The sequence below is a fragment of the Perissodus microlepis genome, chromosome 19 (genome assembly GCF_051167445.1).
Source record: "Perissodus microlepis isolate ML-2025 ecotype Zambia chromosome 19, ASM5116744v1, whole genome shotgun sequence".
Taxonomy (NCBI): domain Eukaryota; kingdom Metazoa; phylum Chordata; class Actinopteri; order Cichliformes; family Cichlidae; genus Perissodus; species Perissodus microlepis.
This window is the reverse complement of record NC_140479.1, coordinates 9,777,387-9,899,282: the sequence shown is the minus strand read 5'-3', so window position 1 is coordinate 9,899,282 and position 121,896 is coordinate 9,777,387. Positions and strand designations below refer to the sequence as shown.

General features: G+C 43.3%; 5 protein-coding genes across 7 annotated transcripts in view; 1 reads left to right on the top strand and 4 right to left on the bottom strand.

The window, feature by feature from the left end:
* The first annotated feature begins 3,561 nt into the window (after positions 1–3,561).
* runx3 (RUNX family transcription factor 3) lies at positions 3,562–54,817 on the top strand. The gene is made up of 8 exons (XM_084914130.1): positions 3,562–3,783; positions 4,150–4,262; positions 25,791–26,032; positions 26,732–26,888; positions 28,272–28,376; positions 40,580–40,726; positions 46,925–46,999; positions 51,727–54,817. Exons 2-8 carry the CDS (start codon positions 4,205–4,207, stop codon positions 52,206–52,208), a joined length of 1,266 nt encoding a protein of 421 aa, XP_084770256.1. The 5' UTR covers positions 3,562–3,783; positions 4,150–4,204; the 3' UTR covers positions 52,209–54,817.
* A 20,911-nt stretch (positions 54,818–75,728) lies between these two features.
* Positions 75,729–94,378, bottom strand: clic4 (CLIC family member 4). Its single transcript, XM_084914776.1, has 6 exons — positions 94,034–94,378; positions 82,696–82,805; positions 79,514–79,639; positions 79,080–79,186; positions 78,126–78,307; positions 75,729–77,486 (listed from the first exon to the last, which is right to left on the bottom strand). Exons 1-6 carry the CDS (start codon positions 94,100–94,102, stop codon positions 77,322–77,324), a joined length of 759 nt encoding a protein of 252 aa, XP_084770902.1. The 5' UTR covers positions 94,103–94,378; the 3' UTR covers positions 75,729–77,321.
* Positions 94,379–97,358: 2,980 nt separating this feature from the next.
* Positions 97,359–109,244, bottom strand: srrm1 (serine/arginine repetitive matrix 1). 2 transcript variants are annotated; one of them, XM_084914888.1, is made up of 17 exons: positions 109,117–109,244; positions 108,124–108,213; positions 106,249–106,371; positions 103,941–104,111; positions 103,496–103,590; positions 103,151–103,399; positions 102,876–103,058; positions 102,661–102,780; positions 102,350–102,558; positions 102,073–102,153; positions 101,470–101,556; positions 101,121–101,256; positions 100,319–100,408; positions 99,640–100,119; positions 99,355–99,535; positions 98,260–98,436; positions 97,359–98,171 (listed from the first exon to the last, which is right to left on the bottom strand). In XM_084914888.1, the coding sequence occupies exons 1-17, from the start codon at positions 109,135–109,137 to the stop codon at positions 98,061–98,063; spliced, it is 2,604 nt and encodes an 867-aa protein (XP_084771014.1). In that variant the 5' UTR covers positions 109,138–109,244; the 3' UTR covers positions 97,359–98,060. The 2 variants fall into 2 exon arrangements, with proteins under 2 accessions (XP_084771014.1, XP_084771015.1); XM_084914889.1 differs by lacking the exons at positions 106,249–106,371; positions 108,124–108,213; positions 109,117–109,244 and adding an exon at positions 105,881–106,199.
* Positions 109,245–110,598: 1,354 nt separating this feature from the next.
* On the bottom strand, positions 110,599–114,018 carry tdh2 (L-threonine dehydrogenase 2). The gene is made up of 8 exons (XM_084915002.1): positions 113,441–114,018; positions 112,818–112,860; positions 112,663–112,733; positions 112,426–112,575; positions 112,161–112,333; positions 111,992–112,082; positions 111,640–111,909; positions 110,599–111,553 (listed from the first exon to the last, which is right to left on the bottom strand). Exons 1-8 carry the CDS (start codon positions 113,628–113,630, stop codon positions 111,408–111,410), a joined length of 1,134 nt encoding a protein of 377 aa, XP_084771128.1. The 5' UTR covers positions 113,631–114,018; the 3' UTR covers positions 110,599–111,407.
* A 421-nt stretch (positions 114,019–114,439) lies between these two features.
* LOC146365489 (myotubularin-related protein 9) overlaps positions 114,440–121,896 on the bottom strand; it is a 7,587-nt gene continuing 130 nt past the window's right edge. Inside the window, exons 1-11 of one of the 2 annotated variants that reach the window (XM_084915698.1) lie at positions 121,517–121,896; positions 121,160–121,216; positions 120,661–120,769; positions 120,396–120,521; positions 118,576–118,749; positions 117,815–118,032; positions 117,579–117,740; positions 116,531–116,676; positions 116,056–116,272; positions 115,819–115,970; positions 114,440–115,672 (exon numbers count right to left, since the gene is read on the bottom strand). The exon at positions 121,517–121,896 is cut by the window's right edge and continues 130 nt beyond it. In XM_084915698.1, the coding sequence (XP_084771824.1) occupies positions 115,572–115,672; positions 115,819–115,970; positions 116,056–116,272; positions 116,531–116,676; positions 117,579–117,740; positions 117,815–118,032; positions 118,576–118,749; positions 120,396–120,521; positions 120,661–120,769; positions 121,160–121,216; positions 121,517–121,701 (1,647 nt within the window). In that variant the 5' untranslated portion in view covers positions 121,702–121,896 and the 3' untranslated portion in view covers positions 114,440–115,571. The remainder of the gene's footprint in view (positions 115,673–115,818; positions 115,971–116,055; positions 116,273–116,530; positions 116,677–117,578; positions 117,741–117,814; positions 118,033–118,575; positions 118,750–120,395; positions 120,522–120,660; positions 120,770–121,159; positions 121,217–121,516) is intronic. The other variant, XM_084915697.1, reaches the window with a different exon arrangement.

The window sequence follows — 121,896 nt, the reverse complement described above, 5'->3', positions numbered from 1 at the left end:
AAATAAGCCCCTTTGCAGCTGGACGCACGACCGCACTGAGTCCTTTTTGCTTGCGAGCCACACCCGAGAGGCGTAGGACCACTGACAGTGATTAAACCACCACAGTTTTCTCAGCAAAACAGGAGTTATATTAAGCTTAAATACAGGGGCTTGATAAACAAGGCCTGGGCAGGGGAAAAAAAGAATTGAGAGGAAGACGGCCACAATGATCTTGAGACTATTTTCCCCTCACGGTCATGGGCAGTGCAAAGCCATGAGATACATTTCAAAACATGAAGCAGATGTTTACCTAGACAAAGAAGAAAAAACACACAGTAGACTGAGGCCTCGACTCCGGCGCTTTCTTCAAATGTCAAGTTTGGACAGCAGGAGCTAGTTCCCATTCTTGAACAATGCTGTGGGATGGCTCTTTACATATATATGTGTGTGTGTGTGTGTGTTTTTGTTTTTTTAGCTTTTCCTTTATTTCTCAGTAAAAATCCAGATGCAGTGTCTTTGTTTCCACAAGCGGACAAAAACAAGGAAATTGACAATAATCTAAAACAGTCTGCCTTTTTGGAAACAAATAGCAGAAAAATATATTTCTCACTTTAATGAAATCTGAAGAAGAAAACATGACTTATTACCAGCAGCATGTCTCGCTTGCACAAATACAGCCACATAAAATGATTATAAACCGAAACAACCACGAGGCTCTGTACTGTGAAACCAGTATGCTGTACTCCAGCAAACACGGACGAGACCAAAGCAGAAGGCGGGAGACCCCCGGCTCCAAACCAACCAAACCGAACCCCCGCCTGTGACCCCAAAGAAGGTAAAAATTCTAACTGACACTCATCAAAAGTTATTCTTCTTTTTAAAGAAACAAAACAACATTTAAGATTAGGGTTTGGAGATGGGTTGGGGTCCAACTTCCTTGGGCTGAAGCTCAAGACTCAAAAGTATAGTACAGCATAAAGGTCTGGAAACCCCGTCTGTGGACTTGCGGGTTTTACCCTCGGGGCCTGTGTGACAACACTACCTCTTGTTCAGCAGGGAGACATAGAGCTGTAATCTGTCCCTGGGCTGGCAGGCCAGGGCCGAGGCCATGTCGGGAGGCAGGAGAGGTGTTAGAAGAGGAAGCTCCGCTGTGTGTGAGGTTAAGTCAGAGGCCTATAGTGGCCGCATGGACGGACTGATAAAAGCCCTGGGGCCACGGCTGTGGCCTCAGCGTTCGGCCACACTCGCTGACACGCCGTGTCATTTAGCCCGCGCTGCCGCCTAACTCAACGGCAACTGCTCATTTACAGGGCAGTGCGGCCTACCAGGAAGAGCGGCAAGCTCTCCCTCTCTCTCTCACACACACACACACACACACACACACACACGCACGTTCAGAACATGGTACTGTATATACACATACAAACACATGCTGTGGTCCATGCAGCAGGTTTGTCCAGCAATTAGCAGATGTGGGCTGACATCCATACACAACGAGGTGTGAAGCAGAAACAGAACAGAAACATGCGCACACACACGCACACGCGCGCAAACACACACAGGTTTCCAGGGAAAGCGAGTGGGTCACATGAGTGACCAGACGGTGGTTTGGGTCTGTTGTCCCATGGCCAGACATGGTCAGTGTGTCACTGGGAGACAGGAGAAAGGAGAGAGGAAGTGAGCATCCCAGAGGTCTGCAAATGCCAGTTATTTGCACACACATGCAGATGCTGTACTGCAAGATCGCAGCCTAACAGTATGGCTGCACACAGTAACCCTGCTAACGAGAGCCACCACGGGTAAAAAAAAACAAACTCACTTCACATGGAAATATTCAAAATAGTTTGAGTATTTCCAATACGCACATTAAGAGCTATCTGTCTAAGTAAGCACGATTTGCATAGTTTCCCCAGGAGATGTAAACAGTGAATAACGTCAGGTGCAAAGTTCATTCTGAAACTTTCATTTTAGAGCACGGTTTCTTTTTTTTGGTACAGTCTAAGGTGTAAAAAGAAAAAAGACATAGAAAATATTTGATCTTTCCTTCATAAATAATAAAACACTGTCAACAACAAAACAGAAAGTTTGAGGCTATAGACCAAATAAAAGAACGTTTGGTGTATTACAGTCGAGGTGATGCACAGCCAAGTGCATGTGAACAAAGTCATTTTGAGAACACAGCTTAGATATGGAGATATGCACATGCATCTTCAATAGAAATGAAGTGACAGATAACACCATGAGAATTTACTCAGTGCTGATTCTGTCTCATTAATTATGCTCTAATTTGCATCAATATCACCTGATGGTTTTTTCTGATATCTGATATCTATATCCACCGGTCTGAAACAAAATATACCGTAGAAACAAAATCTCTGTTAACTATCTTTTTGCCTGTCGTGCCGCGCCTTAATTTCTCTCGCAGTCTGAAACTACATGAACCATTTCCTGTTTTGCTCATAACTACAGATGAAACTTCCAAATAAATAGTTCAAAATCTCCAAAAATAACACAATATGTGATATGCTATCACATATTGGGCTCACGCTGTTCGGGTAGTACAAGCAGCCACATCAGTGAACACTTTTCCGTTCTTAAATTCAACCCAGAAAATGAAAAAGTGTGAAAACCACAATCAGGTTAAATCGCTTTGCACTTTCACAGGGGAAAGAGACTTCAGTTGCCCGCAAATACTAAAGTTTTATAAAAATATCTTTGGTATTGCATAAGGAAGTTCAGGTTAGAAAAAAAATGGGACGCATATAATTAATATTTAAAGATTTTGTGACGTGGACACAAAGTTTTATTTTTGCATTATGCAGGTTCAGCTGTGTGAGAATTAAATGTACATGAATATAAAAGAGGGCAAAATAAAGAGAGAAAAAAAGGGAACCTCAAAGGCTGATTGCAGAGGAGAGAACCCGGGCAGAGTCGAGCCGTTCGGCTTCTGATGAGACTAAGATTATGATACTATCAAGTGGTAAGTGAGGGTGGAGGTTTTGCAGGCCCAAAACCACCGGTTCTTACAAACACAGATGTGCCGTGAGTCAGACAAACATAAAACTAGCACAGGACACACATACACAGTATACACAGCATGCTCAGTGTTGTTCGGCAGTTAGAGACAACACTTTCCTGTCTCCTCAAGCCACAGCTATCTCTCATTTTCTATTTCTCCTCATCTGATTCAGTCCTGTCTTTTTCTCTCTCCTGTGTTTGTCTTGGGCTTAATACATCTGAATGTCTCTCCAGCTCCTCTGCAGTGGTTTTTAGTGCTCTTTCTGCAAACCTCAGTGAGCCACAGCGGCGCAGGCCGCTGCCTGGTTTGAACTCAAAAGAAAATAGAATATTTCCAAAACTTGGACGACCAATGAAAAGTGAGAATGAAAACGGCGAGTCAGAGAAGAACAACCATGGAAAGTACAACCCGAAAAAGAGAAACCAGAGAAAAGGCAAAGACGATAGGAGAAGACGGGAGGGAGGGTGGGAGGGAAAGGCCCGGTGACCTCACGTGACATGTGACGTGGGCTCCACCACTCACGGAGGGGAGTGTGTGTCTGTGTGGAGGATGGCGAGGAGGATGCAGATAGACTGTGGCTTTTAGCCTTTTACTAGCACTGACGCTCCAGTCAGGCCGCCACCATCGTGGAAGAGAAAGAGACAGACCACGCTAACAAGCTAGCTGGCTAACCTCAGACCTTCAGGCCGCTGACAGACCACCACAAAAGCGGCCCCCCGCCCCTGTCAGCCTGCTTACGCCACCCGGGCACCGTTAGGTGGGGCCCCCTCTTATCTCCAGCCCTGGTGAGTCCACCTCCGCACCTGGAGACCCAAATGTTGATGCCTGCCTTTGTTTAAACTGTTTTTCTCTCAACCACATTTGCTGTTTCTTCTGTTTCTTCTTTCTTTCTGCCTCTGACCCTCTTCTCTTCACTTCTCTCTCTCTCAAATGTCTTGTGGTGCTGCTGCTAACACATGCTGCTGCTCTCTCTGCAAGCTTGTGGCTTGGGATTCCTGTGGTAGTCACAAACCCTAGATTCTTGGTTGCAAAGAGTCTCGGAGCTCCAGGAGTTTTGTCCTCTTGTGCTCTCCTTCCTCCCCTCACTTCTTTTTATGCTACACTTTTATTTTTGTGTTTCAATCCTCCTGTTTCTTGCCCCCCTCTCTCAGAAGTCTGTGGAGATTGACTTGAGCGAGGGCTCCACACCATTCTGGCTTCTCTGTCATGGCATCCAACAGCATCTTTGACTCCTTCTCCAACTACAGCAGCAGTCTACTAAGAGGTAAGTGCTGATCCTGCCCTCTCCACTCTGCTCTGCTCACCCTCTGACCATTGTTTTCAACGTGCAGTGCTGTCAGTTTGACAAAAAAAGCACTGACAGTACCACAGTGAAATGTGAGAGTTGCTTCTTGTAGCGTTTGAATGCATTTATCTGTCTGTCACGTGTGCTGTGAAATAGGTTCATAAAGGAGGGTGTGATTTGCACAGTAGCTCTCATCTGATGTGTCCCATAAAGGCCTCTCAGCTCCTGTGTTTTCTGTAGGCTTGATGGAGTAGCGCCATAATGGGATTCTCACCACAGACATTCATTATCAAGTGAAACTCGGCGCTCTCTCAGTGAGAATACGAGCTCAGAGGCTTCATGTGACTGGGCCCCTTACTGGAACACGGCAATACAATAAAAGAAAAAAGAAAAAACATATTAGGCTCTCTCTGCTTTACTTCCAGGAGGTACTTTTGGTCTGTGCGGTGAGGTGAGTGCACTATGCTCGGCGACGAGCCTCAGTGAAGAAGCCATTTGTTGCCATGGCAATTCCAATCAGGCGGCTTTTTATTTGCAGTTAAGCTCTCAAGATGGAGAGCGAGAGCGCAACGTTTACCTGATTTCAGTCCTCGTCCTGTTTATTCCCGTAAGTCGTGAAAAACACTGAGACGAAGCAGCGTTGACACTCGAGTTGTTAATCCGGCGGTGGCCGAGTTTTTCTTACTGTTCCTCAAACAACCACCGAGACAGCCGCTGAAAGGCAATAGGGAAAAAAAGGAGATACCCCCGCCCCCCCAATTAAGGCCTTGTTGCCGTGTTAATTAGAGACAGCCACAGGAGAAGCACTACCAGTTGGTAATTGTTTGCAGAGTATATCTTAAAATCTGCAGAGCCTCACACACTCTGTACATCTGTGCCTCACATGAGAGCAATCTTCTGATATCCTCAGTGGAACCGCAGTGACAGGAGATGATGTTCTAGTGTTCTCACAGCTTCTACACACACTCAGGCATTTATAGTTTCCTCATGACAAGCTCAGGCCCCCCTTTTCTTCTCTATAACCGCTGGATCTGCATCCCTTTATCTCCTCACCGTTTTACAGATCAGTGTGTCACCAACTTCAGGGTTCACGCCTGCTGTCTTTTAACCTCTAACGTAATGCGCATTCGGGGGACCTGATTTTCTTTTTGTCTTTGAACCCTAGCAGAGCACTGAGGTGGCAGAAGGAGACAGTAGTTAGGAAGGGTGGGGAAAAGAAGAGACGAGCATTTAAAATGGTGATCAACCATTGGAAATCATTAGTGAACATGCAATATCCTTTTACAATTCGCTCTGTCAGGAGACTGAAACCGAACTGCACGAGAACAAAGGCCAAGACTCATTAAATCCCCCAGTTCAATCTGAAAGCATTTCCAACCAGGACTACCTCATGTAAGCAAAATACCCCAGCGGTTAGTTTAACAACTTGCATTACACAGGCAAAGCAATTTGGCCAATGCTCTCTTTTTTAGACTCAAATCAAACTGAAATTAAGAGGAACGGTTACAGAAAATCAAGAAGACTGTTAAATGTCTGGCTTCCTGAGCTCTGACTTTAATGCAGTGTGACGTGAAGCTTATGGAAATACTGCATTCATCTCCTCAGATGTCAGGAAATACTACCGTAAGCAGCATCTTATTCATTTAGAAAAACACAGTCATCCAAGATCATTCTGATCTTTAACATGTCTTGTTGTTTCAAATCATGTTACATTTTCATTGGAGCTAAAAAGAAACAAAGACAAGAAAAAAAAACGGTAACAAAAATATCAGCACCATACACAGAAGGTTTCGGTCTATAAGTGTTATTTCGGTAACTTTAGATATTTCAACCGATCTCACAGAGCAGACAGACGACACATGTGATGTGCAACATCAGATGCACTTCGCGTGAGAAGCGAGAGGATGCCTCACCTCAGAAACCTCAGTCCTCCGCTAAAGTTCATGGAGACACAAACACACACTGAGACACACATGAGCGTACAACACACGCGCAAAGGGAACAGACACCGTTGCTCTTGTCAACTTTAACTTTGTATAGATCACAAGAAAAAGCTAATAGTCTGATAGCACGTTGTGAAAGAAACAGGCAGCAATGGGGAGAGCTTTGCGACATGGTAATCTGATGCAGACTCGCAGAGCTGCTGCAGTTTGCTGATAATAACCACAATGAGGCTACACCTGCTAACCCTTACACATCAGCACCACTATTTAATCAGAAAGCAGCATTTCTGAGACCTTTTGAAAAAACAAAAAAAACAATAAACTTGGTAGCTCCTAAAAAAAAGCACTGGACTTTCCCCCCGTGAAGCAGAGTTGTATAAACTTTACTGACTTTTCCGATTCTTAGTGCTGGCAGCGTTTGCATCAGGTGGGGTACCTGCCTTACAGCAGCTGTGTGCTGGGTCATTTCCTTGGCTCAGTAGCTGTCACCACATTTCCCTCCACTTGGAAGGGCCGCTGTGTTCCCTGCAGGCTGTTTTACATTCAAGAGTCCCATTTGATTTTTTTTAACACTCTTGGGAGCCAGCTCCCTTTGTGGCGGAGAAAAAGGCCTCAGTTTATTAGGGTGGGAATGGTTTTATATGTTTGGCTTATTGAGCTGCATGAATTGAAGTGAAGGCTCGTATGTGAGAATGAGTTGTATTTTGGAGGCTTCTGGGAGGTGGTCTTGTTTGCTCTACAAGTGTCAGAAAGGGGAAAAAGGCAGTATGAGAAAAATACCCTTTATATGCATCAAAATGAATCATTCACAGAGGATAAAACTTACGATGAATTTCTGCCTCAGAACCACTGACAAATAAAAAGGCCTTCTACAGTAGCTCAAAAAAATGGCTATAAATTTAACTGAACACATGGCCGGCCTCTGCTGAATTTATTAATAACAAGTCACATGGTGAATGTTTTTTTCTCCTCTCTTAAATTAACATGCCTGATTGGAGCCCGTTCAAAATCCTGCCGAGTGCGAGGCCCCCGAGTGACGCCAAAACAAAAAGACTGGCTGAGCCGGCTGAAATCTGTAACAAGATATTGAGAGTTTCAATATTTTAAAGTGAAAGCAAATAATAGAAAACGCATGACAGCCACAGAGCGGCGAAATCCTGTCTCCAATTTAGCCCAGTGTAATATCTATTTATAAAACTCTGAAGGCATATTGGATAGAAGCAGCGCTCTGGACTTGATTAGGGCTGTAAATGTTTTTGGAGGTACTTATTTACTTTTTGGTCCGTCTCGCTGCTTTCACCGGCTGTCAACACAACGTTATGGGGCACACTTTTGGTGGGAGGGGGTAGGGAGCGGGAGGGTTGCCAGTAAGATGGCTTCCAGGTAGAGCACGCAGAGGGGCGTGCTGATTATGTGGTCGACTAATCCTAAACGTGCCTCCGCCCTTGCAGACTTTTGGCTGAAAACAGCGGCTCTGCACTGGTCAAGGTTAAAGCTGTGTTAAGTGTAGTAGTAAATACAATTTTCTGGTGGTTAGCAAGCGACCACAGGGGCCAAATTCTTTGCAGCCAATCTGATAATATGGATTTTTGTTTTTAAAGGTTTTTCTGACTTTAAAAAAATAAAAAAGCGCTCTGAAAGGTTGAGCAACTTCTTTCAATAAACACTCCCGGCATGTTTCTGTGAATCTTCTGGAAAGTAAACTGGAGGTGTGCTGGCTGCGAACCGGCATCCTGCAAAGGGTGCAAACGATCCGAGGCTGCTGCGCGACTCAGCTCCTCGCACGTTAAACTCTGATCTGACCATGCATTGCTGCTGTGAAAGCAATAAACTTCCTGCGGGTGTGTTACCGAGAGAAATCTGACGTTTGAAGCAAGAGAACTGAAAATGCACTATAGTCTTACATAAGAACTACAGAGCGTTTTAAAAAAATGACTGAAAAATTTCCTGATATGATGCAAGCGATGTCGGAGGAATTTATGATGTCTAGACCAACTTCTTCGGGAACAAACTATATGTCTGGGGGAAAATATGCAGACTTTGAAAACGCTCGTGTAATTGGATAATGAGGTGGAAATGATCACAATATAAAACTCTCGAGCTTTATTTCTAAAAAGTAATGCCCATACCGGATGAGTCTCTTCAACTTTGGTGAGTCATCTCTTTACGGTTAATTTGCTTCGCTTACGAGCTGATGATATTTCATACGTTAAAATGATTAAATCCAAACTGTTATTAGACTCTTCATGATCTCATTCATCCTGCACAGCGGACAGCTAAATTAAGGAAAAGCTCCTCTTGCAATTTGGGTATTTAATTTTGTTTTAAACCTACGCCCTAAACCACAGGCCGGCCTCACAGCTTATTACATGGTAAGGCTGGGATTGCAGAAAAAACAGGAGTATTATTGTTAGCTAATTTATGTATTATTAACCTAAATTTATGCAGCAATTATGCCGGTGCATGGAATTTGCTTGCAATTTTCGGCAAAACTGGAAATAAGATAAACAATTCTTAGTAAAACCTGAAATAAGCATTTGTTTCATCACAGGCTTAGTTTGCTTTCAGTGACTTTGGCTACAATTAGAGAGCCGTGTCCTGCGCTTGACTCAGATGAAGAGGACTTGTTGTTCGGACCCCTCCCTTTGTCGTTAGGCTGATGTTGTCGACAGCATCTCTTCTGCTGCAGTAAAAGAGGTGAAGCAAAAACTGCCTGTGACTAAGCACAACGCAGATTCCTGCGCACTTTTGTTTTTGACATTACAGTCGCATTCTAACCCACAAATTACTTTAATGGGCAGGCATGGGTCTGCGCCGCGGCACATAAACTGACTCAAACTTATGGAGATCCCACATGTTCAGAAACATATCAGCAGGCAGAAACTTCTAATTTTTTTTAAATGAAATAGCGAGCAAAGAAAGAGTACTTTATCATGTGTGAAAGGTTAGCAAAGATCTAAGGCTCAGAGCAACTCATTCTGTCACCATCAAAAGGATTAAAGGCAGTGTTTTTCACAGACAAAAATCCTTCCTCCACACTGAATCTTCACTTCATTATGACCAACTTTAATCATGCTCAAAACATCCTTATAGCCTATCCTCCTTCCCATAAGCAATAAAGAAAACACTTAATTACGGTGGAGGAAAAATGCAGATAATGATAGGATGTGAGCGGCTGCAGGCAATGAAATGTTTTCTGATTCTCTATTTTCCTCCATTTTCCCAGAATTTTTTTTCTTGACTTGTTTACATACAGCTAATTGTCATTGCTGCAATAAAACATGTTTTTTGGGTTGCTTCTTCCCTCCCCTCAAACATAACTTTAACCACAGGGAATTGATTTTTGTGGAAAGAGCATTTCAAAAATGGGATTTTAGTTTTCTCTCAGGCTCATCGGGGGGAAACAGATGAGTAACGATGCTGCAGTAACGCGCCAACTAAATGTGCTTTTTGTCTTTAGCACTGAAGAGGGTGGGGGTGGGCAAATTGGGAAAAAAACCCAAAACAAAGACGTATTACTATGACCAACATATTATTGAGGAATTAGTCAGACATCGTGGGAAAAACGTACTGTCTGAGATGTAATGACTGATATCACTCTCACATAGTATTGATACTGCCAGTTAGCTTAGCTTAGCTTAGCTTAGCAAGTGTGGCAAACCTGCGTCTGGCTTTAACAGTTTTATTTCACAGCTACAAAAGCTAAAGAATAATAATGACAGTTGGCATCATGTGTCTGACGGCTCTGTGGTCAGATTCTGTGTCTTTTGAAGCGCTCAGCGACGAGGAAGTCGCAGCGTCTGGATAAGAAACAGTCTGACACTTGCCCCCCCCTTGTAAAAGCCAAAATTAGTTTTACGCTTTGTTTCTCAATTAAGTTTTTTCTTCCAGTATATTTCCCAAAGTGTCTGACTACTCGTTTAAAAAAAGATGTTTCCTTAAATTAATTTAAAATTACTATCTACTTCCTCCACAAATGCTGCCTGTATATTATTCCCGTATTTGTCTACATTGTGAAACTTCATGCAGAATTAAGATAACGATCTCCTGTCCCTGTGCTGCAGCAGGTTTTTGCCCTAAAGTAAACTCAGGGAGCCTGTACTTTCTCTGCAGCTGCTCACTTCTGTATTATTTCAGTAGGAAACACCATGCCAGGGATTCCCCCTCAGCTGTGCAGCAGAAGTGGCCCCTCCATTTCTTCTCCTTAGTCTGTCTGCACTGAGGTCACTCTGTCTGCTGCAAATACCGTTCTCACGATCGCAGCCGTCACGAGCGTAAACGTACAGACCGGCGGCGATGTGTATAGGCTGCGTGCACGCACATATCCAAGTCCACTGCCAGACTCCTCCCCGTGCTGACTCAGAGAGGACCGTGCATGTCAACATGATGACTGTGACGTTTTCCCGCTGTAAATGCTGTCTGACCTCACCATAATAGCTGGTCAGGACTAACATATGGTCTCCTGATGCCTTAGTCCAGCAGAATTACCCACATGGTGACTAAACACACACAGGACTTAACAGGAAAATATCAGCAACCGCCTTCATGATTTTATAAGGTGTTGCAAGCTTAAAAAAATATTTAACCGACTACTGTGTACTGTGGTTACTACTGTAATGTCGGGACTGAGATGGTGGTAACCAAATAAGCATTTCCTGTGAGACTGTAAAACTTTGAAAATCTTGTGACTTGGAAAGAGACTCAATTTATTTTATCCTGTTAGATATGAAGTGTTGTAGAAGTGGTCCCCAACATCTTTCACCTGGAGTTGGGCTGCCCCTAAAGCTCAGTAAGAAGGAGTCAAGAAACCTTTTCAAGAAATGTTAAACTCCATCTTCATCACGATGTGTGCTTTCAGTTATCAAAATGTCTCATTCTACTGGTGGTGGTCAGAGAGCCCAGTGGCGCCAGTGTCCGGCAGCCTCGCCTCTGTCAGTGCGCCCCAGGGTGGCTGTGGCTACAATGTAGCTTGCCATCACCAGTGTGTGAATGTGTGTGTGAATGGGTGGATGACTGGATGTGTAAAGCGCTTTGGGGTCCTTAGGGACTAGTAAAACGCTATACAAATACAGGCCATTTACCATTTACATCTATCCATCCATGAGCTGAAGACTATTTCGGCTGAATTCGGGTAAGAGGCAGTGAAATTGAGACAACGCCTAAACCACTGTCTCAGGTATCAACAGGAGCTGGTTTACTTACTTTTAGTTGCTACTCTTTATGTTTAGTCATCAATTTCAGATTCTTATCAATTATTTTAGGCAACATTTCAAGATAGTTTCTTCTGTCTAGCCCTTTCAACTACGAATCCATACCGATAGCTAAGAATTTTCCAAATTGTTATTTAGAATTTTAGCTAGCTCTTTCAACATGGTTAGCCTCTAATTAGCCACAACGTTAGGTAACAGATCTTATGTATGTGTACTTGTAGTAAGCGATTTCAAGGGTTTTTTTTAGCCCTTTTTGACTATTTGTTATATATTTAGCATCTTTATTTTGGTCATCTGTTCATTTGTTAACTTTTTTTTAAAATAGCTAATCTAGCTTCTTGCTACAGGGTTATCTAGCTGATTGGTTAAGGCTACGATAGATGAAGTTCTCAGCTAAATGGAGGCATTCGTCTTTCCACTTTTATAGTAAGACAGCCGAATCTGTTAACACTGCCAACCTGGCAGAAAGACGTGTGTGTGTGTGTGTGTGTGTGTGTGTGTGTGTGTGTGTGTGTGTGTGTGTGTGTGTGTGTGTGTGTGTGTGTCAGACGAGCCTGATGGACGTGAACACAGCTTTCCCCCTTTAATCAGCGTGATGACCTAAGAGGCAGACAGCAAGCCAGTCTTTCAGTCAGTATAAAGTTTGATTAACCTAATCACCAGGCAGCCAGACTCGAGGCTACTGATTGGGTTTACAAACGCTCCTTGTCATCGTTGTGTCATTAGCTCGTCGTTAGCTGTGGCCGCCTTGACGTGGAGCAGCGACATGCCGGGCGTAAACACAGCAATCAGGGGATTAGAGTGCAGTTACAGCAAAGCCTCGATGGACGCCTCAGGCTCTGAGTCAAAGAAGGGAAAGTCCTGCCTTACTATGCAAGCTCCACGTGGCCGGGGTGCTAACTGTACTCGGGCAATGCCACTGCTGATTAGTGATGGAGATGATGAGAGGAAACATTCAGTCACTTCAGACCCGCGGATGGTTTCCTGGACTACAATTATACCTAGTACTTGACTGGCGTAATGACTTGAATGGAGGGACTCTAGTGAAAATAAGTTTTTGCCTTCAATTGGGTTTACTTAATCTAAAACTGGGAATCGACCCAAAAAAGAGACACAGACACATGGCTACATGCAAGACTGAGTGACATTTGGATATAATTCACTTTCTTTTGGATTACTTTGAAATCAATTGCAGTGATTGACAATAATCATTTACTGTGCAAAAGATTAAATTTATGAGGCATGACAGTATTATGCATCTAAGTGCTTTCCAAAACTGTTTGGCTTGCAGGCTGAGGGCCACCACACCCTTGTTTCCTTACGATGAAAAGCCCAGAGGGCCAGTCGAGTACTTTCCAAGAGTTGTCTCACGTCTGCAGAGGAAAGTGGCATGGACACTTGTCAGGAAACCAGCGCCGAGTTCCTGTTCAAATCTGGTCGAATTCTGCAGTGAGTCAGATGGTGCTTGGGAGGCTGACCCTCTGAAGAGGGAAATAAATGCAAATTCAATATTTGGGGGCTCTTTGAAGTCTCTCTGCACTTGAATGAGTGTGACAGAACCTGGAATGACCCTCGAGAGAGAGTCCCTTGAGCGACGAGAGGAGCTGGAAGAGACGAACGCTGATGACAACAGCTTAAAAGTCAAAAACATGAACATTGTCTGGATTTGTGTGTCCCTGTAAAGCGACTTTGAATGTGTGCACATGCACAGCGAGCAGTGATGACTAAGGCTTTTGATTTTAAATGCACAACACCGCTAATAACAAAACATTCGTGCGTTTTGCCTGTCAGCATTCGTGCCGTTCGTGTCACACGTTACATACCTTGCCGTGCTCCTTCACAGTTTAAAGTAACAGAAACCTCGTCTCAAAAAGTAAAACATGTGGCTTTTGTTGCAGAGAGGAATGAACAACAGCATTCCATGTGCAACCACATCAAAGGTTTCCCTCGCCATGGGGCTAAACGAGGGCAGACTGTCTTGCTCGCCCCTCCTGTCACGACTGCCACTAATTAACCAGATATTAAAAGTGACACTTGCTCTTCATCAGCTATACTTCTCTTTAGCTTTTAAACATGTAGCGTTTCTCTTTGAGAGCCATCGAGTGGGGACCGCCACACAACACGCACAAAGAGGCATTGTCTGCTGGTGAAAATGTGGTTTACAGCCTCTGCTATAATGGCTTGGTGGTTGCTGGAAGCCATGTGCACTTCCTAATATTCGGCTCACATGCGATTTCATTTTGAGAAAAAGCTGAGCTTTTGGGCTTTGCTTTTGTGCGAGCGGGACGCCTCACAACTTATTTTCTGAGCTGACGGGCTCCTTTACCCCCTCCCTGCTCTTCACCCCCTTTTCCCCTCTCTGGTGGCACTACTATATTTGTGTGGGATCTCCAGCGATGGAAGAGTAGACGCAGGCTGCGTTGCCAGTCAAACGTGTTTGGGCTGTCAGACTGAACGGCTTCCAGCGCTGCGATCTGTCTCCTCTCCTCGCCAGTGGGAGCTGTTTGATCTGACAGAGAGACTCCATTAGAGACACAGGGAAGTTCAACTGCTGGGAGGTTGGATGGCTTCAGCAGTCAGAGTAGCAGCCCAGAGAGGAAAAGGTTTGCACACACAGTCTGGTTGCAATCTTGGTGTCTGTGCTGTGTATCTATAAATGTCTCTGAGTATTAGCTGTCCTTCTAGTAGGTGTGTGTGGTGACACAGCCGGGGCTGACATACTTTGGGGGCTCTGTTGGGCAAAAGGGGGCGATGACGCGGTGAGTAATGATATCATAAACGTGCGTCGCTGCTTTGCTGGGCTGAAGTGACAGACAGCCGGAGGGCGAGAGATTCTCTGCTGAGGCAGTATGAAGTGAAGCAACTAAGCTGTGTTGGGTTTTTTCTTCTGCACACACACCATAGTTTGCCCTCGGTCTCACGGTGGTGATGACCTCATAAACCCGAGCCACAGTCCAACAGAGTCGAGTAGATGTTGGTGTCAGCGTGTTGAAAATGGTAGACGATGGTTAGCATCAACGTACATCAATGGTTCAGCCACAGACCGTCACTGCACCGCCTGAATTTAATGCGGCTGCAACTTCCAGTAATCAGGAGGAACTCGGCTCTCCGAGACAACTTTACAAGCAAGATCAGGGGATTAGAGTCGGACTCGTGTTAATGTCACCTGCTCGCACTGTGCGATAGCTGGTAAAACGGAGACGGGAAAGTGAATTGATGTGGCTCCTGTGAAAGATTTGTCTGCCGATCTGTATGCGGCAGCTGGGCTCTGGCACGGCTCTGGCACCGGGGCTGCATGGCAGTTAAACTGTCACTGTCAGGAACTGTAAATCTTTTGCAGAAGGTGAATGCAGCAGCATGACAGCGGCACAGGTGTGTACACAAGTGTGTGCGTGTGTGTGTGCGTGTTTACCACTCACACTACTACATTTGCTCGTCTCTTTTCCTGTCTGCCCGTGAGGAGAGGAGCAGTCTCCAAAATTTCGGCCACATTTGGCAAAGTCAAAGTGATTCAGGACAGTCCGCGTGTGTGTCTGCATGTGTGTGTGTGAGAGAGAAACTGTAGGGGGTGGGGGTGCTGTCACTTTGGCAACACAACTGCACATATTGCAGCGATTACCACAGCGGAAAAATGTTTTTCTGCAACATGCAATTACTACAGATTACAGATTGCCGTCCTTGCATCAGAAGCTCTCGCCAGAAAAGGAGAAACACTGTGCATTTGTGTGCATATGTGTTTGTGTGTGTGTGTCGTTACACACAAATAGACAGAGACACGGAGACAAAGAAAGATGAGAAATGATTATAGCTCACACTAAAAACCACAACTGAAAAAAAAATAGGGGAGTTGACGTATTTATGGGTCTCATTTAGATTTAAAAGTTATACTGACTTACTCGGGTAAATAAAGAAAGAAAAAAATGCAATCTGTCCTTCAGTAAAAGTAGAGCAGGGCACATTTTCAAGGCCTTTTGTCCATCATCATCAACATTATGAGAAACGTATACTGATGCTCTTGTGGAGTATACAAGCCTATATGCCTCCAGTTTAAGGCTTTGCATTTTGTTCCACGTTACAAATCACCCTGAATATCAGAAAGCTTCTTCAGGTCATACTAAACAATATAGCCCAAAAGTGGTGCCCCGCAGCAAGGCAGGGCCCTATTTACAAACCCACCAGATCAAAACTCAACCCAAAAGTGCTCCTATAATAGCACTGGGGCCTTTTGGTGAGCTTACCATCCAATGCTACTTTTAGTGGGTTTCCAAAGAATAAACAGGCCTGCCAACCACATCACAGACCTCTGACTGTCATCGTTGGGTGAGTGTACCCGACGGATGATGTGAGGGCGGAGCGACCGTGACACCGAGGTTTACGGCGAGTTCCCCCCCGCCTGGCTCGGGGGTGGGGTGAACTGGCATTGAAAGGATGGGTGGGGAGGAGGGGGACCTAAACTGACTTGCAGCAGATTCTTTAAAACAGCCACAACAATCCAAAAATGCTCCATGACAAGTCAAATTCTACTCAAATGAAAAAACTGGAGTATTATTAACAAAAACCAAAGTGAGAAACTGACAAAACTGATAAAGTAGCATTTTTTACGCAACCATTAGTTTCCGTAAGCTAGTGGGCACTAAGGACGTAAGCTGAAGCAGCATTAAATAGAATAGATGCGCACTTTGTTCATGGTAAATTTACATTTTTATTTGGAGTAGAAACAATTGCCGTTTTGCAAAAACTACATACACACGAATCTTTTAACCCTCAACTCACCAAGCTGCTTAGCAACAGGACTCACTTATTTTACTTCTTATTGGCTCTTGTTGTCTTTATCATCTTCTGATTCCATTAATTGTTGTTCCTAATCACTTTTTATGGAAAAATAACTTAACGAGGATGGTCTCTGCCAGTTGATCCGGTGTCGTTGTCACGTTGAGCGTTCAGGCTTCGCAGCAGTAAATCTTCCGGCTCTCAGGCTGTTAGCCACAAGTTTAGCAGCAAAGCATCAATAATAAAATCAAAGCCTCGAATGTTAAAAGATATACTTATATTAGTCAAGTCCCCATATAACTTTATAATATCCATTACACTCTTTATATCATATGTAGAGGAGCATTGACACATTTATGCTCAGAAGCATTTAAAAACATCACCGAGGCACAAAGACGTCTGTGACCCCACACAGTTACTTCAAAGTTAACAGCGACTGTTTCATTCATCAAAATGTATTCATTCTGTTGGCTGTTAGGGAAAATCTAAACACTCGTCTTATTAAATATTAGAATGTACTTGACAGAAAACAATATTTAATGCAGTTACTTATGCACTGAAATCGGTGGCCTTTCATCCTTGCTGGGTTTCATCACTTGAACATTTATATTGTGGACATAAGTGTCGCTCGTCTCGGGCTCACAGGTTAGGCGGCTACTTCCTCCTTTGTCTTGTGGTCGATTTTATTTTTCACAATTAATTCCACACCCATTTTTATCATTTTATTTCCCGTTCCCAGAGTCTGCTTGTCATTGTCGGTTTTTACTAAAATCGCTTATGTTGAAACATTATAGAAAGTGTACCTTTCAGTTGGTTTCAATTTCTGTCTTACTTCAGTGGCTTCTCAATTAGAACAGCTTGCTTTCTCTATGACACGGTGCAGCAAAGATGTTACCTTATATGGGCGTGGCAGGCTGCTGATCGCAAACGGCGTGCAAGAACCTGTCAGATTATCGAATCGAAATGATTCTGCATTGTGTGCAAAGTACGAACACTTGCAGTGCAGTTGTGTTATTTTTGCTTCTAACTTTGCCCCAGTGAGTATTATAATGGCTGTATTATAAATGGGTACACAGTGGTTTCTGCAGTAGTTTGATTTGTGTTGCTTTAAATAAATTCCATAGAGAATTCAAATATTTAACTAGAAAAATTTGCATTTCCTGCGAAAATGCAGTGTGGATGCTTTAAAGCTGAAGCTGTATGCAAAAACTAGCTGAAAAAGCTGAAAAGTTGCAGAAATTGTAAAAACTTTGCAGAAGCAAAGGAACTTTGCTAAAATGTAATAACTTAGCAGAACTGCAATATCTTAGAGGAAACATAATACTTGGCAGAAATACAATAGCACAGCAGAACTTAGCAGAAATATTGTAACTTACCAGAAACATGATAACTTCTCAAAAATACAAGAATTTAGGAGAAATAGTATAAGATAACAGAAAGAATATATTTAGCCAAAAATACTTAAACATTACGGAAACACTATGATTTAGAAAAATAGTACAACATAGCAGAAATACTGTGATTTACCAGAGACACTGTGATGAACTATGAATATTGTAATTTTAAATTAAGACTATGTTTTAGCACAAATACTATAATTTAGCAGAAATACTATCATTTGGCAGAAATACTATGTTTCAGCACAAATACTCTGGTTTAGCACAAATATTATAACATAGCAGAAATACAATTATACAGCAGAAGTGCTATATTTAGAGAGAAAAATATAATATAGTAGAAATACTATGATTTAGCAGAAATACTGTAATCAGGACATATACTGTAACATGACAGAAATTCCTCCACTTAGTAGTAATACTATAACATAAGACAAATGTTATGATTTGGCACAAAAACAAAGATTTGGCAAAATACTATGATTGAACAGAAGTACTAAGATTTAGTAAAAGTACTTTGATTTAACAGAAATACAATTATGGAGGAGTAATACTTTAAAATGGGAGAAATATTGATACACACACACATACACAGAGCCTAAAGGGAACAGTATTTGTGCCATGGAGTGTTAACAAGAATCTGAGGTCCATATTAGAAAAGCTGGTAAAATCATAAAAGTTTGCAGAATACTGTAAAAGGCTTTCTCTCTCTCTCTCTCTCTCTCTGTGGTTGTCTCGCACACACACACACACACACACACACACACACACACACACACACAAGATCCAATTCAGTCAACCAGTCTAAATATATTGAATTTAAATCTTACAATGAGACCATCCCATAAAAAGGCTTTCTCTCTCTCTCGCTCGCTCTCTGTCACACACACACACACACACACACACACACAGGGAGAGAGAAGTAAGGTTCTAGGTCAAAGCCTGGGAGCTGCTGAATTTGAATCCACCAATCAGAGAGCCTGTGCACCGCCAAAACAGGTGCACGCAGCACAGAGAGACACAGGATTTTTGCAGTCTATTTCTCATAGTGACGACTCCCCTCAAACAAATGACCATAATTTCCTAACCGTAGGGGCTAGAACGGTCATTCTTACACCGTTTTGTTCAGAAGAGATGGGGGAATCTTCCAGTGTTGACAATTTATCATTAAAATATGAATTATTAAAGATATTTGACTTCTAATGCACCATAACTGAGTAGAGCAAAGCAAAAACTGCCTTGACTTGCCCTCAAACAACGCTTTCTAACTCTAAATCTATTTGGAGTATCAATATCATTCTTTCACCGTAAGAGACAGCAGGCTTTGGTGAACAGTCATGGAAATTTTCAGGTCTCTGTGGAAATCCATTAAAAAGATATGACGAGAGAAAAAAGTGGTTCATTTCCAGAGTTTGAAATCTGAAGAAATCTGAGCGAAGGACGAATTTCCTACCCTCAAACAAGTCTAACTCATTTCAGAACGGTAATAGGTGAGAAAATAATTCTTGAATTGTGAGCGTCAGGAGTGTCTGAAGATATACTGGGACAAGCCTCATGTCTTAACTTTGCTTCGTTAAGGAGATATGACGATTCGAATATGCCTCTCATTACAGAAATCAAGCGGTGATTTTGAACAAGCTCTCCATTGATTTCCTATGGAGAGTTTTGCGACTTTGTGTTGGTCTGAGGAGATTTGCCAAAATTCTATAAATCCCACAACAATGATAGTGACATTTTCGGAAAGCCAGCAAAAATACCTACGTTTTGATGTATAATTTGTGGAAGTTGAGTGAAAATTGAGCAAGTAGCAAGAAGTTGTTCGGACATGAAGAGAAGACTGCAAAACCTTCAGTGGCACACTGGAAGCCAAGTGCATAGCAACCATAACAACGCATGTATTTTGTGAAAAATCACAATTTTGCAACTGAAAACTTTAAGAGGCATAAAAGTAAAACGGTAAAAGATTTGAAAAAGCTGATTTATACCTGAATAGCCCAATAATTTGAGAACATTTTAAAGTTTGAATGGTTGTTCTACGTGAAAATATGAGGAAGTAGTTAAGTTTCAAAAACAAGCAAATTTTAGCAGAATTGCAGAAGTTTCCCATTCATTTCAATGGGACAAATTAAGCTTAATATTTTAAAAAGTATAATAGTGAAAAATACCAAAAGTCATAGCACACATTAGCAGAAATAGCAGAATAGTTTAAAATTTGAACGGTGAAAATCGGCTGAAAATTGTGGAAGTAGTTAAGTGCCAAAAAGTGTACGGAAGTCCCAAGAGGAACTCAATAGTGTGGATGCTTAAAGCATCCACACAATTACATGTTTAGAGTGAAGCCGTTTCAGAAGTTTGGCATAACAAGAAATAATTTAATAACCTAAATAATGACATGGTTGGAGTTTAATTGGGTGTATTTGTTAGACTTAAGTATTTTGAACATAAAATCTTAATTTGACAACTACATGCTGTGCCAAATATTTCCATTATATTATGATAATTTCAGTCCCTGTAATCAAACTGTTTAGATTTATAAAATATTAGCATTACAGTGTCGTCGTGTCAGTTGTTTGGTTGCCATTAAAGTGTGATTTTAGTTTTTCCGCCATAATCACTCAGAAGATTTCCTGCATTAGTCGAACAAATGCACTGTTGCGTCTTTCCAGCGTTGCAGCACCGGGCTGGTCAGAATCGACGCTACCAAACTCATAATGCAGTCAATATGGGATGAAGTGATGAAGCACCGTTTGGTGGGTCTGAAGATGAATGCAGTCTTTAAGAAGGCCATTTACATTCAGCAGACAGAAATAAAAACGTAGCTGCAGTCGTTCCCCCAACAGCCATTATGTTGCTAAATTGATTCGGGAGGCTTTAATAAGCCCTTGGCTCCACTCTGCACCTTTTTTAAAATGTATGCAGCGTATTAAAGATGCATGAGATGAATGTGCTCATTGTCTCCTCTGGTGACTGCCTGATCACAGCTCATCATGCTAACATAGTAATTAGCTGCTGGGTTTGGAAGTGTCACCATCCTCTTCATCATCTCTGGAATCAAATATACTCTAAATGCCTTCAAGGAGCTGAAACTGGGGCCCGAGTACAAGGCGGCGGGCGGTGGGGGGTGAACGCTGAAGAAAACTATAGAAATGAAAATGAAAATAAAGACTTTTGGGGTCATTAAGAGCTCAAACAAAGTTTACGTACACAGATGCATTCCAGCCATCATTAAAACTAACACAGGCGACCTTGCTGGAGAAAAAGTAACATGCAAATTTACATGATCAAAATTGTTCAATGTGTTTCCCATTTTCTTGCCCGAACATCAAAATGGACAAAAATGACCGCCAATTGTGATGTGCTGACACATTCTGTAATCAAGATTTGAGAAAGAATCAGGCATCAGAGCAGCAAGAGCCCCAAACCCAAACAGTCTGTACCCACTCACTGTTGTTTAAAAGTTTCTCCATATACTTGTGTATATAAACACTCTGACGCTAGAATATGATTTGGCTTTGAGGGGACTAGCACAAATGGCTTTGGTGACTTACATCATGCTTAGAAGTCTAATCACAGACACTCTTGTCATATCAAGCAGAAAAAGTCCATTTCATAGCGAGCTGCATTTTGAAAAAAAGCAAAAAGGGGGGAAAAAGGGAGGGAAGGGTAAACAAGCTTGGCGTTCCACAGTCACCACAGAATTCATCATTCATACAAAAAAATACCCCAAGCCCCAAAGTAGAGCTAATTTAATCCAAGAGGAATAAAACTCCATTTCATAGAAGTCGTCCATTCAGAACACTCAGATTTCCACTGAGCAGAAACCCCCGGCTGAAATTCGAGCAGACACTTTTCGGAAGGAATGCATTCGGTGGGTTGAGGGCCAAAGCTTGCCCTGTAATTTGTGAATGTACAGAAATGTGTGACCGCCGCAGCTCCTCTAAAGATAGAAATCTTTGTCTTATGTCATCGCTGAACCTCAAACTATTTCTAATTGCCCCCATAGCCCCCTTTTCCAAATGAATAGCTACCCATCCAAAGGCTTATGTGTGCATGTCTGAAAATAGCCTGGGAGTTTACACAGGCTAATAGATCATATTCGGGGGGGAAAAAAAAGAAAAACTTTAAAGAGATCTCGACATATCTGAGACTGTCCCCATCTTCAAAGTGGCTTTTAAGTGGCACTGAAAGCAGTGTGGTTGGCATTTAGAGCCAGGTATACCTTTACAGACCCCAAAGGCTTTGCTGTTTCTCCACTAATAGGGATCATACTCATATTAGTCTTTACAATCTGACTCATTGCACACAGAACCCAAAGCAAGCAGGGTTTCCTTTGGCTTTAAATTCACAGAAGACTTTGTAAAGATTCCACAAAACCTTTGAACTCCTTTTTTATTTGTATTTCGACTTGTCCAGAGTGTCTAAAATGCCCCATTTCAGATTTGTTTTACTGCGGTGCTTCAGACAGACTGTGTGATGCTTTCTGATGCTGAGGAGACCCCTTCTTTTGTTCTGATTCAGGCCAGGAAAACAGATGAAGGCAACTTCTCAGCCACAGGTTTTCACAGAGCAACCATCAGTAAACAATGATGTGATTTCTTGATTTATATCTGAAGGATCTGTTTTCTTTTTATCCCCGAATGCTCAAGAATCTTATACGCTGAGGCCTTTTTGAGGTGGGTCCTGGGTTTCACATGTCCTCCAGGAGTTCTGTCTTGATTTCAGGCTCAGCCCACTCGGATCATTAAAAATCGTTCAGGAGCACGGCGGGCTCCGTCCTCGATGCCTGTGCGGCTGAAACTGTAGAAACTGCATGTTGAAATGTGGAGGTCTAAATGTGACAGGCGCCCGGAGCGCACATTAAGGCTGAGTGGGGTATAGCTGGGGCGTGTGGTCACATATTAATAATGAACTAGGGCAGGAGGATGACTAAAATACCACCAGCATTGTCATTGTCCCAGTCCGGCTGTGCTTTTTTAAAATAGAGGCAGTGTGATAGCTGATCTGATCCGATTTATTTATTGTTTTCATTCAGGGAGGTCAGGTTGTACAGCTCTATGCTTCTGTGATTTCTCACATCAGGTAAAAAAAAATATACCAACAATGTCAACACATAAAGCAATTATTTATGCTGCCGTCTTCTGTGAACCAGGGATAAGTGTGATGGTGGCTTTGCTACCATAAAATATTTCTTTTTTTTCTCATGTGCTTTCAGTGTGTAATTTTTTTCAAAGCTTTGCTCAAACCCTCTGAACCGCTGTCCTACATTACAAAAAACAAGCAACCACAGACAAGGAGTGTGAGATTGTTAAAACAAGCCTGCACATTAATATTTCTCACAGCATCCAGCCCAGAAGGAAAGAGAGAGAAAGGCACGCAGGTAGAATTTCACAGAATTTATTTAGAGAACTAAAGTTTAGCAACACTTGGCTGGCACTCTGCTCACACGGTTGTGCAACGTTGCCTTTGTAAATATTAATGAATGTTGCAACAATGATCAAGTGATGTTTGCTGATAGCTATTAGGAAATAAAATTGAGTTTACAGACGATTTTAACAGCTTAAAATTTTAGAATGATGTTTATATTGTTTCTGTCTAAGCTCTGCATCCTGCTTTGTGACTGCTGCTCTGATCACTGCGGCAGGAAAGGTTAAGGGAAACCACTCCGACGAGCTACTTAGCTGCTCTTAATTAATTATATTGCAAACAACAGCGTTAAAAAACTGAACACACACTATGAAAATTTTACTAAAACATATATTCGCTGAATTTAATTCATTAATTATTATTTTACGTTTTGTGCCTTTTTTAAATCAAAACAACAAATTTCTAGAGCGTAATGCTTTCTCTCCCAATCGATCACTCCTTGCCAAACTCAGTAAAATGTGCACACGGTATTTTTAAGCGATGTTTAAAAGCCTGCCTGTGCATTTAAAATGAATTAAAGCAGAAACACACACACAAAAACTCTCAGATAATTGAATCTATAAATGATGTATGTAGACGCGCAAATATCGCATTTTATTCATTCAGTTGGCTTCAATGTGAAGTTTTTAAACGAATAAATGTGCGTGCTCTAATAAGAATTTTTATTTCCCGACAATAACACATTTTATTGTGATCCGGGCAAATATCTCACACGTGGATGTGAATATGAAAATGCCCGGGGAGCAAATCTCCCACCAGCTAAACAGAAATTCCCCCCAAAAATCAAAAATATGTTTAAGCGTTTGGCCTAAAGTCGAAATTAATTCAGATTTCCGACTCATCTCAGGGAGCAGATAAAAGTTTCCTCTGCAGATGTGAAATGTCTGCTTCTCAGACCGCCGGAGCTGTCAGCGATTGAAAAGGCAAATGCGCCAACTAGTGTCAAAAAGCAGCACGGCGGAAGGCTTTAGCAGGGTGTGCCATCATTTGATGTAACCCTCAACATTTCTAATGAATTCAGCCTCTGGCACACACACACACGCATTGACTCTGTTGTGTTCTTTGATGTGGAAAAAACACATTTGCTTGTTTGCTTTAATTTTTTTATTGAATTCCGCTCAGTCAATTAAAATGATATGGATCTATCTTAAACCCATAATTTCACTTTATGAAAATTTTGAGGTGGTGCGAAGCTTCGAGATATAATAGCGTCTAAAATGAATAAATGAGATTGAAACCGCAGACCTGGGGCCTTCTTTAGATCACTTCCAAACAGCTGAGTTCAGAGGAGGCTGTGTGATAAACCAGCGTGGAGATAAAGGTGCACACCTTTGATCTTATATAATATTTTAACGATTAAGGTGGTGCCCTGTGACACTCGGGATTTACAGTAAATCTCCACAGAAGCCAAACGCAGGGTTTATTCTTAAGCGCTAAAGTCCATCAAATTCACCATTTAAAGCATCTGCTTATTTCATTATTAGTCATAATAAAAAAAATTAATTTAAGCAAAAGTATTTGCTTGCACGCTGGTTTTGTTTTCGTAAGTTATATCTGGCGTCTCTTATTCTGAAAAATAAAAATAAATAAAACATTTCCTCTTAACGCACGCTGTCTCCTGCTTTCTGTTTCATGTAAAAAGTGTGTGTAGCGCATAAAAACACAGAGAAAAGCAGAGATATGTATCAATAATTTAGATCGTGTGTGTGACAACAGTGCATAGCTGCAGAGGGAGCACCGGCGAGTTTGATTGGTCTGATGAAAGCCCAGCCCAGTAGATTCATTGGTCGAAATCATCTCCACACTCCCAACCACTAAACACTAAAATGACTAGGGTAAAATAATATCGCGGCACTCTGCACCCTGTTCATCCTCACGGCTCCTTCTTGCGCCCTAAAGGATAACTTTTAAAGGAAATCCAACTGGAGCGACAGGATCGTTCCCATTATTCCAGAGTTGTGTTGGTTTTGGTTGTTTTTTTTTTTTTTTTTTGTGGGAACACCTAAACTGGGATGCGGTTGCGAGAACTTTTACGCAAGAAACAGGACATCGCTGTGCTTTAACTGCAGTTTGACTGTAGATATTCGAGTTTGAGAAATTTAATTAGACTTTTTTGTTTTGTTTTGTTTTTAAACCAGCGGTGAAAAAAGTTTCTGGTGCAATCAGCGGGAGGCGTCTGCTTAAAAAGAAAATCGCTGTTTAGTCGAGACATTTTTTTGGTTTTAGTTAGGCGGATTAATTATTTTTTTTTAATATATCGCGCCTGGATTACCTGTGCCAACAGACTCTTGCCGATCTGCAGAAAAATATTTGGGAGATTCATTCACTTATTTGCGAGTTTGAGTGAGATCTCGGGCAGTTTGTGGTGCTTATATTCAGTTCTCACGCGGCAGAAAGAAATCCACGGTGTGTGGCAGACGCGAGCACCGATATAAGACAAGCTGAGCGCTGCCGCAGAGCTTTTATTTGCACGTCTTTGCTGAAATTAGAGCAAACCTCGTCGGCTCTGGTGCTGCTCGAGCCGACACATCATGTGCAGATGATCTAGCCACACAGTCACCAGTTTGTAGTTTCTGTTCAGGTAGCGAGGCTCTTTCCACTCTGCGCTCTCGCCTCCAACCTTTGCGCCAACACAGTGGACTCTTGACACCAGCAGCGTCTGGAGAGACAGACAAAAACTTTTCCCTCCAAAGAGTTTTGCTCCTCTGATCCGACCCAGTCAGGTGGCACTGACCCAAGCTGTTGTGATGCATATTCCCGTAGAGCCGCCGACCACCAGACGGTTCACGCCGCCCTCCACATCCTTCCCCTGCAGCAAGATTGGAGACAGCAACGGGGCCATGGCCACCGCGGGGCCCATCAGGTCAAGACCGGACACCAGGAACGTGGTGGACGTCCTGGCGGACCACGCGGGCGAGCTGGTCCGGACCGACAGCCCGAACTTCCTCTGCTCTGTGCTGCCGTCTCACTGGAGGTGCAACAAGACGCTCCCCGTGGCTTTCAAGGCAAGACACATCGCTCCTTATTATCATGTGTTATATTTTTCATTTAATAATTCCCACTGCAGGCTCTAACTTCCTTAAATGTACGAGTAAAGAAAAAAAAAGAAGAACAAAAAATAAATAAATTAAAACCAAGCAAATGGGACTTGAGGAAGTAATCCATTTTCTTTTATTTAGAATTATCTGATGGGATTTTTGGGTGACTTTCAGTTTTTGCTTTGAGTGAAATTTTAAATATCAAATCGTAAAAATAACATTTGCTTTTTAGGCTTTAAAGTGCACAATAAGGGATAAGAAATTTAAGTGCAAGCAGCAAGAGCAGCTGAATTAATATTTTGTACCTTTATGTGTTTCTGGATTACGCAATGTTGACGCTTTCTGAGTCAATTCTTGTGTTTTTATCAGTTAACTGTCTTTGTCATGTGTTCGGATCCGCTCGGATGAGGACATCACAGTAACAGAACGTGTAGTGAAATTTATATGATTTCTTTGTTAACGTGATGACATTGTCTACTTTAAAAAAATCTCCAAGCTGCATAATTCAATCAGCAGATTATTGTTGACATTGTGTTCAAATTGTACAATGTACGATTTCTAACTTAATATTACGAAACAGTCGGATGCGGTTTTACGCGCGCATTGAGCACATTTGCTTTGATGACCCGAGTGACCAACATCTTTTTTTCCCTCTCCTGCGCTCAGGTTGTGGCTCTTGGTGACGTCCCCGACGGGACTCTGGTCACCGTGATGGCCGGAAACGACGAGAACTACTCGGCCGAGCTGAGGAACGCCTCGGCTGTAATGAAGAACCAGGTGGCTCGCTTCAACGACCTGCGCTTCGTGGGCAGGAGCGGACGAGGTGAGCGTAACCTCTGAAACTCTCTCTCTCTTTCTCTCTCTCTCTCTCTCTCTCACACACACACACACATACAGGCCTGCACACAAACGATGAGGGAATGTCTGCGTGTAATGCATTTGAAAACACATAATAATAGATCATATTTCTGGGCACAGAAAAAAACAAACAAAAAACGAGTGACAACATATTTTTGAGAGAACGCGGATGATATGAAACTAAATATTTTGCACAGGCTGCACCGCTGCGCGTATTAAAATACAGCTCGCGCATAAATACTTTTCTGTCAGTTTTGGGGATGATTTCTGTTGCTGAGATAATTCTGCAAATGTGGAAGCGTTTATGTTTGGGTACGACGAGTGCCCACATCTTGCCAACTGACGTCCACGGGTGTCATCAGAAACATCTGGCCTGCGTCACGGTATGCAGCTGCAATGTGGCTGTATAATTTTCTTTATCCGAGGGAATACAAATAATCATCGACGTGGTGCAAGTCGGAGGGATGGATGAGAAACCACCGTGCAATTTATGTCCCGGGGCAATTTGTCAAATAATCCCCGCCACCATTTAGGATGCGTGCATCTTATGGACTATTGCGCACTATTTATCACGGCTATTGTGTTTAATTCCTGTATAAAAATTCCCACGTCAACAGGCTCGTTTCCAGGATGTTGTGGTCAAACCATAGGCCTACCGTGTACCATTTTATGCTATATTGAGAAAATCAAAACAGCGCAAAGATCAAGTAAATATGGTCAACTTAAATAATAAAAGAGAACGATTTTAAACGCCTCATCGGAGTCATTTCGCTTCTCTCCGTGAGGCCATTTCTGGATTTTATATTTCTATTTTTTATCTGATTGTCTTTTCCATGATTTTTTTTAAGTAGTTCGTACCTTTTATTTCTGCAGCCAATTAGCCCACCCACATGAGGATTTTATGTCTGTCGTCCCACTCAGTCTCCATTTAACAAGGGACGCTATTCTCAGAGCCGGGAACGAGCGCCGGACTCCCTGCGTGGTCCATCCTTCCTCTCTCTGCACTTTGATGCAGATGGGAGCGAGAGCCTGCCTTGTTGAACAATAAACTCTTGCTGTAAGCTCTTTGGCACAATCTGGAAGACATTCCCTCAATAATCCAAATCATACCCGCAGCCAGACCGTCAAAAGAGAGCCGGTCCTTGGCTTCTTCTTTTTCTTCTTCTTATTATTTAATTTTAATTCAAAGGCTGCAGCAGCGGGACGAAAGCCGGTGATGATTTGAGGTTGAACAAGCGAAGTATTGTTGTGAGAAGAGAGAAAATAAGTTTTGCAGATCATTCTAAACGGTCGTTTACAACGAAGAACAAATAACACTCATGAACGCGATTTGGTTGCTGTGCTGCAGGAAAGAGCTTCACTCTGACCATCACCGTGTTCACTGGACCGCCTCAGGTGGCCACGTACCACCGCGCCATCAAAGTGACCGTGGACGGACCCCGCGAACCACGCAGTAAGTGCACACGCACACGCACAAAGAGACCCACTCACACTAGCATTATTGCTAAAATGCATTGAGGTGCGATCCTGCACAGCACTGTCAGCGTCGACTCCCGATTCTCTAAGTGTGGGTGTCAGTAAACCCACTGGCTTCTTGAATGTAGATGAGAGTCTTACACTGAGCAGGCCTGAAAGCAAGTGCAAGTGCATTCGTGGGTGTGCAGTGCCTTGGTGAAGGGAGAGCTAGAGAATCAGTTCACACGATCAAGATGTGCTAGAAAATCCAGTTTCCCCTAGATTTCTTTTGGGGTTAAGGCTTGGGTTTTGGGGTTAAGATTAGAGTGAAGTTTGGGTTAAGCTTGGGTTATGGTAAGCCTCTAGAGAATGAATGTAGGGCAATATATTGTCCTCACTTAAATAGTAGGGTAGGCTTGTGTGTCTGTGTGTGTGTGCAGCAGGGGCACAGGGAAGGGCCCTGTCAGAGGAAACTGTAAAGCATATTAAGGCAAAACCCAAGACCACTAAGAGGAGCTGAGTGAGTCTCCAAGCCGCAGGTGGCTCAGCTCAGTGGAACCCTCCTCCTCCTCCTCACTCCTACCTTCTTCAGCGCTGGTCAGAGGGGTCGTACTGTACCTGCCTGCACAACCACATAAGTGGCTCGTTGATTTAACACAGGGCAGACTCCAGCCACCGTTAGCCCTGGCAGGAAGGCACGGCATGCTAAAGCTGTTAGCGCCATCCTTCAGCCACAGCTACATGCTCTTGTGGTTTAATGCTTCTAGTGTGAGGGATGGTGAAAGCAGAGGTACTCAGATGACTCAGGCACTGACGGTTAGAGCTGTATGTGTGCGTTTTTATTTTTTAATGAGCTCAAGGTGAGATAGATATGAGAAATAGGATTTTCTGATAGTTTCTATGGAGGAATCTTACTTATCAGGGTTGCTTAGAGGTGGATAACTGCGGCTTATGCGGAAGTGGGTTCTTTAGAACCGGTGAACATGGAGCACACAGGGGACAGAGAGAGTGGCAGCGAGAGCCACATGAAAGGACACGGTTAGCAAAGGGAGCTCAGGGGGCATGGAGTGAGAAGCATCAAGCCCCCCACCCCCACTCCTCACCCTGCCAAACTAAGTGCCGTCTATTTGCAGAGGTATAAAAGAGAACAGCGAGTAGATAATAATAAACGCTGTGTGTGTGTGCGGGCATGGTTTCAATTTGATTGTATTCTGTTCAAATAGAAAAAAACAGAAGCTGAATGTGTGTGCGCGAGTGCATCAAGTGCATTCTCTGGTTCATCTGCAAGTGTGTCGGTGTGAAATAACTGTGTACGTTAATGCTGTCTCCTGTCTGTCTGTCAACAAGTTACGGCTTCAGCTGAGGCGTCAGAGAGGCCGTGCTACTTTTACACTGGCGCTGGGTGCTATAAAGTAACACTGTTTAATTTAGGGCAGGAGGAATTTAGAGCTCCATTAAACTCTGTTACACTGTGCTGAGAGGAAATTCACAGAATGACAGAAAAGAAACATCGCTGATCTGAATATGATTTCAATATTCATGAACTCGAACTAAAGCCCCCTCACTTTCAAACACAGACTGGTGGCCTTTTGTGCAAAGGTTAAAATGCACTCTGTGAGGAGAACAGGATAGAGGGAGCATTTTGAAACGCAGCACATTTATATTGTTCATTATGCTGGTTTCAATGTGGTGTGTCTGATCTGAGGCCGAGATGAGCTTAGTTCGTAAAAAAAGAAAGAAAAAAAAACTCAAAATAGAAACCTCACAAGATGAGATTAAGGGCCTCTCTTATTTAAACAAGAAGCACATTCTGAGACTATATCAGACAGCCAAAGAACAGGAACACACACCAACATTCAGACATTATTAGGACCATAAAATTAATCAGATCATTTTCTAACCACAAGGCAGCACATTGCAACTGTGCAACGTGTCGAGCCAAAAGTTGCGAGGCGCTTCTGCCAACACACAAAACTGCATTTTTTTTTAAATTATGAATGTCATCTCAGAGACAGTTTTACATGCAAAAACTGCTTTTCTTTTGGTTGTTTTTAGTCAACGATTACACACAACGATGTCTGTACATCTTGGCCAGTGCCGGGCTCACCTGTCTGCAGGCTGGCAGGCCGCTGGGCCCGGCCGTGCGGGGCTTTGCAGGCTGTTTGTGTACGGCCTGCATTTGCATGGCTGCCTGCCGAGCCATGGCAGGAGCTGGCACCGAAGGGAAGGAGGGTTTTTTTTATTAATGTTTACGGATCTAGTCGAGAGAACCTGATGGACAGGACTGCAGCGGTGGCTCGCCTGCGGCAATGTAACAAAGAATGCTATGCTTGAAAGCGCTCGAGCAGTAAGGGAAACACTTACGCTATGAGTACAGTTGTGTACACTAATGTAGATCCACATGCCCAGACACACAGCATCACGGTCATGAATGCACACAGACAGAATTCTGTTCCTGAACAGTATTTTTGTCTCCCTTGCTGCTGATTTCCTCATCAAACATCCGGCACTTGTCATCCTAATCCACCCCCACCCCCCAATCTATCTGTCAGACTTTAATATCAAACTTCTGCTGAGCCCAAACTGGAAGCACAACTGTCGATGAAAGCTCTCCCTCCAGTTTCGTCTGAGCTCTAACAAAATATCACATCCAGCAACAAGAGAGGGCATGCTGAGCTAGAAAAAGACAGAAAGGCAAAAAAGGAAAACAGATGACTGAAGTGTCGAGTCCCTCCCCTGTTTGTCGCTGCTATCAGATGCCTCCACACAACAGCTCATACGCCCGAGCAGGGTTATTCTCACCGATTAATCCCTCAGCTATATTTTTGTTGCCCTTCTCACCACCTCACTTATACATGACATCAACTGCTGCCTATTTAGCCCCGGGGGAAGGGCCCGTTTGTATTTCTGTATCTCTCAACCTGAAATGAATCAGTTCCCCGAAAGACCTTGCTGTGGGTCAAGGCAGAGAGTTCAGACAAGGGTAGGAAATGTTTGGAGCTTGAGAAAAAATAAAGCTCTTTCGTTAAGGCTGACAAATAACAAGTATATGGTGTCAAAAAAATTATATAAATTTAATATCTGACAGCAGATTAGAGACTTGTCTGTGTGTGAGAAATCAGTTCAGCTATGAGTGTGTGTGTTTGTAATGTCACTAACTAGAAAATAGCTTCCACACATTTTCAGCTGAATCTTAAATATCTTTAAAGTTTTAAAGGGACTCTGCCTCTTTGCCCTGCTGTGGAGATCCCCCCCCCCTTTTTTGGAGATATGTCCTGTGCCCTGTGTTTCATTATTAGTAACACATCATAACCAAGATATTAAAAAACTAAAACCAAACAAAATGATCCATAAAACCTTCATGTGAGCAGTTTCACGTGGGTACTATTTCCTCTTTAACTGAACTGCACCTGCCAACTATGTCAGTATGCAGAAGAAAATGCTTCTCTACCTGCAACAAGAGGGTCACGCTTGTGACAGCGTGTAAACATTAATGCTGTAACTCAACTGAGCTGTAATATTATCTAGCTGCGTGTTTCCTTTGGTTGGCGGGTGCGCTTCGGTAGAAACAAAATAGTTCCTATGTGAAACCGCTCCCAATGAGGTTTGTGGATTTTTTTTTGAGTAACCGTGTCGTGGTTGCTGTTGAGTTTTTCAAATGAATTTTCGAGTGCCATCTCATTTAATCAGAGTAATATAATAAAGACGGATAAATAACACTAGAAGCGAAACGATGAATATGAACTGTTAGATAAATTGGCACATTATTTTTTGTGCACGTATGGGGTGATGAGATTTGCACAGACTGTTGTTTGCTGAATGCTGAAGATGCGGCAGCTCGTTCCACCTGAGCGACGTCAAAGTGCTCATTTGTCTTGTGATACTTGAGAATGATACACGTGAAAACATCGTAACCACTAACGTAATTACACAGCATATGTGCAGTACCTGTATACATACAGCCAGAGCTGACACACTTTCCCACCAACACAGGCCCACGCATCCAAAATCACACAAGTACTGTCGTGTTTTGTTGCCTGTGTTTACTCGGTTGGGTGTGTTCCTACAGCTCCATGAGGAGAATGGTGGGCGTAGGGAGGGGGGGGGGTGCATGTTAGAGTTGGCGGGTTGATTTTATTTGCATTTGGCACACAGACTGTACAAAGTATGCAAATAGACAAACAATGACATTTGCTGTGTTATTTTTCCTGTGATATTGCAGTCGCTCTGCAAAGTAAACAAAGAGATAGCATGAATGCTGCTGCGTATGCATTTGCGTGTGCGGGTGCCCAGCTTATGCACCTGCCAGGTGCATCTCTTTAAGTGCAGCCACGCCCATGCTCCGCAGATCACATGAAAGGATCCCCCTCGGTGCGAATTGCTCTCTCAAAGAAAACTTTGATGTTTGAAAATGGAGATGGGTGTCTTTGAAAGAAAGGCCTACAGGTGTATCAGTGCCACAGGAGGGGGGGAAGCGGCATGCGTGACGCCGGGTGCTTTCCTGACTACGAGATGTTATAACCTGGAGACATAGCGGCCTGCTCATGCACACAGTCACACATACACAGACAAATAGTGGCGAGCCTCAACGATCAACCTCATGACCACCTAATTTATGATTTGGTTGAGACGAGAGTCTGCCTCAACACCACATAGAGACAGATGGGAACTGATAAAGGGCAGATTTTATATCTTTTCAAAGAAATGACACTCTGTGGCGTCTGCACTGACTGGAGCCTGTCGACTGTGGTCTTTCTCCCCCCCCGGGGTCACTCCAGATGCATCATACTTGGCTTCAGTGATTAGATGTAGAACAAATATTGGCTAACTGATAAATCCACTGGAATGCAGTGGTACATATTGAATAGTTCTGAACTGATTTCAGAGAGGAACTCATGTGCTGGGACAAACCATCCACCGCATTTTGAGCTTTCAGACTTGTGACGGGAAGCAGATGAGGGCCGTATCATGCATATCCGTAAGCTTTAGAAGCAGCCACTCGGCTGCTAATTATTTTCTCATGTCTTTTTTCGTTGTGAGTGTAACATGATCAAATTTTGTCGTGGGAGGATAAATAAAGGACTGAGATGGAAGCTCTCTGACCACTGTTGCCACCTTAACCACATCTAGAAGCTTTGAGGCCAATTCTCTTTGAGGACGAGACGCGCACTCGTGCATTCACACACAGCTGTAGGTAATCCTGCTTAAGCTTTTGCACTTAGGCTTTCCTGTGAAAGCAGAGCTAATTAGTTTAAATACCTCGGCCGAATTGTGATATAAACAAAGAAATTGCAGCCATTAGCCAATCACGGGCACCGTTTTTTCTCCTCTTCTCCCTTTGCTGCCTCTGTTTGTTGTTCGGCATGTTGCTGCAGTGTCAATGCACAAGTTTCAGCTGTATGAGGAAAAAGAAGAACATTGTCCACATTTTGAAACAGTGCAGTGAATCCTCCTCCTTCAGGCCTGCTGATGACTGTTGGAGGCACGCGCACGCGCGCGCACACACACACACACACACACACACACACACACACACACACACACACACACACACACACACACACACACACACACACACACACACACACACACACAAAAAAGCTTTGGGGTAAAATGCCCTTTCTTTTTCCGCTCAGACACAAATTTCCTCCCCATATTCACTGACGCCAAATAGAACAGCAGGACGTACCAGGAATTACCAAATTATTTACAGAGGTCCCAGACGGCACTTTTAATTCAGTCTTATGATGCAAGCAGAAGACACATTCTCATAATCAAATGAGAAGCCGGGCCAACATCTCCACTCAGCTCTCTCCACCTACCCACTCCCCTGTAAACTCAGCGGCCAAGCGTCTTTCCTGTTTACTTACCTATGACTTGAAGTAAAATGCCCACTCTGTGTGTGCTCACTCTTCCTTATTTACACTGACCCATACAGGAGGGAGCCATTACGACCTTTCAGCTCTAATTCAATAAAAGTTCCGATCTGCATTTAGAAAAATAAATGGCCCATGAGTGGAGGAATATTTTTCTCCCCCGCTGGATTATGACAATAAACCGTTTTCTGCGTTGGGGCAAAGAGTGCGAGGGGTGGGTGGGGGGCGGTTTGTGGGAAGAAGGCACCTGCTGGTTACTGGAAAAGACGCTGTGTACCACCACCCTGCGGTTTGGATATTTATTTCTTCAGGCCTTAATGGTTAGGAACAGTGAGCAAATAATAGGTGCAGCAAGAACTTTTCTTTTGCTTCCAGCAGTGGAGAAAGTTGTAATTCTGTAGGTAAACACAGACTGGAATCATCAGAGCAAAGGAGAGGTCAGTCTTGTAACCTCGACACTTCTGCAACAGTCCACCAAGAGCATTAAAAAAAACACACACACACACACACACACACACACACACACACACACAGAGAAAGAACTGAAAGTAAAAAAAATAAATTAAAAAATTTATGCGTGCCTACATGATGGAAAATTCACACATTTCACATTTCACACATTTGCTCTGACCCACCTGGAATCTTAATCTTGTCATTCAGTGGAACTCTGTGTGTTTGCGTGTGTGTTTAGGGGCAAATGCACTCATTTTTGCACATAATTGTGTGTGAGCTACTATGCACGGAGGTGTGAACGCAAAGCCGTTTGACACATCTGCTGGCGTTGCATTGATGTATGTGACAGCAGCAGCTTGTCTTCCTTTCCCACAGCTCTGCGAGGCCCCCACCTTTCACCCAGCACCTCGCTACTTAGAGCGACCTGACTACCACGCAGACGCGAGCGTAAACACACACACACAGATGTGCACAACAACCTCATTCACCGTTTGAGCTAAAATAACACACTCAGAGCAGCTTATTGCTTTAATATGATCTGTCACCCGAGCCAAATAGGCCTTCTGTGCACAACAAGGCCAAAGCAGCAGCAGCACTGCAAAGTCCACAGGCATTCAGCCAAAAGGCCTGCAAAACAGCTCCACTCATATCACCCTCCAACACGCCTCAGAAGACAGTTACACACACACACACACAAAAGTACAGAAAGGCCAGACAAAAGAGGGATGATTGCTCTCAATGTGCTACGGGCCTTGCTGTATTGTTCTAGAATCTGGGTGCACTGGGTTTTATTTTGGCACCCCCTCATCCTCTTTGCCTGCCTCAACCTGCCTCGCTGCAGGGCTGTCCTTGTGTGGCACTGCTTCTGTTCCACACCCACACACACACACACACACACACACACACACACACACACACACGCAAAGCACTTTATCCCCTTATCAGAAAAGGAAGGCTTCGCTCTTTGCTCAAACAGTCTCATGTAGCAACTTCCGTTGTGAGCAGCTTGTGTTAGGCCTACGAGGGGGATTTTCACAGTGCTGATGTCCCCAGAGACAGGCTGATGCATCTGCCTCAGGGACCAGACGGTCCCCCAGCTGTGGCCGTAGAGGATGATAAAAGCATGCCACAACTTTTGTTGACGTCCCCCTGAAAGCCTAAATAATGTTTCCACAAAAAAAAAAAGAAGAAAAAAAACTAAAAGCGCTGCTGTGTTTATGATAGACACTTTAGCTCACACTTATATCCAGAGATACAGTTTGTCATTATCATGAAGCGAGCGCACAGAGTTGTAAAACTTTACGCATTTATTCATAAGGACGTACAGGAGCGTTATGTAAATGAGTTTAAAGCAGTGTAATGTCTGAGTGTGGCAAGCATCGACTCATTTAGGCCCAGACGAGACAGCCACAATCACCAGCCAAGGGTAAAACCCACATCCTTCAGGGTCAGCCTCAAAACAAGAACTTTGATTTGCCCCACTGTAAATACCCAATGGTGTGATTGGTGGCCTTGGGAAGCACAGAGCCAAAGGCACTGCTGCAGAAAAGTGTTTTGGGCTGTGCTCGTAATAGAACGAAAAGGGAAGTAAACGAAAAGGGTGGCAGAAAGAAGCAGGGTGGGAACGCGAGGGGGGGTTCAGGTCCGCTAGAGAGGAGGAAGAGGAAGACAGGTGTACAAGGTTTTGCTCAACACATGTTGAAACGTCCTCAGTGTCTGTTGAGGGCAAACGGAAGTTTGCTCGCAGGCAAGTAGGCCCCACTGCAACATGTGTTCAACTGTCACCCCGCTACACTGTCGAGTTTCAGAAGTTAGATAAGGATGCAGCTTGTTTTCATATCTTTTCAAGACTTTAGTTTCAGTGCGCTAGCACAAAAAACAAGGGCTTCCCTGACCTAAAACTTGTGGTATTATTAAAATGATTCATTAATGCAACAAAAAAAGCTCACACAGCTGCCATTTTGTGTACTTTGTGCTAGACTCGGGAGTGCTCCTTACACTACCCAAACATTGTTTTTTTTATGCAATTCAACACCATGCATACATAGACAGTCCAGACATAGTTTTCACTGTGATACATGCACTCCACATTAATTCTTGTCTGTTATCAGGGGCCTATCAAGTCCATTTATACGACGAAAACAAATATTTACACTTCAAATATATTCAGTGCAGAGCTGGGTCACAGCCAAAGCACGTATTGGCCTTTGCTGTTCAGATAGAGTTTCACTTTGTCCCTGAAAAAGAACCCAGCCCTTAACTAAAAAGGGCTTGTGTTTAATGTGTCTCCCTTTGGACAGCAACATATGTTTCTTTCTTTTAAAGGAGGCAGAGACAGACAGACAGACAGAAAACGAGAGGAGAAGTAGAGAAAAGTGCGAGGGTGAAGGAAGGAAACAGGTCGCACTGGGTGATCGTTCAGCTGTGGCATCGTGTTAAAGTCCTGGCAGTCACCTCGCTGAGCAAACACTGCCTCCCTGTTGAGCTGATACGGGTTTTGTGGAGGGAAGGCTGGGCAACGCTCGGTGGAGATTGTTCGTGTGGTCTGGTCTTCGAAACGCCCACGTGCAGTGTGAGGAAGAACATAACTTTACACTTTTCGCACGATTTACACCTGAACTTACCTCAAAATGCTTCAAAGCACAGACACAAAAGAGCAAAGCAATGCAGCAGTGAAGATAAAACACTATCAGGAAATAAAAGCATACACACACACATACACACGCGAAACAAAGCAGGGCTGGGAACGGCACACCCATCTCTTCAAAACACAGCCATCGCCTTTCACTACATTGTTAATACCAGACATTTTATATCAAGCATTTTATTTGTTCTTCATAGACTTCCATAATGCTTTCAGATGATGCGACCACTACTCTGAGAGGAGGCTAGTAAATCTACAACCTTTAGCATCCATTTTCAGCTCTGGATGCATATTGAGCGCTGCTGTTTAGGCCTCATGTGTGCATTGCCTCCCATCTCCCAGCTCTATCTTGTGGTTATGATATCATAGAGAGAAAAACAAAGGCATTCTTTCCTAAGTGCACACTAACACATTAAATATTCATCTGACCACAGAAACCCCTCTGAAATGGGGCTGGTGTGGAGCACCGGCACCCCTCTGGCCCTCCAAGCCCTGCAGAGTAGAAGTCAAATGTTGGCGGTTGGACTTGACACAAAGCAGCTATAGCCGGGGTCAGCTGGCCAAAGAGACTCTTTTGGCTTCTGTATGCGGATCATTTAGACAGCTATTAAAACTTTTCTACAGGGAGCAACAGTTTTCTTTTTAAGACACTTGCCATGTGCAGAAATGGCAAAATAAAAAAAAAAATTAAAAAAGGAGGGCTGTTGCAGAGTAGCTTTCAATTCCTGCTTGAGCTACACGGGCAGTCTGAAGCTCATGCCCTACCACCTCTGATCACAATTTCCCAGTAAGGCTTACAGGCTCAGACAAAAGGGACGAGGAGTAAAACTGAGAGGAGGTGCCGAAAGCTTCAAGCCACCTCCCAGTCGACGTGCGGTGTTTACAGCAACTGTTCTAATGATGCCACCGCTCGCTCACTCCTTCCAAACATCGCCCTCTCACAAGCCACTAAACCCCCTGCTGGAAGCTGCGAACACAGTGTGTCGCTAAAGCGTCCCTGCCAACTGGAACTGGGCCGTGGGATCCACAGCTCAAGTGTGTTCATGTGCATGTTTGTGGGTAACTGAATGATCACTTTCATCCCTAAAGAGTCAGCCAATTCATCTCAGACCACCAGTGGCCACAGAAAAACTGACCAATTATCATTTTTTTCCCCCGTGCTGCCTGTCTTTTTTCCAACCAGAGAGCAGTGGGATGTATCATTTCCCTGACCTCAGCCGTTTGAGGTGGTGTAAATCTCTTAATAACTACACAAGGACACATATAGGGGCTATATTCGGAGGACTGCTTCCCCTGGCCGCCCCTGCTCTGGCTTGGAACAGACAGTAGCCACAGTGTCTATGTGGGTTTTGGAGCCTGTACCAGGCGCTGTGTGTGTGTGTGTGTGCGTGTGTGTGTGTGTGTGTGTGTGTGTGTGTGTGTGTGTGTGTGCGTGCAGAGAGAGAGAAATATTCTGGCTTCTACCTATCAAAGTTTAAAAAGAAGGCCACATGTGAATAAAAATGATATTACAGAGCGTGCAAGAGCGTACGAGTCTATCCGGGATTTGTTCTGAGTAACAGCACAGAGCAAAGTGTCAGGCCAGAGGGTGGACTCAGTCACACACACTCACACAAACAGCTGCAGAGCAGCAACACGACTCCTGTCTCTGCTCCTACAGATTAGTCATGACTGACTCTTTTTCTTCTCACACATTTAAAGTTTCATCCAACTCCTAATGAGTGAATGAAGAGCGACAATTTTGATTTGAGTGCCTGCTTGTGTTCACATTATGTCGGAACATCACCCCTCCGTGTATGTGGCTGCCTGCGTGTGTGTACGGGGAGGGGGCTTCAAAGCTTGATATTTCTATATAGTTTGTAAAGAGAGGCCGGAAGCGAGGCGGTGGGCACAAACAAATGGACAGAGCGGTAAACGAGAGGAAACTTTACCCATGGGTCAGCCTCGGAGGGAAGATATATTGCCCATGGGTCAGTGCAGAGAAAGGACGGGCAAAATCCATATTGGTCCGTCTGCCTTGCCCCCTTTATATAGTGATAAAATATTCAAATCCAGCCATTACTTCACATTAGGCCACTCTGTAGAGATGCCAGGGAGAAAACCACAGAATGTATACATGCCGGTTCACACACAGTTTTGGTGCATTGATAGTTACATTAAAATGTCTTCCTCCCATTAGAGGCACAGCCCTCATCCGCACTCACGTCTGACATTTAAGGTGTGTTCACATGTGTATTTGTACATGAGTGTGTCTGCATAAAAGGCATGATCAGAGGTTTTTTTCTCATCTCATCGTTTCCCTGAGCAGGGCATCAAAGTGATATGGGGGCTAAGTGTGTGTGAGTTAGGTACTCGCTTGGATTAAAGAAGCGCTGCTTCGCTTCTTAGAGTTAATTCTCACCTCCTGCACACACAGACACGCGCTAAAGTCTCTTTCTCTTTCCCTTCTCTTCGTTATGTTTAACAGCGATGACTGTATGGTCTGCTAACCTCGTCTGGGTGTTTCCTTCTGACTAAGTGCTGTGTCAGTCAGACCTGAATTTGCGTGGGTGTGGGTGTGAGAGACGAGTGGTTATTGGGGATAGATGCACTCACTTTTTCTTTTCTTTTAATCTTGTTAAAAAGACCAACAAAAGCACTTTTGTCCACAGAAGAGTGCAGCAGTTGGTAGTGTGTTGTTTCTTAGACTTTAGGTTCAGGGAAACAAAATTCCTCCAGTAATTATTTTTGACCACTTACGCTATCGTTATCTGCGGATGACGTGGCAGCAGGTGCAGCTTGTATAACATTTAGTGTCTAGCCAATGTATTTCAAGGTCTGCTGACATTCTAATAATATTTTTGTATGTGGAAGCTGAAAACACGGTGACGGTCTCTTGCTCTCTCTCTCTTTTTTAAATATATATATATATATATATATATATATATATATATATATATATATATATATATAAAAATGAATTGCACTGAAGCATACTGATGCTCGTCACAGTCCAAACTAATTTTACACTAATTACAGTTTAGACAGGAAAAGTTGTTTTGCCAGGATGTGTCAAACCGCTGTGCTCCAGAAAGAAATTAGGGAGAAGGGGAATTTTCTAATAGGACTCTTGTTATTGTGTTTGCTATTTTTGTACAAGCCTGGCAACAAGTGCCAATTTTCCAGGTTGTGTAGGAGGTAAAATGTGCAAGTGCTTGACTTTCTCTCCTCCTCGTGTCTTTCTTTCAGGGCACAGGGTGAAGTTAGAAGACCCCCAGAAGATGCAGTTCTCAGACAGGCTGTCAGAGATCGAACGCTACCAGCGGAGTATGAGGATAGGCCCAGGAAACACCAATCCTCGCCAAATCCACCAACCCCACCTTGGCACCACACCAGGTAAGGAAGTCCACTGACATATACGAGTACAACCAGCAAACTTTCACATCTCTTTCGAAAGCACTAGTTCTGAAACTGTGACGCTGAACAAGTGTGTGTAGGGAAAATTCACAAACATAATTTGCTGTTACTTTCGTGCTGACCTTTATTTATGATTCAACTTTGACCCTTTTTATTGATAGTTTTAAGCCTTTCCTTGACTCTGAGCACACACACACACACACACACCTGAAAAACTCAACATGGCTACATCTAAAAATACACAAATCTTGTTGTGAGTAATTTTATTTGTTGGAGCCATTTTCTTCTACTGAGCTACACCCACAAAGCATCACTGTGCATCTACCTGTGACGGGAAGCTCGTAAACAATAATGGCGACCCACATTATTTAGCTTCATGACAGATGTAGATCAGCTGAAAGAAACGACTTCCTGCTCCTACTATCGCGATACTGTAGACAAAACAAAGTGTGCATATTTTTAACTGTGTTTATCTAATTTTCCACAAAACATATTTAAGAGAAGAAAGTCATCTACAGCCCATATTTTCAAAAATGAGCTAGAAGGAAGAATATGTACACTTTAATTTGGCCCTCTAATGACTTAGAACTGAAAATCTCCTTTAATAAGCCGAACATATTTGGTTTAATTTGGCTGAAGTAATTGAATCTGTTCATATGTCAGCACAGCACACGCTGTTCACCTCACCCTGAGCTAAGCCAAGAGACTTTCATGTTCTCCGCAAACTTTCCTGAGGTCTGTTCCACTAATCTGAGAGCTGTTATGTGTTGGCCGTTCGAGGGGAAGCTCATGTCAGCTTTGTCCCCGGATGCCCTGCGCTGGTGGGTCTGGGCCCCACAGTGCGCGGGGTAGAATCTGCAGCCAGGTGGCACGGCCGCCGCTGCCAGCCGAGCTTGGCCAAGGTGCCGAAGCTGGCCTCCGCACACCGCGCAACTACAGCCTCAGGAATGTAGCAGCCTTCTGCTACCTTGGCAATCACGTCAGTCTGAGACTGTCCGAATGTGTAGGGGTGCGGGGGAGGCTGGGGGGAGAGCTGAGAGTCAGACAGAGGTGGTGCGACTGGAGGGGAGGAGGCTGTGTGTCAGCTGTGGACAGCTGCGTGGGTGAGGATGACTCTTCCCTCTCTGTTGGAGCCTCTTTAACAGGAAGCACACATGCCTGAACGCAAACTTCGGCCCACTCTCTGGTTCTCATGCTGGCTAATGAATCTCATTACCTTTGTATCAGCATGCTGCTGTGTACAGGAGGGCTTGTTTGGGAGCTCTGAGCCGTGCGTGGGTGGAACACTATCAGTGTGCACGCTGTTTGGCCTTGTGCTTAGCTTAGCCAGCACTGACTCACCAGTATGGGGCTATCTAACAGCTGACTGCCGAGAACACGGGGTTTTTCACCCTGCTCTCCCCTGTCCTTACTTACTCTTGATATCGCTTTTGTTCCCCTGTACGGCATGTACCGAGATGAAAACATGTCAGCCATTTTAGAAACACCAGCAACAGGTTATGCTGAAACTAAACGGTGCGGCTCTTCGACACAATACAGTCACTGTGATGATCATTTTCTGACGGCTCAGGGTTTGCCGTGCGCGCCGCAGGTTGCCTGCCAATAAAAAGACCCCTGCAGCAAATCTCACACTTTAGGTTTCTGACTTAAAAAGTGGGCGGGGGGAGCGCATGGGTGGGCCGGCGGGAATGCACGCCAATCGGCGGGGAGAGGTGTACAGACACGGTCCAGACACCAGACGAAGCGCTCGGCTCTCGTCTGCCTCACGCAGGATTAGGGCAGGAATTAGACTTGCCTGGCTTCAAAGGCCTGCAATGTTGCAACACACACATGTAGTCGGAGAGCAGACACAACATGCTAACATCTCTTGGAAGTGTCAAGATAAGTTAAAGGCCTTGAGCTTCAAGGTACAGCTGCCGGTGACTCGAGGCTGTCTATAAGAAGCGCATGTGAGTGAGACAGACGAGGGGAAGGGCTGTAAAAACCACACACCTTAATCTGTGGTATTACCATCGTGACGGCACACCGCAGGGCAAGAGTGGTAAAATAATTAAATAACAGAGGAGAGAGCCTTTCTCCCTCCCACCTCGTCTATCTGCTGGCTGAGCGGCAGCCCGTGGATGTATGTTGTGGCACAGATCCCGCAGAGCGGTCCCGTATGCGTAGGAATCGCGCACAGACAACAGCACGACAGCATTACGAGCAAAGCTCAAACAAAAATAGACTTGTTGTAATAAATCCCATCCAGAGACACAGGGAGGTGTTTACATATCAACAACACACACGTCTCTGCTTTTGACAATCCCTGCCAGACGCTGTTGTACTTTGCAGATACTTTAAGTCCCGAAGCCTGTTTGTTTGAGAATTGCCGGGTGATAGATCGCCCATCAACATGTTATAATTAAATGGATTCCCTTCTTGCTGTTACAAAATATGTTTGCCATTATCCGAGGCTGGAACCTCCCCCCCCCCAACCACGTCCCCTCTGAAGATGGCTACAAAAAGGAAAGCATAGTGTCACCCTCCTCCTAAAGCCTCCTTGCTTCATATTGTTGTCTGAGCCGTGAAATACTGTCTCAGTTTGCTCGTCAACAGGACACGTCTGCAGACATCAGCTACCGCTGGATTCTTAAATCACACCGAGACAAAGATGATTGCACCATAAGCACACTGAAAATAAAACACACACACGCACACACACACACACACATGTAGTTTCATTCTAGTGTTGCAAGTTCTCTGCTAGTGTCCCAGACAGACAGGGTAATTAAGAGCTCATTACATTGCATGCAGTGACAGGATTCCTGCGCGCTTGGCAGACGCTACACTCGCTGCTTGTTTTTGTTCTTCTGTGTCCACAGGTAAGCCTGCTAGACATGTGGAATGATTCTCAGCTAGGGTGGAGGGACTGTGTGTGTGTGTGTGTGGTTGAAAAATGCATGGTTCAACTCGTGCAGTCAAGCAAATCTGACACTCAGACAATCAAGTACTAAATTGTTATTCTGGTTTTCAAAACCTCAAGTGAGCTACATGTGTATACTATGTGTATCTGTGGGTGGCAGTTTTTTTTTCTTCCCTTCCTCTGATACACAATGTATTCGACAGCATTTACAGTCTTAAGGGAAGCAAGCAGCTGATTGAAAATTTGATTTATATCAAAGTTAAAAGTGGAAAACAGATTCCAGTTTTACCCTAATCCGTTTTAAAAGCAGACATCCTCAACAAGCCCTTGGCAGAGCCTCTAAGAGACAGCCGAGAAGAAAGACGCTCTTTTAACTTTAAATGTGTTTTAACAGTTAGAGAGGCAGGAGGGGGGAGAAAAGAAATGGAGCACCAATTTAATCATCCAAAAAGAAAGTCCTGGCACTTTTGAGGTGGTATCACTTAACATGTTATTTGTTCCAACACCTGTGTGTTCCTCTCTGAAGATGAATATCAGATACTAGCATAACGTTCCACCATCAAGTCAAGTGCTCAGGGCTTTGATGACGGCCCAAAAGTGTGTGCGTGTGTGTGTGTGTGTGTGTGTGTCTGAGTCATGTGGTGATGTTGCTGAAAAACTCAGCGTAATCTTCCAGATCTACGATATTACTCACTACATTTTTTTTTGCCGTATTCAGCTTTTACCCGGAAAGCTCTTGCCCGTTAATGACTCTTCTACAAATATTGGTACCGCTGGCGTCACGCTGCACAACTGGCGCACATCTGCTGCAGCTCGGCTCTGGCGCGCTCGCTCAGTGCGTTCAGGCTGTGGCCTGTGAGTTGGAATTGACTCGAAAAAGTCCTGTTTGATGGAGGACCGGCCTGATTCAGCCCCTCCTGCCTCGTCCACAGTGACCACACTGTTTACTCCACATAAACAAGCCGGCCAGCCCCCCAGATTCGAGGCAGCACTCTGCTACTGCCGCAAACTGAGAGGCTCGAGCTAATTCACACATCCCGAACGACACGATCAGCCAATTAGAAGCAAGAGCGAGACAGGAAATTAGCGCCGTCAGGTAGCTGTGGTGTAGGCTTTAGAGTATAGCCACCGCGCTCGTTGGGTTTCATGCAGACTTCTGCCAAACCCGAGCAGGAAGCTGGCCCTCTGAGGTAAATGCAACTAAAACGAGCAGGAACTGGAACAGTCCTTTAGACACTCTGTTTTACTTCTGCACTCCACTATTTACATAATATGTCAATGGCCACCACAGAGTTTATTTGTTATGGTGCCTGAAAGCTTCACTTGTGGTTAGTCTCTTTTTGTGACCCTGAGATGAATAATTCAAACTGAAAATGTTTCTTTTCTTCAACTGAGAAAAAAAAGCTCTTTTGAAGCCCTGGTGGGGAAAAAACACAAAAAAAAAACCAAAGAAAAGGAGAAGTGAGAGCGAGATGTTTTTTACCAGACTCAACTGTTTGTGTAAGTTATAATTTCACATCAGAGCTGGGCCCAGTTTTACATTTCAGCAATTACAGAAACTACATGTGTGCCATGAACAGTCTCTATTGAGTCTGGGGAGAGGGGAAGGGCGGGCGGACGACGAGCCCTGAAAGAGAACATAGGATTTTTCAGCCCATGTGTTTGTTTTTGCTCACGTTATAAGTGAGGGCTCAAAAGACATATCAAATGTCCCACATAGCTGAGCCAAGGCCGTGTTCCTCCCCTCTCTAACACGCTCTCTTTCTCTCCCCTTCCCTCGCTGGCGTCTTTCTTTCTGTCTTGCTCGCTCTCTCACATTCTCTCCCTGTTGCGACGCCTAAGGCCTGAGCGAAACAGGAAGCCAGCACAAGGACCAGCATTCACTGTGTCTCAATGACACGCTTCATTACGGCAGGCGCATTACATGTCTCAGAGGCGTCGCTAGAGCCGGAGTCACGAGGATGGACGCCATTTTGGCTCTAACATCTTCTCAGCCTCCTCCTTTCATGTACACATGCACTTCAAAAAGCAGCACATGTGTGTTTGTATGCGAGTCCTCTCCAAAACTACACTGGCACCACCCCAAAAGCTTCTCATTAGTGACGCAGTCGCCGCTTCTTCCCTGCTCAGCCACCGCCTTCCTCACTCCTCGGCTCCGCCCAGGGCTGAGGGGCGGCCGGCCGTCTTATTAACAGGGGTAATCTGTGCCTCTGGTATTGACGTTGTCTGCTGGCCAATCAAAATATTTGAAGGAAATGTTTATTTTCTTGAGCGAATCGCACCAGCTGCTTGCAAGCCTTTCTGAATAAGGCCATTTATGTTTAAGAATTTGCCATTGTGAGGCATAGTGCAGGACCTCTCAGTGACTGAGTGCTGATTTGGGTCTTTGCAAAGGAAGTGGAGGAAGCAGAGATCGTACACTAGTTAAGCCCAGTGTGGCTATAGGTGAACAACCCAGCACCGCCCTCCTCTCTGCCTCTGGCACCCCCTCTCCATCCTAATTGCCGCTACAGGAGGCTGGGAGAGGGAGGGTGTGCAGAGTCACGCTGAGGTTAGACGGCTGATTGATGCTGTCGTTAAAGGTAGACGACACGAGAAAAATGTAATACACGTTTTTCTGCCTGCATGTTGAAAATATTTACGCACATTTGATGAAAAAGTTTTAAACGAGACGTAGCACTATCCGGAGGCGCGCAGGCTGGGCTGTCACGCAGCACATGTGCCGAGGCGCTCCACGCAGCTTCGTGCACGTTGTCATGTAACAACTGCGCCGTCTCAGACCGAGAGCAAACAGCCAGCTGTTTGTGCTGCGGTGTGACCGTCCAGTGTGAAGCAGGGTCCCACGCGTTGGGCCAGTAGCTCCTCGACCCTCCTCGGCTTCCTGACAGCTTGGCTGGATAAGCTTCACAGGTCTCTCCGGTGTCTCGCCTGAAAGTCCCAAAAATATCTCATATGCACCCATCGAGCATGTTTTTCCAAGCTTGGTCTCACTGTGGTGAGAAAACCACCCCTCCTCTTCCCAGCCTTCACTGCTCAGTCAGCAGAGACCGACCTGTGACAGGAAAACATCTCCAAATGTCCAGATGTCAAGACGGTTCTGCCCAGTCTGTCGAGAAGGCGTTTTTGGATTGTGTTTTAGATTGCTAAGGCGCAGGCAGTGACCTCCTCACCCTGTACACGCACACAACTCGTATTAATTCCCAGAATTGTGCTACTGGATTGTTTATAAAGCCCGCATCCTCACATATTGCTTGTATTTGTGTGTGTTCTTGCAGCTCTGTGGCAGGAGCAGATGGACACCCCCACCCTGAAGACCTGCAAGGTGGAGGAGGACCTGAGACCATGGCCAGGTGAGACACTGCAATGCACTGCTTTTTTTTTAACCCCACACACTCTTTTTGTCTCTTGGCTTTCAAGGTTATTTTTATAGCGCTCATCAAAAACCAGCTTGACAGGGAGGTTTCTAAAAACACATTATATGCAATAAAATGCCGTCATACAGAAAATTATACGAGGACAGTTCGTGCAGTCTCTGAAATACTAAAAGGCAATCAACAGTTATAGATAAAATATAAGAAAATTAAATTAAACATATTTAAGTCAAAATCAAATCAGAAACCTGTCTAAGTGTCTCAGACTGCACACTGGTTAGTAAGGGGAGAGACGTTTTGATGTGTTTAGTAGGTCATGGTTGGTTCTTGCAAGAAGTCTCACTGTCACACTTCATACTTGATAAAAGAACTAATTTAACTAAGCATGAGACTGTATTTATTTTAGGATGTTGTTTATGCATGACGGTGTCTTTGTGCGTGTGTTTCAATTTGAAACCGAGGGTGTTCGCTAGTTGCGAAAAAGCAGCCTGAAGGGTGAAGTCACTAGTAAGGACTTGTGTGAGCAAGCGTGCAAAACACAATGGAGATCCCTTTGAATATAAGTCTTTAAAAACATCTCGCACTGCTTTGTTTTAATTAGTAAACGTAGTTTTTCCAAACTGAAAGAAAAAACCTGGAAAGGGCGCGCCAGCGTACCAACGATATTAGAGTCTGTTTCATTTTGCCTGTAGGGCCCAACTACATCACACGGCGTTCCCATAATGTCACCATCCTTCTCGCTTTTTTTTTCTTCATTGTCTTCCGCTGCCTTTCCCCCTTCTCCTTTGTTTCATTTGTATCTTGGCGATTTTGATTAAAAGCCCTCTCAGTCTTGCATTCTCCTACGCACAACCCACCACTCCACACCGGACGTGCTGACTCATACGCTCACGCTGTGACGAAGTCCCGCATTCAGACACAAAATGACTTTTAGATTTAGCACTGCGCTCTTGCTGTCTTTTCTGCATTTTATCAGATACAACACAATGTCTAAAGAAATGTGTCTAAGCACTGACACAGCAGAATTATACGTGTTTGTTGGCGTCTGTGCAAAGGCACTCGGGGCTGTGTGAGAGACTGGAAGCAGTGAGAAAACAATTTAACAACAGCGATTCTCATGTAGCTACAATCCCAATGACTGGTTTACAAATACATCACACCAGTCGCTTTACAAGTGAGTATCGTATCTCTCGCAGAAAAAGATTTACCTAACAAAAAAATATTTTAATCGTGTCACCTCGTGTGTCGACGCATTAGGGAAATCTCAGGGTTTTTATAATCACAAACTTCTTTTTCCCTTGCTTGTGTTGCATGTCACAAGTTGAGAACATGCAAAATCCTCCGCGCTCACATGATAAAGCGCTAACGTGGATGAGGCTTTGGGGCTGCCGACCGTGTTGCCACAGTACAGAGGTGATCGGTATTTGCATCCGACATGATGCTCCGGCTCCAAAGCCTCGGCGCTTAAATAAACACCTGGAGATCATTTGTGTTCATTTGGGTCTCCTATTCTGCAGCACCGGCCCTGCCGTGGCGTTACGTTACCCTGTACTCGTCTGCCAATTATCAACAGCGCCTTCTCAACCTAATGGCATCCACTGTTCAAACCAGTCAATAAATCAACCAGACGCTTTCTGCTTGTGAAAGAACTTAAATCCCTTCTCGGGAGTCCACAATGCAGAGCAGCTGGGCCTTTTCAGGGATTATATCAGAGAAAAAGATTAGAAAACGTTCTTATTACACAGCACAGTGGCTCTTTCCACGTAGCCGCACCAGCCCGGGCTTCTCTCTTTTTCCTCCTTCCACTTATTTGCCTGAGACACCCTTCCCTGGGTGCTGGCCGTCACAGTTTGCATCAAGCCTGAGTAAACATTTCACAGGTGAACGCCTGGATTTGCATCCCCCCCCCATTGTCAGCCACCACATTCAGGCACACGTGCATACACACACACATAAGCCCGTGCACAATTACACACAGAGACGTGACCGCCTCAAACCTGCCCTTGTGTTAACAACCAAAATCAGTTTCTCCCGTATTCAAACGACACAAACCTCCTGTCATATCTGGGTTACACGCTTGAGTGTGGACTAGAGGACTTCTTGACCTAAGCAGAAAGGAGGAGGGCTCCACCCTTGGCACTGCAGAATTCAAAAAGAGCATGGCGCTGCACTTCAGAGCTCATGCTGGAACACCGTGTTCTCTATAAAAGCCCCGATTCCCAGCTACCCGCTTCATACACTCAGAACATCACACACTGTGCTAGCTAGGCCTCTGGGGTCCATCCTTTATCCTGTCCCTGCAATTTAGTCAACACGTTTCAGATGAGCCTAATGGAGATCATGTGTGGTTTTGTGCCGTAGAGGTTACAGGCAGCGAGTACTCGGCTCAGTTAGGAAGACCCTCTCTGCCAAAGATACACCACCGTTACCACAGCCGCAGCAGCAAACTCTGCACTTATGTTGGGTGGGGGAGGGTGGGGATGCAGGAAGGTATGCAACGCAGTCAAGAGGGAGAAAAAGCAGACTGCAAACTTTGCTTCTCAATTACAGGACACTTTGTTTAGCCCTCTCCTCCAGAGGGAGCTACTGTACTGTACCAGACTCCTCAGGGCTCCCAGCCAAAAACCTGAGACTGCACAAGCCCATTAAGGTGTTGTGATAAGCGTCCAGTCCAGTTTCCCCTGACGGAACACAGGAGTCGATCCCCACCGCAGTTTGGCCCACACATTTCCACCGACTTCAATTAAGCGGAGATCGTGGGCGGCGTGGGCGGCAGCAGCGAGAGCTGTCGTGTCCCCAAGCCACAGAACGCCTCCCCAGTTTCACCCCGAAGCCTAAATTTAGCACAGAGTGGGACAGATGAAGGGACAGACAGGGAGAGAGAGCGAGAGACAGGGAGAGGGAGCAAAAGCTTTTTGAGAGTCCGGTAGGAATTAGTAGGCTGACTCCACTTCACCCGAATCAACAGCAGCTGAGGGCTTGGATTTTCCTCGCGTGAAATCAGATACGGAGCCCGACTCCTGTGCCTGGTAGACTCTGGAAAAAGAAACAGCCCCCCCACCACCACCACTACTAACTCCCTCATCCCCTCCCAAAAAAAAAAAAAAAAGGAAATTCAACAGCAGCAATGTGTTGCTGGAAAAAAAAAACAAAGAGTAAAGCTGGGGCCATGGAAATTGCAAAGGAACTGATTTTTTTGCAGCTGAAAATGGACCCACTTCTCCAGACATAGGGAAAAGACATTTCAACAAGACCGTGGCACGCAAGTTTGGCATTCTCCCCCCTCGGGGCTGTGGCGTGCAAGCGCTTGCTATCTGACAAATACAAGCTTTCTTTTCTCTGCCATCCAAATCCACATTTTACACTTGAAGTCATGTGGGCAGACTGGACCCATGGAAGCCACACGCAGACAAACAAATAACCACGGGCGTACACAGGCGTGGACTGAGCGCTGACATCAGGTATGAGGAACATTCACTAGTCTTTATGGCATACAACCACGTCAAGGGCATTTGTTCTGGCTGAAGGTCACCTTATTGTTTGGCAAAATATCTGAGCATCATGAACACAAAGACTCGACGCGGTCAACTTGCCAAGTAACACTTAATATTTCACACCTTTACCTGGGAATTTAAAAGCGTGTCTGAAACCGGTAAAACCGCAACAGTAGCAGGTAATTTTCCCAGTGTTAGCATTTAGCTTACATGCAATTAAAACAAAGTGAAAATAAATCAAAGGTATCGTAAGTACATTAAGCAGAAACTTGGAAAATAACTGGTGCTGTACTGAAACACAAATACTATCGGAGGTGTCAGTCGGCAGCTTTCATAAATCTGTGAATGGGTTCGTTTCCAAAGCTCGGGTGGTGTAAGATCAGCCAATAGCACTCCTTAGCTGAGCGAGGAGGGAAATATGGTGTTTGAGTTACTTGGTGACAGTAGTGGCATCAAATCTCAGAGCAGCAAACCGCCAAGCCGAACCCTTCAGCAATATTTCTATTTCCCTTTTGCCAGCTGAATAAATGAGAAAGTGTGTAGTGAAATGGGAGACATAGCAGCCTGGTTCAACTGTGCTTCGTTACCTGTGAGATTACACTTGGCAGCGACTCTGACAGGTCATTCACTGTGATACACATTAGTTTAGATATACACAGAAACACAATTTCCCTTCCTGCGTCCCCTCCCCTTCTGTCTCTCTGACTGTCTCCAAGTGTGACCATCTGCCTCTGCCACCTAAATATGATTTATGACAAGCCGCACAACAGTGCAGCGAGCTGTCTGTGTTTATACAAAGCACCCCTCACTACAGACAATGCCTCTTTTCATTGCTCTGAAAAAGATAGAAAACTGTGCGTTGCGTCTTTTGAAGCAGTGGTGGGAGGGCTGTGGCAAGGGGGCCTTTTCATAACTTCAGTCTTGTGCACGGGGCTGTGGGATGATGTGCTGTCAGTGCTTGATGACTGTTATTAAGCAAAGAAATGTCTCAGTTCATTACTTTGAGCAAACATTTCCATGGACCGGTATATCGCAAGAAACTTGAGCTCAGAATTCGGGGTCTGGGGAGATTTGCTGCTCTGGAAATGTGGGTCTTTTTTTTCTTGCGAATAATAGAAAAGAGAGATCTGAGTCGCTGGTTTCATAATTGCAAGAGCAGTTTGAATGTTTTCTGGCTCTTTCCAACCTTTTGTTTCTCTGTTTTTATAACAGCGACTACAGAGCTCTTCCCGCAGAGGACCACCTTCCCGTCTCTGTCACCGCTGACTGACCCTCGCTTCTCAGATCCCCGCATGCACTACCCCGGGGCCTTCCCCTACTCCACCAACACCTCCAGCACCGGCATTAGTGGTCTTAGCATGTCAGCCTCTACTAGATACCACACCTACCTGCCACCACCCTACTCAAACAACCAATCCCAAAACTTCCAGTCCAACTCTTACCTGTATTATGGCACAGGCTCTGGATCCTACCAGTTCTCCATGGTGGCTCCGGGGAATACCGGGGGCGAGCGCTCTCCCACCCGCCTACTGTCCTGCTCGGGGGCTACAGGCACTGGCGGGACCAACAGCCTGATGAACCCGGGCCTAAACACCCAGAGCGAGGGCGTGGAAGCCGACGGCAGCCACAGCAACTCCCCCACAGCCATGAGCGCTTCGGGTCGCTTGGATGAATCTGTCTGGAGGCCTTACTGACTGACAGACAGCTAGACAAGAAGAGAAGGAGAAAACAAAGTAAAGAGGATGATGAACAAAGAAAAAAGAAGCTGAACACTGAAAGAAAAGAAGAAGAAAAAAAACAAAAAAAGAGAAATGCTGCATGTTTGTCTTTTATTTCTCCGGCACTCGCTTTAAAGACCTTCTGCTTTTACCAAATCCCCCAAGACTTCTATTTGTTTTGTAAATTCTTGAACTCCTGCACTGTACCGAGGTACCGTCAAAGAACCGGAAAAGCCATACGAGCTGACGCGTTACTTGGCAGAGACTGTAAACAGAAGAGAGAGTAAAACGAGTGAAGCCGCAGTAATGTGCCGGCCTCATTTGTCTTGTGCAAACAGGTACTCATCAAAGACAAATGAACAAAAGGCGGCGGAGGTGTGATCAATCAGCACAGCTGACGAACTGAAAAACCGCAGCAGAAATCCCTCAAACAGACCGATCCAGCTCACTCGGCGGGTGGAGAAGAGAAGTCGGGCTGGACTCCCGCGAGGCATGGCTGCACTGCTGTAGCAATCCTTCCTTTTTAAAGCTTTAATTTCTGTCAAATTTCAACATTGTAAAAAGTTATTGAGTCAGTTGTGAAAACATTGTCAGTTGCACCCAAGGCTGTTTCGTGCGCTCACGGTGGTTATGCAGTACCTTATTGCCTAATTTATTATCCAAATGGACACATTGGCGTTTGGAGCCACACTGCGCAGTGGACGTTTCGACACAACTGCTGCATTATTGAGAAACAAAAGCATTTTACCTGTCATGTTTTTAGATATGACTTCTCCTCTGCCGCGTCATCAGTCGATCACGCTTCAACAGGACAGTGGCTGATATTTCAAGGAATGTATAAAGACTAAAGCAGAGGAGGGTTTCTTGGTTTTTTTGTTTTTCTGTAGGAGTCCTGTTGTCTCTACTCTTTACTTTCCCTTTGATGTTCTTATTCAAGCCCTTTTCTAAAGAAAAAAAAGTCCTAGTCTGGTATTTTTAAACTGGATGAGACAGTTTACCTTTCATATTTATTTGAGCCAAAATTTGAGGAAATGTATGCATATACCCCAAATCCTTAAGCATTTCTCTCTGCCTTTCCTTTTTTTTTATATATATAAATATATATACAGTATATATACCATGTTTTGTTGTTAAGTATAAATTTGGAATTTGTGTAATATATTGCTACTAAATTATAAAAAAACCAAAACCTTTAATGTAATTTTTTGCCTTCCAATGTAGCTTTGATGCACTAAAACTTTTATTCCTGAGTGAACAGTGCCCAACAGCATCTTCTAGAGCTGTAAGCTTTTAAAAAAAGTTCCAAAATTGCCTTTCTGTGCTTAAAAAAATACAAAAAAGCCATTTGCTGAATTTTTTGCACTATGTTTGAACTTTCATTTCTCTCTTTATTTTTGGGTTTATACATTTACAAATATCCAGAAGCGTGCCGAACTAAACATGGATAGATATATAGACATCAACTTAAGTCGCCAAATAATTTCGTGATCAGACACACAAACACATTCCTGCACCACAGGTGTGTGTGCGCATTCCCCCTGTCCTGGGAGGGCCTTTCCCCTTTAGCTACACATGTGATCCCGTGTTTCCATAAATTAGGAGGAGAGGATGAAGGGATGGAGGAAGACAGGTGGGGTCAAAAGGGGTATCTTCTTACAAAACCAGGGGCAGTTGAAAAAAAAAAAAACCCTCTGTTGTTGTGCACCGGTCCTTTTGTTCTAAATAATCAGTGAGTGCTTTGAAACCTTTTATGGCTCCCAGTCTAATTTACTGTCAGTGCCAGGGGGTCGTAGCTCCGCCAGCTCTGCCTGCACACATCGCCTTGGCACGAGGTGTGCTAAAGATATCTACAAGAAGTATCAGGTATCCAGTATTTACCAGGAAACTCTTTCACAAGAATGAAGATGATTAGGATTCACGACTCTGAAAGTTGGCGGCTCATGTGATAAACAAGTAAGCTTTAATGTCAAAGTGAGAAGTGATCCAAAGAAGCTAGCATTTGCAGCTCAGGTAAAGAAAAAAAAGTATGCAAGCTGTTTTGTATGCCCTCTGCCTTATTCCTAGTTTTTTCTAAATGACAGCGTCTCATTCCCATCTCCCTTTGGCCTGGATGTGCCTGAAAACCTTACTGTATTATAGGCAAACATCATGCAGCTAGAGAAACCACCTACGTACTGAGATTTGTGTGGTTCCTTCAAACACAAAAAACCAAAGATCTTCACAACTGCCTGTAATACTGTTTGGATGTTTTCGATGGAGAAAATGTGTGGCAAAAAATATCATTGTTTTTGTTTTTCTTCTGCAAACAAGCCCAAGTGTGCGAGTAAATCGTATTTTTATTGTGTGTTAATTAAAGAGCACAATGTTACTTTTTTTTAAACAATCCCTTTCCAGCAAAATGTTCCTTCATCTTGCTCTCTCCATCTCTTTAATGCTCAAAGCATGTACATCTGAAACTGGTATGTTAATTTAAAAAAAATTTCACCATGTATGTAATGATATCAATAATGCTTCTATACTGAGTGCTTGTAAAGTTTGCGATAATGTAGTTTTTATTCATTTTAATTAAAAAAAAATGTGTCTCACTTTTGTCTCCAAAGCTGTTTTCTTTTGGAGGATAAGATTTGTAAAACATGGCCACACTTCATGCTCACAGCTCCGCCCACCCACTTGTGAAACCTTTTGTTTACAAGGAGCAGCCAATCAGAAAAAAGGCTCAAAGAGAACATAAAAATAGAGCCGACAGGCTTCAGCTACTACACCGGAGTCCAGGAATGAACCATTATAGCCCCCCTTCAAAGGAACTCTTGGAGTGAAATGAATAAATCACACCTAGGTTAGATTAAAGTTGCATATTTATGGCCACATTGTTTGAATTTATTTGCTTAATTATAAAAACAATAGCACAGTGTAGCAGTACTCCTAGGCTTGTGAGGTGTTGTAGTTTAACAGGGCGAGGTGTTGAGAGTTAAAACACAGGGGGGTACATTTTTAAATCATCTCCAGAATCCAACACACCATCACATCAGCTGAGAAATGAAGAAGGAAAAAGAAAACCCTCATAAACATCCATGGGACCCGATTCCACGCCAGCACATTCTGATCCAGCAATTTCTGTACTTCTAACTTCTTCAGCTCACACAGAAAATACCACGAATGCCACTGTTTTCATCTCATAACCTTACATTTGCTGGGTTGTGCCCAGTAACCCTCTAATAATTCTCCTCCTTTCTCCCATTAGCGAAACTCTCGCTGGCAATTCCTCTCGCTTCCCAGAGGTTTGAAAATGCCTCAGCTGTCAGCGCGGTGGTACCCTTAGCGTAAATAAAACGCTGCTCAGGAATCCGACACCACCCTGGCAGCCTCCATGTTAGCGCACGTCGGCAAGTCGTCACTTGTTAAAAACAATACAGAAGTTTGGAATGTCGGCGTCCTTTTTTAACCGACCGCGCCGATGCCATCTGTTTGCCCCATTTGAAGCCGAGCCATAAGATTAAACACTTGAGATGCCACCTTGCGGGGTGGTCTGATTTCAGATGTGGTTATCCTGACACCAAATACCCACAATTCTTCGCTCTTTAACTAATGCCACCTGTTGATGTGCCATGAAAGGCTTTCACTTTGTTTTTCACTAATTTTTCACTCTTTTGTTTCCTGTGTTTAGACTCTTGCATTTTCTCTTTCTTTGCCTCTTTCATCCTTTCTTCTTGTTCAGCTCTCTCCTTTCTTTGCCTTTGTGTGGCTTCTGCTGCATGCGTGTGTCTGTGTCAGGCCTTCTATGGGGGCAGCGCTGGCAGAACAACAGAGCCTCAGGATGCACACATGCAGCCTCGATACACACTGCATTCAATTAACTCTGCACACTCAAAGCATTTCCACGCAGACACACACAATCCCCCGCTGACAGATCTCGCACCAGCCCTCCACCAAGACGGTCTGAGCTCCACTCTACAGTGCAAGTTCACAACAGCGTTTCCTCCAGGTCTCATCACAGAGAAGCGCTCTGCCTCGCCCCTCGCTGATCCCCCACCACTCAGGAAGCACAAAGAGAAAATGATAAGCTTTCAATTAGGCCAGGCTCAGGGGAATTTTACAGCTGTCTTCACACACTCTGTGAGACCCGACTCTCTTGTCCACATGTGTGGAGCAGAGAAGCTCTCATCTGGCTCTGCCTTAGTCGTGGATGTACACGAGCAGAGCTGCTTTTTCATCTTCTCTCTGTTCCTGCAGCGCTGCTGCTCCTCTTCCGAAAACTGTAACTCTCCCGGAAAGAGGGGAAGCGTTTGCCTGGATCAGGCTGCCTGTCTGGATGTGATTGTAGTCAAAAGACATGATGAATTGGTGTATAGGACAAACAAAACCACTTTTTAAGTGGGTAAAGTTGAAAAAAATAGATGCATAACTTGCCCCATGGCGATAGAAAAGAATAACTAACAACTGCTTTGTTTATTCTGTCTGTTGCTTATTGGCCTCCAGGATTTTTCATCTTTATTCAAAAGAAAGATGATAAAACACTGAACTGGAAATAAGACACAAACAAAGAAAAACAGAGAAAGTTTCTCATGATAACAGTATCCGCTGTCGCTTCTATGATACCTGCATGCGAAACCAATTACAGCCTCTTCTGGAGCCACTAACAACCTCTGCCCTGAACCCGTGAGAAGCAGTGGGCCTGAACCGGCTTGTTTTGGGTGCCTGGTACGTTGGCCAGCAGTCTATTTTCTAACCAGACTGGTGGTGGGAACAGCAACTACCGTCCAAAATCAGGGTTCCCACAGATTGACCGAGGAACACAGGGGCCAGGGGCTAAGAAACCGCGAGAGCTGTGATGCAACCATTCTCACACAGAGCACTGCTTTGCTGATGCAGAGTGGGATATGGAGGGAGAGATGAAGAGAGAGAGAGAGAATTCTCCTAGTTCAGAAGGATCCCAGTGAAGGTAGTTTCTCATCCATGCCGAGTCTACAGAGACTGATCTTTGGAACCGGGCGACTCCCAGTTCCCACAGTGGAGCACCTCTCTGCGGGGTTGTACTGTAGGAGTCGGTTCCCGCTCAAAGCGGGAGCAACGGTCACAGTGTCAGATGGACCCGGAGAGCTGCCAGCATGACACTCTGCTGTGTGACCTCTTAACGAGCTGTTGATCTCATAAAAACACAAACAAATTCAGCAGCAATGGGAGACGCATCGCTCTTAAAAGTCTCCCAAAGAACAATCTGTTAAATCAGCCGTGTCGCACTTTAAAGGTCTCCCTGGATGCATTGCTGGGAAATGTATGAAAAAAATGAATAATTACAGTTTTTAGATCTCAACAAACCTTAGCAAAGAAAAACATGTGATGTCATCAGTGTACTGACAGCACCTGGAAAATATTTGGTTACAACCGAACATATTTTCCTAAGATATGTCAAGCTGTTACTCATCAGTTTGATAAATGGATGCTTCATTACCTGTGACTATTTATGCTTAAAAAGAGGGGGAAATGTAAAGGTTAAGAGACGTGGGCCATGAACAACACGATAACTGTTGCTGAATCATCATCATCATCACACTTTTGAAGCCAAGATGTGAAATATGTTCCTAATTTCAGCTGTGAGAATGTAATGATTACTTCTTTAATGCAATGGTAAAAATGATAATCTGCAGATTTTTGGAAAGAACTTTATATTTTTTCTAACCTTTATTTTGAGGGAATTTGTGATTAGAACATGAATCTTAAGAGTTTTGTTAACAAACCTGGATATTGTTGAGCTTAACCTACCCTGAAAAAGATCACACACGTCTTAATCGTAAGTGCCGACTGACAACATTTGCTGTCAGTAAACTAGAGGGAGCCCATTTCAGTGCACTTCCCAACTACAATCAGCTCAGCAACAAGTACAAACTTTTAGATTTGCAAGCAAAACTCCTTTATTCATATTTTAATCTCCTGTTTATTTTACTTGCAAAAAATAAAAATAAAAATCAGAGTCTCCACTGTGTATGGAGCTGTCCAAAATTACAACAGTACTGGAAATTAATCACGCAAACTTTATCTAAGATTGTTGGAGTAAATATACCTGTTGAAGCAAAAATGTGTGTGTTGGGTATATATCCAAAGAACTGTGACTTTAGCACCAGACAGCTAAAATTAATTGACTTTGGCCTCCTGCAAGCTAGGCGCTTAATATCTTTGTATTGGAAGAAAGTGGATGTACCCTCAAGTCATATGTGGGTGAAGGAGATGGCATCATGTATTGTATTGGAACGACTTACTTATATTGTCAGAGGAAAGGGAGTAGATTTTGAAGAAATATGGTTACCTTTAACTGAGTTTCTGAGACATTATGAAGGGAATTAATTTAGAAAGTGATACTTGGTGCTGAGTTTTGGGTTTCTTTGTGTGTGTGTGGTTTTCTTTTTGTTTTTTTTGTTTTGTTGTTGTTGTTTTCTTTGTTATCTGTTTCTTTGTTTTTGTTGTTTTTATTTTTCGTTCGCGTCTTGCTTTGTTTGTTTTACCCATGCTGTGCATCGGTTTTGTTTTATTTTATTATTTATTTATTTTTATTATTATTATTGTTGTTTCTTTTAATTTATATTTGTTTATTTTGGGGACTATGTTCTTTAATATAAATCTCATGTTAACTGTACTATTATTCTTTGCTTGTTCTGTGATATAAAAGTCAATAAACATAATGTTTAAAAAAAAAAAAAAATCAGAGTCTATGGTGATTCTCTCAAGCCTGTTTTTCACAGCAGACCTGTTCTGCTTGACTGCACATTACAGACACGAAAATAACTCCACAGATGCAGATGCAAAAAGCAATAATATAGCCTACATCCTTCTGCCCATATTGCCAGTTGCATGTTTTTATGGTTTAACAGCCCCGAATGAAACTGAGACGTGATTTCGAACCACAGGAGTTTCTTTTAAGGCTGCATGGCTGCAGGATGTTTTCTTTTTTCCTTCCGTGGTGGCAATTCACAGAATTTCACATTGCACGTCATTTACTGAGTAACGCTCATACAAAGACGTGTGATGACACCGATAAGCGACGCTCGAAACAATCTTATGACTAAACTCAGTCATCTCATCACAGGAAACCAAAACATGTAAATGAATCAAAAACAGGAGGCCTTTATAGAAACCCATCAGACCACTGGATGGCCAACCTGTGGCTCAGTCCATGGTTAGAGGGTAATCTGGCTAAGACCACAGCAGCTAACTTTCATTTAGACGTCCTACTGGCTCGGATGCAGATTGTCCTTACTGCATAATGACCACAGCTGTCTGTGTCAAACCAATCTGCCCTTAATTTGATTAATTTGTCAAGGAGTAAAAGTAGAACATTTGAAATGAAAGGATGATAGTTTGTAGTGTTTTGGGATTTTTTTGTTGATTGGAATAATGAAATGACATGCTTTTCAGTTTGATTTAGACACTGCATTTGCACTTTACCAGTGAACCAAAATATGTTTTTACTAAGAAAGTAGGGCAGCTTCCCAGAAACAATACTCGTTGTTCCCATACAGATTCATGAGAATTGACACAATCTTTTTTTTTTTTTCTGTGCTTTTTTCTCACAGAGAAAATCTGAATAACGATCTGTACATGCAAACACTACTTCCTCTATAAAACAGGAAATTAATACGCACACACACACGCACACTATAGCTCTCTGCCAGGCTCATGGTAGGGGCTTTAGTGGGGGGAAGGAAGACGGCGAGGGGAAACGGGGATCCCTGTGGACCAGGTCTGTGTTCACTTGAGCAGGGGAACTTGCTAAATTGCTGGTTCACATACACACTTTCTATCTTTCTGTCTCCCTTACTACTACTCCTTTTTTTTTTAATCCATGTGCGCAAACAGCGAGTAAAATGAGGATGATTGCTTAAGTCTGTTTTGGATCACGTGGGAACGTGGATGGCTGTTAAAAGCTGCATTGTCCCGTCCTTTCTTGCTCTCATTGTCTCCTTTGGAAGCAGCAAAGTCAGTAATTCCTTTGCATCTCTACGTAACAGTAAATCCACGTGGTTGTTATCTGTTATCTAATAAGTGGCTGTTAAGAAATCAGTGGGTAAAAAAAAAAAAAAACGATTGACACAGTGCAACAAGATTAAAGCATCTTTTTAAACATTACTAAATAATCAGTGTTGCATTTCTTAAATCGTCATTTTCTCCTTCGCAGTCACTTTTATCGCAGTTGTGATTCTGGTGCTTTGATTGTCAAACATCATCAAAGCCAGGTGTGGATAAATCAAATTACTGCTGACACCCAATAAAATGTGAACCATTGTTACCGTTAGACAGGTGACGTGATTAAAAGCCATTACTTTGGTGTTTCCATCTCCAGCCAACAGTGTGTGCGTGGAAGGGCTCTGCTAACCAGTTCCCATGGTTCAATGGTTCCACTATAGCTACTGTGGATGTCCTCGGGGGACACCTCCCACTCGCTGGTTTGTTTTCATCCTTAATGGGAGATCATGTTACACTCTTTATGGTGTGTGCATGTGAAGTAAACAGTCTGTCTGAGTGTGTGCTTTTCTTGTTTTCTATGCATGCACCTGTAGAACAAGGTGCTGACTGTGTGTGTGTGTGTGTGTGTGTGTGTGTGTACACGTGAGTTTACACACATGAGGTATGATGGCCTGCAGACACCAGACACCTTGATTTCTGCTCCTTTTGTTTTTGCCCATGAGGCAGAGGGGAAGATGAAGGAAGAAAAATATCTTTCAAGTATCTGGAGGAGTCTGTTTGGGAGCATTCAGATTTAGAAATAATTGCTGAGATATAATAGCCAAATGGGCCATGGAACAAAGAGGGATTGTGGGGTTATGGAAAATGAAGCATTTACATTTGGGCCCTGGTAATGAGGGGGTTTTCCTGAGAGATGACAGCGAGGAGGAGGATCAGAGAGCGATGGAGGGGGGGGAGAGAGGTAAAACAGAGAGAATGCATCAGATCAGGAGGTGGCGATCACACAACTGATCCCAGACAAGCTTTTTGGCTGTAAAGGTGGCTTCAGACTGTGACACACACTGGCCAAAGGATTGTGCGCACATGTGCATTAGTCATGAAGCATACAGGTGTTTGTGTTTTATGAGAGACCCCGTACCACACCGCAGCAGGGGCTGCAGCAGCAGAGCACGCCAAGGAGGATTTGGGCTCTTGGCACATTCAGCCACGTTATGAGGTGCGGCCGTTTGGCAGGCCAGTCGCAGCGGGGCACAGCAGACCTGAATATAAACAAGGTTGGCCCCTTAAACGCCATCCATCAAACAGATCCACCGGGAAGCAAAATCCATCAATCTCTCTCCTCGAGACCGACACAGAAACAGATTATTGATGACATCCAGAGGAATATTAGAGTTTTTGGCACGTTTTGTTGCTAGGGTAGATTACCAGCTCTGACTGCTTTATTAAGATATAGTAGCCATTCATTGCTCACACTGGATTTCTCCTTACGTTTTCTTCTCCAGCCACCATGTATCCTGTCAAGTGTGGCCCTGCAGTTTTATTTTTGTGGCTTTTGGAAATGCCCCCACTTTTCCGGCCCTGCTCCAATTTTCTTTAAATACAACCATAATTGGTTTGATTTCCTACCTCCGGCCTGGCAGTGAGGGGGGTGGGGGGGTTACAAGGAGAAGTTGGAGTTAGCAAGAGCCAAGGCAAAGGGAGCCCAGCCCACAGCAGGCGTGCAGCACGCTTGGGTGGCATTACAGTTGACCAGTACTATTATTCCTTCATTTAAAAGCTGTTTACGAGCATATCCTGAAAGCCTATCGGTGGAAAGCGACATAAATCGGCACAGAAAAACACTCTGACACACATAAGCACACATGCTCTGACAGCCTTGACACCTGAGAGTGCCTAAAATTGGAAAATGTGCACATCACAACTCTCCCCAACTTTTCTCGTTGCCAGCAAATCTTGCGACATTATCACAAAGGCATTCCAGCCTGCAAATCAAAACCAGCCTCCGACAAAAAGTCTTTTCTTTGCGAGTTCTCTCACGGGCAGACGGCGAGGAGTGTGAGTGGGCCGCTCATCAGGCAGGCGTGAGTAATCAAAAAGGAAATAAGACGTAGCGTCTGGGAGAGTCCAAGTGGGCCCCTACTGATCTGCAGCCAGCACATTGTTCTGGACTTCTATTGTTTCCTTGCTTGGTTGGCAGACCAGAGAGCAGCCAGCCAGCGAGAGGCCAAGGTAGATTTATCCTCGTCTTGGAGCGCCACTCAAGTATGTCTGAGGTGGCGTGGTGAGGGGATAATCCTGAAAAATTACTGCAGACAATGGTCACGTCTAGCGGCAGAAAGCATGTGAAAGGAGAGAATGTGAGGAAGCTTAGCAAGTATCAAAAGATCATTTATATACAGTGCTGTGCAAAAGTCTTGAGCCACACCTCATTTCTTTATATTTTGACTATGGAAATGAAAAACAGGCGCACCAACTGGAATATAAATGAAAATGCAGTATATAAGGCAAAAATAAACTTGAAAGTCAATAACTGGTGTGACCTCTTTTATTCTTCCTCACAGCATGAACTCTCTTTTAGGAAAGCTTTCTTTCCGGTCTTCAGGAACGTTTCTCCAGGCTTCCCGAAGAATATTCAGAGGTTTTCTTTGGATGTTTCTGCATTTTGTTCTGTTCTCTGTCAGGATGATCCCACACTGCTTCAATAACGTTGAGGTCCAGGCTCTGGAGGCAAATCCATGACTGATAGTGTTTTTCTATCCAGGTATGCTTTTACTACACTGGCAGCGTGTTTGGGATCATTGTCATGCTGAAAAAACGGAGCCAATCAGACACTTTCCAGATGTTGCTGCACAGTGCATCAAAATCTGATCGTACTTTTCTGCCATCAGATTTCTGTGTTGATAATTCCATCAATTTTGACGAGACACCCAGGACTACAGGCTATTTAGAGACATGACTTTTAGATACTGTGTCCTTTTTTGTCCTCTACTTGTCCACTTTCCTCTCATTTATTCAAGGACACACTCCACACCAGGCTGGGAGATGCCAAGTTTTCAGATAAGAACTCTTTGGAAATCATCTCGCTGTTGCAAAAATCCTATTTTATGCTTGTCAATCTGTTTATTCATAGATTCAGCTAAAGAAACGAGGACAGATGTGTTTTTGCAATGAGCCACCAGTGTCTGTTATCTGTAGATGCAACACTGGTTCATGCCCTGAGTTAGGCCTTTTTATGCTTGAATAATTCAAAGGTCAGTGTTAAGTGATATTTCTCTGAAAATGGACTGAAAAAGAATAAAAAAGCAGCCAAAGAAAATGTGGAGAACTATTGCTCAAGAGCACTTTAAAAAATTGTTCTTAAAAGCAATTTATAAGAACAAAATGAGGCAGAACTCAAGACTTGTACTGTCCTGTAAATACTGTCCAATATCAAAGTAGACCCCGAGCAGCAACTGTCTGCAAAATAAAGCTAAAGTGAAAGTGCCAACAACTGCAGTTCCTCTAATGTCCACTTGAAGCTGAATCAAGGAGTTCCCACATGTTTACCGTCTGCTACAAAACCTGTTTTGGCCTCCAAAGCAAATTTCACCCGTCATAAGAACTGTACTTTGGACTAATTGTTTTATTACTCACCCGTTCGGATTCAGTAGGGCTTAAAGTTTGGGGCATGGCCCCTTTGACTGACGAGTATGCCAGCACAGGCAGCTGTGGCTGCAAGTCGTTTGCCTGGTTTCACCTCCACTAATTTCACTCACTGAACTCAAGCTCTCATGCTGTCAGTGTTTTCTGCAGAACGTTTTTTAAAAACAAAACGATCTGATAAATAGCAAGACGTCTGTGCGCCGCTTTGGTGTCTGCAGTTTTACTTGCATGCTACTTAGCAACAAAGAAAACACCACGGCAGCTGCCAAAGAACCTGTGGGTGCCATCGTGCAGACCTTTCACATCATTTACATACAGTGTGTAAAGTCTGGAGGTTCTTATAGGCAATAAACATAAACAGACCTCATGACTGAGCAGGTCTTAGCAGAAACTGGATCCACACAATGAAAAGCCTCAGCCTGCAGTAGAGGAGGTGTTAATTTTTACTGTAACCAGCAGGAACCCAGAGAAGAGCTGTTAAGATGAGTCCAGGGCCAAACACAGCTTGTTAATATAGGATGGAGACAGTTGGGGAGTTTGTCTGTTTTATGATGGCTGATGAAAAAAGAAAACAGACACATTTCCAACCAAAGCAGGATTCTAGGTTATGTGGTCTAGCCACAGAAGAAATGGACCCTGGAGGCTTCCGTAGCTGGTGCAGAGAGAACACAGGGTCTTGTCCAAAAATGGCACAAGTGCATGCACGCACATACACACAATGTGAAGCTTTCCCGGCAAGCGACAGTCATCTCGGTGGAAAAATACGGTAACCGATGCATTAAAGCTCAGGACTTTGAGGGATTGCAGGGACGCAGCAACATTAAGACATGCAGACCACACAATATCCAGAAAGCAGTTTGTTGGGACTGATGGGTCAGTGCGGCAGCGTACGCCCACAGACTGTTGAAAGGGAATCAAACCAGTATGAGACGGGCTGTAAGTTAGTGTATATGCGAAACGTGTACATATTGAAATACTAGCATGTTCACCATCAAAGCTAGACCTACCCAATAATTACAGAGATTTGAAACAGTGTAGGCCACAGCTTCTTTTACCAAAAGTAGAAGGACCTTGCTCCTAATAAACAACTTTTATAAAAACAAGATGCCCATAAAAGTAGAACCAGAAAACAACTCGGCAACACAAAAGCCTCCTTGAAACTGGTGACACAGGTCTGTTGCCATGTAGCACCAAACAATGCACTCCTCACCTCATCACCCCACAGCCATAGCTCTCTCCTCATTAAGTGAACTATACAAATGCCGAGAGCTCCTGGCACTTCTTCACGTTTGTCAGTGTGAGACAGGATTTTACTGCGCACAGTTCCAGGACCCTGAAAGTTTACGGGGTGAGTGAGCCGCAGCTTTCACTGCTCAATCGAAACAAATTCCCCAAAGTCTAAAAGTTAATCCAGCTCTGGGCTTACCAGGAGCAATATAGCCAAATAAAAGCTTGAGATGACGACAGTAAACCAGCCTTCTGGCTTTCTGATCCAGACTGGTGTGTTCCTGATGAGCTGGCAGACCAGAGAAGTAACACCGACTGTCTTATTAATGCTTAAAGCATTCTGACAGAGCCTTTTGTTACTTACTTAAACCACGCTGCCTGCAACGACCTAATGGAAGTCTAAAAGCCATTAGGCTAGAGGGCTTAGCCAACACAAACCAAGCGCACAGACTATGAAAGAACAGCTAAGGGTAATCAATACATCTCCCCTCATCATCATCCTCCTGCTGCTGCTGCTTTCCTCCTCCAGTGTTAAAGCTAAATGTCATAGCATCGTCTATGGTTGCTGGCGTGTAAAGGAGACACTGGTTTAAATCAGAGGAAAACCAGCAATGGCGGGTGAGCAGCTGGAGAAAGGGGAGATCAGATTTGTCCATTAATACTGGCTGCTCTTTAGCTGCTTTTCATTCTAGGCTTCTCTGCACTCGGGCTTGCCCTCTGGCATGCATTTACCAGCTAGAAATCACAACAGAAAGGAGCGTTACTGTCAGTACGGGGCATGTGAGTGCAGCCTGTTGTCATTTTACCAAAGAGACATGGCAGGGAGGAGCCAGCTGGGGTGTTTCTCTTTAACAGGCATCTGCAGTGGCTGGCATGAAAAGAAAGCCTGAGAGCTGGAGACGGATGGCAGAACCAAAACTTCAAAGACCTCTTCTCCCTCTCTCTCCCCCTCGATGTGCTGTATAACTCTGAAAGAGAACCTGCTAGTTCACTTTAGCACAAAGACACGCACACACACATACGTGCGCTGTCTGTTAAGCACACACACCTGGGATTATCAAGACACCCAACAGACGTTTCCTGATTCCTTTAAAAATGAACAACAGTAGTATGGTGCATTGTGAAAATACACGGTTCAGACACAGCATTAAACTAATGCACAGCCGCACAGACAGAGCATACCAGACAGGTATTTGCCGCAGGCTCTGATACACTAAGGTAGCATAAACTGCAAGGTAAATGTGCGGAGCGAAGGTCAGGGTGTGGCTTCTGACAGAGCAAAGCCTTTTATGTCTAATAGTTTTTTCCCCCGTCACAGACAAAATAAAACAGACCACTATTGTAGTCCTATAAAGAGACTAAACAACATGGACAAAAGCTGCTTGAAGCAGCAGAGCTGACGTCACAAGGTGTCTTTTAAGTACTGAGGAGGGCTCTCTGCCCCCCTTTTTCTCTTTAAAAACATCTCCTGTAAAAGACAAACATCTCTCTTTATTCTTACACACACACACAACTTCTTGTGCTTCCTGCGAAAAAGTGCTGACCATGTAAAAGAGATAAGAAAGAAACCCCGGGAGAGGAGTCTGTGCCAGCTTTCTGAGGTCCCCCTGTTTTGGCTTACTGTGGTTGAGTACCCTCTAGTGGTAGTTAAAGTGAAAGTCACATCTGCTTGGATTTGCCTCCTAGAACCCCTCACTGTGCCTCTTTACCAGTCAACAGCTGCAGTTAACCGCAGCCCTGCCACAGGGTGTGACTGCAGGACCCAGATGGGGTGAGTGGTGAGCCGGGGAAGGGGGTTAGGCAGCTTTTTGTGGGACGCCCAAGGGGTCCACCGCATTCCCCTATCTCCCCACCACAGTAGCCAAAAAACCCTGGAGAGAGAAAGCCAACTACCACGTTTTAATGAGGGCTAAAATAAACAATGCAAGCACACAAAATCCACCCTGACTGGTTGACTGTAGGCACTGAAGAGGTGCAGATAAGCTGGGTTGTTAGTCTGTGGTCTAAAAACTCGAACGGTAATGCAGAACTGTACGGCTCCCTAAATAATGGGTGCCAGCGTTTGTGTACTGAATGGAAACAGACGAATAAACACATCTTGTACCTGTGGTGCTGCTCAGAGATGCAGACAGCCGCGATGTTCCTTTAGATGTCCATCTGATGATTTCTGCTCCTGTGCACAACAAGAAAGGAAATGATTTATATCATGAAAACACATCAGCAACATTTGTTCCTGTAAAATAAACTTGTATTAAACTACCAAATTGCACACAAATATCTAAAAAATACTATCCTACTTGAACCAACTACACTAACAATATGTGGCTTAAATATTTTGGGGTCACTAATAAAACCAATCCACTTACATTAGTTATTATAGTATGATATTATGTTGCTTACACTGATTGTTTTCTGACCTTCTAATATTTTCAGACCCATTATGCTCATTTCCACCTCCATATTTTTATTCTGGGACTCTACTAGAGCAGCTCTGCATGATCGACAGTTTCAAATAATCCGTATTTATCATATCGTGAGCCTTTGTGCGGTCATTAAGTTCATCTGCTGCCTGGAACAACTGTTTTAGCGCCACTTCTTTTTGCAGACTGGGTGTGGATGACTGGAAAGAAAAATATGAAGTCAAAATAAGTTGAATAAACACAATTTTTGTTGCTAAAAGAAACAAAAAAGCATCTGCTGATATTATCACGCTGACTGTAATGTTCTTAAAGAAAACTGCCCGAGCACTTGGACCCAGTTTTACTGTTAATGGTTGATAAAAGGTGTGGAGTGTTGGTCATGATTCCTTTTTTACGCCGACCTCAGCGTATATAAAAGATGCCACAGATTCGCAGACAGAAAAAGGAAGATTTTGGATGCAACAGTGGGAAAATAAAATATATACAGAGGAGCTCCTGATCCTTTGCATCAAGAGGAGCCAGCTCAGGTGTATCGCATGTAATAATGGATTGCATTTATATAGCGCTTTACAAGGCACCCAAAGCGCTTTACAATTCCACTATTCATTCACTCTCACATTCACACACTGGTGGAGGCAGCTACAGGTGTAGCCACAGCTGCCCTGTGTGTGTGTGTGTGTGTAAGAACATGAAGGAAAATGTGGGGCAATACCAGGATACACTTTTCACAACTGGCTTGGGAAACCTCCAAAAAGAGGTTTTGGCCTTCAATTCACAAAAATCACTCAAATATACTTGAAACCAGTTTTTAAAGTGGAATTTCACTGGAGAAAATACATGTTTGTCTATAAAATGGCCATAAATAACAGGTAAAGAATATCATAAAAGGGAATTCACTGCCAATCATGCATTTCCAGCTCGGGCTTTCTTTTCATGCCAGCCACAACTGCAGTTAAATAGAAACATCCCAGCTGGCTCCTCCCTGCTGAAATGACAATAGACTTCTCTCACATGCCCCTTACTGACAGCAAAGCTCCTCCTCGTTTTGATTTCTAGCTGGTAAAAGCATCCTGAAGTGCAAGCCAGAGTGCAGAGAAGCCAGGAATAAATTACAGCCTCAGTTTCTTGCTCTCAGCAGACAGGAGTGGCACTCGGTGTGGCCTTCTGCTGCTGGAGCTTCAAGGTTTGACGTCTCGTGCTTCAGAGATGCTCTTCAGCATTCCTTGGTTTAATTTGAGCTACTGTTGCCAAAAAGCAACCTAAACAGACTGGTCATTCTCCTCTGACTGCTGGCACTGGATACCTTCTGTTTTTAGGACCATTCTCTGTAAACCCTGGACGTGGTTGTGTGGGGAAATCCCAGCAGATCAGCAGATTCTGAAACATTCAGACCACACACTCAGAGTCTCCTCTATCCTGATGCTCAGCTTCTGCAGGTCACCTTGACCCTACATGCATGCCTGACCGCACTCAGTTGTTGCCATGCGATTGGCTAATTAAGTATTTGCATTAAGAAGCACTTGAACAGGTGCATCTAATAAAGTGGCCTCTATGTACGCATGTAGGCAACTTTTTGTAGCCTTGCTTGCAACAGTATTAGCTTCCTTGTACTGTATCTTTGGGTGGACTACACCTTTAAAACACCGCCCCTACAACACGTGAACCATTTATTACAGTCTTCACACTGTTAGTTTGGTAAATTGCCAAAATATTGATATTTATTACATGTGAAAGCCAAATAACGAGCACTGCGCTCGAGTTTCGCGCTTTTCTGCACTGTGCCACTCCGCATCACTCTGAGCGTATTGACGGTTTTTTCCAGGCCTATCAGACATGGGTAACTTACCACTAGAGAAAAAAGAAAAAGGAAAAAAGTTTCTGTTGGTGCCAAGAAAGACATGCAAGATGATGGGTCAGTGACAGCTTCTAGGAGTGGAAGACGTTTGGCAAGAAAAGCGCACCTTGTTGAAGGATCAGCACGCCGGGTCGGCGCTCCTGTTAACCAGCCGCAGACGACGGAGGGTTTTAAAGGAGGCGAGCTCATGCCAGCATATTTTCTGAATAACATTAGTGTAGATGTAAGGAGCAGATAAAGAGCATGGAAAGCATTATGGGGGCTGTGAGGTCTGCAGTACTCGAGAAATGCCTGAAATTCACCGCAATCCAACAACAGCAGCAGCAACACCGCGGGGTCTGTGCCAGGATGGCAGCAGCGCCACACTTTCTGCTCATTGTTGAATACGGATACACTCGCACAGCCGCAGTTTAAACCACGTGCAACGATGTGTTGCGCAGTCATCTCTGGACAAAATGGCTTTTCATAGCAGGCAAAGCACAGGTGGAACTAATAACATTAATTATGATTGTGTTCCATATATATGTGCCAGTATCCCGGAGCTCAGCCAGCATGCAGGTTGCAACTGGCTCACCTGAGTAGAATACAGCCACTATTAATGTTATTAGTTCATTTACAAGTCACACTCTGGTTTACAGTGTGTTTAGACAGCTAAGACACCCTATTAAGGCGTGCCCGACTGTTGTTACAGAAAAATAGGAAATGCATACTTTCAGAACCACATAATTATAATTATGGTAATCGCTACATAGTACTGGTGCTTAGTGTTCTTCAGGCATTGGCTTCACACATCAGAGCCTGGACCTCACAAGCCACCGAAAAACAAAAAGTAGAAAGGTTGTTTTGTTTTGCTTTCATATGTTCCTGTAATGGAAATACAAAAAATAAAGTCAGTCTTTATTTTACTACAATCACATGTCTGATGGTCACTTTATTAACATGTTTGGAACCAACATATGGACAAAATCCACATCTGCTTGTATCATGTTGTTATTTTTGCTGTTTTATAGTTTTTTTTATTTACTGTTTAATGTGTTAGGAAGCATATGATAGTAAGACCAGAAGAATAATGCTGCCTTGTTGTTTCACTGTATGATATAAACTGTGGTTTATTACAAATATGCAGCAGTGTATTCTTGTCTTGGTCTGCCAGCAGGCTTCTCTTTGAGATCGCTGAATCAAACATGTTTGTTTGGCCCCCTAAACTATCATAAATCTCAACCCAAGAGAGGTTAACTCAGTCTGATGCTGGCTGATGTAGAGCTAAAGCGATCACGACAGAGATCAGATCATTTGTATACACGTGAGCATGAATACTATGACACTGTAAGTGCAAACAGCAGTGTTTGAAGTTTTATTTCAACCCATCTGTATTATATGCAGTCCTGTGAAAAACAAAGTATTCTAAGTTCACAATAATTGGGCAATAATTTATACACAGCTGTCACACCATTCAAATTGCTGGAGTTGTGACTGATTTGACTCTTTTCTTTGTCAGCCATGCTGCTGTAGAGCTGCTGCTGAGTGTGGCGTCATTGTCCTGTTTGGGCCAAGCTTTAGCTGCTTGACAGCCTCACATTTGACTCTGGAGCACTTTGGCGTACAGTGACAGCAAAATGCCCAAATCATCAACCTTTGTGCTGGCAGCTGGTATGAGGTGTCTCCACTCTGGTCTTGTCTGTCCAAAGTACATTATTGCAGAACTCTTTGTTTATTCAGATGCAGCTTTACAAACCTGTTTAGTCTTTTTGTAACTGTACTATCATGAACTTTAGGATGTATCCTTGTAGAATATATTAGGGAATTTGGGAATTTGCACAATCCTGCTAACTGAGGCCTCAGAGCAGCGCTTTGTTTTTTGCAGTTTCTCCGAGTATGGCACAGTCTGACCTTGGGGTGAATTTGCTGGGATGTCCTCTGCTGGGTAGGTTGTGGCATTTTGTTGACACACACCTGAAGCTTCCAGATCTACAAACAGACAACATTTCTGTTTTGATGGAGATGCTCACGCTTACTGTTGCTGATTATTTAATAAAGTGCACTTGATTAGTAGCAGCTGGCTGCCAGTTCCTGTTGTTTCCTATGGAAGCAGTAAAGGTGTGTGTAGGATTGAATAGAGTCCTGTTGAAATGTACTTTTTCACAGGACTGTGCATGTTTCATTTAGTAGTTTGTTTGATATTTCTAAGGATAAAATCCAGTAAGTGCAAAGATTCATGGGCCTGCTTGAATGTGTAACTTGAAATCCTGCCACAAACTGGACACCATTACCCCGAGTGAGTATTAAGGTTCATGGTTGTTGTTTAAATGTTGGCCAAACCAGTGCTTCTGTAACCGTGCGGTGTACGGGGCACAAGAATGAAACAAAAGCTGAGATTTCTGCCTCTGAACGCATCATTTAAATATTGTGTGCAAACACTCTTAACTTTTTAAAGCAAACGCAGGCTATTCATACTGACAGTTTATTACAAGCTTTGGTGAACTAGGGTGAGCGTTTAACTTACTGACAAACCTTTAAAGTCTAATATTTTACACCACAGCAGTGTTTCTGGGCAATATTCACAGCAAAAAGCGATAACCTCGGGTTCTCGTGGCACATAAAATGTTCAGGTCTGTGTCCTGTCAGTCAGCAGGATAAATCAAATACATGGAGCCACATCAAGAGTCAGGTGCACAGAGTCCATATGCAAAGAAGGTTTTTAACACATTGTAGGTCCAAAACCCAGTTGGGATATCACTGTGTACCCTTGAGCGAGCTACTTTACCAGTGTAAATATTTAGTCAGCTGTATAAATGGGTGTCGTGTAAAACCTGCAAGTTGAACTGGCAGTGGTGGGAAAGAGTCAATGCCAAAAAGAAACGGCTCCACTAAAGCATACACAGCTGATTGAGTTAACGTGTTAAAGGTAAAACAGAATGGGGCAAAACTAAAGCTTCAATGAATAATAGATGGGGAAGTTTTCTCACTGAAACAAAGAAAGATCCAAGATTATAAATGTAGTCAGTGTGTCTTTGTAGTTTAGCTGACGTGCTGGCTCCCTCACACGGTGTGTAATAAAGAGAAAAACACACAGATGCACACATGCCTGCATGCCTGACCTCGGTCTAATTCTAACCTTAACTTGGAAACCAACTCTTAGCCCTCAAACACCTCTTTGAAGCTCGCTCCAAAAAGCAGAACTCTCCTCACTTTCCAAAAATGTCCTCAAGGTCTAAAACTCAAAGTGCTCCTTACGAAGATAGACTTACAAAGCCGCACACTCCCAGTCTACATGTTTGAGAAATAACATTCGGCCCTCCTGGCCTCACCTTCATTACCCAATTACACTAATACACTCGCTGTGCTTGTAATGATTGTGTGGTCTGAACGATAGCCAGCCTTGTTGTGTTGGTTCTTACCTCACACACCAAAACACACATGGACACACACACATCTGTCTCTTTGCATCTGGGTGGATTTCCTGCCTGTGAATTACAAGTGGAGTCCGTGTCTCAGTTCTCACCAGTGAGCAGGCGGTCCATGAATCTCTGAGGCTGAAACATGACACTTTAATGAGCTGGAGGGCATCCAAAAATTTTACGCCCCTACACCTTTTTTTTTTCTTCTCTTGCGAAAGTTTGGCTGCAATCAGCCCTTCAGAATGGGCTTGTTTATGCGTAGGAACAGTAGGGAATTGGCTGAAAACATCACCAAGTTTACTGCAAATGGGTGTCTTTCGGGGGGGAGGTGGAAGCCACAGTGGGCGGACACCCACATGACACATTCCTTGCAGAAGAACAGAGCTGGAAACAAACATGTTTTGGTGCAAGGATTCCTGTAAATCTGTGTATCAGATCTCCAAATCCTGTAGACTCACAGCAACATATTCGAAGGTAAAGCAAGAAAGCCAAATAGATATTTTTATTATCGTGCCGAAAACAAATTCCTGCTGAACTTAATTTGATTTCATTTTTAAGAGTTAAAAATGTCAGGCTGACCCGTACCTCTGTGGGATGCTTGGGATGTTTTTGTGCTACTGGTTCCAGTCATTCAGATGTGGATTTCCTCTCTGGCAGAGGCACACATCTGTTTTTGTTAAACACAAGTAAGCGGAAAATAAAACTAAATGCGATACCTCAAATTCCCGTTCAGGCCTTATTCACAGAAGGCTATAAATGGTTCCATAACTGCTACATGTCTACTTTTATTGCAGTGAAACTTTATTCTCACATCACAGCAACACGCAGAGAGACATTCGTCACACCAGGAAAAGATAAATAATAACATAAATCATAGCTGCTAATGTGAAATCAGGATCCTGATGCTGTGCACCTGGATAAACTGTGGTGCCGATACTCATTAGAAGGTGTGTGTTTTGTTCCAGGGTAAGCTGTTCGTTGGCTGCGAGAAAGCTTGTTTTCAATGTAGAGAAGAAGCTGGACCACAATGTTTGTAGTGTATTCAATATTCTTTATCATAGTCCAACATCAGACAGGTCAGACCAAAGGTGAGAGTGCCAAGGACCTTACATAATAAAGCTAGTAAAAAGCACCAAGTTAGACCTCTTCTACTTTGGGTTGCTCCCTTTAGAGGTCGCCACAGTGGATCTCCCTCCATCTCACCCTATCCCAGCATCCTTTTCTGTCACCCCAACCCTCTGCATGTCCTCCCTCACTGCATTCACGGATCTTCTCTGCAGTTTTCCCCTTGTCCGGTGTATCCACTTTCTCTCTTCTGCACATGTCCAAGCCATCTCAGCCTTGTCTTTCCATCTTAGCCTCCAAACCGCTCAACCTGAGATCTAATATCAAAAATACTATATCCTAGTTTCCCCTTTTCTCTCAGCTGCTCCTGTTGGAGGTCATCGCCACAGCAGTATCATTTTCCATCTCTCCCAGTTCTCTGCATCTTCCACTGTCACACCAATCATCTCCATATCCTCTGTCATGACACCCATATACCCCACTTTGGACTTCTTTTCTTTTTCCCTAGCAGCTCCGTCTTCAGCATACCAATAATGACTCCTCCACACTTATCCAGAGCAACTCAATATCACCTCTCTTAGTTTTTCCCCTCTGATATAATCATTCCTAATCCTGTCCATATTTACATTTCCAACACAAATCTTAACATCACTAAGTCAGCCGCCTCCATCTTTCCCTCCTCCCTTTTCTTAAATGGCACCGTTTCCAACAGAGCCGCTCTCATCAGTGTGACCCCGAGTATAAGAACTCATTGACCGCTTTACAGCTTTACAACATATTTCCATCTGTATTTCATTTCTTTGGAGCTTGTTTTTAATTGCTTTAAGGAATAGTAGACCTGCATAGGTTTTTCATCTTTTGTTAAACACATTAAATTTTATTTATAGAGCGCCAAATCTTCAAGGCGCTTTATATTGTAAGGTAGACCCTACAATAATACATACAGAGAAAAACCCAACAATCATACGACCCCCTATGAGCAGCACTTTGGCGACAGTGGGAAGCAAAAACTCCCTTTTAACAGGAAGAAACCTCCAGCAGAACCAGGCTGAGGGAGGGGCGGGGCCATCTGCTGTGATTGGTTGGGGGGAGAGAAGGAAGACAGGATAAAAGACATGCTGTGGAAGAGAGACAGAGGTTAATAACAGATATGATTCAATGCAGAGAGGTCTATTAATACATAGTGAGTGAGAAAGGTGACTGGAAAGGAAAAACTCAATGCATCATGGGAATCCCCCGGCAGCCTACGTCTATTGCAGCATAACTAAGGGAGGATTCAGGGTCACCTGGTCCAGCCCTAACTATATGCTTTAGTAAAAAGGAAAGTTTTAAGCCTAATCTTAAAAGTAGAGATAGTTTGTCTCCCGAATCCAAACTGGAAGCTGGTTCCACAGAAGAGGGGCCTGAAAACTGAAGGCTCTGCCTCCCATTCTACTTTTAAATACTCTAGGAACAACAAGTAAGCCTGCAGTGTGAGAGCGAAGTGCTCTAATAGGGTGATATGGTACTACAAGGTCATTAAGATAACATGGGCCTGATTATTTAAGACCTTGTATGTGAGGAGCAGGATTTTGAATTCTGGATTTAACAGGGAGCCGATGAACTGAAGCCAATGCAGGAGAAATCTGCTCTCTCTTTCTAGTCCCTGTCAGGCTTTTCACACACATCTTGTCCTCTTTTTCATTCCAGCACATCTAGAGTGACGTTAGGGCTTTAACTACACTTTTCAAATTCATCTTCCTGTTAAAAGAGGGCTCTCCCTCTCCACTTTTATCACCATAGCAGATCTTCACACTGACGGATTTAGACTGTCGTTATGTTACAATATAACGTTTAAGTGAATTTAGCTAGTTTCATTTGGTATGGGATGTTGCTTTGGGCTGTGAAATGTAACTGAAACACTGATGGTTTAAACAAACACACAAGCCCCGAGTGCCAATAAGAAGTTTATTTAATTCAGTCAATATTGTTAAAAAAAAAAAAAAACAACAAACAAACAAAAAAAACCCCAAAAACAATGACATAGCTTGGATATTTTCTTGGTACAACGCCACACTCACGTTGTCATGAAATGATATCGTAAAACAAAAATCCTTCCTGCGAAACATCTGCAGAGAGAAACGAGTAAGGCAAAGAGGAGATGCTTTCTCTAGTGTTCAAATCCAAGCAGGCAAGAAAAAGGCCCACGTTTCCTCAAAGGTTTAGATGAAATGCTTTAAATTTACAATCTGAGCAATGAAAACAAATATTTACAATTCCCTTTCCATCAGATTTGTTTTATAACAAATTCATGAAAGGAAAAAAAAAAACATGGCAAATGGGAGAAAACAAAAACAGGTTTTGCTTTATCCACACTAAAGCACTTTTTGGAGCTACTACATTCGCTACCTCGGAGATCGATCTACATACGGACTGATGACAGAAATCTGCACAGCTGTTCCTTCATTGCTACTCTCCTCTAGTCTTCTTTTTTAGTCATAAATATCTTTAGAGGTGCTTTTCGTGGTGCTCAACCCAACATTAGTGTCCTTCAACCTGTGTGTTATGAAGCAGGAGACGGTGAGCGTGTGGTTTCTTCATTTGTCATCCACAGTGAGACCAGAATAATGTGCCCCCCCCCCCCCCATTTTTGGTTCATAACGTATAATCCAAACTATGGCTACAGTAAGCACGATGTGTTCGATATGAGAAGAAACTCTACTGATTAAAACAGCCGCTTTCAAAGGCAATAATAAGCTACATACAGGTTTCCTGCTGTTACTTCTGCAAGCAGTACGGGAAATTTCCTACAGTTCTACCGAGCTACAAGACTTGTGCCCACTTAGGGCAGTGAGGAAATCAGAGCATGGTTGCCAGGTAGATTTACCTGCAGTTACAAATATTCTTATTTATTTTAAACAGCTCAACATTAAAATAAAGCATCTCTCAGTTGATATGTCGACCACTTAGGTTTGGATTAGCTTCTATTTTAACCTGTCAAATACTTGAGCCAAAAAACACTGAAGCGTCAACACTGTTTACATAAACAAAGATGAGGGGAAAGAAAAAAAAGCTTCTTAGTCTTCAGAAATCCAAGAAACGGACGACAGTGAAATTTAAACAGACGACAGTGAAATACCAGCGTGTGGCCTTTCCCCCTGCATACGGAGGAAAGGTCAGCTTGAAGGTCACTTATCAGGGAGCGCGCTCGACTCCCAGCATCAACACGCCTGGCTGCTTCTCCATCGCCTCACAACATTCATTGGCAAATGAAAAACAAAAAGCAATTAAAAGGGGACAAACATGAGCGAGGGTGATTCAACTAAACAGACCTTCATAATGACCGGAAGAAAAAAAAGAAATGAATGACCAAGGGTTCATGCATGGAGTTCACTCTAGATGAGGAGAGAAGGAAAAGAAGTCCAAAGTTGTTGTTTTTTCCTTTATGGTGAATGAGCACATCAGTCCCGGTGCCGAGGATGGGGAGGTGCAGGGGAGTATAGAGAGGTGGTGAGGGGATGGAAGGAGGCGGTCGCGACGGAGGAGCTCATTTGACCAGCCTCTTGGCTACGTCTGCGTAGGCGATCTCGATCTCGTTGTCGCTGGGGCAGGTGTTGGTGAACTCTTCGCGTGTGTAGGCGTTGTTCAGGTACTTCCAGATGCCCGTCATCTCTTTGGGGATTTCGAAGCCTCTGTACTTCTTAGTCACCACCTGAAAGAATGACGTGAGTCATTCAATCACAGTGTTGATGCACAAGTTCCAAAAACTCCACAAATATGACACGTTAAAGGTTAACTGTTAAGATTTACCAAGGGAGCCGGGGTAGCTGGGTAATTTTTGAAGCAGAGCAGTGAAAAGTAAAAAGTATAGAGTGGCAACGGCACAACTTCTGATGATGCGCCAATATTTGCTAAAGCATTTTAATATATAACCTTGGGCTGTGCGAAAATGCTTTTAGTATTTTCTTGAAAATTAATTTCTAAAATGATCACAAACTAAGAAAATTAACTGCCCTGTAGAGATATATTAGGACCTTTAAGTTTATTTCCAAAAGCATGAACAGCAGCCTCATTGCTGGTGACTGAAAAGCTTCAGTTCCGAACAACAAGCCGTTTCTATCCGACCAGCCCGAGCATGCACGCAGGTGTTCTCCTGTATTCAGATTATTAGCCTGAGAATTACACGAGAACCATTTTCATTTATTCCAGTAATTGAAGCCAGTCCCCCCCTTGCAGGTGCAGCATGAGGCGAGAGTTTCCTCAAGTACAGCTTGTACGCTCTCTTCTTAAAAAAAACCCATCTGATTTAGTGGTTAAATGACAACGCCTGCAGGTGTGTTTCACGACTCACCTTAACTATATGCAGTTTGGGCAGCAGGTTACAGTCAGCCAGGGTCATTTCGTCCCCATCCAAGAACTTGCGGTTAGAAACTTTGACGTCTTCTATGCTGTTGTGATCGATCTCATCGGGCAGCGGCGAGCGAAGATACTCGTCCAGCTTCTGCAGGGTCTTCAGCAGCCCGCGCTCTAGAGCTGCAAAGAAGGAGACGGTTACCGCAGAGCAACCACACGGTGGCAGCATTTCATCAAGAGACGCACACAGAGAGCACTTTATAAATATGAGAGCGCTTTTATAAGTTCAAATGCCATCTCAAAAGGAATGCACAGGTGATAGTTTGTCCTCATACTCCACCCATCTACAGATACCAAACAATTCATTCCACAAATAGAAAGTATGTCATGAATGAACACATACTAGGTGTAGTGGTTTGACAGTAGATCTAACCCGTAACTTATCACTGAACCATGACATTCACTCTCTAACTCTGTTGACATAGCCTTGGCTTTCACATCCAGCTCACTGTGGTTTGATATTTTCCCAGAGTGGAGATCAGCCAACTAAAACATGATATGATAAGTCTGTTTTTTTACATTCCAAAACATCATACTCCCACATTTCCCCCCCAAAGAAGGACACAACGGGATTTCAAAGGCAATAGACTACTTTTCCTTCACATTATTCCAATAATATATGACATTTCTGATAGTCGTTTACAGACTGTGGGCTACATAAATCTGGAACGAGGGTGAGGTTATGAGCACCAGTTCGCTCTCTGGATCACGGCTGTGCACTTTTCTAGAAAGTTCCAGGTGAGACCGGGAGCGAAAGGACAGGAGGAGGCAGCAGAACAAAAGCGCTGTGTTCCCGAGTCAGGCTATAATCCACCAATCCAGTGTCACCTAGCAACCAGTAAAGCACACTACACACTGAAGTCCTGCACCGTGCATGCGCGTAAAGACTTACCCTCGTTCCCATCTGGTTTGGAGTTCTTGATGTATGCAGAAAACTTGGCAAAGATGTCCATGCCAGCGGTGTTTGACTCTGGATGTCTTGCACCAAGCTTGATGTACCTGCAAAATAAACACATATGAAGCCACGTATGCTGCTGTTATTTTACATTTTCTCTGTGCAGACATCATTAGAAAATAAAAATGTGCAAAGAACAGCTCAATAAAAGCCCCATTTACTACTGACAGACACCAACACTATAAGTGGAAGGCTCATAAAATGTGTTGACAATAAAATAAATACCGCAAAACTTTATTTAATCGTCATTTACGATCAACAAAAGGCTCTGTAATTAACTGCTCACGGTGCAGTTAATCATAAGTGGGGGGTGTTTGGTGTCTAGGTGTGGCAAGCAGTCATCGCAGGAGTTTGAAACAGAAAGCACTCACTTGGGCGGGGAGAGAACATCCTCAAGAAACTCCTCGATCTTGTTGACGTCAGTTTTGACCTCGCCGTTGAAGGTGATGAAGGGCGGGTGTGTGCCGGGGGCCAGGTTCTGGAGGTCTGCAGGCTTCCTGGGACACGGAGTGGAGAAATGTCAGTGGGCAGATGAAGGCAGAACCAATCCAGGAGCTTGTTTCATGTAAAATTTGCTTTTATCCCCACAAAAGGAACCAGAGATTTGACTTAATACTGTGTGTATAATATACTGTGTAATTACTTTAAGTTCAAATATTTAAAGGGCTGCGTTTCTGCTGCATGTTTTTTCAGACCTCTACAACCTCCTCCTCCTCCAGCTGGAGCCGCTGTGCTGCGAGTCTGTTTGTGTCCCCTTTTTTCTCTGTGGCCTTCAAACCAGCACATTTGGTGCCAGATGTCTCTGGCAGGCAGATGAGGCTGACACACAAACAGCAATGAGCATGTGCTGAATGAGTCTTCAGTATAAAAACAACAAAACAGCAGTGACTCAGCTGCTGATGGGTTTGTGGGGACAGTCTAAACACTGTGACTGATATTAATAATACCATCAACATCATTCATCCAACAGTGCAGGTGTTTTGAGTCCATGCCCATAATGATGGCGAGCTTTGGGACAAACCATTTAAGGGCAGAAAAAAGGGGAAATTACTTCAACTCTTTGGCATGTCAGGGGGAAGTGACATGCCCACCGATTATCACCGAGGAGTGAGGAAGGAACTGCCTCGAATCACAGAAAAACAGGAGAGCCTTGAAAGACAACAAGAAGATATAAAACACCATATTTGACTTGGTTGCCATTTTACTGTTGACCCAAAATTACACCAGAATCTGTAGTACAGCCATGAAACTAGTCCCACTTTCAGTTAAAATAAATAAAATAATCAGGTTCTTTGCAGGTTTTAAAATGAGAAAAAAACACATGGCACGTCATGCTGTGTTGTTATCTATTCAACAAAAACCAGACGAACCGCAGAAAGTGTGTGAGAACAAGTACACCACACCGTGCAGTAACTTACAGAATCAGTCTTCTGCTTTGTTCAGATGCAGCTTCGCAAACCCAAACCGAGAGAGGAGGCTTTCTCCCAACTAGGGCTGGGCCATATCATACTGTTCACGGTAATATCGGTATAATGTAAAGCAACGATAAGAAAATGAAATATCGCGATAGAATATGGGTAAAACACGCATGCGCAGTGCACACGGCGGAAAAAGTATGGCGGCAACGGAAAATGAGAAGGGCGAAAGCGGATCGTTGAATGAAACAGAAGAACCAGAGTTGGTTTGTAAAAATGCTGCAACTTCAGTGATGTGGAGCTGGTTTAGCTTTCGTTCGTAAGATACACAACAAAGCACTATTTTTGGTAGAGCATGCAAGCGGGCCGTCGTTATTACCGAACCGATTTTATGTACACGGCGCTCAAAAATGTTTTAGTACGACTTTGCTGAGCTACGAAGCCGCACCGCTTGATGGATTGTCGGAGCATTACGGCTACCGTAGGCAGGAGCCTGGCGGAGTGATACGTACTGTGCTTCAACATAATATTACCGTATTGTGTGTGTATAACCTCTTAAGTTTTGTGGATATTATACATGGTTATGCTGAGGATATGTCGGCCAGTTTCCACTGGAAATGCCTTTTGGTTAAACTGTCAGCAAGGAATTTGCATTTGCACTGTTACATTTGTATATAGCTTTAATGCACATGAAAAACAGCTGCTTGTTTAAGTGAAAATACATTGTTAGTGCAAAAATCCACCAAAGTTGTAACGTATTTTGTTTTGCTTCAGTTAAATCGTTATTGCAAATTTTCAAATATATATCGTGATAAATATTTTTGGCCAAATTGCCCTGCCCTACTCCCAACAACCCTTCCAAAGAGGCCACACTTTGCAGTTTTTCCTAACTTTTAACACATGCATACTGACACCAAGTCAGGAAGTCCAAGCTGCAGCTCGTGGGATTTTTTTTGCAGTTTTCCTGCACTTCTTGCACTTTTCCCCTCAGCACTGCACGGTCTGACGGGGTCAGTATGCTGGGACACCCACTGCTGTGAGGATTCACAGCTGTTGAATGTTTGCGACTTGTGAATAATCTCTCTCACTGCAGAATGATGGGCACATTCTTTCACAGACTGATGAGCAGCAGCAGTTGCTTCTCTGAGATTACTGATGTTGTTCCTTCTTGACATCCTGTTAACACTGGTCCAGACCAGCAAACTGACAGAATTCAGCTTTTATAGCAGTGCTCACACTTCCTGATGATCAGTTACTCAAATGCATTTGATTAACTGGCTGCTACCTGCAGCAAATATGGCCTTTGGCCAGCTACAGCAAAAGCAGTGGAGGTTATTCGCTGCCTCACACAGAGACTTTCTACCCAGGAGGAAAATATATGCAAAAAAATATATGCAAAATACCCAAACCCATGCACTCATCCTGAACGTCAAGGCATGTGTGAAAATTAAGCCACTAGTCAAATGGCTCTCACTTTCCTCCTGTGAGCGGTTTAAAAAAACAAAACAAAAGAAACACTTTTATCAAATGCATCTCTGCTGTTGCTACAAAGGATGAACGACACTGGAAACCAGTGTCGGTAATCTTAAAAATCTAAAGACACAAAGAGAGACTGCAGAAACCAGGCGTCCATCTGACTGGTGGATACAGCTCAAAATAATCAGGCCTAACAAGTGGATAAACATTTAGGGAGTATTTAGATGAATCATACAGACAGAAACGCAGTCTGTTTGGAGCTCCTAGCACTGGAATCCACATATGAAAGTGTGTTGGCTTGCAGCTGGCAAGGAAAAACAAAAAATTGCAGAGGATCACTGATCCCAGTGGTTTTTAAAAAAAAAAAAAAAAAAAAAAAAAAAGGGACAGTTGCCCAACAAATTCTAGGCAGGAAGTGAGCAGAGTCAAGAATCTTAAAATAACCTCTCCAGAGTCTGAATGTTTAGTTTTCCCCCAATTTTCCCTGGCCTGGGAAGGGGTCATGGGAAAACCAAATAAGCAGTGGGGAAGCAGAGAGTGTGTCAGAGGTGGGGCTGGATCAAAGCAGTACACTGGGAAACGCCCAGGAACGCTCCAGTAGGCTAACAAAGAAGGAAAAGTGATGGAACAGATGATTATAGAGGAAAGAGAGCAGCGCTCACCTCTTTAGATCCACAGTAGTGACGTTGAAGACGACTCCTTTCAGCCACAGAATCATGAAGAGTCTCTGGGAGAAGGGGCAGTTCCCAATGCTCTCGCCATCACTTCCTGCCTTCAACAAACACACAGACAGAGGAGCAGGATTAACCACCAGAAACATATTCCAGGTACCAGTCCTGAGAACTGAGTACACAAAAGATGGGTGGAAGCATCTCACATTTAATTACCACTGTCATACAACCCAATCTAGCAGACAAAGATCTAAAAGCACCTATGACTGGCTCCCATGACCGACAGCACTTTGCTTACTGTTTAGTCCAAAACACAAACAGGTCCTGATAACCTTGATAGAGATTTCAGCTGTACTGCACAACCTGGGCGCTTTGTTGCGCTCACCCACAGGGGCCCGTTTCACACAATGACTCTTTCAGACTCGAGCAGGAGGGAAAGACTGACGAACAGACTCACTTGCCTTTAAAGGCGTCTGCACACTTCCCCCTTCCATTTGGAGAACCACAGCCTAAGAGCAACAGGAAACTTGTAGAGTGATTAAGGCTCAGATAGCCTTGTGCTTCCTTCTTAGCCAGACTGCACAAAAACAAGGCCGAGTTGTGGGGGGAACGAGATCAATGGAAGTGGCGTGCGCTCCAAATGAATGACGCACACTCATCGTTTAGCGATGGGAAGGAGCGCGGTAAAGACGCTATTTGGATATTAAATTTAATCTGTTTCAAAAAACAAACAAATCAATAGCAGTTCAGCTTAAGTACTGTAAAACTATGGAATAATGCAGCAAATGAATCTGCGCACAAACACACACAGCAGGCTGTTTTATTAGTTTTACACCACATGGGCACAAATATCATCTGGACTCCACATCAGAAGGCAGAGTAAGCGTTTCATGTGATTAAGAGTTTTACGCGGTGTCATAAAGAAATCCTGCTTAAAAACATGCATTGAGAAAAATGGCATTTTCTTTGTACTTCCTCTTCAATATTCACAAAAGCAGACACACAACAACCTCCATCATCCAGCTCGTGTGCTCTGTGGTGACCAACCCTGCCAAGCTATTCTGTTAACAAGGACATACATGAAGGTCACTGAAACCCTGGCACTCTGGAATTCACTCATTCATTCAGTGGATGACTGTAGCAGAGCCTCTGAATAAGCTGAATGTCATTTATTTTTTGTTGTCTGCCTCGTGTGACGTCACTCGCTGCTCATTCCCTTCAGCTTTGCTTCTTTCGTCCTTTTCAGCCTTTTTCCACCTGCACATCTGCTATACCAAGTAATGCAAAAGATATACAAATCACACATAAATACCACCGATTTGCAAAAGAGTGCTGAATAAACATAAGATTCAAATGATTTTTAACTTTACAAATATATATTTGTTAATGTCAGATATGCAGGTCGTCAATAGGGCACTTTGTTGTGGAGGGTTCAGTCAGTGCAGCAGCTCCTTGCTGCGGACAGGCTGGCTGCTGTTGTCCTCTGTGTGACGCCCAGTGAGACGGCTCTGTTTGATCTGCCTGCTGGCTCCCATTGTACTGCCACTGTCCTCTCCCTCTCTGAATTCAATTTCTGAAAAGCTTGGATTAGATCACTGCCATTGTTTCACAAATGAAAGTCCCCTTTTCACATTACACAATTCAATTCCAAAATAAGGCTTTAGCCCTGAGGTGCTGGACTAGCATTAGCTGAACCTAAGGGGATCAGAAAGACATCAAGGGGATGATTACTCCATTTTCCCCACAGCGCTACACCTACAGAGAAGCATTCAGGTCTGCATCAAGGGTGGTAATGCAGCACAGCAACTGTTCCCATGGCAATGGCCAGAACGTATGACATGGAAAGCAATGCATGCATTGTGAAAAGGATTACAATGCACAGGTGAGCGGTCTGCAGCCGGCTCTCTTTTGGTGGTGATAAAATACAAATACACTGTTGAATGTCATTTGTAAAGACGTTACTGCACGTCCACTCAGTGAACCGCTTTCAAGGAGAGTTCATCAGAGTTCTGCAGGTCAAGTGGTGAGACAGGAGGCCACAGCAGCTGAGGAAGACATTTCATTTTTTCTTCCTGTCTCAGTGCGATTTCAGGTTCTGGGCATTCAGAATCCTACTCTCTGGACTCTGCAGCAGAGCAGGCTGCAGACACCGAGAGAGAGATTACAGGAAACCAGAAGGAAACTGGTGATCATGTGGTGCTAACCAACAGGAGGGAGAACAAGTGGTAACGGATGCTTAAAGCGTGACGAAGAGGAAAGATAGTAAGCTTCAGTGTGCTTTTTGGCCCTCTTGTTTCTTCCTCCTCCTCCTCTTCCCTCTTTATTCCTTACCCCTTATCCTGGGCCCCTCTGTGGAGTCAGAGGGGGGTTGGGCATTCGGAGAGGAGGGAGAAACTATTCCAGAAATGTCCTGTTCCTCCCGCCGAAGATGGCGCTTTGTTTAGTTTAAACAGTGATGCTGGCGGAGCTGCATTTCCGACGCGCTCCTCGGGAAGCTGCCAGGCACTAAATGAACTGTAAGAACGGCTTTTGATTGACATTTTAAGCACTTCTGCTTTTAAAATAGCCGAAATAAATCCAGAAGGATCAGAAAACCTTAGATTTCGTTTTTTTTCTTCTAATATGGAGCCTATGGGCCCAACTGACACTTTCCAGAAGGCCTATATTAAGGTGTGACATTCAGGAAAGGGCTTCAACACAAAGCACTTTCTGTTTGTAGATCGCTGGGTACGTCATCAGCTAGCAGGCAAAAAAAAAGGCAATAAAACTCTAGAGTTAGGGGAGAAAATCTTTAGAAGGCAAAGCCCACGAGTTTGGAAAGAAGCACATTTTACAAATAGTACACAGATTCACACAAATGCAAATCTGCTGCAATAACGTCTGGCCCACAGCAGCAACAGCTGACTGCTGCCAACAGGCTCTCCAGCTTTATTTTAGGCTCAGTGGATGGTAAGTCAGCAGATGCTTGTTTATTTAATCCCAGCACACACAGCTGCTTGATGAAGGGTGTGAGTCATGTTTAATCTTGGATGTTATCTAGGAGTTCAGGACAGTGTGACGCATCGATGAGTACATTGAGGGTGGGTCTGGGTGGGCAAACACATACCTCTTATCACTTCCCCTTTCCCTTTCTTCGTGGAGCCAGTGATGTAACAACCAAGCCAAAACACAAGTCAAAGTAACAGAAGACGACAACACACAAAGTGGTCCTTTCTACCAGCCACTCCCACAAGCTCAAGTTTTCCTTGCCAGCAAAAGAATTCCAAGGCACAGCAAGTTGACCAAACCGATATTTAGAACAAAACACACAGAGGAATGCAGGCAGCGGTACCCAGGACAACCGGCACAAACTGGCTCCTAGTGTGTGACATGGAGGGAGTGCACACTAGTTTCTGTTAAATCAAAGAGAGCAAGTCATCTTTTATAGCCTGGAAAGCCCAGGTGAGCTGCATCAGCTGATGACCTTCTCATGTCAGCCAATTACCAGCAGGAGTAGGCCAGGACTTCCTTGGAGACACTGGAAGGGCCATGACAAGCAGCCAACTCGTCTTCAACGAGCTGAGGTCACACCGCTCATCACTTCCTCATCGACGTTTTTTCCTATTGGATGGTTCAACATTACTTCCCTTGCCAGGCGCCGGCGGGGATATTAGCAAAGTGTCATGTTTCTTTATGTATTATTGTACAACGCCAGCTCACGGTTGGCTCTCAGATGCTACACAGCCACCCCTCACTAGCCTGGGCTGCACCCCAGGAGATCGAATCAAGTAAGGTGGAAATTACTTTTCAACATCCTTCATTTCCAACATCAAAGCACTGCAGAACCACGCTGGGTTGTGAGGCTTTCATCCACCTTAAAGTGGGGATAACACTCAGTTGAGACCTCTTTGAAATCTACATGAAGTGCATAGCTGTGCAGTGTAGTATCCTCCTCTTGTAAATACGGTTTTTAATCCCAACAATCGCCATACCCTCATGATCACAAAAAAATAAATAAAATTAAAAATTAGAAGGCATTTAAAGATCTCCACGAAGCCTCTTACTCTAGCAGACCTGCACACCTGAAACTATAACATAACAAAGTCGAGTCTGTGTGCAGTTTTATCCACAAAAATCCACTCAAACGTTTAAAATGCATTTTGTTTACTTAAGAATCTGATTAATGGTTTCAAATCATCTAAAGTCACACGCAGTATCCGTAGAGACAACGTTCAACTTCATCCATCCATCGCCTGTTGTGTGTCATCTCCTATTTAGATCACTAAGCCAGTCAGGAACCTGTTAGTGTCCAACAGATCTCAGCAGTGATGACAAGGATTCCTGAACGTTTCATTGCCATCTGAGCTCTTAAAGATGGCTGTACTTTTAACTGGGACGCAAGATATCCTTTTATCCACTGCAGTCCAATAACATTTTACAACCTGGCACATAAAAGAGTTGCTCAATGTGCAACAACACCTTTCTCTCTCACTCACAGAAAGGCTCTCATCATTATCTAAGACAGACATTCCTTTTCTAGAGCAGCGGTGTGATATCACAGCTTCTACAGTGAGCAGCTGAGGACAATGATCCTGTTCATGCTGGGCCCAGTCCTCCCAATCTCTGCTCACCGCCTAATTTTAGTAACGTGGCGGCCCTCGCCTTCCCCTCCCCACACTTCACATTCTAAATAGGTTGGGCTGCTCAGCGAGTTCAAGCCACACTTGACCGAATAAGGAACTGACGAAGTAGCGAGCTCTGGAGCTCGGCTGCTTCGACACACTGCAGGAATGTCCGTTTGAGGGTGGGCAGCCCTGCTAGCGTCACGGCAGTGCCTCTCCCTGTTTGCTGGACACACACATATAGGCCAAGGTAGGATTAAAAGAAGCTAGACCCAAAAACTGCCCGCTGTTCTCCCCTCGTGGTTTGTCAGCTTATGCTGGCATTGAATGATTAAGCTAAACAGAGTCAGGCTGGAATTCATGACACACACTGTCAGAACTACAGCCAACTTTAATATTTAACAATGTAAAATAACTGAAAATACAGAAGTTCTGCTGTGACATTTTCTCAAGAAACTTTCCTAGTTGTACATGAACTGACTCTGTATATGTCACCGTCTTATTCATAAGCTGACGTCTATGAATAAGACGCCAAAAGGAATAAAAACAATAATGTTCTTATTTTATTCGGAAAGGATCTAATTAATTTTTATCAAGTTTTATTTAAGAATAAAATAAAAATCTGTTTTAAAAACTTTTACACACATAAACTATCCAGTGTTTGGACTTCTGAGACATTTTATAGACCAAGCTGATCATAAAGAAGATATAAAAACATAAAGTAGATTATGGATAACAAAAAAAAACAGTTAAATGCCAGCATTTTATGTTAATACCAAGCAGCCTGTCAAGTCTGCCCAAATAAATCAATCTGAATTCAGCAGCTGTTTGATGAAAATCAGAAAAAGTAAGAAATGAAGATGAGCAATAATTCAACATGTGAAGTAAGTTTTAGGTACTTAAAAGGGTTCCTGGCAGACTGACCAAATCAGCCAGTCAGATTTGGCCTCTTGGTTGAATCACTCCACCCTGAGACAGGGTGGGTGCCCGAGTGTGAAGAGGGGTCGGATTCAGCTGGGACATGGAAACATCGCAACATCCTCTCTGTGGCTGTGACTCACTCAGGGGAAAACTTAAGACTTCCACTGAGACACAGGCCTACTGTTCACAGTCAGATTCAGTGGAAAGCTGACGTCTAAAAGAGGCCTACTCTTGCTGTGGCAATGATGTAAGTTTACTCAATAACCAGAGGAGATAAGCAGCAGCCAGGTCAGGTTTCTCCAGGCCCAGGGTGAGTGGAAGTGATGAGTAATGCAAATCCAAAATGAAGGCAGAGCAGACAGTAAATGTGGGAGACGAGCATGAACCAAATGACTCCTCGCTCTGTTTTTTCAAGTGTCTAATACAAACAATAAGCTGCATACTCAGGTTGGCCCCGACCCCACCTCTGCAAACACTTCACTGACCATAAAAGGGAGACGCACTCTTACTCACAAACACAAAAGCCAAATGTTTGCGTTGTTCCTGCCCGTTTCTCCTCACACTTTCCTTTGAAATGACACAAAACTGGTTCCTGAAAAAGCCTTTAACAGTAAACTTGAAGTCTGCCTGCACAGTGTTGTAATCAAAGCAACCCTGAACCCTGTAGTGATTTCTTCAGGACAAAAGCCCCGTCTAGACAGCTATGAAGCACTCTTTGGCATCAGCACATCCTTAGTGTGCCATTACCACACATGCCAGATACACATATGGCAGCAGAAGCCCAGACCGTGGCTACACAAACACCAGCCACATCATCAGGATTCACTCTGACCCACCGGCGAGCTGCATTTCAGTGCCTGTCTGGTGCATGATCGACAGTTTTTGTTTTACACCATCATAAAAATCTAACATGCAAAACACTCATGGACAAGCCTGACTTTGCATTTCCACATATATAAATGTTTGCCACAAGCAAAGCATCAAGTCAGCAATAAGCATGCACCTTCATCAAATGATTGGGATTACAGTCAGTACTGATGTAGTGCATGTAGTTTAAGGGTACACACACACACACACACACACACACACACACACACACACACACACACACACACACACACACAGAAAATAAAGGTAATAGAGGAGCTACAGCCAGAGGCTGCGGCAGGTACAGCCTTAACAATAATAGTATAACACATGACTCAGTGATTGGATCCATTCCTTAAGTTCTCCAATCCGTGCTGCTCTGGACTGACCTCATTTCCTGTCATTGAAAAATGCGTTATTAGCCGTCGGCTTCCTGACTGAACAGCACAGAAATGAGACCAGCTCTTCCGCCCCTCAATGAGATGACTCAAGCTTTTAAATTTGAACATCATTTACATAAGAGCCATTTATTTAGGTACAACTAGGGCCGTGTTGCTTAAGTACATGTTATATTCCACTGGCAAGAACATAAATTAACTTCTGAGTGGTTCCAAAGCCCCAGTTCAGATTGGTGTAATAACACACTGCCAGATCGATTAGGCCAGTGGCCAGAGAGTCAGTCAACCAGACAGTTACAAAGAAGAAGTTGTGACAGGCCAGGTGCTGCAAAAGCAAGTCCATGGTGCAGAAACGAGGACGCACAGCACAAGCTCAGCAAGCTCCACACCACTAACAAGCCATTAATCTCTGTCCTCTAACTCAAGATGCTGACTGCAGCGTTACTCACAAAAAATAAAGCGCTCTATTGATTTTCCTATAAAGAAACAGCACTTAGCTCCCTAGAATACCACCCGAGGGACAAAGGAACGGTTTATTTTATGCTGAAAAGAAACAAACAATAAATGGAACCTCGCTGCTAAGGGTAGTGATACTAAACCTTTCAAACTACCGACATTTTAACGGTTACACCTTTTGGGTGAGCAGTGCATTGTTACGAGCCGCAGTATATAAGCCATGCATCTGACCGTCACATGCTCCAACTGATTGCACAACATGATGAGCCGATCTTGGCAAAGCCTGCAAACAGCTCAGAGTGTAGCGTGTTAAGATGAAGTTAAACCCGAGCTGTCATTGTTCTCTTTTACAGACCGAGCTAACAACGTTTTAGCCTCCTTGACCGCACAGAAGCGCTGCATAGCTGTGAGCGCCTTTCTGGGCTTTGTAGGCCTTCATCTCCACGGCTCCCATGGCATTGTAAACAGTCTGCCACCCAGACCTAAAAGCACTTCTTGAACATGTTTCCAACCTCTGCTGGCCTGAGAGCTGGAAGCAGCATAAGGCTTTGCGACCAGTCGTGTGACCCTGGCACAGTCTCAGCCAGCAGACGCACAAATGCGAGTGGAGATAAAGGCTGTTTGTTTCCTTTGGCTCATCTATATTCCACTCACTGTCATCCACCCATGATCATATGCTGGTGCAGAATGACTCATTTGCATGCATGTCCCGAATTAATTCAGAGAATATTCGTAAGGAAAATTGAATAAAACATACAGAATAATTTCAGTGCAAGTTATGAACACAAAACCAACAATGAAGAATGTAAAGAACCAGCATGGCTGTGCTCCCATCTTATGCACAGCTTTGCATGCTGGCATTTACATGTTGTTGCTGCATCCTGTCACCAGGTGGCAGTACCAAAAACATGTGGAATAACCATAAACAGAATATAGGATTATAACTACAATGCTGGCAGGTAGAGTAGGCACAACAAGGTATTGCTCCTGCTCATTTGTGACCATTAAGTAAAATGCAGGTGAAACAAACCTGAGACCTGGAAGCTTCCTCCACTTTTTGGAAATGTGGCTGTTTAATCAAACAACTGGTCTGTGGGCTAACCCTTGGTTGCATCACTCTTGTGCCTTTGGCTTGGTACGGAGAGGAAATAAGTTAAGAGTTTCTCTGTGTCGAGTGTGTCTGTGAAACATCTTCAAGCAACTTAAAGAAGTCCAGACACTTTTCTTTCTAAGCTCCTTAGAGTCTCTGGAGTGCTTCTCGTGCTGCTCTTATGATCTTAAATGTTGTGTTTTTTAAACTTCTCCTCTGGACAATGAGAAGACTTGATGGAGAAGTGAGGCTGAAGGTTGAATTTGGAAGGTTAGAGGAGAGTCGCCTTCTACCGTGATAGCCCCCAAAACCAGCAGAAGGGTTGGAGCTGAACGCCATCAGGGCGGGAGAGCTGATCGTCAGAGAAGGAGATGAAGTTGGTGAGGAAATGATGTGAGAACCGTTGAAGAGCAGAATAATTGTGTTAAATGTGAGGATTCAGAGGTTGCAAGTGTGAATCTTTCAGGTTACATTTGTAGCCCGAGCTCGACTGACCAATCACATTTAAGCAGAGGTTGGTTTTATTCACAGAAAAGCCCAACAGTTGGCGTGACCATGGAAAGGGGGCCGACAGGAGACAGCACCATTACCTAAAACATCAAAAGAAACTGGACATGGTTACCAAAGCTGATGCCTGCAGTGGGGAGCTTCAAAGAGGTTCATACATTCCTGTTTGACATATTTTGACACTGTGGTAGCAGACATCCACGACTTACCACAAAACACTGATCTGCAATGCTCTGTGCTTAGGTCAAAGCAGTCTAATGTGCTCCCAAGTCTGGATGATGTCGTGATTAAGAGGAACAATTTCAAATAAATAATACAAAAACAAAAGATAGATACGGGCTTTACTCTCCCATTTAATTACGACATCTCATTTAGTATTCTAATGTGTTGGGTGGATGCTAGGAAGTCACCCGCCACAGCCCAACAGCTTCTCATGATCAAAAACAATATCTAACCTGCTGCGCTGTGATGAGGTCAAGGGTCGATCCTCCCACTTACAAAGTCATCACATTGTGCTGATGTGACAGAGCAATAAACAGAGACAATACGAGCCTCACCTCCCCACCCTCGATGAGCCCACTGCAAGCGTTCCCATAGCAGTTTGACAACTGTTGCTATAAACACTGGTGGTAAAAAGCTGCAAGATAATCGAACAGTCTCTGAACTGGGTGAGCCAGCTACTTTTAATGAGTAAACAGTGTCGACGCCTCTCAATCTATAGACATGGACACTGTGGCAACTGATATTATGGAAGCATAATTAGTCAGCTTTGATATGTGGCAGAGGCCTAACAGATCTGACAGCTGTGTGTGGAGAGCACACACACACACACACACACACTTTGTTATCAGCTGTTCCCAGAGGCCCAGCTAACAGCAATGTGCCTATGGCAACCGGCATGCCAGCCATTGTCTCCCATGGCTGTGTTTAATGCAACACAGTGAAAACGGCTGCATGAATAATAGATGTGTACAAGTCAAACTCTGGTACATGCAACACGGAGCCATGTGAGAGGGAGTGAAGGGAAACGCTAGCACACTTCCACGCAGACGTGTCCAGAAGATACACAATGAAGAAACTTCTGGCTGCGCGGGCTAGAAAGGGAGGGGTTGGGAGGGAAGAGCCGGCCACAAGTGCAAACCTTCCAGGCCTCGGGATGATGTAACCTCTCCTGTAGGCAGTGAAATGCAGTAGTAGAAGCAGCACTTGACGGTTTGTTCCTGTAGTTTTACGCTGAGGAGACCTCCTCTTTCAACTCAGAGTCTACAAAAACACCACAAACAGGACGGAGGCGGGGTTTGTACTGCATCCAACTGATATGATCTAATGTTTTACTATTGTTTGAGTAATACGATTGTTTTTTTTTTGTACTTTTTATATTTTACATTTGTATTTATTATTGAAACTTGCACCAAGGGAGTGGCACTCCAATTTCGTTGTACTCTGTACAATGACAATAAAGGCGATTCTATTCTATTCTATTCTAAGGAGGTGGTTCTCCTAGATAGGGATCCCTTTATAAATTGGGCTTATTGAGGGTAATTGCTCTCATATGTAACATGTATCAGTGTTTTCAAAGCCGCAATCATCCACTGTTACTGTTATGAGCCTGCCGTTTTGGTCAGTGACACCCTAACGTACCAACACCCATAAACTCCACCACCTAATTCACTACCCCACAGCCTCCTCCCACTACCCCAGCCCCCTTCAGTCCCAGTGTGCTTCTCCCTCTATTCTTCCTGGTGCCATTTTCCCGCTCTGGGAAGCATCAGGCTCAAAGAAAGAAAACAAAAAACAGGCATCCACCGCCACCACCTCCACCAGGGTCTCCACTGAGCAGGAGATCATCCATTAAGCTACCCAACTGCCCGCTTTAAACAATTTTAATGAAAATGCACCAACAGCATTGTCTGCCACACACTTTCTTTTGTGTGTGAAACAAAGCTGGAAAACTGGTGAAGCAGTTTGTCCTTCAGGCTCTTTGTTGCTTTGGTGAAGCAAACATCAAACACCCTGCACTCTCATTTAAAGCTGAACCAGGGTCAGTTCTCATACCATCTACCACTTAGTGCCCCAAACACGAAAATGCAGCTGCAGCATGTATCCCACTGTCGGGTGGACTCTTATGAAGCACAGCTGCCGGGCTTTTGTTGCAGAATTAGCGCCCAGTTTTCAGCACGGCAGGCTGATCTTCACCCACGCTGAGGGGTGGAGAGGTGGGAGATGGCCGTATCCGCCCTGCTGGTGACACTGCAGGCTCCACATGGCCACAATGGCAAAGAGGTTTATGGATGTAAATGAACACGTAGCTCCGAGCCTCTCAAACACACGCCTCCATACAGCCGTCCTGCGTGGAGACACTATTTGTGCAAATCTCTAACATTACTCGCTTTTGAGGCACAAATAAAGCGCGTGAGAGCACAATGCGCAGATGTGGGTTCAGCCAAGTGAGAGCGAGAGAAAGAGAAAAACTTATCCTGCGGTCTTACCTTCACAAACAGCTCGATAACGGGCTCACTATCCGCCTTCACTCCGTTCTGCGGGACCGACAGCGACATGGTGGCTGCTGCTCTGAAGTTTCTCCTCACAAAGATGAGTTTTCCCCGCTACCACGCCCGACTTAGCTCTTATCCGCCTCCCCCCTTTTTTGCGCACTCAATCCCGAAGACGCCTTTTTCTTCCCTCCAGGTTCTGCACAGCAAAGCGGACCAGAGCAGCGGCGCCTTCCAGACAACAGAAACGTTTCCAGGCTACGCACGTACGGCTGACCCGTCACAGGATCTATCTGCTGGGTGGGTGGTGATGGTGACGAGGACGGCGTGAAGAAGCTACGGGAATATTTAAAGCGTGACGTCATCAGCGGGGAGGGTTGGAGGTGGAGGGAGTCCGGTCGCTAAGGATCCCAGTAAAAAGCAGGGGCGTTTCCAGGACTTTCATAGGGGTGGCACAGGCACCATAAAAAAGTAGTATCATTGTTTTTTTTGTTTTTAACATTCAGTAAGTCAGTTGAAATAATAGTTATATCTATCTATCTATCTATCTATATATCTATCTATATATATATATGTATATATGTATATATATGTATATATTTCCTTTATTGTAAATATACATTTAAATACATTTTTTAAATTTTTAAATATTTTCCTTTTTAAAAAAATATATAATAATAAAATAATTTAATAATTTTTCCTTTATTTTAAATTTCAGCTTACTTTTTATCTTATTTAAATATTTGGGTCTATTCTGTTTTATTGTAAGCTGCAGGCATTGTTGCTTGAAAGAAGGCATTAAGTTTTAGAGAAATCAGTCAAATTCAAAGTTCTGCTGCTGACTCGAGAAGCAGTTTTTCTACACAGAAACTGCTTTTATGAACAGGTCGTTCAATAAAGGACTCTTCACTGATGTTGAGTTATCAGAGTTCTGGGTGAGGAAAAACATCACCTTGGACTTAATCTTAATGATATTTTTAAAAAATCAAGCAGAACCTAGAGTCACAAAATTCTGCAGTCCTATGAAAAAAACCTCACTGTAGAATTAGGAGGGTAAGTGGAAGTCAGGTAATCAAATCTACTTGGTTAACTGATCATCTGCAAAAGAGCAGAAGTTTTTGCAGCCTGCTGGTCTGACACATTCATGCATGTGTTAACATAATGCTACAGTGTAGTACTGAGAGACATTACGGAAGCACTACATCTCAGACTCTTCAGGCCTCAGTTAGCATGTTAAATGTAAAAAATCATGACAGTAAAATTAGAAAAATAGTAAAAAAGTATGAACTTCTCTCTCTAAAAAAAGAGTGAAAAGGTGATGATTTGCACTTGTTTTACAGCCACAGGATCGGGGCACCTCGGAGTCTCTGAGTTGAAAACAAACTCCTCTGTGTACCAAAGTATTCTAGAGTCAGATATGAGGCCATCTGTCTGAAAGTTAAAGCTTAAACACATTGGAATGAAAAGAATTAGGGCCCAGTCAAAGTTCTGACCTCACTAAAATGCTGTGGTGATTGCAAACCTCAATGAACTGAAGCAATGTTAAGAAGAGTAGAGTAAAATTCCTCCATAACAATGTGAGAGACTGATAAAATTATGCAGAAAACTGTTACTTTGGGTTGTTCCACAAGCCCCTTCCATCATGAACTTTACTTTTTTCACAGATTTTCTTATTTTTACAAAAGGACCTCCCTCTTTTTCCTTTTAGTGTTTTTCATCGTCATGAACCTGCAGCATATGGAAGCCATCATGAGGAGGAGACGTGCTGCTGAGATCACAACACTGTATGTGTGTGGTGGCGATAATGACATTTACCACAAAATGTCAGTGGTGGTAGAAGCTCATAATTCACAATCATATTTCAGGCAGTTAGAGATCCACCCAGTCAGAGAAATTGTTGCTTTGCTGAGTAATGGTATAGTACTTTTTTCTTTAGGTAAATCTGCCTGGGGGGAAATACACGTTCTGAGGGAGGTGTCTCCTGCATCTGCACTGAAGTCTACACCTACTACTGTGCAAATGTTTGGAACCACCCCAAACTTCCTTAAATTTAGCTTCCAAAGAGCCAGACTTGTTTTTTTGTTTTTAAGTGGTGTTCAGCTTTGGTCTTTCAAAGCTTTTCTTTGGCTGTTTTTTGACTCGTTTTCAGTCCACTCCTTTTGTTAAATCTTATGAATTGTTCGAGTATAAAAAAGGCTAACTCAAGGGATGAACCAGTGTTGTGTCTACATATCACAGACAACTTGGCAAAGAACCCATTTTAAATTGGATCTTTAGGAACTTTGTATTAAAAAATAAACACATCTTTAATACAATCAATGAAAAATGACAAAAGATAGCACAATTTACTGACAGTGATTCCTAAACAGCTATTATCTGAAAACCATTAAGTTCATAAAACAGCATGGTGTGTGTGTTAAGAAAGTGGACAAGTGGACGATACAGGTACAACAGTGAGTCTGCAGCCATCTGTAAAACATGGTGGAACGCCTCATAGTTTGGGGATCATATTGATTGATTGATAGAAGACCTAAAAGTCTTCAAATTTTGATCCAGCATAAAATACTGGAACGAGTCTAACTGTTTAGTTAAGTCACAATGATCCCAAACACACTGACAGCACACTAAGATCATATCTGGATTTAAGTAAAAAAATAGATATATAATCACACGATGGAACACGACCGGTCAGGAATTGGTCTCCAGAGCCCAGACCTCAACATTACTGAAGCAGTGTGGGCTCATCTTAAGGTAGACAACATCCAAACAAGAGTTTTGAATTTCCCTCAAAAGCCCAGAGAACAATTCCTGAAGAAAATTCAAATGTCAGAAGTTACTTAGCTGTCTAAATGAGTTCAGGCTGTGATGAAAAGGTCCTGACCCTTCCAGGTGTTTGTGCTGCTGTATGTTTGTTAAGCTCACGGCTTCTTAAATTTGATCTCATACATTACATAATATAGAACTGTTTTCAAACTAAATCTAAGCTAAACGAACTCAGGCCTTATACAGAACCATGTTCCAAAAATGTTTGTCGTTTAAGATGGATTTAACAGAATTTTACTGACTTGACACAAAAATGTTTGGCAATTGCACTTTTGATTACGTACAGAAAATAGAAACTTGCATTTTTGCTGCTTGTCCTGACAGCAGCCTATGTTTCCAAACAAATAAACCTAATAATAATAATAATAATAATAATAATAATAATAATAATAATAATGAGGAGAATAATAATAATAATAATAATCCCTTTTTAGATTCTTTTCTACAACATTTTATTACACCAAAAAAAAAGAATGACAAAATGTTCCAAAACCATTAATCCTATAAAAAAGGTTTTAATTCTGAAAGGACAAGATGACAAGAGGCAAAATTACTAAATACAAAGATACTATTAGCAGTCCCACAGAGATTAGCTTGGTACAAGAGTGTCAACACAAACTGCATCATCTATCGGTTTGGGAAGAAACAAAAAAAACTTAAAGCAGGTATCACATTGTCTTCAAACAAGAATTTAAAACTCAAAAATAAGCAGGTTAAATGATGCCGAAACCTCTATTAAGTTACAATATGGGACAAAAGGTTCCGTTACAGCCTCTTTAATAGTGGACACAGCCGTCTCGCACAACTAAAAGGCAAAAGTAACTGTAACTGTATGTTACTGTATAGTTACCTATACTCCATAAGGTCAGTGGTTCATGCACATCAGAGACAATCACTGCACATGCAATCATTTCTCAACAGAATCTACTGTAGGCTGTGGAAATAATATTTAACCTGCCCAAATCAAAACCTCTGAGCCTAACTTGTTTCCCTGCTGACAAATTAAAATTATGAACATCACAAGCTTCTTTACAGTTCAGATAATACACTAACCAACAAATCAAACCCTTCAGAATGTACCAAACCAGTAAAAAGAAACACAAAAGTCAAGGTTTAACAATTTGTACATTCTAAAGCTGAACCAGGTTGATGACAAACATCAAGAGTGATTGGAAAATTCACGAGTGAGAGCCGCTCGCTTTCAGGACATCTGTGATGGAGACATCTGGGCCTTCCTCATGGAGCGCAGCGCTTTCTCTCTAAGGTGCTTTTCCAGATCATCCAAGGTGTTTTCCACGTCACTGTCCGACTCCTAAACAACAACAACGCATCATTTACTCAACGACCTATATCCGCTGTTGTACCGAACAGAAATCAGACAGAGGGGAAACGAGTGTTACCTTTCTGGAATCTCTGTCCTCCTCTGCAGCCTGGTTCTCCTGTGTGTCTCCAGTCACAGCAGCACTACTGCTCTTCTCCTTCTTATGCTTCTTGTGCTTTTTATGCTTCTTCTCCTTCTTGTGTTTCTTTTCCTTCTTCTTCTTCTTTTTCTTTGCACCGCCGTCAACATCCGAAGTCTGAAAGAGAAACATCAGAACTTGACGACACAGGCATGAAGCATGTTTATATCAACACAACGCTAAGAGAAGGATTATGGCAACGGTGCTGCAGCTCAGCTTACAGTTAATGTGTTTCTGTTGGAGGAATTTAGAATTTCACAGTTTCAAGTTTTAAAAACACTGAACATATATGATGACATTTCTATGGAAGCCCGTTTCCGCCACTAAATAAAAACAAAAAAGCTAGTATCAATAACTCGAAATTTCGAGAAATGTAACTCGAAATTTCGAGAAATATAACTCAAAATTTCGAGTTAGCTCAGCCAATCAAAAATATACGTGAATGAGGTCGCTTTCTTGTTACCCGGAAGCATATGGCGCAGAGGAATGCGCTCTCAAAAACGGATCCCAACAAATTGGCGCTTTCGCGAGTACGTTTGCTGATAGTAACACCATGTGATTCAGCTAATAACACAGGGATTTCATCATTTGTGAAGCCAGGCTGAAAACACTCAGCAATCTGTGCATTCACGACTGGATGTAATACCGGTAGCTTAGCTGTAGCATTTGTAGCTGAGGGCTTCAGCTTCCGGGTAACAAGGAAATGACGTCATTCACGTAGATTACTGATTGGCAGCGCTAACTCGAAATTTCGAGAAAATAACTCGAAATTTCGAGAAAATAACTCGAAATTTCGAGAAAATAACTCAGAATTTTGAGTTATGGATCCTTTTTTTTTTTTTTTTTTTTTTTTTTAGTGGCGGAAACGGGCTTCCATACATTTCCTTTTAACAATGCTGCAAAAGTTCAACTTCCTGAGGCTATAACTTGCCATGATTGGCGTGCACAGATTTTAACAGTTAGACCATTAACCCCCCCCCAATTCCATTAAAAAAATTAAAAAAATATTTTTTATATCTGTGAATAAGCTCAAACCTTGCTTGGAGATCGACTTCCAGAACCGCTGCTGGCTTTCTTGGCTGGTGGTGGAGACGCACTGGCAGAGCGAGACGGGGAGGGGGAGGCGGATGCTTGAGTCGGACGTTTCTGAGCTGCTGGTTCAGGGGAAACAGATCTGGAGGACGCTCTTCTTATAGGCTGAGGGCTTGGAGATGGTCTGAGAGAGATGACACAGGTGACATCAGATAATTGGCACACAAAAACGTCACAGGTAAACAGAAATTAAAACGCTGTTCTGTCTGATACATAAGTGATCCCTACCTCTGGTTGTCACGGCGTTCTGGGGTGCGTGAAACTCTGCGGATGACTTTATTGTGTGGAGGTGACTGCTGTCTGCGTTGGTTAGACGGAGATGTGCTCAAGGTTTCATAGCGCCGTGGGGGGGTTGTGGATCCTCTAACAGCATGACTGCGGTTTGCAGGGGATGGGGAGAGGCGTCTGGATGCTGCAACAGGGGATCGAGCATCTCTGCTTCGCCGCCCAGGTGGCAGCATGGGGCTCCTCCTGTGTCTGGGTGGAGATGTCGAGGAGGGAGGGGATCGTCTTCTTGGAGGAGGAGAGCTTCTATGTCTGGGGGATCTGGAGGGACGTCGCTTGGTAGCCGGTGAAGAGCGTTTCATTGGCGAGTTAGACAGTTTCCTCTTCTGAGAGGGCAAAGGTGAAGGGCTGTAGCGACGTTGGATAGGGGGAGAATATCGTCTGGGGGATGGAGATCTACGACGGGGTGGTGGGGAAGGAGACCTGTGAAGCAGGAAATACAACCTTTAATAAATACTTTAAAATTGGTAAGTAATTCATAAAATTTTAAGTATTTCATAAAAACCACAGGACAGGAACAATGACTCCTGTATGAAACACATGCCATTGCCCAGGAGTCTGTTTGCAACACAGAGGTTTGGAGAGATCATTTGTCTAAATTTAAAAGGAAACATTCTTATACCTGCGTCTTTGAGGAGGAGAGGGAGATCTGCGACGCCGAGGAGGAGTAGGGGTGCGACGTCTGCGTACTGGAGATGGAGAGCGTCTTTTCCTGCAAGGAAAAAACAAAATCAGAGTCACCAACTTGTGGCCGCCCGCCTCCCATAACTAGACAAGCTGCAGCTTTATTCAAGGTCTGTAAAGAGTCAACACATTTGTTATAAAGACCTTGAAGGAATTTGGTAATAAAGGATTCACTGGCCAAACTAAAGCAATCACTGGATTAAAATATACACACACACCAGTAAATAACTGCCAGTGACAAAAAAGCTACAAATTCTCAATGTAATAATTGTGTCACAATCTTTAACTTAGATTTGACTGTAAGTCAGCTTCAGCCACAGTACTACAAAGCCCAGGGTCGAGACTGGCCCACTGCCAGGCACGAGCACAATGAGCAAGACTTTAAAAAAAAAAAAAAAAAAAAAAAAGATATTAGCTGTTCTATGAACAACACAGACGGTGATCCAGTGCTCTCCAGCTAGTACAGCCTACGTTACTATGTTATGTGGAAAATAAACATCCACTTTTAGGAAGAGCAGCACCCACGCAACTCCATTTGTGCCACATTATGGATGAAAGTGGGCGGATAGTGATACACTGTACTTAACGTAACACTGTCTGGCCCTAAGTAGGCCTCTGTTGGCGCAGAGGAATAAAATGAATACATACAAACAATATAAGCAGAGCACAAACTATTAAGACTTGGAGGTTAAAGTGAGATAATACAAGTCAGATAATGTGTAAATACTGTGTTATCTGACCTCGGTGAGGGATCCCTGTGTCGCCTTCGAGGAGACGGTGTACGACTGCGCCTCCTCCTGACCTCACCATTTCTGGCACCTGACCCTCCTGTTGCCCTCTTGGGCGCCTCATCTTCTGAGGATGAAGACCCCGTTTCTGAAACCACACAAACAATTGACATCAAGAGCTGCTTCAGCGAAGCCTTGGCAGTATGCGGTCAGGGAAAAAACACCAAGGTTGGGGTTAGGACACAGCTTCAAAAGTCCATGAGACGATGAGTGCAAGATGACATGGACGGACTCGTTAAAGAGAGAGGGGAGGGGGTTGGGGTATGGGAAAAGAAAGAACGGGGATAAAAACGCTTTTAACCTGAAGACGATTGTCGGTTCTGCCTGCGATACTGACGTCGCTGCTGCACCGAATCTGCTGTTGCCCCTTTCTCATTTTTATCCTCCTCTGAAATGCAGAGCATTGAGTGTCCCATCAGTGTTAGCAAAACCGGAAACAGACTGCCAAGGAAATGCTACAAGTATTACAGAAGACAGACTTATAGCTGTGACGCTTGGCCTGTCATCATGTTACAACATTTATAGTTTCCCCTTGCATTAGCACAGTTTCTTAACAGTTCTGGTGGCTCAGCTTCACCCTGTAAAGAGATGCTTCAGGTTACACAGACTCAGCCTTCTCAGTGTGGGAGCAAGCCAAAGGCTGACGCTCGGGAATGCTGAGAATTTCACACAAGTACACGACTGTGTGTTGGTAAATTAAATTTCTCAATGAGAATAATTACAACTAAGCTCTCCTAGTACACAATATGGTGCACAAGCATGACAAGTGAACATGTACATCCTGCTGAAAGCCACAGTAACTGCACAGGGCGCAAAGTGATGAGTTAAAGTGTTAAACAGTCGCCACATTTAGAGATCCGTGAGGTGAAAGGCAGCATGGTTCTTTAACACGTTTAACACTTACCCGAGTCGGAGCCTTCAGATGGTCTGGGCTTGACGTTGTCAGGGGGAGAATCAGTCCTTCCTCCTTGTTTTCTCTTAAACCCTGAAAAACAATGCACAGCAAAAATTATATGCACTTGTCACAGATTTATTAAAATAACAGCAATGAGCTTAGAGACACTCATTAAGTTTAACATTGGAATCCAACATTGGTTGTGCAGAAGAAGCATAAAGTCTTCAAATGTTTTCATAGGTAAAAATATTTTAATATAATGTACAAAGGAGGAACTGAAGCACACCTGATGATCTGGGTGGGGAAGGAGAGCCCCGGCCCCTTCTAGCTCGTGGAGACGGTGATCGTCTGTTCTTGCCTGCGGGACTAATGGAAGTATCAGGATGATGGACCTGTTTTCGGGGTGGTGTGGTAGATATTCTTTTCACTGCTTTTTTAGGCGAGCGAGAGCCTGATGAGCTGCTGCCAGAGGATGAAGCAGAGCGGGAGCGCCTCCTGTAGGACACAAAAAGGCTTAAAGTCTTCTGCATACCACAGACAACATGAAGTAAAATATTAAATCCATGCCAATACAAAAAAATAAATAAATATACCGACCTGCGGACGGGGGAACGCCTGGGTCTGTGCCTGGAGCTAGCTGGCGCACGTCTAGGAGGGCTCCTACGACGAGGAGACATTCTCCTTCTGGGACTTTGTCTTCTGCGAGGGGAGTACGATCTGATTGGGTAGAGAATCAGCAAATATAGAAAACTCCTTTACAGACTTTGATTTTTCATAATGAAAGTTTAAGTTAAAGCCACACGTCAAATCACCTAGAGCGCGAGCGGCGTCTGCGAGAACGAGAATGAGAGCGTGAGCGATGGTGTCTTTCCCTCCTCGTGTCCTTCTCCCTTTCTCGTGACCTCGGTCTCTCTTCTTTCTTAAGGGTTTTCTCTGGCGACTGTTCTTTGACTTCATTCACAGAGTCGGCTTTCACTACTTCCACAACTGTCTCACTGCAAAAGAAAAGTATTTAAATGTCTTAAGTTCTAAATAATACCAGTCCAACTAAATGCCCACTTCAAATAAAAGCAAGAATTCCACAAACCAGGTGGAAGAAGCTTCTTGGACGACTGCCTCTGGCACAGCTCTTCCTGAAGTATCTGGTTCTACCGGCTCCTCTGAAGATTTTGTGGACAGCTGCATCAGGGGCGGAGGGGGTGAACTGCCACCAACTGGACTAGCTTGTTTGCGCCTTGGTGAGCGTGAGGGGCTGCGTTTCCTTTCCCGCTTCGCTGGTGACCTCCTCCGTGGTGATGGCGACCTCCTTCGCGGCGATGGTGACCTCGTTTTCCGTCTGGCCAGAGAGGCAAATACAAGAGGTTTGCATGTTCTACAACGAATTCACAAGCTGTAGTTCCATCTATGGGTCTCAAAATGAAAATAATTGTACCTCCTGGGGCTCTTTGACTGAGCCCGTTCTCTAAGGTCCTTTTCCTTCTTTTCCTCATCCACCTTCTTCAGAGAAGCAAGTTTCTCCTGTTCAATCTGCCAGAAACAGATCAATGAGAGATGAATCATTTTACTCCTATTTTTAAATAATTACTGAGTTCAACAGGATATATTTTGTAGAGTTTTTTAAGAGAAAATGGGTCTTATTACTGCAATTTGTCAAGACTTATTTTACACCATTATATTCCCGTGTCTGTGCTACAGGTCCCCTCCTACATGTAATTGGTTGAGGAGCAGCTGTGCAAACATACAACAAAAGCCACCCCCCACCCAAAAAAATGAAAAAAAAGTCTTGTATGACACACTTTCAAAAAAAGATAAATGGAAAGCCACCAAACTCAGCGTGATCTTGCCCATCCCCGCTTCCACCATTTAGAAAAACTCACCTGTCTCTGTTTGATTTCCTCTTTCTTCTGTTCCAGAAAAGCTGAGGGGATGCCGGCAATGTTCTCCTGGGCGCTCAGCAGCAGGGGCCAGAGGTCCTTCATAAACTCCCGGGCGTTCTTCCCGTTCAGAAAGCCTGTCAGGTTGATCTGCATCATCTTGCTATCCGGGTGCTGCAACACACACGAAGGGAGGAGAGGAAAAAAAAACAAAAACGTAGTCATTGAAATACTTGAAGACCAAACATCAAGGGGGGGTAGGGTCCCACAAACGGGGCTCCCTACCTTCTACTCCTCTATAAATTTATACCTCAGACTATTTAGATAACCATCTTAAAAACATGTAAGACACTGACTAGGCTATTTAACATCCCTGGGACCAATATTAGACTCAACCTACAAAAATGAGACTGATTTAAATTGTACTCACAAACTCAGGAAACTGAGATTGTGAGCTAGCTGAGGGGAGACACATCTAATGATGTTAAAGAAATAAAATAAACACAGCATGCAATTCTGCTGCCCTAGATTTACAATCTACCATAACAAAAAAGAAAAAGAAGAAAACAAAACCTCCCATAATACAAAGAAATTGTAGTATAATTTGATTTCTTCAGTGCTAGCCCACTACCATACATCCCCTTGGCCACTACCCACCCCTTGCTTTCCAGTCTCCCCACCGTCTACACTTCAGGAGGTAAACAAACAGCCACAATACAGAGTGCATTAAAACCCAACACTGCAAGTACAGTTCCGGTGTCTTCAGTGAGTCCCGTGGGATCAGTGGGCACGGAGCTCCCTTGGCTTGCTTCCGCCTCCCTACTGCTTGAGACTCAACCACCATGAGCTTAATGTTATATCATTTATCTAAATTGCAAGAGACGAACAAGCAATAATGAGTACACAGTTACACAAAAACTGAGTTTTATTTCAACAACTGATAGAATGATTGTGAGATAGCGTAATCTCATTAACTGTATCAACTGTTTTCCATTATGCAACAGTACCCTTTAAATTTAGCTTAAACAGCCCACCCACTGGCAAGTAAAAGATAAAATAATAAGTAAAAAATAATACACATGTGTGATGCTGGCGACATAAAATATGAAAATACATACATCTGGATTTTCTTAGAACAACGAGCCATAAACGAAGATAAATGGCACTGAAATCAAAACTTGCATTCAAAAAATATACGAGTACACTGACAGTATGGTAATTACAAATACAGAGTATAAATTATCTGAAATGTTTCCTGTTTTATAAAGTATGTCTGTGCAATGGAAGTTACCCAAGTTCCAGACATCTTACATGCTTTGATCTATCAGTGGGACAGAGTAGAGTTTATGGAAAGGAAAACAGCTGGACTTAAAATAAAACAGCCTGGAGTGAATGTACACTTTAGTCTACAGAAATAGGTTTACTGTTAAGAGGGGTTTTGTAGAAAATAAGTGAACTTGTACTAACTTAAAACCAAGTTGAAAAGTATTGTTTCTTACGGGTGAAAATCGTGTTTATGCTGACCTCCAGAGGTTGAAGTTCTCAACTTGCTGCAGTGACGTTATAACACTTGGGCTGTGTTCTTGACACCCTCACATGACTGTTATGTGTGGTAACAAGTGAAAGCGAAAACACTTCTGACCACACTCAACAGAGTGCAAAAGACCGTAAAAACTTGCAATCACAGGTGGCCAGTGAGACAATACTTTTCAGTTTTGCGTGATAACCCAATTGGTAGAAAGTACAGAAAATCAGGCTGTTTCAGCCCATTTATGTCCTGTTTTGAGCCTGTACCTCCTGTTACGTTTAAAGGGAGTTGGGCAGTCTACCGATGGGCTGTCAACACCTACGAAGAATATGATTATGGCATTTTTTTAAATTGATTTTTTTTTTAGGCGTTTCTTTCACTGACATGATATAGGTGATCCCTGCATATAACTCACCTCAAACCACACACTGCATCATGAAGGGAGAGTTGGGCTCAGTGACTTTGGGCTCAGGAGAGAGCTAATTAGGTGTTGGTGCTATACTTCTGATGCAAGGTATAACATCCATATTGGTTCAGGCCTTTTAAATCATAAATCACATCATCATTAGAAGACTGCTGGATAAAGGCACTTTGTCACATAACAGCAAAACATGGTAATGTCATTATAAATCAGTCTTACACCAACTGTTACTTTTCCCATTCAATCTCAGTTTGACTAGGACGTGTAATTATTTGCTTATATCGTTCTTACTGACTAAGCAATGCCCTTCAATATATGACAGTTCTGAAAGAACAAAAAATAAACACGATTAAAGACATTACCTTCTCCTCAAGCTGGTTAAATATGAACTCTATGACGACGTCATCCTCGAACCCCAAAATCTCGGTGACTCGCTGCGTAATCCAAGGTTTGATGACTTCTAGGTTCACTTTGGTCATGTCCACCTGAGCGTGAAACAGACCGTTAGTGATGAGAAACAGCAGCATTTGCAGTGAACAGTAAGTTTCAGTTTATATGCATCTGAACAGATACAAGATATCTTTCATAACGTTTTGTCTCTTCTCTCATCTTAACGGTTTATTTCAACCCTGCGCTGCCAGCTCACACTGTTTTATACACAGCTGCTTTAATTCCATCCGATATTTGTGATTCTGTTTTGTAGCCAGTCGTTTTTAACTATATTTTTTTGCTTTGTTATAAATATATTATTATGTAACATGGCTTTTCCTGGCTCAAAATGGGCACAAAATGCAATCAAAGCACAAAGCGATTGTGTTATCTGACAAAAACCTGTCAATTTCACTCTGATGTCTGACGACTAAATAGATTACACACAAATCCCACAAGACAAAACAGTGATTCATCTATGGCAAGGATTTAAATAAAGAAGAAAAAAAGCTTTACTGTCCTTAAAAGATCTGACTTACATATTTAAAAATCATAAAAGGTAAATTTAAAAACCTTTTTTGTCAAACAAAAGATTTAACATTTTCTCACCAGGGATGGTTTTGGGAGAAAAAACGTAGCACAAAGCTCGGCTTTATATTTCTGCATAAATCTATATTTTACTGTATTTATTTTAATTTAACGCAAGATATTAGTTTTGCCATATTACATTTACTTTACCAGATGTATCATTCTACTCTATAAAGCTGTCTGGTTTTATGTTTGTTGTACTTCACTTAACTTTTAGCTGTTGTACAAAGAAGTTCCCTTTTGGGATCCAGTTTAATTTTTATCTCGTCGCACCTTAAAATTGTTTTTCTCTGACTCTGACGCTTTATATTAATGGACGTCATGGGTCAGTCGTTGTGTTGAAGAACCCAGGATCTTTTGCTTGTTAAGACCAATGTGTAACCATGTGTGGACCATGGAACCACTTAGTGGTCATCAATTCAAAAAATACAAAACTTACACATGTCAGAATTTATCAAAAAAGCTCATTTTCTTTAGAAGCCACTGGGCAAGTCACATGAATCTGATATGTGATATGCAAATAAAAATACACAGACAGAAGACAAATACAAACAATGCTTAACGTTAATGTATCAACTGATCACACATTTGGCTGTTTTAAGATCTGCTTTTAAAACGTCATGTGTCAAGTTTTCCTTATAAGTGATAACGTGTTCCAATAATCACTTTTATTCAAATGTGGTGCGCTCTAGATGGCGTCCTACCCTCAACTGCACTGTCACTTCTTTGTGTCTTTTTAAGAAGTTACAGTGACAAAAAAAGGACTTTTTAAATCAAAAACTTTTGTGGCTTTCCTTAAATGTTACTCAACTATATTAATTGTTGTCCCACCTGTTACTGACCAGGCAGTCCCCTGCAAAGGTTCAAAAACGGCATTTGGGTAGAGATTAAAAATATAAACAGGTTATATATAAATAAACCAAAGTTAAAGTAATAACTAATTAACAGAAAAATGAACATTTACCTTTTATTTTTGGCTACTGGATAAAAAAAAAACCCTGACTTAAGCTCATTGATCACAGGCCTGGTGAGGTGGTGGCCACTAAAATGTCTCTACAGACACCCTCATACCTGTGGTGTATGAATGTCCAGGCTACACAGATTGCCATAAACTGCCTCATGTTGATACAAGTTTGTAGATAACTATTTAACATGATTTTTTTAACAGTTATTTGAGAAAAATAATGTCAAAACAAATGTCACTGCGGGTAATCATTTACCTTTTTGTCCAAACATTCTGCAAATTTCAGCTGCTTCAGCAGTTTCTTCTGCTTGTTGCTGAAGCGGTTGTCCTGCTCCGCACTCGTACCCTGCAGAAATAACAGCCAACATCAGCGGACTCGTGATGATCAGCTTTCATCGGACATGTCAAATCAGAGAAGAACAGAAACCCGTCTCGAACAGTGTTTTTAGTCTCAAGCTGCACAGCCTCCTCACTATTGGGCCCATGTTAGTTACAGCAGTCTTACTTACCGATAACATTATTAACAAGAGTCAAAGTTTAAGATGGAAAAACATTACGTTGCTCAAGCTAACGTGTCTTAAAATAAATACTTAAGACACGTGTGTTCCCTAGAGCGCCGCTTCATGATCTTTTTAGCTCCTCTAACTGAGCCGCAGGCGACACTGACACCAGTCGGTTAGCATTAGCCATGCCACTTGCTTAATCCTCGAAAGCGAACGCACAGGCTAATAATAGGCACAGCCCGAAGGCTACTTTGACTGACAGCGGAGTTGACAGAATATTAAAAGACACATTAATGTCATTATTCAGCAAACACGGAGGGCTTGCTAAGGCCAGCACAGCAGCAGTCGTGACTAGCTCATGGAGATAGGAGCGATGCACCGCCCGGGCGCCATCTTTAGTTAACTAGCTAACTTGACTCGTCTATTTCCTGTAAATTTGTCTGTAAAATAACACGTACGGGGTTTAAACGTAAGAAGTTACACACTTTCATAAATTATAAGACAGAAAACATCAATATAGGGTACACGCAACAACTCCCAGAATACACCAGGTGAAGCAGACTAATTGCAAATCCTGAGACTGTTGGCTCCCAGTTGATAGTCGAAGCCCTGACCGCTGTTTAGCTAGCTGCATGGCTCTTCACTGAAGACACATAGGAAACATCCATCCCATAAAACGTATATAGATCTACATGCAGCTAAATAATAATATACCAAATACAAAGATAAAAGTTTGAAGAACTTACGCGGAAGAATCCCGCGTCCATTTTAGGTGAAATGGATCGTAACTTGTGCTGTGGAGAAAGCTGTGTGCTGGTCCGCCGGTGAAATTCAGGGTGACGAGCCGGATGAATGGAGTGCCCCCACAGGAAGCAATAGGTACTGCAGCTACAGTGAGGAGGAAGAAGATTCCGCTCATCACCTGATGCACGAAATATGGCAGACTAGAATGTGCAGAGACAGCTTGCACAGATATGATTAAGACCCAAACCTTGGTTTAAAATGGTTTGCTCAAATGTTTTGGATTTAAAAAAGTATTTTGTTTTTATTCATTGTCCAGTTAGGAGCTTGTTAAAACCTGAACCTCACCAACCGCCATTCACCAGTAAGAATAAATGCTCAGATAAACAAATGAGAAAAACAAAAAATAATAAAATTAAAGAGCTTCCCATGAAAATTCTGCATTAATATATGCAGCAAAACAAGTGTTATGTTGGAATAAAAAAATAAGAGGTAATCCGTCATTTATATCATCACTCTTGTGGTAATTGGGGAAATAATTGAACATTTTTATCAGTTTTTTTGTCCTTCAAAGCAACTTCAGTAACATTTTTTTAGTTTGCTTTTGTCAACTGGTGGTCCATTTCCTACAGAATACTAAACATTTGCATGCATCATAATCACGATCATTAAATTAGATTTCTGAAACTGAGACTAATTGCTTTTTCTGTAAGAGAACCAGTTGTGTTTACATGCAGTAATCCCCTAGACTTATCAACCACGCAATGCTTTTCCAGTCTTATTTTGTCCAAATTTGCTGAGCTTGTGTGACTTGTAGCCTCAGTTTCCTGTTTTTAACTCACAAAGTAGGACTCAGTGTAGTCTTCTGCTGTTGTAACCCATCTGCTACAAGCGTTGATGTGTTGTGTATTCAGAGATGCTTGTCTGCAGACCTTGGTTATAACTTGTTTTGTTTTGTTTTTTTAATTTACTGTTGCCTTCCTGTTTGCTAGATTTTCACCTGAGTGGCCACTCACTTGATATTTTCTCTTTTTTAGACTTCTGTAAATCCTAGAAATGGCTGTGTTGGAAAATCTTAAAAGATCAGCAACTTAAATACTCAGACTAGCCAGTCTGAAAATAACAATTTAAAGTGTCTTAAATCATGTTTCTTCCCCAGTCAGATGCTTGGTTTGAACTTCAGCAGACTATCTGGACTGTTTCTACATGCCTTAATCAGTGTGATTGGCTAGTTAGATATTTAGAACAGGTGTACCTAACAAAGTGGCTGGTGAATACCTTAATTTTGCATATGTTACTCAAACAAATTAGAGAATGAAAGCATAGATGAGACAACTTTAACTATTTCTTAAATAGAAGTTAAATTTTTCATTTTATAGCATTCTTGTTTTTAAGCTGATCGGGTATTTTGGATGTAAAAACGACACAGAAAAAATAAACTTTGGCAGCATACGGTATTCAATGCTCTTTGGGTAAATAACATTTTTATTATTAAAGGTCTGATTCAAAGTACACAGCATTTTTAATATATTGTTTTCCTAAGTAAATACGGCCTCATTTGATACTGTTACTCATTCATATTTGTAATCACACCGCTGGCAAAAAAGTAAAGGCTTCCTGTTCTGTGCCACGGCAAAGGTAGTGCGGTTGTATATACTGTGAGTTTCGTTTGATAGCCTATATTATAAAAGAGTGCTTTACAAAACAGCCAGGATACATGATTTTTCATTACAGTCCAAAGTCAACTGAGCCAGTCATTGCAGATGATCCTGGATTCAAAATGTCCAACAGATTTGTTGTTCTACATGTGGAACTTGTCCATATTGTGTTAGATATTGTAACAGACGCTGAAACACGCTGGTGTGCTCATGCATGTGATCAACATCTGAAACTCTTTAAAGCTTAAGAAATGTTTCTGTTCCACCTGAGGCAACATGCCCATGTGTAAAGTGATGCTTATACCATGAGAACAATAAAAACCACAAAGATGAAGAGAAGGTTTGACAGCATCTGATTCCCTGAAAAGACTGAAGTGTGTGTGTGTGTGTGTGTGTGTGTGTGTCTGTGTGCACGTGTTTGACATCTCACTTTCCACTGAATATAAAGAGGTTATGACTGAGAATTTCCATTTTACAATCAGTCCCTGGCACGGTGCAGCGATGCTCCAGACAAACAGATGATACTGGTTGACAATTTGTAAAAGTGAAGTAAAACAAAGTGTGCTGTTGGTAAATGTAGACTGAAGAAAAGTCAGTGGTAGGTAGGGCATTGGTTAGTCTTGGTGCAGCAGGTTTTGCTAGCTGACTGGCAAACCCTCGCTGGTCCTCTTGTCTCGGATGGAGCGGAGCATGTCCAACACCAGCTCCTCAAGCCCGAAGGCTGGCGCCCAGCCCCAGTCTCTCCTGGCATTGGTGTCATCAAATCTCACAGGCCAGCTGTCTGCTGCAAAAAACCAGCAAGGACAATTTAGTTTTATATTGGTTTATTATCAGTCCAACCAGTGGTTTTAAAACAAAAAGATACCATACCAATGGTCTGGCGGACAGTGTCAGGATTGTAGGTGACCTTGAGGTGAGGGAGATGCTTGCGGATTTCTTGGGCCACCTCTTCAGGGGTGAAGCTCATGGCAGCTATGTTGTAGGTGCGCAGTGACAGCTGGCACTCTGGAGCCTGCATGAACTCTACCGTGGCACGGTGGCAGTCAGAGATATGCATCATGGGGAGACGGGTGTCGGGTCGCAGGTAGCACTCATGGTGACCTGTGCTGAGAGCATCATGGAAGATCTGAACTGCGTAGTCTGTGAAGACAGAGGTCCGGAGCACTTAGTCCATGACAGCCAATGGATTGGAGTACATTTGCACAACACACACAGGTAATACCTGTAGTTCCACCACCAGGAGGTGTGTTAACTGATATCACTCCAGGGTAACGCAGGCAGCGGAAGTCCAAGCCGTATTTATGATGGAGATACTAAAGAAAGAGAAGCTGATTGAAAATGAAATGGAGTCACAGGCGTCTCTGTAAGCACGTGTACAAAAAACATTTTACCTCCCCCATCAGTTCACCATGCACTTTAGACACGCCGTAGATGGTTCGAGGTCTTTGAACACAGAGGTCAGGGGCCGGGTCACGTGGAGAAGAGGGACCAAATGCCCCAATAGTGCTGGGGACAAAGAGGCGCAAACAGTTCTCTAAGGCCAAGTCCAGCACATTATGTAGGCCTGGATGGGCAGAAAAGAAGAGAGCACGAGTTCAACCCTGATTGTTCCTTAAAACCTGGTTATGTGTAAAGGATGTGCATGTTCAAGCAGACCTGTGATGTTGATTTTTCGTGCCAAAGCCACATTAGCCTCACCCACAGCACTAAGCAGAGCGCTGTAGTGGACCAGCCAAGTGACGCGATTGTTTACAATAAGTTCTCGGAGGTGTTTGTAGTCCAAAACATCAGCGTATACAAACGGGCCTAAAAAACAACAGTGATGCCAGAAAAAAAGTAAAGTAATCGGTAACTTTTAAAGTAATACGCATACTTGAATTAGATTTTACATACCATTGGCGTAAACGTGAGGTGGAGGCTTCTTGATGTCTGACAGGATTACATTGTCCCTTCCATACTGTTTTCTAGACATTAACAAAAATATGATGCCATTTAAACTTCAAACCTTTTAGCAAGTTTCAAGATCTCAGGAATTTTTACAATCTCACCTCAGCATCTGTGCAAGTCCCACACCTAACTGCCCAAGCCCACCTGCAGACAAAGGCAGGCGTTAATTTTCTACCTGTGCACACAGATCATCTGTATTTGTGGAAGACTGGTAAATCGATAAAAGTCAAATCCATGTTGTTGGTTTTCACTTTCAGATGAATTCAGATGAATAAAGCTTTGTGTTTGTTGATCCTAGGACAAAAAGTGACAGCAGGCTATTATTCTCCCCACAGTCACTCATTGGCCCTTTTATTTCACTAGCACTGTCTGTACACACTCTATTGTGCTGAATCAAAATGGGCTCCCGCTGTTGGAGCAAAGTGAACACAACTCAAAAAACCCTGCAGCACATGTTTGTAGCATTTCACACTGATACTCCAGTAAAACTAATTCTTCATTATCATATTTCTACACTTGATTTGATCTGAAACTGGGACTCTGCTCAGAAATGATCTGACTCATTCTCTCTTACAACAGAGGCAGCGCAGTGAAAGTGGTAGAAAACAATGGCAGCTTCCCAGGCTCAGTGTTTGGGCAACTGTGGAAAAGTCCTTTCCTGAATACATCAACGTCACACACAAGCAACTATTGTGCGTTAATGATGGATGGAAATTTGCATCACCTGTGATGAGCACGCGCACGTTTTCCTGAGGAGATGGGGGGCTGGTGTCCTGGCTGTTCCACCTGCTCATCTGCCTGGAGGTGGAACTGAAGCTGCGGCCGGGCCAGCTCCGCGACCTGCTGAGACAGCCTCGGCAAAACAGGCCCAGCACCGCCGCAGAGGGCACACAGACCCGCACACCCGGTTTCATGTCCAGGAGCAGTCCTTGACAAAGTTACACCAAACTTAAGCAGAGCAAATATATTACACCAAACCCTTTAAAATCTCTTGAATGACACCTGTGCACAAACAAGATGTTTTGAAATGTTTTAAAAAAGGGGGAAATGTATTACCTGTGTCCTTATGATTTAGAAAAAGAATCCCAGGCAGATGATTCTTGTTCCACAAGCAGCAGATGTAACAGTGAATTCACAACTAGTCCACTAAACTAAAATATAAAATAAGAGCTGATAAGACAGCATTTAGGGGTGAGAATCAAAAAGATTACCAGCCCATTGGTCACCGTTTCAGTTCACCCAGTCAAGCTGGATAAATAAGCAGGTGCGTTAAGTCATGCTGGGCTATGTGGTTCTTCTCCACTTTGTGTAATCACCAGGGCTTGTGGCTCCTGACTGAGCACGACTACAGTCTCCAGCGTGCAAAGCAACATGTGTGCAAACATGCTGACTTGCTGTGCACAGGGATTTGCATTGTGAAGAGTGTTTAGCTGAGCTTAACAGGACTGGGAGGTGTGTCTGTTATACAGCCGACTTCTATTCATAATATTTATGAGTGAATACATATCATGAAATCATTATCCCTTTGCAATTATGCTAAACACTGGAAAAATAACAAAGCTTTGGCAAGTTTTGTCCTCTGTATTTAACAGCTCCAGAGTTCTGAAGGAATCACTTAGACATGTTGGTGAAATATGCCTGTTCATAGTGATGCATGGGGAGCTGTAAAGGTACTCCTGCTTCAGTCTATTAAATGTAAATCTATAGTCATAAGGCAGTCAGGTTATCTTAGCATACAGGTTAGAAAAGAGAAATCAGAGTAACATCAATCCTTATTTAACACAATATGGGATAAATATATATGAAAATGCTAGACCGAAACACAAGCCTAGTGTATTAAAATCACACAAGCACCACATTTTTTGTAAGAAAACTTTTATGCAGGTGTAAAAAATACTGTACATTAAAACATATTAGGCATTGCATATTGTTAACATTCATCAGGTTAACCATCTTCTCTAATTCACACAAGGTAGGATCACAAAGTTCTGCAACTCTGTCAATAAAAAGCACCTAATTTAAATTTAGCTGATCTTTCTCTCAAGTTTGTGTCACCTCCGGACCGCTGCGGTTTTAAGATCCTGTCTAAATATAAAGCATCGAGGACGCCAGCCATTTCTGTTTGTTCTGCTAAACTGCTCTGAGTCTGACTGAGGTAGGAGGGACGCTTCATATACTCTATACTGTTACATCTTTACTGCCGTTTTGAAGGCAAGTCTTCACACATCTTCAAAAAGACTAAGATTTTCCACTGCGGTAAACAGAGCTGAGTGGTTGGACAGCTTCACTGTTGGCGATTTTTCCTTCTTTGAAAAACATTTTAGTTACAATTCAGTGTGCTGTTTTCCTGCTTCACATCTCTAACACAGCTTTGTGAAACAGGTGAATTTAGACATGTATCCAAAATCTAACTGTTTTGTCCAAGTCAATCTAATCCTCATGGAAGTCTTCTGCCCCCTGCACATTTTTGAATGTGATGCGTGTTGGAACACATCAAAATTGTGAACCTACAACTTGAATATCATTCTGGGGAGGAACATGAAGATCGTCTTGCCTTTTCAACGCACTCACACTCCTCACCTGACTGGAACACTGTGGAGTCTGCTGTTTGGTCTGGTACACTGTCCTCTTCACAGGTAAGTATCTTTAATAAAAGCTGGATCATACTAGCATAGAAGTTTTTAAATCCATGGTGTGCAATAAGAATGGGACTTCCAGGTTCAGAGTGATCTACAAGTTTCAGCCAGGGCGAAAACAGTCCAGAAGTGCCCAGCAGGCAGGTCAAATCAAAATCAGGTATTTTGTTTTAACTCCTTGGAACCATGTGATCCCACCTCAATCACACGAACGAGGCATCAGCTGCGTGCTAACTTCCCCCATTCAATGACCATGTTCCTGATTTCCTCCTGAGCCTCTTCAAGGTGACGAACCTGCTGGGTCCACCTCAAAAAATAGCCTGAGGGTCAGACAGCGGGGCAGAGTGAGCACCAACACTTAAACTAAACTAAAGTGGTAACAACATAAGCTCAGAACAGCAACACTGCAATTACATTAAAGGCTAAAAAAGATGAGGTCTGAAAACAAGTGCAGGGCAAAGCTCACCTTTCCAGAGCTGCAGGGACTGAGGATGAACTGAGGGCCAGATTGCTAGCTCAGTGCGTTCATACAGGGGGTTAGAGTAGTAATCCCTCTCCGTGGGCCTTAGCAGAGCCCGGAACAAACAGTGAGTCCTTTCCTTTACTTCCAAGGCACACCTGATTGAAAGGCAAACAAAGTGTGAATCTTAGTTTGAAATGAAGACACTCAGCAGCAATCTTTAAATATGTAGAAAAAACTGACCTTTCCTGATCACTGTTACACAGAAAGGTGCCATAATCCGAGGCATAAACTTCAATCGCCAGTCGCAGGAGCAGCGCCTCAGAGAAGCCCAGAGCCAAGGGGAACTGCCGCCAAAGCTGCCACACACAGTCCAGCAGCAGCAGGAATACCGGAGACTCCTGCTGGAGACGAGCATGGGAGTAAGCTGAGTGAGCGCATCGCTGCTGGAATGGGTGTCCTGCCTGCAAACACACAAACACATGTCAGCTTTTAGGATCTAATTTTGTGGCAACAGATAGGCTCAGTCCTGTAGTCGCTGGGTGTGCTTCTATTTTTAAAAGCTCACGGCTTGTTTGGACACTCGTGTCAGAAGTAGACAGAGATCCCCGACGTTACAATGCATTTCTTTGGATTCTCGACAACATTTATGGGAGCAAATCAAGAAAAAAAGACATTTAAAATTCTTCCTAATCCTCCCCAACTTAAAACCTGGCACGCGCCTGTATCCACTCTCTCTCCAGCAGTCCCAAGAAGCCCTCCACTGTGCGGCAGCATGGATCCATGATGAGCTGAGCCAGAGTGCTGATGAGCAAAGAGCAGTCTGTCCCTTCAGAGCCGTGAACAAGAACAGAATGGCCATCCCTGGAAGAAACAACACACATTAACAAGTATAACAGTGCATCAGTTATGGCAACTGCCTTCTTTCTGTTTCTTCAAGATTTAAAAGAAATGGTTGTTGACTTGCCCTCACTTCCTTGTCCTGCATCTGCTTGTTGGTATTTCTGTGTCTACATTCAATTCAATTCAATTTTACTTATAGAGCGACAAATCAAAACAACAGTCACCTCAAGGCGCTTTGTACTGTAAGGTAGACCCTACAATAATACATACAGAGAAAAGCCAAACAATCATATGACCCCCTATGAGCAAGCACTTTGGCGACAGTGGGAAGGAAAAACTCCCTTTTAACAGGAAGAAACCTCCAACAGAACCAGGCTGAGGGAGGGGCGGGGCCATCTGCTGTGATTGGTTGGGGTGAGAGAAGGAAGACAGGATAAAGACATAATGTGGAAGAGAGAAAGAGATTAATAACAAGTATTATTCAGTGCAGAGAGGTCTATTAACACAGTGAGTGAAGAAGAAAAGCCCAGTGCATCATGGGAATCCCCCAGCAGCTTACACCTATTGCAGCATAACTAAGGGAGGATTCAGGGTCACCTGATCCAGCCCTAACTATATGCTTTAGCAAAAAGGAAAGTTTAAAGACTAAGCTTAGAGTTAGAGCAGTCAAGGCAGATAGCTGCCTGTCCCTGATCCTGATTATGTCCGAGCTCTGTTCCTGTTAAAAGTAATTTCTTCCTCCCCACTGTCACAAAGTGCTGATCCTCGGTGGGTTTTCTCTCTAATATTATAGAGTCTTTACAATAAAAAGCACATTGAGATGGGAGTTGCTGTAAATTGGTACTTTCCAGATAAAATTGAATTAGTCACAAGATATTACCATAAAGTTTTCCAAGTCATGAGAGTGTGGGTGTTATTCATACCTCTCCACACACTCCACCAGCAGGCCGGCAGTAGAAAGAGCATTTTGGACGTGCGACAGCCACTTTGAATTCTCCAGCTTACTGAGCCAGCGGTCCATGTTGTTGGACTCGTCACCACAAGCCTCCACCAGTTTAATTAGGCTCTCCTGGAGAGCTTTACCCCTGCACACATATGAGGCAGTGTGTAGTGAAGCAAGTTTGACAAATCAGTATTATCAGACAGTCAGCAAACACACCTTTCCATCTGTCTGTGAAATCTCTTCCAGCGGTCGTAGAACGATTTAGACTCAAACCCTCCACCTGTCATCCTGGCCTGTTGAGCCTGCTGCATGGAGCGAGTGTCAATTATGTAGCCTTTGTCCGAACCCTCAATCACAGCCTGGAGGAGCAGCTCATCTTCCTTGCAGCGCTTCCTATTGGCTCCTAGCAGCGGCTGACTGCTGCGCATGATGACCTACAACATTTTTCATCCTGTTAACAATGTTCAGTCAAATGTGTAGCCTTAACCATAACAGTTTTTTTTAATTTGGGACTTTAAATTCTTTTATTTTCGTATGATTGCTTTGATGTTGGCTCTCTTGTATTTTGTATCATTATGGAATGAGTTTCTCTATGGCTTCCTGGTTTCAAGTGTTGCGCATTATTTGACAGTTTTCTTCTGTTCACTGGTTTTATGAGTGTTAGTTTCACTCTCTTTCCTCTGAGTACTGGTCTAGCCTCCTGTGTCAAGCTCGCCATGTTCAGCAATTCAGTTCTTTTATTTTGGTAGTCAGTTATATTTTATCCTGTGTCTTGATTCTCTTCACCCGTGTCTTGTCCTCAGCCGTTCCCACTTCCTTCGACTATATATTGTCCCCGTCTCTCCTGTGTTAGTCGTTGGATTGTTTGTTTCCTCTGATGTTTTCTGTTCATGTTTGGACTTTTTGGACATTTTATATTGCTTTTAGCCATTCTGCCACAAACCGTGACACTAAAAGTGAACACTAAATCACCTCACCATGCCGTTCTTCTTGTGGTAGTAGCAGAGAACAGGGAAACGTCCTCCCTGTCTGAATTTGGCTGCTTTTTTCAGCGTGTCGTCGTCTATGCTTTTTGGGACGATGACTGCCGGAGGGTAGGAGGGACAAACCGAGTAATCTCTGTTCACGGTGCTCAGTCTCCACTTCTCATACTGAAAAAAAGAGAGAGAGAAGGCGATAAAGGAAAATGTGAGCTTTAGTATCAAGTAACCTGTTATTATTCATGCTAACCTCCCGGTTGCTAAAGTCACAGGGGACTCTTTGAGCTGAGCTGGACTGGGAGTAGTCCAGTTCATAGGTGAGGAAAGCCCCGTTATTTTTATTTTGCATAAAGCGTGTGCTTATGCTCCAAGCTAATCCTTAGTGGATCTTTAAGTAATAACAACTGCCCTATTATGGCTTATTTGATTTCTTAGTAAGAGATTAAGAAAAATAAAAGACCATGACTATTGCTGGACAGACTGTTTTCCAGTTGATGAACTCGGGGATGATTTTAGGGAGATCTGAACCTTTCTTCATGTCCAGACTGCAGGATCACTCCTGTGTGGCCTCTTTTAGGGACATGTTTTCTCAGTAGTACCTACACCTGATTAGGTGCAGTCCTGAAAACCCAAATTGTGGAACTTGATTTTAATCGGCTAACCTCATGAATAGGTACCATTTCCTCAATATAACAAATAAAAATGTACTCTAACCAGCTGGTTACTTAAGCATAAGTACTGTAAACAGTAGCTTGGCTCTCTCCCAAGTAAAGAAAGCTTCTTTTCAAAGACCTCTACTGAATATCTGCTTTCCTTAATGTGCACAAAACCTAACGTGGGGCATGTCTCTTTTTAAGTCTTTTTAAGTCTTTTTGGCACTGTGAGCTTGGTGACCAGAGGAGCCTGCCTATAAAAATCAGGTAAAATCAAAAAAATACAGCATAGTAATTCTTACCCTTGCAGGGAGCCAGATCAGCTGTTTACAGCTACTTCTAATGTTTTTGTAAACTTTGTAAACTAAGCTAAACTAAGTCCTTCTGGAAGCCACTCAGCAACTATCTTAAAACATCCCTGCACTCTTATTTGAAACATCACAATGACATAAAACCATAGAAACCAATCACCAGTCTGCGCCAAAGTAAGGTGTCACGCTTCACCATCATTGCTGTTGAAGAATTCTCCTATAATGTGTCAGGCTAAGCTAAATCACTATAGCTCTGTTTGCCTTACCGCTATAACAACTTTCTCACTTTTTTTAATTTTATCAAAGAAACTTAATCACCAAGTTCCCTAAATTGTAAAAGGTATTCTTCAAAACTCTGTATGAATAGTTGAAGCTCGTAGTTTATAACTACACAGAACAGCTCAGCTCCTGTCGTGATGGAAAGAGTCAGTGGGAGAGAAATAATTGGGACTTGCAAATTCCAGCCACTTTATCCTGGGTGAAAAACACTACTCAGGCTGGTCTGGTTAAAAGCACAGATATCCTACATGTTCTGGGAATTTTGTGTCTGTAAAACACATGCAAAAATGCTGACCTCAGCTGCGACCCCTCACCATAGCAACATGCCATTCCCACGGGAAGATGTGTGTTATACATGAATTCAAGCTGTGTGCAACACATTCTGAAGTTAAGGGGAAAACAAATGAAAGCTAAGCAAGAAGGATATCCTGAATCCCGACCCCTACACTTCCCTGGCATTTTCCTGTCATGTGGTTGTAGGGACATTGTTGGAAAATGTTACCTGAAAAATGTCTGTGTCTACAGCATTATCTACAGCAGAAAACAAGCATACAGAGTTTTATATGTTGCTTACAAGTTCCTTCATCTGACTGTAGTGCATTTCAGGAGATGAGAGACCCCACTGCTCCGGCAGGCTGAGATCAACAGGTCGGTAAAAGAAAGGGTACATTGCGGACACGCAGTCCAGACAGGACAGTGTCTGCAGAAAGTTAAAGAGAGATTACCGATACATGCAAAGCAGTGAAAAACATATGCAGAAAAATAGCAGGCTACTCTAAGACCAACAGTTAGATTGATTTTCTTATGCCTGTGTGTTTCAGGTTGCATTAGTTGTGTACCTCGATAGAGTGTGCAATGTTGAGACACTGTTCCATGCCTGGGATGTCAAGCTGGAGCACACGCAGATCTTTACACTTCATCGTAATTGTTCCAGATGAACCAGACATCCTACACACACACACACACACACACAAATATATGATTCTTACACAAAAGAAAAATGCACCCCCTCTAAGAGCCCCATATATTGCCTATGGCGGCGCATGAGGCTCGACTTGCAGCAGAAAAAGTGGGCAAAACGAGTCAGGTAGATTGTCTCTGTGTGTGTGTGTGTGTGTGTGGGGGGGGGGGGGGGGGGGGGGGGGGGGTACCTACCAAAAGGTTTCAGAGAGCTACGAAGAAAAAAAGCTGTTAGTTGCAAGCAGCACACAGCTCTGAGCATGTGGAGGGTGGCAAACGGAAAAAACGTTGCGTTAATCTTGTTGGGAAATGTTACTTCTTTAGAATTGCAACAAGAGCAACACACAGCATGACATGGCAACACAGAGGATGTCCAACCTTTCACTGTGGCTTGCATTAGAGAAGAAGCCGGAATAGCCCGTAAGGTTTTCCACACTGGTTAAAAAAGATTTGAGGAAGGAATGAGAGATCAGAGGAATTACCGGCAAGTTCACACCGTTTCGTGTTGATTAGTGTGATTACTGGTTTGATCATGCGAGTTATAATCATAATAAATAAGTTCTAAGAATCACAAGTCCACCATCAAAATATTTAATCATCAATTTAATCAATTAAAAAATAATTGAGATAGAGAAAAGTGCGACATTGTTCTCGCAGGATACTCGTTACTTTTCTTAATAAGACACGTTTTTGATCTGATTTCTTATCACCTTTGTGACCTCAATCCTCCCTCACCTTTTCTCAATGGCATCGATGTTCCTGAGGAGCAATAAAACCTGCCGGGAGTCACTCTCCTCCCTGTCCGAGAATAGCAGGTGGTGGCCGGTGATGCACAGGGTTCCTCTGCTCGGGGGTTGCAGCGGCTGTCGGAGCACAACATCCTCCACATTGGCCGTCTTGATGTGCTCAGCAAACTCCATCAGCTCCCCTTCAAACACCCAAAGTCCGTCTGCAGAACTTTGTTTCTGTTCTTTCTGAACTACAGAAGTGGCCGAGCAGCACCTCAATCACGTCCTGGCCTCTCTTGTAAGAAAACGAAAGCGGGCTTCCTCCTCTGCACGCACAGCTGGTTGGGCAGCGTTGCAGCCGCGCTCTGTTTGATTGGCGATAAGAAG

Excerpts from the sequence above, each read along its gene's own strand:
- runx3 (XM_084914130.1), top strand. The coding sequence starts at position 4,205 with ATGGCATCCAACAGCATCTTTGACTCCTTCTCCAACTACAGCAGCAGT. Across the intron at positions 28,377-40,579 it reads CGGACCCCGCGAACCACGCA|GGCACAGGGTGAAGTTAGAA; the intron begins GTAAGTGCACAC and ends TCTTTCTTTCAG. Across the intron at positions 47,000-51,726 it reads GGACCTGAGACCATGGCCAG|CGACTACAGAGCTCTTCCCG; the intron begins GTGAGACACTGC and ends TTTTTATAACAG.
- clic4 (XM_084914776.1), bottom strand. The coding sequence starts at position 94,102 with ATGTCGCTGTCGGTCCCGCAGAACGGAGTGAAGGCGGATAGTGAGCCC. Across the intron at positions 82,806-94,033 it reads TTATCGAGCTGTTTGTGAAG|GCAGGAAGTGATGGCGAGAG; the intron begins GTAAGACCGCAG and ends TGTTTGTTGAAG. Across the intron at positions 79,640-82,695 it reads ACTACTGTGGATCTAAAGAG|GAAGCCTGCAGACCTCCAGA; the intron begins GTGAGCGCTGCT and ends TCCGTGTCCCAG.
- srrm1 (XM_084914888.1), bottom strand. The coding sequence starts at position 109,137 with ATGGACGCGGGATTCTTCCGC. Across the intron at positions 102,559-102,660 it reads AGGCGTTCCCCCGTCCGCAG|GAGGCGCTCCCGCTCTGCTT; the intron begins GTCGGTATATTT and ends TGTGTCCTACAG. Across the intron at positions 99,536-99,639 it reads GAACGCCGTGACAACCAGAG|ACCATCTCCAAGCCCTCAGC; the intron begins GTAGGGATCACT and ends CATCTCTCTCAG.
- tdh2 (XM_084915002.1), bottom strand. The coding sequence starts at position 113,630 with ATGAAACCGGGTGTGCGGGTCTGTGTGCCCTCTGCGGCGGTGCTGGGC. Across the intron at positions 112,734-112,817 it reads GGACTTGCACAGATGCTGAG|AAAACAGTATGGAAGGGACA; the intron begins GTGAGATTGTAA and ends GTTAATGTCTAG. Across the intron at positions 112,576-112,662 it reads ACCTCACGTTTACGCCAATG|GCCCGTTTGTATACGCTGAT; the intron begins GTATGTAAAATC and ends GTTGTTTTTTAG.